General features: G+C 37.7%; 2 protein-coding genes and 1 long non-coding RNA gene across 4 annotated transcripts in view; 1 reads left to right on the top strand and 2 right to left on the bottom strand.

Annotated features, from left to right (window-relative positions):
- Positions 1 to 37,270: 37,270 nt before the first annotated feature.
- Positions 37,271 to 90,957, bottom strand: SI (sucrase-isomaltase). 2 transcript variants are annotated; one of them, XM_082767178.1, is made up of 48 exons: positions 90,888 to 90,957; positions 86,611 to 86,734; positions 85,776 to 85,852; positions 81,362 to 81,482; positions 81,166 to 81,275; positions 80,392 to 80,543; positions 77,410 to 77,581; positions 75,217 to 75,316; positions 74,279 to 74,391; positions 73,234 to 73,359; positions 72,203 to 72,334; positions 71,900 to 72,019; positions 70,304 to 70,417; positions 69,158 to 69,242; positions 67,650 to 67,767; positions 67,115 to 67,286; positions 66,281 to 66,397; positions 65,608 to 65,762; positions 65,035 to 65,119; positions 64,049 to 64,105; positions 63,282 to 63,406; positions 62,790 to 62,878; positions 60,497 to 60,546; positions 59,342 to 59,512; positions 58,241 to 58,390; positions 56,434 to 56,643; positions 55,393 to 55,547; positions 54,775 to 54,943; positions 53,850 to 53,946; positions 53,626 to 53,738; positions 53,406 to 53,531; positions 52,436 to 52,564; positions 52,214 to 52,321; positions 51,875 to 51,937; positions 51,498 to 51,632; positions 51,228 to 51,312; positions 50,092 to 50,230; positions 46,207 to 46,340; positions 45,713 to 45,747; positions 45,505 to 45,621; positions 43,955 to 44,103; positions 42,795 to 42,879; positions 42,635 to 42,691; positions 41,602 to 41,726; positions 41,212 to 41,300; positions 40,157 to 40,206; positions 39,282 to 39,452; positions 37,271 to 37,961 (listed from the first exon to the last, which is right to left on the bottom strand). In XM_082767178.1, exons 1-48 carry the CDS (start codon positions 90,894 to 90,896, stop codon positions 37,899 to 37,901), a joined length of 5,448 nt encoding a protein of 1,815 aa, XP_082623304.1. In that variant the 5' UTR covers positions 90,897 to 90,957; the 3' UTR covers positions 37,271 to 37,898. The 2 variants fall into 2 exon arrangements, with proteins under 2 accessions (XP_082623304.1, XP_082623305.1); XM_082767179.1 differs by lacking the exon at positions 90,888 to 90,957 and adding an exon at positions 88,577 to 88,664.
- On the top strand, positions 84,705 to 97,466 carry LOC309881548. The gene is made up of 3 exons (XR_014318150.1): positions 84,705 to 84,748; positions 93,393 to 93,520; positions 97,173 to 97,466. It is a non-coding gene; the product is annotated as an uncharacterized lncRNA (long non-coding RNA).
- Positions 97,467 to 141,663: 44,197 nt separating this feature from the next.
- The window catches only part of SLITRK3 (SLIT and NTRK like family member 3), a gene marked incomplete at its 5' end in the record, with an annotated part of 3,165 nt that continues 649 nt past the window's right edge, over positions 141,664 to 144,179 (bottom strand). Inside the window, one exon of the mRNA XM_082767561.1 lies at positions 141,664 to 144,179. This exon is cut by the window's right edge and continues 649 nt beyond it. Coding sequence (XP_082623687.1) covers positions 142,033 to 144,179 — 2,147 coding nt within the window. The 3' untranslated portion in view covers positions 141,664 to 142,032.

Below are 144,179 nucleotides of genomic sequence, written 5' to 3'. Positions count from 1 at the left end.
CAGTAATTTAATAGGGAGTTGCAGAATATAAACCAATGCAAGTGGAAGATGACTTTATTGAACCCATCTTCTGTGACTGAAGATTCTTTTAAGTATCCATTTTCATTGAAAACACTAAATATGTCTCCTTTCTGCTTTTATTATTGCACAGGGTGAACCTTGTTCAATGATCTTAGTGAAGCAAGTTAGTAGATTACATTTGTTTTAATATTAAGAGAGCAATTTCTCATCTTTGACCTGCTTCTGAAAATTTGCTGTTATGACTTGAGTAGAAAAGCATTTAATAATGTATGTGATTCCTGGTTTAAAACGTGTTTAAATAAACTATTCATATGGTGTTCCATAATGTTCCTAAAGATGCGTCTGCTCAGTTCTGATCTTGGTCGCATCCTCCATCCTCTTAAAAAAAGCAGCATACTTGTAGTGCTTGTAGAAGAATAACCTTTACAGGACTGAAACGGGAGTTACAGTGCCCTAACAGACCCCTCAGGACATTACAGCAGTGACCACCTGAGTACCTGAGTCTCATAAGCACCAAAGCCAACACCAGAAGGTAATGCTGACTTTAACCTGGTTTCTGAAGGCTTATTTGACTGTTCTCTCCAACTTTTTGTCATGATTTGTATATCTGTTAACTCCCTGCCCTTGGAATCTGTTTATTAGCCTATCAGTTCAGAAAAAGATAGCACTATTAGTCTTTTATAAAAATAACAATCCAGATAGAGGAATGAAAACCTTTTACATTCACCCTGTTTTGGTCATCATTTAATCTACATGGGAGATCATTCCCAGACAAATGCTTGTGAAGTGTATTTGTGTTACTTCAGCTGCTCATATAGCTCCTCATTTTACGATTCCCTTAACCACTCAGTTTGTAAAAAAAGAGTTATAGGAGAAAAGAAATAAGGAGTGAAATGTTTTCTATGGTCATATTATTTTTAGTTTGACACATATCCTAATCCATTTTGGATGTTTTTCATTAACTTCAGTAATAACTCAATTTTTTCTAGACCCAGCAGCCTTATAGGAGGATTTTTGGTGTTAATTCCCTCTGAAGTCAACTGAACTTGGCTAGGGAATTCTGAAGGTTATAAACCCAGTTCTAGTCTCCTGGAAATCTTTCCATTTTCATTGTTGTCACAAGACTTTTTTTTTTCCATTACCATTACATAACTTAAATTAAGAACATAGGTCTAGTCACAGTCATAATCAATTTTCTGATTATGTAGAGAAGGAAAAAATGCTGGAGCATTAACAATTTTTAAAAGTACATTTAAATCATTATTCATTTATAGGGTTGCATTAATTTCTGAATAATGCAGCGCTGCAGATGGATGATTCACAGCGATGTAAAGTCTTTTGTAGTCATTTAGAGCCTCATTATATGAATATATCACTCACTGTTTCCACCCACAGACACTTCTTGAAATGATGAGGCAAAATCATTATCATGCAGATGAAAGGGAGAGCCTAACAAAACAAATACAACAACAATTTTAATTAGGCTAATGTATTTAAATTCCCACAAGGTTATAAAAGTACTCTTCTAGCTATTCCTAACATAAGTGAATCAGGGCTCAATTCTTCCCAGTTAGAAAAAGGGAGAGCATCCAATTGCAGCACCCACCAGTGATCACAGCTCTCCCAAAACCAGGCCTGTGGTAGCAGCAGGAAAAATGGCATATCCAGGTTGTCTGAAGAATATGCTGATTTAGCAACACAAGTCTTATTTAGCCACAAAAATAGATTAAAATGCAAGAAGAAATGCAAAACAAAACAGTAAAGAGTAAGTACTGAGAGGCAGTTGCCTCTCAGTAAAGAAACCACAAAGGGATGGAGATTTGGCTCCCAGTGGCTGACTCTTGCCTTGCTTTTCTTTATTTCTGTTTGATTAGCAAAAAGATTGTTTCTGTTTACTTCCTCAAATAATGTTGCCTATGCATTGATTTCTTTATTCTTTGTTTTCTCCTTTGAAAATAGAATAATCTTTTTTTAGAGGTTGGAGTGTGTTATTAATGGAAGGATTTGCCTGTTGAGGGAGGCTAAAACGCTTCATGAACCAGAAGTGATGCATTTGGTTTCATGGACATCCCCAAGGATGAGATTAGAGAGATGAGCAGGTTGAGGTGAAGTACAACAACAGGCTTTGATGAAAAGAAGGAAAAAGAAACCTGGTGAATTTTATATGAATGTTTCATAGGTCTTTATGAGGTATTTTATGAGCCACTTTTAAAACTTTTATTTATTTTTGTGCAGTTACTAATTTTTCACATTTAAACTATAGAAAATAGGAATTTCTTTGCAAATACATTACAGCAGTTCATGTCTGAAAGAAATTTTATGTTTCAGGCAGATTTTGTTTGATTATATACATTTTCTGAAAGGGTGCATTATTTAATTCCTTTATTTTTAGTTTCCAATACACCATGTCTTCCTTTTACAAAGATACCTGATACATTAAACATCTTGATGTTCAGACTGCCATAATCTCTGCAGGTTGTGCTTGTTTTGTAGCTGCATCTAATCCTATATAACTCCTGTATCTAATGGTCTGCAAGACTTCATACCTGCTCCTCTTCTCCTGCACTTTCTCTCCAAACAACCAGGCAAACACAACTTTTTTTTTTTTTTTTTTTTTTTTTTTTTTTTTTTTTTCCCTGGATGGAGAACAGAAGTATGAACAGTGCTGGTGGTCAGAAGGTCAGAAGAGAGAAGGAGATGGGTGGTCCAGAGGTAGAACTCTGCTGCTGGCAATAAGGATAGGAAAGTGTTTGTTTTCTGAAGATACCCTAATAATCATGAGCACAAATGGTCCTGCCTGTAGCTCTTTGGTATGAACTGAGTCTCCTTCTGAAAATATGCATCTAGCAAAAGCTGCAGCTTCTGGCCAGAAAGGTGCTGTTAAAGGAAATGAGGTGTTCTCTCCATGTTCAAACCCATTTTCCATGTCAGGAATTGAGCTAGTAATTACATCCTCCTTGCACAGTCATGAAAGTCAATCAAGAAACCTTCCACATATGATTGCTGTTCAGAGAGAAGCTCTTAGGGGCCAGCTTTATTGATATAGCAACCTTTTTAAGATCTGGAAAGATCGAATCCACCATGTTACTATAAAATGTCCAAAAGCAAACAATGCAAGCTTACTGGAAATCACTATTTATACATCTATTCTGAATGTTATAGTACATATAGTACATATGAAGGCTTCAGATTATTTATTTATTTATTTTAAGTCTGTGTTGAAGATCGGTAATGCTGGGTAGAACCTCTTCTTCCTTCCCAGGTGTGACACTATGGAAACCATGCATGCCCCCTGCGGCATCCCACTGACACCATTGGCCTTGACACAGGGCTCCTGGTACAAGCAGCAGCAGCAGCCACGATCAGAATGGAGAGGACATTTGTAGCCCAAACCTTGCTGTAGCTGGCCCTGCAATCCCAAGGCAGTCAGGGATTTGCTTGATCAAGACTCCTCCTGCTCAGGAGAGTGTGCACCCTGGCCTCTTGCAGAACTCACTCTGAGCAGGTGGTTTTCTCATGTTTTAGCCCCAAATGGTCACTGGGCACTGCAAGTTTGGCATTCCACTTTGAGATCAGGAATAGGAAACACTTTGCAATTAAGTGTCCCCACCAGCTTTCTCCCTCCTAGTTGTCATCGTCTTTGAAACATTTTTTTTTTCTGAGTAATTTATGAGGTAGCAATACAGGGGTGGCATGGCTGATGAGTCTGTGTGTTGCTGGTACCAGTTATCTCATATTATTGAATCTGGCCAGTGTCGGTTACTGCATAAATGGGATTATTATTGCTCCTTCAATAAAGTGTGCACAAGTCAGAAGCAATACATGGAAATGTAAATGATGCAGAAGGCCACTAATAGCATAAAATTTTGCAGCTTAGTGCTTTGCTTGGAAACCACTGCAGTTTTGTTTTGTATGTATCCGAACACAGACAGCAGATCGGTCTCCCAAGGAAAGGCAGCTTATGGAGTAGTTACATTTCCAGCATGCAGCATTTGCGTAGGAATGATTGCTTCCTATGGGGCTTGATGTAGAAAGAGAGCAAGAGAAAGAGGAGCTACAATGGTAAAATACCATGATACCATGGTATTTTTACCATTTATTTTTAAACATTGCGTGGAGAACTTGTTATACCCATGTGTTGTGGTAATGATGGTATCACTGTGAGGCTCCTTTAAAGACAGCCCCAAATGTAACCACCTGCAAGAAATGTTTATTATTCATCTGATGCTTATTGAAAACTGATAATGGTTAGGGATGGATTAAGAAAAAAAAAAAAAAAGTTTATTTTCTAGTTCTTATGGAAATCCAAACTTGTTTGCACATCTTGGATGAACTACTCAGTAGAGAAGCCAAGAAGAGCTGACAACATTTTCACACCCAGGAGCCACTTTTCTCCAAGGCATATTAGAGGCACGTTAGCAAGTAAACACTGGGAAGCTTTAAAAATGCTGCTTTTTGCATGGAATTAAAATCATCAGACATGTTTCTGACAAGGTCTGTTAAGTACAGAGATGCCATCTGGGACTTGAGAAGCCCATAGTGGAGCTCACTGAAAGCTGAAGAAGGAAACTGAGACAGTCCCATTGTGGCGAGCAGCAGATGAGCACCCACTAGAGCAAGATGGAGCCGGTGCCCCAACACATCCTGGCTCTACATGGGGATGGACATGACCCTGAACTCTGGGCATTTTCATCCAAGTGTTACAGAGAAAACAAAACAAAACAAAACAAAACAAACAAACAAAAAACAAACAAACCAAAAAAAAAGATGCTTTCACTACTGGGCATACTTTTCATGACAGATTTAAAATCTCATAGCTTAGATAGGCTTGCTTAGCTTTTATTTGTAACTGTTCATACTTCTTTCCTAATTACTCCTTGCCCACTGGAGAACTCAGATGTATGTTTTACAAACCAAATGGGAAACAGCAGTCATGGCAGAGGGCAGCTGGAAGCCTCGCCGGATGATTTGATGATTCAGCACATTTGCTTCCATAATGGAGATCTGACAGGCAAATCGATTGATCACGTGCATTTCTTGAGATGTATAATCTGCTGACATGAATCGAATATTTCATGGCCCTGATACAGAAGCATATTTTCCCTCACTGAAGAGATTTTAAAGAGGAAGAGAATATTCTCATTAAAATTTTTGTCATGAGGACAGATTACTTTCTCTTTTTTCATTCTCTTTATAACCTATGTCAAAAAGAAGCAGTTTGGAATTTGATTGCATTATGTTTCCTGTAATTTACAATGTTTAGGCTGTAAGAATCTGACCTTTCCACTACTCTGTGATTTGACTGGCTGATTACTACTTCTTCAGGTTACCACCCATTTTTCCATGTTGCAAGGAGAGGTAATTAAGGAAGATTTACATGTCTGTGCATCATTTCTTTCAGTGGTGTAGGTCAGACATGTCCTTTTGTAGCACTGAAGTATTAATCACTTTGGGTGAACTTAAAAACTTAAAAAACATCCATTCCTTTCTTTTTCTTTTTCTTTTTCTTTTTCTTTTTCTTTTTCTTTTTCTTTTTCTTTTTCTTTTTCTTTTTCTTTTTCTTTTTCTTTTTCTTTTTCTTTTTCTTTTTCTTTTTCTTTTTCTTTTTCTTTTTCTTTTTTTTGGCATTTATTTTTCCTAGGTACTCTAAATGAGAATAAAATATGCAAGGCTACTCTCAGGCATGAAAATTAATGGTCAAGACAGAAACTCGCGGTAGTAGAGGCTTTGCGTGAAGCCTAGGCATTGGCTGCAATTTCAAAATAGTTGTTTTCAACAACTTAATGGCCTTTCTTCTCCAACAACAGCTTCCTTCTCTTTGCTGAATAACTCACAGAGAAATTTAATGCATTTTATAAACACCTTCCGACTGAGTTTTCAGTTTATTAAAGTTGATTTTCATGATTCTCTTTTGCGGGTGTTTATATAGCCATTGTACAAAGTACAAAGTATGTAGCCATTAACGAAGTATCTCCAGTGACATATTGTCCTAACCTCTGAATATTGCTAAGGTGAAATCCTCTCCCTGCCTGACATTTATATTAAACTATTTGCAGTATGTATTCCTGAATAAAAGTCCTGAATAAAATCAATTCAAGTATAGCTATATGGCATCTGCTTGGGAAACCACAATATCCTAATAAAAACATATAGAAATAAACAGAAAGGAGATTATAGATTACATACACCAGTATTTGAGCTTGCCAGGTTGTCAGATCTACGCGCTGTAAGTTAATGTAAAATATTACCAACATTGTGCGGACAGAATTTTTATTACCGTGGAGAAAAAATATTGTGAAGCTTAGTTCATCTTGCAGTGGTCTGGTATCTCCTCTCTTCAGTGCTTTTTGTTTGGCAGAGAAATACATGTTTTAAAGGAGTTCTCCTCTGTTTGTGAACAACCCGCTTTCCCAATTTCACTGGCCAAAGGTACCTTAATGACTTCTGTTTTTACTTACTGTTCTTGTTAACATTTTGGTACTAACACATCTGTATAAGAATAAAAGAAAAAATGCAGGCAGAATTGTGGCACTTCTGGCATCAGGAGGCAGAAAGTCTGGTTTACTGTCTGGTCCCATGGCTGGGTTATTCAGTCTTTCCTGGTTATTCAGTATGAAATTCTGACGTAGTAGACATTCAAATGTCTAAAGCCATTTCTGCAGGTGGCTTTTCAAGGTCTCACTTTGGATGACAATACCAGCAGAGTGCAAGAAAGCCAGAAGGGGCTGCATCCTGCAATGGCTCCTCTACCCTGGGAGCAGGGGGAGCAATCGATGTGGCTTAACTTGTACTCCATCCAGGTCCTCACCCTGCTGCATCAGTGAGGGTCACCAAAGAGGTGCCAAGCCCTGGGATCCATCCTGGGGTCAGCATATACTGGGATGTCCTGCCAGGCACCTCCTGCCCTGCTCCAATGGACACCACACATGCAGCCACCACTGCCACTTGCTGTGCTGCTGGTACTCACTGCTGTGCCTGAACTTTCAGTGGAAGTGGCTCATCTGTGCTTCAGCCCATATTAGCCTCCTATATCTTATGTCTTCTGCAAGGATCGCATCATGGAGCTATTTCTGCTTTCTTATTGCTGGTTTTAAGGACTATAGAGGTAGAGAGGTAAGCAAAACTTTTTTTGTAGGCTGACTTAATACTGTATAGCTCTGCCTGCAGCTTCTTGAAAACCACATTAATTAACGTGTAAAAAACATCTCTGTTGTTCTTGCTCCGTCTTTTCCTAGGGTTGTCCAAGGGCTTCCCTGCAGTGCTGTTTTCCAGGGCTTTGAGTGCAGGTGGACAGGCTGCTGCTGCGCTGTCACACCCAGCTGATGCATTGGTCTCCTGTGTATTGGTACCAGTGCTGGCACTGGCCGACCTTTGGTCAGGGATATTTCATTGGCTATAAAGCTTTGGGAAGACTACTTCTTCACATGCAGAAGGAAAATCTGCAGTCTTCCTTCTGTGGGATCCTGTGGGCTCATAAAGTCTGCTAATTCTGAGGCTGCGTTTCAGGGCGCCTCGGGAAGCTGCGGTTGTGATGTGACATTTCTTTTCCCTTGACAATCATTGTCACAAAAATAGCTGTGTGCTCTCTGCAGAGACTCTGGGGGTGCATTTTCTTGTGGCTGTCTGGTGACTTTATTGCAGACAAAAAGTTTAATGGAGCTCATGTTGGGCGCTCACTTGAACGGAAAAATTAATTGAATAATCTTTAAAGTTTATGGACCAAATTCCTAAGTGTGTCCATGTTCAGAGGGAATCTAAACAGAAGTAATTCATAACTCATGCTTTCTCCTAGTCCCCTGCATGAATACAAGATGTCAGCTTCAATTTTCGTATATATGTATGGGCTTGCCTTCACTACATAGAGCCGTATTTATAGTCACCCATTTTACCCTCTTATACTAAAAATCTGAACGTAACAGTGCTTGGATATAAGAGGAAGAAGCATGGTTGGTAAGGAATTTAATACAAGTGTTAAATATTTTGAATGTTTAAATTGGTGGTTTGTAATGTTTTACCTTAAATTCTGCTCTGCTCTGTGATATGCACTCCATGGCACTTTAACACCCGACATCCCCTGTGTTTTAAAGTTAGAGAAAAAGGTGAAGTATTGTAAGTTAGTCTTAAATCTCAAGGTTTCTAATTTCAACCACTCTATCTTCTGAATGTATTTCACCCTATAACTTCTCTTCAAAACTCAATGAGAAAGTTCTGAGATGGATAACAAGAATGATCAATCAGTTTTTTGGGTTGAGAAACAAAATAGTATTTGGGAAGTGAAATCACAGCTCATATTATCTAGCAGGTTAGAAAATATTCAACAAACTCAAGGAATTTTGTTATTGAAATGAAACTTTTCTGAGGGACCAGGTTCGATGGACACTTATGGTTATGAAAGTTTCATTCCTTTCTGCCCTAAAAGCATAGCATAAAAGTGAAAGAGAAGGACCTTTTGGATAAAGCATTCACTTTGGACGCTGGAGCTTTACATAGCTGCTCCTGCTATCCGTTACTTGGGACAAGTGTTTAGATACACCTGTGAATCCTGAGTGACCTCAGCCATCTTCTACCTGGTGTTGGTAAAAATCCTTAAATGCTTAGAAACCAGTATTTCCAACCAAGGTTTTGTTTGCCTAATACTTCCTTTTCTCTCAGATGCATTGATGAATCTTCTCTTCATATTGCCCCAGCCATTTGAAACAGTCTTCCTAGAAGACCTGTCTGCATCGCTATGTCATCTGAAAGTTGAAGAAAAAATTAGATGAGATATTTGAATTCTACTTTTGCTCAGGAAATTCCCAGAAAGACTGTCTGGTACAGGTTTGTCACCTGTACTTCTACTGAATCTTCCTGATAATTTGAGAAGCATCAAAAGAAATGACTTGCCATTTCCAAACAACCCTCTTGAGCATTTAATTCTTAAGCATCTAAAAAGACTTAGATTAAACTGGAGGGTGCAAATTCTCTGATAAACAGGGTGAAGCATGAAATCATACCTAGAAAAGGTGGAATGGCAAATGGAGTCTCAGGGAAGTCTGAAGCAGGAAAGTAGTTAAACTTTTTTGTAAGCTGAGGTACAATATGTACGGTTAAATTCTTGCCTTGGCATAGCAGTAGCTTTCTGAAAAGTAGGATAAGATTTAATGTTTTCATTTGTTTACTTACATGTTTAAAGCAATTTATTTTTAAAGTGGCTGTAGCACACATCTTTTCTCTGCTTGCTGATATAATTTTCTTAAATTGCTAGCTGTTTTTGGAAATCTTTGTCTTCACATTTTTCTTTAAAGTTTATATTTCAAGCCTGTGTAGAAAATTACCCATGAACGGAAGATATTTTCTCTGGTACTTGCAACTTTGCTGTGCCTCGACTCCTGCAAGCAACAGCAAGGACTTTTTCCCTTTTAAATGAATGAGAGAAGTCATCATAAAAGATTTATTTCTGCTGCCCCATTTTTCTTATTTATTCCTAACATTCTGCCCATTTGCCATGAGCTTCTTCACATTTCAGAAACAGCTAGTCTTCTGTGAGAACAAATTGTGCTATTTACTTCTGTCCTCAGAGGAAACTAATGGTGTAGTGGGTGAAATGTCCAGGACAATAAGGAGAACTGGTGCTGTGTATTCCCAGCTGAAGAAATACATCTTAAGTAAATTGCTCTCAGCTGAAATCAGGGGATGTCATGGAAGTAGGAACTGATTTGTATTCTGCTTTTTGTGTTTCTGAAGAATCAGAGCCTGTCCGTGGGGAGGAAAAGGAGGGCCTGGGCATCGCTATGCAAATCATTGGCTTTTTGTGGGGAGAAAAAATGCCAAATGGAAAACGGGTTTTTATTGTATTTTTCAAATGCAGTATTTACCCTTCATCTTTTAGAGGATTTATCTCTGTTTTGTACCAAGAGGGAAACAGCAAATTTAAAGGGGAAAAAAAAAAAAGTATATATATAGAGAGAGAGTTGTTTGAAATTGCAAGTATATCTGTGCTGTCAACAGCTTAGCTCCCTGGTTTGGTCCTGGTTTAAGCCTCAGTCCTCCACACTTATCTGTTAATATTAATGGGTTTGCTCAGTAGGGCTTGGCTTGTTTCAAAGTAAACCAAAACACTTTTTTTTTTTCCTTCTTTTTCTTTATTGACTGACTCTATGTAGTCCAAGCCTGTTCCAGGACTCCTTAATGACATGCCGTGCTGCTTGAGTCCTGCTCTGAGCTGTTCTGCTGGCCTGCAGTGCACTCCCCTCATTTCAGATGTATAGCAGACTGAAAGATCCACAGAACCCCTTTCTTAGAAACACAGGGGGGATACATTAGAAAATGTCTAGCCTAGAAATGGCCCAGGCTGGGGACTGTAAAAATGGAGGCTTCAGATGGCTTCAGAAGAGGCCACCTCCAAGCCACTCTGCCCACCACTGGTCACTGCAAACATACAGCTCCAAAAATGTGCTCTCCAGGAACCAGAATAAAGTGAGGCCAGAGATGGATCTGTGGAAATACCACTTCTGCCCCTTTTCAGGCCTGGTCTGATAAAGTCCTGCTGAAGTCAAAGGATAGCTCCTTTAAATGCTCTTTCAATCTCAAGTACACAGAGACGACACTGCTCCTTGGAGCCTTCTTGGTTCATTCTGCAACTTCAAAAAAGGTATTTTTAGATTTGAAGATAGAAACATAAAACAATAATTTCAAAGGTGCGTAGGTGCAGTGAGGCACTTCCTGCGATGTTTCAGTAGTGCTAAAAAGGCATTTTTAAAAATCTCATTAGGCACCTCTATGCCTTTGAAATTCAGGCTTTTAGTGTTGCTATGTGTATTTAACATGATTAGAAACGTCTCCCAAATGATCTTTTCCTACATTTACTTTGCACATTGCATAATTTCATTTGACGTTTTGTTGACAGTCACTGGTATATTCTTACGCTGAGTCTGGCAGCAGGTGAATCCTGATTAGAAATTTGCCATTTCCTTTGCAAATATGTACATCTGTATGCTAACATAATATGACTCTTAGATACATAAAGAGTCCAGTAATCAAGGAAACATTTTTCTGCATGATTATTAAAATATTTTATTTATTTATTTATTATTTTTTAGTTGTAGGAATAAGTTGTTGAGGGGCCGTGGCTGTAAAGGCACTTTGTTTGAACCATTTTGGTTTCTTTCCTTTTCCTTCAACTTCCTTTGCAAGATGAATAACTTGTGTGGGAAGAATAATACTGTACTTTCCACAGAGTAGATACCCCGTAAGCCTAATGTGGATTGCCAGGATTTGAGGACAGGCCAGGCAAAATTCATTTCCTAAATCCAAATAGACTTCTGGATGACTTATGGTATCAGTATGTATCTTTGAGAGAAGTTTAAAAGTTGAGGGGCCTGAGTTTTGCAGAAGAAAAGAAAACCCGAATCAACAGCTTTTCTGGGTAGGTATTGAAAAGGGAAAAAATTGTCAGAGTTCTGCACAAGAAGTGAGATTTACTGCCAGAGCAGAGGTCTCATTAAATGGGTGCTGTGCAGTATATGTTCTAGATCTGCATGACAAGCTTGCTGATAATTTGAGGACACATAGAAAATTCAGCAAGCAAATTCAAATATACTTTTGAAATGTCCATAATGGCATAAATATCAGGAATGATGCTATTCTTTTCCCTAAAAAATTTAAAAAGAAACGGATCCTGAAAAGCAGCAAAACCAGAGACTTTTAATTCAAGTTGTGAGCAGTGTAATTATTTCAGTTCTCACAACATTCAGGAGAGACAAATTGTGATAGTTACATACACACATGAACACACACGTTTGTACACACACATATATGATCTAACCTATTCAATTTTTTGGTGGCTTTATAATGAGTTTATCAGTATCACATGGCATAAAACACCAAAAACCTCCCCTGGTCCAGTATTGCTGGGGAGGCTGGTGGAACACCTCCTCTGGTGCAGCCCAGGTTCTCTCTCAGGTGCAGGCAGAGAAAAACCATTCCTATACCCATAGCTTTGGGGTCCTGACTTCACACACTCACCAAGTTTGCTCTAATTTTTACACTGTGTTGTTAAGGCACATGTTTTCCAGAAATGCCCTTTGATAGGTGCATTTCAGGTAGGTGCAGGGCTCTCTCACCTGCTAGCTGTTCTGCATGGGGAAGGACAGGTGTACCTGATCAGGCAAAGCAGTCAGCTCCATTACCTGGAGGTTGAAGAGCCCCAGTCACCTTTCCACGCTCAGACTTTGCTGTTCAGGAAGACAGCTGAGTCCAGTGTATTCTAGTCCTTGTAGGAGAACAACTGATACACTGCCCTGCTCTCCTGCAAAACTCATCTGCTGTGCTTAATGCTTTTTGGCCATCATCCTCCAACTCAAGTTTGTGCACTGAGCTCTGGCTCCCTGACTCACCAGCCAAAGGCTGGCACTGACATTGTCCCATCAGCCTGGCCAGTAGAAAGCAGCGCAGCCACTAGGTCTGCCTTGCTGTTCTTGCCTCAGATCAGTAAAAAGTAGCCATAAAGAAATGCAGATATTTAAACTAAAGGAAATAGCTGAAGGCAGTATTGAGATACTTCCAGTGAATCTCAGGGAAGCGTTGACTGATGCACTGCCTTGTTATAAATCACACCACAGAGCGAAGCACTGCAGTCTGTGGCATGCATCTGAGGGCTGGGAGAAGCAAAAGCCTGATGGTGATTCTCATTCAGAAAGGAACGATTCCTTTACATTAAATCAAAATAGAAAAGCATGAGTTGACTGGGAAATTGCATCTCAGCAGCAGATTTTAAACTCCCCACCTGCATTCGCCACCAGACTACCCTGTTACGAAAACGGGGCTGGTGAGGGCGGTACTGCAAAACTTTACTTCTGTGCCTGATGCCAAGTGCATCAGCAGCCCTTCTGGTCTGCAGAGGATTGATGAGGATTGGATACAACTGACATATTTTTCAGCCTCAGTCTCATATCTTCTGTTTTTTGGAGACAGATTTGGGAGGGCAGTGCTGGATTTCAATGAGCTCCAGCTCTGGCTGCCCCATCCACCCCAGTGCTGTAATGGGGCAGCAGGAGGCTGGCTGCTTTCTGGATTCTTTTACCCTCTTGGGCTCAAACACACAATTACGTGTCAGCAATCAGTTTTCTATTAGTGAAATAGTGTAAGAAGGAGAAGAGGAACACTTCATCGAGCTGTCAGTCCCGTACTTGGCACAGACAGTTTCATCTTTTGCTGAACCAGAAGCTGCTATTGCAACTTCTGGAATGAGAAAACAATTCCTATTTTTCACAGTTTTTTTTTTGTTTGGTTGGTTTTTTTTTTTCTGTTCAAATTATAAATTATTTGGAACAAAGACTGTCATTTTTTATGTGTTTGAACAGTTGCTCCTGTAATGGAGTCTTTGAACATTTAGGGGGGCTATTTAGAACATAAATCATAACTATGCATTAGGCAGAAGGAAAAAAAGGTTTTATTTCATTTTGCATATCCACAGATCTATAAAATTAAACAAATTGCTAAAGAAAACCAGCATAAGCCTTCTTTTGATATTACAGTGCAGTAAACATGCCATTTGTTACCCAGCGCTCTTCCTGTCCGCAGATGAGTCCCAGGGCAGTTAAGAAAAATGGTCTTTGTGAGACCCTCCGAGAAATATGTACCAGTGACTTGAGAAATTGAATCAGAATAATATCAGAATGCGAAGATTCTGCTATGGAAATCCAATTATGATCTGTTACAGGATTTATTGTGTTGCTTTGAGAAGCTAGTAGCACTATGGAAACAAGTCCTTCCCAGAGAGCTCTGTTGGCTTGTTTGCTGTCCTTAGTGTAAATACAATAGAGGACTTCAGTTTTTATTTGTTTGTTTGTTTTTTAATTATTTTTCCTCTACCATTGGGAAGCAGGAACTTTGTCCCTTGGCCTATGGGAAGTAGAGCTCATTACAAAAGATCACTTGGTTCTTAATCCAGCACAGTGAACACAAGAACATCCTTTGGGCGTGGTTTTGTTTTCAGACTTCTTTCAAAGAATGTGTATGCTAATGGGCTAACTTTTTGAGTTTTTTAAAGATGGTTTGGGATTATATCTGTTATTATGCAGAAATCATGAGAATGCATGCTAGATCTGTCTAACAAAATGTTTGCTATAATTTTGAAGCATGTAGCTTTTGAAGACCAAGGTTTTATCCAAGCAGCTTCTCTCTTGATGGCTAGCTAGAGTGTGGGCAAGGTGCCTTCTTCTTCCAGACCTTGCCCTGCTGTTTGTGAATTCTTCAAATTGCACACAATGAAATCATGACTGGGATGGAAGAAAAAAAAAAAAAAAAGTTGCTAGTAGTACCTTGTACATTCTTATAACACCATTTATGAAATCATCTTAATGGGGATGACTGATTGATTGAATGTTTTGATTCTGTTGAGTGAAAAAATAGATACTGAAATCTGGTATGTTCCCTGAGTGTTCTTAGGTTGTGTTTTTTTCCTTTTCTTTAAAAGAATGATAGAGTTTGTACACTCAAGGTGAATGTTTAGAAATGATGTGATGTAGAGTTTCTTTTGTGCTAACTAGGGGAAGCTGTTGTTTCTCCTGTTATCAAGCTGATGGCTTTGTGCGAGTCAAGCAGTAGATCCCTTTCTGACAAACAGGTAGGCTCATTCCTCAGCAAATATGTCAAAGAATCTTAAAAAGAGAATATACATGTGTATGTATATACACTCACACATATATATACATATATAAAGGAAAGGAGATTCCTTAAAAATAAAGAAAATTAAACTGTATACTTTGAGGAACAGGGAGTACTTTTTCAACATTTAAGTGTAAGTCCATACCCTCATATATGTGATACAAACTATCAGACTGAATTTTATTTATCAAATGATGGGATATAGTTTCTCATAGTGCCTTGTTACATTTGAACGGTGAAGTTATGAAGTAATAAGCACAACTACTGTTTGATTTAGCAGGTGAGCCAAAAACACCCCAGACAGCTAGTGGCTGGTTTTATGTTAATCTAAACTATTTTCATTAGCTTTTCTAGCAAAACAGAAATCTTAAAAAATGTCTTTATGTTTTACTCTTTAAAAAGAAGTACTTTGAAATGAAACAGTGAAAGTAAAAAATAGAAACCATTTTGCTTTGAAATGTTGAAACAAAATAAAACACTTTGATGTCTGATAAAACTTTTTTCCTTAGATGAGGCAATCTTGTGAATTAGTTATAAATAGTTCTGTTGACCTGAATCTGCATTTTTCAATAAATAGTTTCTTAGACCAACACTTGGTCTTTTGTTAGCCATGATTAAGAGTATTGTCCAGCACACGTGGAATGGCACTTAAGTTTAGAAGAGCACTCATATTATAGTTAAAGGATTAAATGGTTTAATATTTGTTGGTCTAAACATAGGTGAACCAGAATATCTTCACAGTGACTGTTACTGAAACAGTTTGCTACTTTTTCTTTCTTTTCACTTTACATTAGAAGTTAATCTGAATGTCCAAAAATATTCTGTATTTCTAGTATTGATGTGGAAATTAATTCCATTTTCCACTCACCTTCCACTTCCTAATTAATACAAACCTCTGGATTTCCAGTACAAACAACAACGAACTCATCTAGATGGTCTGTTTGGGCAATAACACAGAATTTATTGCTTTTCATGTTAAAAAGAAATTTATGCCAATATTGTTGTAAGCAAATTTCTACGTTGTTCTACAGAAGAAATAGCTACATTTAGTGTTCAGATATATATTGCAAACTATATTGACAGCTCCCCTGTAGTTTTTGAAAACCCTGTGCATATACATCTAATTAATGATATACATGCCAGGATGAAAGAGTCATTTGTATTTATGTATATGAAAGCAAATCTCTTTTTTGAAAGCAAGATACTCGTTTGCTTTCTATTTTTTGATTTATTTATATTCTGCTATTTTTAATACCTTTTTCTCTTGGTTTTATATAATGTATGCATTTGACAACATATTCTGGCTGAGACTAATTTAATGGGAAAGGCAGACATTTTTATTTTTAGATATTTGATCTAAGTAAATATTGAAAAATGTACAGTAAAGCAAAGTTTTCTATTACAGCATCTCATGCTATTTCACAAGATTTTTGTTTCCTTGCTTATTGTGAAGTCAATACACCTTGACATTTTGACAGCTTATTTTATTGTTGAGGGGGACACCAAATGACAAAAATGTACCATTAGATGTATCTTCTTCTCACTCCCTCTTAGCCTCACAAAGCATATTGTTAATCTGTCACTGATTGGATAAGAAAATTTTGATCTGTTGGATTTTTTTTCTATTTATGTAAAATGATTTTTAAAAATATTAATTAAAATAGCCAAAACTATATATGAAAACCTTGATTTGAACTGACAAAAGGCAAGGGATCTCAGGTAAAGCAGCTACAGATTTTTGCATTTTGTAGCACACCTGTTTCTGCAGCGAATTTGTATTTCTGGCTCCATAATACCTGTCCTAAATTGGATAAACATAAGGTAGAAAGAAAGTTTTGCACAAGTATAGCACAATTTTAGTTTTGTTGAAACCACATCTTGCAATAGTATTGCAGAGTTCTTTTTTTTTTTTTTTTCATTTTTTTGGAATTCAAAATACATTATACAAATAATGGAGTTGTTTAAAAATTTTCCTATTCACAACTTCTTAGTACTTTCAGACTCCTCAGCAAAACACATTTCACACTTACTGTGCATGTAGAAGAAGAGGGGCAGAAGGTCATTAATATCATGTATGATTTGCTTAGTGTGAAAAGTGTAATTCACTAGAAGTATAAGGATGGAATAAAATATTTTCTGCTTTATCCAATGACGGGCTTGGCTATTTTGGCACTTACAGCTACTGCCATTCCACTATCTTCTTCACAATTTGTGATAGAAAAAAAATATTTCAGTCCATATTGGGCAATGTCAATGTAAACAACAGTGTCACACATTCCAGTACAAAGGTAAAGGGAAGTAAGCAGAATACATGTAAATAGGAGCCCTTACCGCTATTCCCTTATCTTCTGATTTTTATTTTTGTTTTTTATATATGTTTGTTCAGACTGCTAAAGAAAATTCAGCATCTCATGTACAAGCTAGAGCCACTCCTTACCTGGTGCTGCAGAAGTGGTAGGATTGTCTCCAAGCAAAGGGGAGAAGACAAGACAGTGCCACAGGGAGCGAGGCTCCCTGCTAGCTGGGTGATTAGTTCCAGAGTCCCAAATTCTCATCACATACATGTAAGCACACATATTCGCAGTACCTTTTATTTGTACAGGTACTGGACACATGAATTAAATAATCTTTTCATACATATAAATGACCTGTCTAATCCAAGGATTCAGCATCTCAAACACTTACTGCTAAAACTGCTTTCACATTGTTTTAAATTCCTTGAGATACCCTTTTTTACCTAACAGCAAGAACGTGATAAAATGTTTATTATCAGATCTTATCCTTTTCCCTGAGAAACTCGAAGTATAATTACATTTCATAATTATCCGCTTTCGTCTCTAACAGCATTGTTCACCCTCTGGACCTGTTGTTCTGTTGCTATTCTATCTAGCACAGTGAAATTCTCTTCAGCTTACTTAAACAATATTAATCCCATCAAAAGTGACTCAGATAATGTCATAAGCTAAGACACAGCGTTCTCAAGATATCTTGCTTATGCTGTGGTATAATGTCCTCGCAGGTGTAATTAAATTATGTCAAGAGGATTGTCTTTCCATGACTAGAAGCATGGCAGTCAGGTATGAGATTGTTTAATTTAGCCTTGGCTGCCTGCTAAAATGAGCGCTCAGCCTCTCCTCACTGCTGTCTGCGATAGCGACCATTTCCCCTCCCTGTGCACCTTACCCTAGTCACACAGTCAGTTACTCTGATTCAAGGAGAGTTGCGTTTGTCTCTAATGGTCCAAAATTTACTGTTAATGAATGGGAGTAGTACCGTTAACTGCAGTGGGAGAGTATCACCCACTGGAACTGACACAGGGAGTAAAAGAGGCATAATTTGGTCATCTGTTAGTTTTACTAGTGTACTAAATAATACTGCAGTAACCCGTTATTTATATAGTACTGAGTGCATTAAATGCTAGATGTAGTACTTCATTATCTATTTAAGATGCAAAGCGAACTATTTTATTTGTTGTATTCTGTTCTTCAAACTTTAATTATTACTTCTGTAGTTGGCAAGAGATCTAAATGTGCTGCACCACATCTTTGTTAGCAATAATTCTTTATATTTTGTGGCCATCTACTTTTTTCGAACTGGTGGGGTTCTAGCAGCAGTAACCACACTAAAGATTCATGAATTTGAACTGAAATGTTATACAAAGAATGTCTTCATTTTAACACAGTATTTGCCTTTTTTTTATTATTTTTTATTTTATTTTATTTTATTTTTTTCTGGAGTCAGCTTTTGGGTAGAAGCATTTCAAAAAAGGACCTGCACATTTATGAGGAATTGGGTCTGTTTAAACTTCAGACACACTGCAAATGAAGAGTTACTTGTGATGATTGTATTTAGATGGGTTCAGTTAAAAAAGAAAAGAGCCCATGGAATCTAGGTGAGTTCTGGATCCTCAGAATTTGAGATGAACCTGGAGGCTGACTTCCTCCACATCCGTGCTGTCATCTTTGTAAATGAAATGAGTCTGTATCCCATATATTCGCCTTCTAGAAGTCAAACACGGTTTCTGTTATAAGAGCAAGTTTATGAATTTGCAGTGAAGGCAAACAAAAGTTCCTAATATTGGGTAGATTCTGTCCATCTCTTTTTTGAAACAGAAGTTTTATTCACCTAAAGTGTTCAAGATCTACATGAACTTATGTGGGCGGCATTTAAAAACAATGTACTAAAAACTGAAGTTAGCTTTCATTATTGTTAATTGCCTCCCACAGAAGTTCAAGTGGGTTTTGAATTGTGTGTGGAAGGTACAAGAATATCTGATGTGTTCTGGTATTTAAAAAAAAATGATTGACAAATTGCATTCGTATATCAAGAGCCCTAACATTTCTTCATCAATCATGTAGACTTTATTGTGCTTTTCAGAAATGGAACTTCATTTTTGACTCTGAGTGTAATCTTGCTTCATCATATAAGACAATTCATAATTCTTTCTTTTCAGAATAGTTTATTAAAATGTTGGAAAACAGTCAAACACTTAGCATGTTATGACTGTGAATAGGGAAAAACTATTAATATTTGATGATAATATTTCTGCAGTAGACCAAACAAAATTCTCTGCAAAGCGAAATAAAATGCATAATAGCTGAGCCTGCAAAGGAAATGCCCAGAACTCACTATGCAATTGTCTTATTTTTAACAATGTGGTAAATTGTGTGATTACCATAGCCTATAATGTACATAGGGAACTTTAGCGCCCCATATGTCATTTTTAGTTTTGAAATGTACAATCTTTAGGCAGAAATAAAAGATGGAAAATGTCCAGAGAAGGATTAGAAGGGCAAAGGGGTGGCTACTGGGCAGCTGTGGTGGAGGTGCCTTTGGTATCAGGAGCTGCCCAAAGTGGTCATGAAAAGCATTCAAACTTCCACACAGGAGCTCTTTTCTCCACAGGCATGGCCTTTTCCTTACAGCTTCTCATAGCTCCCATGGTAAAACCATCAAACCTACTCACTGCATTGGTGACCTACAGAGACTACTGGCATCAAAGGAATATGCCAGCTTTCCTATAACAAGGTGTATTTTATAGCATTTCTAACAGAGCTATAAGGTGGATTTTAACTTGAAACTTGGCACTAATGTTTCCACCAGTGCATTTTGTGTTCTTTTATTGTCTTCAACAGTGATAGGTTCATGTTGGATTTCTTTTTTTTTGTGATAGAAAGAAATGCAAGTGGGAAAAAATAAATAAATAAATAAATAAATAAATAAATAAATCAACACCAGATTCAGGTTCTTGCATGTAGAAGGCAATTTTTAAAAGCTCTCTCAATACAGACAGAATAGGTCTTTGTGTTAAGTTCAAGAAAAACAAGTAAAACAGTAAAAGGTCACTTACTTGTAAGACACAGTTGTACACATCTGCCTCATTTCTCATTTGTCAAGTGAGAAAAATGCAAAAAGAGCAAAACCACAACCAGATGCAGGCACCTCTGCCAGCACACCACTGCCCAGGGTCTGTTGCTGTTGGGGCTGGAGAGTGCCTTTACACCATGTGCTGCTCTTCTGCCATGTCAAGGGCTTTTCACGTGTGGTTCTTTTCCACTCCAAGTGATAAATATTCTGCCTTTCTCCAGGAGCAGTTGTTTTGTCAGCCAGCATAGGCTCGATTTGCCAAATGGGCTGAAGATGTCGTCACAGTAGCAAGTCAGGCAGGGAGCAGGAGCACAAAGGGTCCTCATGAAGCAGTCTGGTGACGTGTTTTCTCTGTATAAGCTCTGTAGCTTGGATAAAAAATCAAATTTACTTCTGAAGAAATTACTGTTTCTTCCTGGGTTTAGTTTCACTAGAAGGTCCCCTATTCTGTATTATTTAAGAACGTCTAGTCATTTAAAAATGTCTAGTCAAGGAAGACTGCCCTTAACTTCCAAACTATTTAACTTGACTAAAGGGCCTGGATCCAGTCACAAGGAAGTTTTCTGAGATCAGTAATGTCACATCAGTTTCATCAGCCCTGTTTGTGGTGGTACTTGCAGAAAGAAAAAGGAAAATTGCATCAAAAAATTGTTTGTTTGTTTGTTTTTCTGCATGTTCTTATTTAGAAGATGCGATCAGTGAAGTAAGAAATACAACAATAATAGATGAAACTTTTTAGCATTTAACATTGTTATTTACATCTACTGAGGTGTGCCTGTATTGTGGGGCAGCTGAGCAACCCTCCAAGCTGGTGAGCTTCTTCTCTACCAGGCCTCTGGCTGCAGCAGGGAGACAAAGTAGAAGCTAATAGTCACCATGTCAAAATCATCCAGCACTGTAAAGGGACAAATATGGAAAACAAACAAACAAACAAACAAAAACAGAAAACAAAAGCCAGACAACCAACCCCCCCTCCCCCCCTAAGAAAAAAAAAAATCACAGAAGTTTTTTAATCACCTCCACTCCTTTTCCTGTATTTGCCCCAAAGACCACTCTAGTAGTAAGGGTCTGAAAACTCAGTGGCTAATGGAATTAAATGTTAGGAGTGAATTTGATCTGATGCTGGAAGTCTTAATATCTGCTTATTGACTTCATTGGAAAGGGTCATAAAGTTGTTAGGCCATGCATGAGTTTAAATTCTCACATTTTTTGCTCTTTTCTGCACTTTAAAGGGGTTTTATTATATTCTTTCATTTTTTCCTATTTCTATCTCATAATAATACTTTATCCGTTTCACTAATAAGTTCTGGCATGTCACATTTATTACATTCTTTCCCATTTTATTTTTAAATTCCTTCATTTTATTTTTAAAAATGGGTGGAGTGGGAGGACTTTCAGAGCCAGTAGATGTTCTGACGATAAAACTGCTAACAATAAATGCATTTACAGAGGCTAGTAATGTTAAAAATGCAACGGTTGTAGTGTTTTGTGATAGGATTGCATCTAACTGTGTGTGTGTGTGATTTTGGAAAATCCAGAGAGGTGAGTGGGATTTATACAATCACTGAACCAGGCCCTGAACCAGATCGGTCCAGAGCAGATGCCTCTGCTATTTCAGTGAGGGAAACAGCTCCGTGCAACTTGGTTGCATCTAAAAAAGTTGACATCAAGTGCTGGATTTCTGGATATTTTTCTCCAAACCCACCTTTCGGAGATAGCTTCTGTGCTGAGCAATGCTATCCTGAACCCAGTCATCCAAGTGGCTGAGTGACGCCTTTGACATATTGTTCTCCAACTTCCCCACCTGAAGTTATTTCCAACCCTTGACTCTAATGTATGCAGCCCAGCTAAGCTGTTAAATAAGGAAGAAGCTGCAGAGCACTAAAAATATTTAAATTGCTGCCTTTTCAGATTCTCTCACTGCTGTCTAATGGGCCTTCAGAAGCACGTTCATTGTTTCCCTCAGCACATTGTGCTGCGAGGCCTTGCAGATAGATTTCTTCTGCTTCCCGAATCCATGTCTCTGCCCTGCCAGAGATCAAAATGAATGCTGATTTCAAACTAATAAACAGGCTGCATTTTCTGACAGACTATTCACTGGAGTAATATCGTAATGTATTTCTTTTGATGTGTTTGTTTCCCAAGTTGTCAATTAGCTGGAGAGAAAGTGCCACTCTCCCCACCATCTTTCTTTCTGTGACCAGATCCTTTTTGGTACATCATTTGTCAAAATGTCAGTGATGTAAGCTTGCTGGGGGTTTTTATGTGTTTGAAAATATTCTTAAAGGATGTTCTTTCACTATCTAGTGTACTTTTACACCAAATGCTTTTGAAGTAATGTTGTTAGGCTTTGGAAACTTCTGAAGCTGACAACAAAAAAGACTACATGGAAGTTGAAGTTCTATTGTTTCAACTGTAACGTTGCTTTTTTGCTATTGTTCAAATGTGTGACTTGAAATTAAAAAAAAAAAAAAAAAAAAAGTTTCTCGGTGTTCCTATTTTTCCGCAGTGCTACATGGTGTCATTTCCTTATGCTGGCAGTACCAGGGTAGTGCAGTGGGGTGAGGCACAGCCCTGCTGGTGCTTGTGGAAGTCTCCCCTTGGCTGACCCTCCTCGTCGTGAGTATTTTACCGTGTCTTTGCTCTTCTGGTAGCACAGCAATAAAAACTTTAATTGTACCTGAAAGTTAAACCAAGTAACCACTCGGTCATCTTGCAGTAAAAGTTCATTTTATTCCATGGGTCCTGTTAAAATTAAATATTTATAAGGTACCTATAAAGTAAATAAGAATAAAAGCAAGGTACTTGCAGTAAAGGGACTGAGGGACTAAAGTTTCTTAGCAGCGTTTTCTCACTGTGTACAGCCGTCCTCTCTGCTGTTTGACTGCAGTGTGTTTGAAAACTGCTGCAGATTTGCTACAGAACAACAATATCTTCCTTCATGGCAGATATCTAGCACTATCTCCTGTGAGCATCTAAGCATGAGGAGGATGTTCTCATACACATTTTGTGATAAGTGCATAGCTGCTACTTTTTATTATATGTGATAGTTAAACAATCTGAAGGATTTTTTCATATTCAAGAAGTCCAAAAGTTATTAAAAGAAAAACATAAAATATCAGGCTACGGGAACTGAAGTTTTTACTTTATCATTATTCTTGAAGATAGTTACAAAAATGTTAAGAATGTACTACTTTAAGCCTTGCATTAGTGAGGTACAGATTTATTAAAATTCTTGATGACTTAAAATTAACTCCCAAATACAAAGGAAGCACATGACATGTACCCATGCATCTACACAACTGAACAGATAGTTGGAAACTTATTTACGGGAATGCACAGTATATAGATAGAGGTTTTTTTTCCTAAGCATAAATATCCATAATAAATAAATAAATAAATAAATAATAGTTTAAATCTTTAAACAAGTTAACTTCTTACAGAGACACCGTAATACAAAAATAGTATTGTTTGTATCTTTACATTACAGTGGTATTTTAATTATATTCATTATATGTATCCAGAGAAAGAAAAATTGCATCTTTTTCCTAGTAACTAAATATTTCCCAGCTGACATAATCAATTTTTGCAGAATATGTAGATGAATGTCTCGGTGAGTAAATATTTTTCATCGTAGACACTTTTTATATAGGTATATGCTACACATGAATATGAAATCCACCTTTCTAGCAGTTGGAAATATTTCCTCTCTGGATTTTGCTTCTACATGACAAAAAAAGCAAAAACAAAAACAAAACCCAGAACATTATGATTCATTACCCAATATGTAACGGAACTTTCACACAATCTGTGTTGGAAATATATAGCCTCAAAGTTTGACATTTTCAATCTGTAGTCATTAAAAGAAAGGCTTATTTTTTTTGTTTGTTTGTTTGTTTTTCTTGCCTTTATTTAAGGAAAAATAATTTCCTTTTTGACCCATATATGCATGTGTATTCTCATAAATATGCTTTATGGTCTGCTGGAAAGTATTCACTATCCAACATCTATTAGTAATAAATGAAAAAAAATCTCCTAGGAATTATCTAGCAGTAGGTGGATAATTCCAGCTTTTGTTCTTCCCTTGCAAGGAAATATTGAATAGAAAGAAAGTATGAATTACCTCTCCAGGATGTAATGGAAGACTCAATAAGAAATGCATTAAAATGCATTACGAGAGGCAAAAAACCTGACCCAAAATTCTTCTCATAAGATATTAATGAATGGTTCTATTTTCTAGGTGCTGAGAGAGTATTTAAATAATCACTCTGGTCATGCATGTGGTGCTGCCAGCAAAAGCCTGCACTGGCTGATGGCAGGACTCATTTCTTGAAAGTTACAAAAGCATAAAATGTCTGAAGAAATATCAAAAACTTCAGCTTGTGGGAAGTCAGTCTGATGTGGTATAGGAGACATCCAGTGGGGGAAGCGCTGATCCGAGGGAACCATGTTTCAGTGTACAGGTGAGAAACAGCAAATACTGAGGAACTGTTGGAAGAGCTGCCTTCAAGAAAGGGCATGGGCATCTTCTGGTAGGATTTTTGGTGTAATTCTACCTGCCTTTTACAATATGAGAACCCCCAAACCCCCAAAATGCCGACAAAACAAAAATCTATTTGTATTGTCCATGCATGTAGCTGGCATTACATTAAACTCAGGGGATCAAAACTTGCTGAGGTCTATGGGATGATTCCTGGGGAGTGCTGCCAGCCTCCCCCCGCCATGCTGGCCAGGCTGGGACGGCAGCGAGGAGCAAAGATTTGTACCCCCATCAATCCAGGAGCACATGACACCAGGTACATAGCGTCAACATCACTGTGCACAGAGATAACGCTAAGAGATTTGTGTCTCCATGTGGGATGTATGTGTGCATGTATATATGAATCGTATTTTTAAATTATTTGCAAATTAGCTTTTTAATGAAATCATCAAATGAAAATAAAATGCACTGAGACTTAGATTGCCTCATTAGTTTGAACTACGCGAATGTTTGTTTTCTCCCACAGACAGGATATATGCTGCTATAAATTATTCTAATAAGTCCGATGTCTCTGTGCTATGGTTTATTTTTGAGGCAATCAGTTACTGCGGCCAGAGGACCCACACTGCAAGAAAGCCACCTGAATCTTTTACATCTTTGCTGGTTTGGCCACCTCCCAGGACAAAGAGCTATGTGTGGTGCTCTGTGGCTGGTACAAGTGATAGCAAAGGACAGTGCAGTGACATCGGCTCCCACAGGCACCAGAAATTCAGCTGAGAAGCAGTGCATGTCACAGGCACAGCCTCTCACCCTCCGCGCAACAGTTGGGCTCTCAGTATCTGCCCGCAGCCCTGCCAGGCTTCGGCAGCACAGGCTTGTGGTGTAAATGAAACCACATGGGATGCTGATCAGTGGGCAGGCCTGTTGTCTTCCTACATATCTGCATGGCTTGGAGGAAAAGCATCAAATAGGCCATTTTTCTTCTTAAAGAACAACAAAAGAAATCTTCTGCCTGTTATAAAGCAACATGCAGATACTCCCAGCCTTGTTCACCAAATAGCCTGTGATTTCTCTTAGAATGAGCCTGGCTAAATCAAGGTTCTAATAATATCTTCAGGTGTAAAAATCACTGGATCAGGCAAAATATTTTTACTATGGGTGTTTTTATAATTGTGAATTGTCTAATTGCAAATTGTCATTCTTTACACTCTCCTGAATTTTTTGGAGCCTTCAGTCACCATAAGTAGGTTTTTCTTAACTGAAGTGTCATCAAGCATTGCTGTACTTGAGCAATGTTAGTATACTTGACTCATACTTAGGGCACACTATGAAATACTGCCCTGATCACAAGGACCTGACGTGTTGACCCAGTGGAACATGGCACATCACCTAGGAGGCTCTTGAGTTCTTTGTGTAAAACACAACCAGAATAAGAATGCTCAAAAAAAAGTTTTTACCTAATTGTGCAGTTCCAGACTCTCCTAAGTCTCGCCTTACTCCTCACCAGTATTATTAACCACATATTAGTTTCAATAAGATCCTCCTTCATGTATGATCATCTTGATAATGTTCTTCAGTTTCAGAAATAATTTAATCTCAAATTATTTTATTAAAACCATTTGTTTGTGCTTTACTTTGAAGGTGCTGCCAGTCAGAATATGCTGAGATGAAAAAAGCCCACAGCAAGCTGAGCATCCTCAGGAACCCTCCTGGTGGAGGAACCAGCACAGCTTCCCTTGATGATAAGAAACCTCAGCCTAATGCCAGGTCTCTCACCATCATTTGTTAATGTTACTGTTTATTTGTGAATTTCCCAGTCAGTAGAGGGAAAATCAAATTAACCTGTGCTAAGTAGTCCTCAAAGCCACCCAGACTGTTGGGTTGCTCCAGTGACAAGACTTTTTCTCCATGTTCCAGTTCCAGTTTGGAAACTTCGAAGTGTCTGAGTGGTAATGCTGTATTAATGAAGAAATGTAGAGGGAATAAATCATCCTTGGAAATATTTCAGATGCGGATATATATATTCACATAAGTGGGGAAGAGGGAAGATATGTACAGAAAAAATGGTGGGATCTCTTGTTGTATTCAGTGTATTTTTTGAAATGAAATATGCAGCCATGTCTGTAATAAAGTCAGCGTCAAAATACACTGTGAACCAAGTCTCTATTCGATAGTTTTGGTTCACATCATTTCATCCTTCTATGTCTCTTGCCCTTATGTGCAACTCTGTTCTCTGATTTTTTGAGAGACCATTCTCACTGTGGAAAGATTCGTGAATAATTTTATAATTGTCTTTTTATTTATTTTTATGTGCATACTAGGTATGAAAATGGTCTTCACTTGGGAAATTATAGTGAATGAATTGGGGTTGGATTTGTGGTGTTAAAGGACATTTACAAAGAGGAAAAAACAAACAAACAAACAAACACTTTTAAGTGCACCAAATATGCAACTGCCATAATATTATAATAATTATAAATTGCTTAGATCTGCATAGTACTTAGTTTGAAACCTTGAGCAATAGGAGACTGATAACTAAACTATTTACTAGTCCATACATTATGAATATAGAAGTTCAAAGACAAGAGACATTTCTCTGTTCTGAACTCTTTTGGAGATATATTAATAAGATTTCATTACCTTTGTCTATCCTGAAGTAAGTAATCACTGAACACAAACACTTAGACCTGAGGTAGTTAGTAGTTTAAAATATTCCAAGTCATGAATTGCTGATGTCCAAAAAATACTTAGGACCATGCTGCAAGTTTATTTTAATTTTTGCTTTATGTTGGTATGTTATTTTTCTTGAATTATTTGTGTAACCACATGTTCTTTTGAGCAACCAGTTTAATACAAGGGAGGTTTTGATGATGTGCTGGCAAGTGTATATTCTGATATGGAATTAAATTTGTTAACAGAACGTCTCTATAAATTCTGGACAGGTAGTTTGGGATAGGTACCTACATCAGAAGTTGGGAGACTAAGTGACAAAATTAGTTGCATGTTTCCATGCTCCAGCTGCTCTATTTGAGCAATTTAAGAGCTATTTTTTCTGTACAGGCCCTTTCTGCAATAGCAGTCATCCCATCACTTGTCACTAGGAGAAGCACACTTCGATTTGTATATAAAGGCTGCTGAAACCCAGAACAACCTGGCTGTCACTTTTTTCCCTCTTGCATCACCAGAGATTGTTTGCATGATCAGAGGGAGGTGGAAAAGAAAGACATAAGCAGGTGTAATTTCAAAAAAAAAATGCCAATCAAAATATTCAATTTGTCATCATTTTCTTTTTAGTTCTTATTGCTGATTTAGTTATCTTGAGGTTCCTGAGTCAGCTAGGGGAGTAACCCAGGAGCACAGAAGGTAGTGGGATGCTTTGTCCCTCTGCTTCCAGTGGGAAGAGCAATCCCTCTCACACCTGCCCTGGTGTCCCATCCATGTGGAATGAATTTCTGAGTGGAGGATGGAGGTAAATCCGGGAAGAGACTCAGCCCTTTACAAGAAAGATGAGGCATAAGTGAAACCTTTACCCACACAGGATTCAGAAACTGGGCATGTGTGGAAGGAAAGGCCACATCTGCAGTCAGCACCTGGGCAGCCATGTAGCCAGCTGTTCTGCAGATGTGTCATATGATTATTTGCCACTGCATGTACAAGAATGCCCGTGAGCAAGCCCTAGTCTGCAGTATGGGACGAAGCTTGCCAATGCCAGTAGCTTGTGAGGAGCTCGTGCAGCTGCCTGCTGCTTCTTCTCTGACCTGGGGAGCAGCCCACAGGAGAGCTGGGTGGATGTGGCAGTGGCATCCCTCCTGCTCTGCATTCCCAGAGGGCAAAACAGGACCTTGCTGTGTTGATCACTTGTGTAGGAGCATATTTGTATTCTGAGAGAGGGGTCACTGCTCGGTGACATGAAAAAAATGCTTCTTTGTGAAAACTGCCAGGAAATCCAGTGCCTGGCAGTGCCAGTTGGACCTCTCATTTCATCAGTGGGGCCAAATGAAGTGAAGAATCTGGGCAAGCTGACTGCAGTCCATGGAGTATGCTGGCCAACAACGTCCATCACTGGCAAATAGACTTTTCATGTGTAATCTGGATATTGTTAGCCCTGAAGTGGTCAAGCAGCTGGACTTGGTATTTGTAGGTCTCTTCTAACTGCACTACTCCTAGTCTAGTCTAGACTCTTATCAACATAGAATAGAACATAGATTCGGGGCTTATATATATATATATATATATATATATATATATATATATATTTTTTTTTTTTTTTGTGATGCTGATTTTAATTTAAACTGTTATGAACATCCTATAATATATCCCAGATCTCTTTAGTGAATGAAAAACAAAGTGAATGAGACTATCCTTGTTGGGAAAAAAAAATGTAGAGAAAAAAATTATTTAACCTATGAAGAATTCTACATACATAAGGTGTAGTTATGCAAGAGTTACAGGGAAATGGGACAAGGATACAAGAGGGGGGTAGTTATCCCAGAGTTCGAAGGTACACAGCTAATCAAAGGTAAAATACTAAAAAGATATTATTGTATTCAAGCTGAAGATAAGACATATTAACCTAAACAGATGCTTAGTTTCAATTAAAGCTTTTGGAAAAAGCTTTTGTGCTGTGGCTAAGTTCTGAAAGTCAGGGAAACTTTTTATTGCTTGAAATGTTATATGGAAAGAGTGAGAGATTAGGCTATCACTGAAGGATGGGATATCTCAATTTTCATTTGAAAATGTTTCTAGTTATAAAAGGTAGAGGGCAGAACTGATTAGATCCATTTAAAATTGCAGTGTGTAGAGGTGGCATGAAAATATTTCGTTTTCTCAAGTTAGAGATGGAACAGGTAGAACCCTTAAAAGCATTTTTTCAAGACTGATAGCAGCATAGAGTGAACAGAAGGCAAAGGCTGGCAGTGAAAATGAGAAAAGGAGGAGTTGTGGAAGAGATTAGCTCAATTGTGAGAGGTATTTCATTAAAGGAATCAGATGAAAACTTGTAGAGGAAGCAAGAGCTGCCTGGTATGAAAAATAAAAAAACATGCCTCCTTAGCATCACTGCTTGCTTCAATAGAAAATGAATCAGGGAATACTGGATAACAACAAATTAATCTGAGAGTTCATATATGCAGTGTAGAAAATTCTATTTTCTTTTTATTCTTTATTTAATATGGGGATAATGCAGAATTTTTAAATGTCAGAAAAACCTGGGATTGACTTATGCCCTGCAGTTAGAAAGTGACTGCCTCTGGTTTAGCCTTTGGACTCCAGAGCTTCTTCCAAGCAGCGCTTGGGGTTGGCTGATGCATCTCAATGCGAGGCAACTGTGGCATTGGCATTTTCCTCTCTCCTCTGCAGAATTGGGCAGGGGAATGTAGGTGGGCATGAGGCAGGGGCCTGGGGTGGGGTGAGGCATGGGACTGCGAGGGACCATCAGGAATTGGAAAGAGTGGTCAGGAGAGAGAGAGGGATAAACCTGGTGGCACAGGAAGAGGAGAAAGGAAGCTCATCCATTGCAAAGGGTCTCCAGTTGAAGAGGGTGGCACAGCTGAAGCAGCAGAAATGGGCAGAGAAACGGTGCTCTAATGGAGCAAGCAGACAACACTGTCCCTAACACCCACTTCCGATGGTTTGCTTTCCATCTTTAAAATAATGGATCATCAGTGAAAACAGAGTAAATGTCTATCTCTGCAGCCCTCAGCTGAGGCTTGAAGGAGTTCAGAGTCCGGTGCCATCTGGAGCCATCAAGCAGAAACAGTCATAAGTCAAGAGGCAGAAAAGACTTGGGTGCAGCAAGTACACAACCCTCTCTATACCACAAAGACAAGACACAAGAAAAGGTAAAAAAATAATAATAAAATAAAATAAATAATAAATAAAATAAAATAAATAATAAATGAAATAAAATAAAATAAAATAAAATAAAATAAAATAAAATAAAATAAAATAATTGCAGATCAAAAGTTTCTGAATTCACTGCAAGTTCCTAGATAATCATTTTAATGAGGGTTACTATTTTTCCCTGAGGAGCTGCAAGCCCTGTTATGACATTATTAGCTAAGGAGATATTACATAGAGGTATTCATGCAGGAGGAAAACCTTTCCCTAGCTCTGTTAGCTTTACCCCATTTTAACGTCTGCGTCACTTCACGCTGTCCAAGTCCTTCCTTGGCATTGCTCATCCCCAGGAGATGGCACCGGGCACCAGCTGTGGAGGGAGTGGACTGCATTGATCCCAACATGATAAACTAAAGCATCATGATTAAACAAGACCAACTGTGTTTTCTAACAGCACAGCTCCTCCTGGAGCTGGTTTATCTGTCTGCCCTAATCCAAACATCCCGGAACAGAAGATACACGTTGGGATGTAGCAAAGGATTGTGTACATCAAACAGGAGGCAACACAGAGGAGAAAAGAGAGTTTGCAGCTGTTGTTTTACATGGACGTACTGAGTTGTACAGTCTTTTCAGAGGAGGCAGAAAGTGTCATTAAAAATAACCTTTATTAAATATATATCTGACTAACTATTGTTAAGAAATGCTATTTGTTTTTTCATGAATTTTAAAAATAACAACCAATATAATATAATATATTAATGAAAGCAATAATAAAATGAAGGAATGAAAATGGTTCCTGAAACCAACTCTCTCAAATTTCAATTTTCTGGCCTAATTTTGAACATTACAATGGTAAGTCACAATGTGTTACTCTCCATTATTCACAATATTCATTATCCATATTCACAAAATCCATATTCACAAAAATAACACAAGCTATTGAAGTTCTGTAATTTCTAGGTAGCGGCACTTCTGGACTCAGACCATAAGATTGTACTCCTCAGTCCTAGATTTTATCCAAATAACAGAATCAGATGAGTTGTTCTTTGTTTTGTTTTGTTTTGTTTTGTTTTGTTTTTGCTATTATTTGCTTGGCTGTTTCAAAGTGATTTGAAAAGTCTTCATGGCATCTTGTATACGAATCCACAAATATAGGAAAATGGAAGGATGTTGCATCATTTAGTTTAATTCTATCTCCCATGTCTGGCCCCAGCTGAGAATTTTCTGTGTTGTTCCAGCCCTACTCTTCCCAAAGCAGCCAAGAAAGCCACAGAGCTGGAAGATCTCACCTCCAGACTCTGCTCTCCTCAATCCCTACAGGTGCACAGTGAAGCCAATCAGGGCTGGAGGGATCTTCTGGATGATAAAGCCATGTCAGGATAATATCAGAGTTGGTTATCCCTAGTCCTGAGCCCATCAAGGCAATGACTGTGAATTGGTCATAGCAGGACAAAATCCTCAGGACTGCTACTGAGGTAGGAACTGAAAATCTCCAAGTTCAACACTGCATATACGCTATACTGCCTATACTCAAAAAAAAAAAAAAAAAAAAAAAAAGGAATATGTTAATATCAACTGCTTTAAGGCCTGACCCTGAATACAGGGTTTCTATCAGTGGGAGTAAATTGTGCACTGTATTAGCCTGAAAGGTCTCATGAGATTGTTAAAAGGGAACCACTGGTCAGAGAGCATTTCTAAATTGCTTATTACAGAATTATTATGTGCATAATGCCTCATCTGCACTAAAAATTCAACTAAAAAGACTCTGAATTTGAGAATAACCATATAATAAGTAAAATTTAAAAAATATTTTACACAAGAGAATATAAAATGTTAATAACTTAAATAACACATATAATGTATTTGTATAAGTGTATGCAAACTCACTAAAGACTTCTATATAGCATGCACCAACTGTAAATTTGAACACTTGATCTTTCTACATATGACACTCCGAAGTGTTATGTTCCATTGGATTAATTTTTAACATTTCAATTCCAATTCATTATTCTTCAAAAATTTGTAATAATTGGTATTGCAATATATGCATATTACTAATAGCAGTGAAAACACCATCAAACTTGTCTTAATCCTCAGAACACTACGAGATATTAGCATTTTCAGCAAAGTGAAAAATGTACAAACTTCAAATATTGTACCAAAATATCCTTAGATGAACAAACCCCCCAAATTCATCAACTGATAGTACAAAAAAAAAAAAAAAAAAAAAAAAAAAAAAAAAAAAAACACCTGCATTTGATGGGAGAAGCCTTAAAACATCCAAGCAAGCTCATTTTCTTACCACCTCATGATAAATAAAACATAAGGATGCGGAAAGCAAGAACTCCACCTCCCGTGCAGGAGACAGAGGTGAGCAACTCATGCTGGAGGAGTGAAGACATTTGAATAGTGAAACAGCGCTCACTTTTCAAAAACTGACCATGCTCCTGCTGTGTTGCCAGCTGCTACATCCAGACACCAAGGAAAAATCCAACTCACTGTGTGTGTGTGGCAGCTTCATTAGAACAAGCACAGCCAAGCGTGATGCTGTTTTGTCTTTTACATTAACAGAATAGTATTATCAGGAGCATCAGTCTCTTTAGCACTACAATATCTGCTGCTGTTCGGCAGAGATACTTCACCCCTGGACAGCCCATCCATTCACTTTCTGCACATTGTGGCCAAGAGAAGTCCTTTAAAGTAAGTGCAAAAAGTCAAAAATAAAAGCATCCTGACTACATTTAATCTGTGAGAGCCATAAATATTCATAAAACTATAACATAAAAATATTATAAAACCCACTACTTATGTAGCACATGCTATAGCTGAAATCTGTAGCTTCTGTCATCTTCCCAGACAGCAGTAACGTGAGGTGTGTTGCTACAGAAATTGACCCTGCAGCTTGGAGATTGATGTTTTGACCCAAAAGTATCCTGGAAAGACCAGTATTTTATTATTGTTTCCGTAGGTTTTGAGTCAGAATCTGTTTAAGGTAACTTACCCTCTGGTTATTGCTGGGCTGTCTTCTGAAAATGTCCTCCAGCTACTTGTCTGGCAAGGATGTAATTTACAGAGCTGTCATCCCAATAGTGCTCACTGCGTTTTGCTTTCTAGAAAGAAAGCTCCAAGCTATTTCCAGGCTTGCACTTCATGTGTTTTATTATTGAGGAATCCTTGGATTCTTCCACTTTCGAAGCATTAGAAAGGTAATTAGATCTGAGTACTACGCATTACTACAGCCATGTATCCATATTTAAAACACAGAGATAAGCTACTGACGTAAATTGCACAGAAGGGTGCACAGAGGTGTAGCATACTTGCTATTTTAGAAGTAGGAAGGAGAAAGAGTGAAATGAAAACCCATTTCTGCTGTTTCTCTGCTTTCTAAGACCACAAGCAGAGGTTTCTTAGTAGGGCACAAAGAGCCCAGAGGGAATCCCAACAGAGCCCCCACCTCGTCTTACACCCCAGCAGCAGTGCTTTACCCAGAAGATGTGCCTGCTCATGCAGGGCCAGGTCTTCTTTGCCCTGGGTGGTGGTTTGCAGGGAGGTGTCTGAGAGGGCATGGAGAAGGGCACCTCAGTGGCGGCTGGGAGTCAGTATAAAAGGTAATAATTTCTGTGGACCCAGAGCTACGATCTTTACCACAACTCACAGTTTAAATATATATATATGTGTGTGTGTGTGTGTGTGTTAAGCAAAAGCTTCCCCTAATGTAACAGGGAGTTTGTCATTGCACACTGGAGATACCAACAGATGTAATAAACAAATAAATAAATAATTAAATTAAATTAAATTAAAATAAATTAAAATAAATGTGGACAGGTGCACAACCCATATAATAAGTGCTCTGGGTGATCCTGCTCGGCAGGGAGTTGGATCTAGATGATCTTCAGAGGTCCCTTCCTACCTTGGCCATTCTGTGATTCTGTGGTAAAAAGTTCTTACTGGAGCCATGTAGCCATATTGCCCAGTAGCTTGCTTCTAGCCATGATCAGTACTGGTTTCAGACCAGGATGCATGTTGTGTGGAGTTTTCAATATTCTCTTAACTTCCAGCAGTCTTTTGGGTCTCTGATACTACTTCTCTCTTGGTAGTCAAAACTTAGTCTTCATATGCTATTCATAACATAACTCTGTTATTCTGATACTAGGAAATAGTTGAAATTTTTAATGCAGCAAACAAATACAGGACTTCTAGCAAGTACAGTTTTCTCTGGATTTATTTTCTAAGTATGCCCAGGATAACAGCCAAAAAAAGCTAAGAAAGGTTTTGAAGGAAGAACTTCATATCTTTCAGGGAAGATGCTGTGCCTTCAGTAAGAATTTTCTAGTGAAATTTGGTGCAATAGGCAGCAGCATTACCTCGAACCTCAGGGTGTTGCTATGGTATTCTGCAAGTAATACTTTTAAGTGCTAGAAAGTCAAACTACTTAGAGAATGAGTCAAAAATTGATCTGCTGGGAGAAGAGATAGGGGAAAATATTCTTTGTTAACTGCTTTAGGGACTATTAGTTGTGCATGAGCTTACCCAGTCCAGCACTACTTCACTATATAGTCTGACTACTTATTAATGCTAGCACTCTCAGTAGAAAAGATATATGACTCTTCTACTCAAGCAGAAACTGCTCCTGTTTATCAGCAACTGTTGCTCAAGGTTCATCTCTTGCAGATGAACTGTGGCAGAGAAGGGCTGCAGGTGGGGCCAGTACGTACAGGTTCTGAACCCCTGCTTCTGAGACAGGGAAAAAGATGCCTCAGCCACCTGCTAGGAGTGCTTTCACAGTCTTCTTTCATCAATTAATTTATAAAACTGATATTTATTTATTTATCTAATTAAAAACAAACAAAAAATAAGTGTAATGAAAACAAGGCAGACTTTTTTTTTCTTTTTTCTTTTTTTTTTTTTTCTTAAAGTGAAAACCAAGTACAAACAGTGTTAATTAGACAGGTTCAATGGGACAGTGTTGCCAAGTGGAACAATGAAGGAGGCAGTTCCTTCTGCAAATGGAGGTGGTGGGACTGCAACTGCTTTGTGAGCAGTTGCGTTATTGAACTCCTCACCAGAAGAAGCTCTATATTCTCAGTTAAAATGGAATAAAAAGGCAGGGTGGAGAAAGTTATAGAAAGAAAATGAATTTTGGAATATACACCCAGTTTATGGACCCTTAAGATGAAAATGTGTGGTAGACAGAAACCAACTGGGGAAAGAATTGTTTGTGCTTGCTCTTTTTCTACACCCTTGTGAGATTTTGTGATTTTTGTGTGTATAATGGATTTAGAGTTTATAAACACATGGTCTGGCCCCATGCAATCATTCCTGAGTTGAGGACAAGAAATGCTAGACTTCTCCTTACAAACTTAGAGCTGCACATGTAGCAGAAGGTTGCTTTTGCCCTCACCTGACTCTGAACCCACCCTGGTCACAGGTTGGACGTGTTCAAAAACCCAAAAAAAGGCATCATGTAACAGGAGCTTTGTAGCTTGAATAAACATACCTACACACATATATATATGCTAGTGAAAAGAAGATGTATTTTTATGATGGATTCAAAATTTGCTAGTAATTTTTGGATTATGCAGTAACTGAAAAGATGCAAAAAGGAAACAACTGTTGACACAGAGCAGAAAAACATCCTTTAATAAAAGAACAAATGCTCTTGTGTGGTTGAGAAACCATTTCCTCAATTTGGTTGAGGTGAGACCCTCACATAATCCTATCCTTAATACAAGTAGTGTGTTTTTGGTGTTCCCTTAATTCTGTTGAAGACTATCCCAGTACTCAACAAGGCTCATGGGCAGCAGTGGGACTTGGTGCAGCAGAAGCTGTTTCATAGCATGTATGCATCTGACCCAGGGAGAAGCATTGCACAAAGAGCTATTGTTGACCTCAGAAAAATGCCACCAAGTTCAGTGTACAGCTTTCTTGGTCTCCAGCTAAGAACAGTGATGCTTCACAAGTATTTCAGAAGTGAGTTGTCGACTGTGTTCTTCTCAGGTCCCTGTGCATGTACAAACTGCAAGAGAGAATGCTCATTGCCTCAGCCCTTGGGAAGAGACACAGTGGGGAGGACCTCACTGAGGCAGCCAACACCTGTTGGAAGCTGTGATTTCTAAGTCTGAATGAGTTCCTGATGAATTATTATCTTGGGGACTCAGTAAAAGCCTTTCCCCCGGCCAAAATAAAAGTAGTTCAGCTAACATGCTGTGCTCTGACAAGCCCTCACAAAGCCAAGAAAACCGAATGATGAATTTCCCCAAATAAACATGGTAATACCAAAAATGATGAAAATAAGTTCTTGGAAGCTTTTGTCTGTGCCTAGTATTTCCCACATCAGTTGGGTAGGCCCCAAGTGGTAGCACATAACCTGACAGGGGATGGGTTGAAGGCTTAGTAACCTGCACCTCCCCTTTCTGAAGCAATTTCCTTGTGTTTGCTTGTTTATGCAGTTGGTCATCACTAGCTCAAGATTGTACTTTGTTCCTTTGGACAAAAATATTCATCAAAATGGTAAATTCATTCTTAAATGATCTAAATAATCTATTCATCTGTTCTATTACCTGTTTCCCCTTCATTTCCAATTTCCTTACTTTACAGGCAAATTTCAGCAAATTCAGTCCTATTACTACACCAATCTTCCTATGAGATGTTAGCTACTTGGCTGTTCTACTACAAACCTTTAAAGCAGAGAAGCAGCCTTTAAATGATTTTTAAGCACAGTCAGTAGAGATGACTACTACTTCTGACAGCATTTTTTTCCCATCAAATTTAATTGTAAACATGCTTTACCAATCTGTTTAGTTTGTATGCTGCACTCTTGGGATACAGAAAGTCGTTAACATGATTGCTATTATAGTAAACATACGACAATTCCTTCAGTGAAATAAAAACTCAGAGACCAATATTTATTAGTTAACCTTGAAACTTCAAGTTTATTTTTTGCAACTTCAGCACTGGGGAACACAAATGTCTGGCTGAAGTCATACAAAATATTTTGCATGACTTCTGCAAATACCTTAATATTTTATAGATGAACAAGTGGAAACACTGTTTCATGCTAAAAGTATAATCTAAGAACATTAATTTATCTGCATTTAAATACTTCTCAATAATAGTGATTTACAATGGCAGAGTTAAAATTAAGATGACAGAAGTTAAATATGGGAAGAATTATGGCCCCAAATTCATGCAGGTAACACCAACTGCATCTTGGTTTGCAAAATTTACCAAACATGAAGTCAGCCAGAAATTCTGCTTAAAGAAAACAGAATTTTATATTCAGATTTCAGTTTTTAAATATGACACAAGTGCCATAGTATTTAAAACATAAGTTTTGCATTAGATGAAGAGCTTGTAGTTAGCCTTCAACAATACTAAACTATGTCTTTTTTATACACATGATACCTTGATATGAACTGAATGTAAGTTGTATGTTTTTACAGAATAAAGTATTTTTAGGTTACAAAGTAGCAGTATGAACATTTCAAGCCTGTTTTAAAACAAAGAAAAAAATCAGCAATATGGCCAATGTTATTTGGAAGGAATTTTAACTCCATTGCACTGTGTAGGTTTGGCCTAATTGAAGTTGAAGCTTTGTGATTCTCAGGACCTGTGGAAAAACAAAAATGGTAACTATACATTGAGGGTACAATTTTGTATTGTTTTGTTTTGTGTTGTTTGTTTGTTTGCTTTCTGATTTAACAGAGTGTAGTGGATTTTTTATATATATAAATAATAATTAAAAAATATTCTTTCTTTTGTGTTTGTATCACTGGTTAGTTTAGACAGCATAGGCTTTCTATTTCTGATCAAGAAGCTATCATCCCTTCATTCAGAAGAACTTTTAGTGCTGAGGAATATATACATAAATGGATATAAGTATATAAATAAAATGCAGCAAAACTTAGAACAAACTACAATTCAGCTGTGCATATCAATTTCTTTTTCTTCCACCCAAAATTAAAAATAATAATAATAAAAAAAAAAAAAAGAAACAGAATGAAATATGTCCATTGTGTTTTACGATCTTACTTTCTTCTTCTAATCTTCTTTTTAATTCATCTGTTTCGTTATATACAAAAGTTAAATACTTTTGGCTTTCCACTGAAAGACAGAAAGTACTGAGACTTAACTCAGTACTGAATTTCAAAGAAAGGGTGGTAAGATCCCAATAGCAAAATAAATTAGACAGTCTCCCTCTACCAGAAAACTGGCAAGACTGGGTGCCCCAGTAGTTCAGTTTGCATTTGAAAGATGCTCCATTGGAATGCTGTCCTGAGTGGTGATACAATTCTACACATTTGTCTCAGTTGGCTTTAGCAGTGCTTGACATATGTAATATGTCAAAAAATGCTCTGGACAGACATGAGCCATGCAGATGGAAAGCCTGGCACTCTGAAGTTGGTGAGAAGCTTAGCCGATAACTTCAGAGGTATGGAATTGGACTTGTACACATAATGGCCCTGTGCTGCCTTGCCTACAGCTCAAATCTGACTTGTCAGAAGAAGAAATGGCGTTAGAAAACAGACGTAGGAAATGAAAAAGTTGTCAGACAAAACCGACAACAATAGGGTCACGTAGAGACTACAGAAATATTTGCTGCTTTTCCTTCCTTCAAATCACAAGCTGTGAGTAAGCTATTAGGAAGAGTAGAAACCAGCACTAAACAAAACCCAACATTTCTTCACAGTCAGGAGCAGCGTGATTTCCTCTACAGTAATTTCTGTATTTAAAAGCTCTACCGCACCTCCTGCACAATATTTACTCTCTATTAAACAATACTTTCTAAAAGTGACTGTCAGTTAATGGTTATATGTCCTGCTGAACTATCCTCTAAATATGGTATTAGAGCTGAGAGCTGAATCCCCAAAAGGCTGAAGAAGACATATTCAGCTGTGAAGGTGGCATTATGCCAAAAACAGTGTCTCACCTGGGTGGTGCTGTTGTAGCTCAGCACATGAGTTGATGGAATTGTCCCGCCGTTCTGCAATACAGTCACCTGCCCAACAGTTGTGCTCAAGCCAAGCACTTTAATTTCAGTAAATATTAAGTTGTTTGGATCATTGTAACCATGATGCACAACTGTGATATCTAAAACATTCTGAAAGGAAAAAGAATGAAATAGGATGCAATCATTACATGGGTAAAAGTCTACTTGAGCCTTTCAATTGCTTTCTTCACTTCTCATGCATTTTAAAGAAAATATGTCTGTATATTTTTATTTATTTTCCAAATGCGAAGGCTTCAGTTTTCTTCACATTGTTAGTCTATCTAGATCCTGGAATCTGCTGTGTCTTTAATTGCTGCATGGACAGACCCTCCCTGCTATCACTGGGACAGCAGTTAGGCCTCATATCCCAGCTGCTGTGAGGCCTGATACAGGATTAAACCCAGTGCCCTGTGAGAAACCATCTCCAGTTACAGGATGTGCACCAACATCCATCCTGCAGCTTTCAGTCCGGGCCAACTCCTTAAAATGAATGTGCACCTCTGTGGAATACCCCCACTGAAATAAACTAGTTTACTCTGATGTATACCAGTACAAAGAATGCCAAACAAGTTTGTTCTTCTATTGTGCACACATATATGCTGCTGGGATCTCAAAGAAGTTTTTAAAGCAACATTTAGAGACCTACAACAGTCTTCACCCTACTGAATAACAATTACTCTGTCATCCAGAATCAGTCTGAAAGAGGAATATCTAAACTTTGGAAAGGGACAAACTAAAATACGAATAGTTAAAAATATGACGATGATCACCTCAAGTGATTATTCAGAAACTGAATGTTAGCTAGCATTACCTACCTGCTTAGCAGTAAATGATGTTAGCAGATATGCACCATCTTCATATGCATCTGTTAGAAAGAAAGGATACAATCAAATGTGTTTGCTATTTAGCTGTTCAGTTAAAATATTATAAAACATTCAATTGAAGAAGTGTTTATGTATGTGTGTATGTACACATGATTATCATATATGTTGGTGCTTCTTTGAAATCACTGTTGTATATTTTACCAATTTACCAGTTTACCATTGAAGGTACTGCCTTTCTGCTCTACAGCAAACTTACCTACACATCACTGTGTAACATAACAGTTTTCTGCATTATTTGTCATAATCTCAGGTAATGGCTTATTGTTATTACAAGGGTAATAGACTCTGCATAGGAAGGATAAACAGCATGCAAATATCTCGTCTGAATGCAATTTAGATTTACTAATGCTGAGGAAATTAGTGAAAGTTTCCCACATTTCCTATGGTTATGGCTCCCATAGGTTTGAGGACAAGTCTTTGTTATATTTGCTCCCTTAGGTCCAGGACACCCTTTCTTTGATACCAAAGATTAATTCTACAAATTGTAGCATTCTGTGGTCTCAATCAGTAGAAATCACTTTGTTAATCTGGAGCTTTAATTTTTGTCTCTGAGGGCATGCTCAGGTAAGGCCTCCAGAATTGGGCTTGCTTTGGCCAGCAGTCTGCCATATGCTCTAACACCCATTACTACACTGAGGACTTCTAAGGCAGAAGCAACCACAAAAGCCTTTTTTCCAAAGTGATGGCTAAGGGTTGCAATTTCTTATAGGTTCATGTTTCCACTTGGACAACAATGTTATTATTACAACTGCAGACAAAAAGTGGTTAGCTAGCTGCTGAGCATTATTTGCTGCTCATGGACTGCTGTAATTTGTTTCATCTCTTTCCAGTTCATTTCATTGGTTTTTGCTTCTCTGTTTTAATTTGGGCTTTGAATAGTTCCAAAGATGGAGGCTCCACAGCCTCCCTTGGCAGCCTGTTGCAGTGTTCTACCACCCTCACAGCTGGAAAGGTTTTTTAGGATGGCAAGAAAACATTATACATACCAATGCGAACACCATCATCCCAATAAAGCTGTCCTTCTGCCAACTGAGACTCATTCAAAGCAACAATAAGTCCCATTTGGTTTTTCCGGCTGTGAAAAACAGAATATGTTTTCCTTAATATCCTCAGCTAATTACATTTTGTCTCTCTCAAGTGTTAGAACTTGTTCTAGAAATACTGTCAGCCATTTGCCTGGTCTCTGATACTCACTTTCTTGACCCCAAAGTATTATATTCAAAGGAGACTGTTAAGAGGAAACTGAAGAAAAAAAGCATCCACAAATCTCAGGTGCTATTATAAATGTATTCTTTAAAGACTGGTAATAATATGATATTATTAATTAATATGATAATTACAACTAAATTTTAATATTCCAGTTATTCTTATTGTACCTGTAAAAAGTTGTATTAGCAGGTTGTTGCCACGCGAGGATGTAACCGCCTCGGATATGAAGATTGATATGGTCCAAAGGTGCCGATAGAGTTACTGATTTTCCCCTAACACCAATATTTTTATCCTATTTATGAAAAAAAAAAAAAAAAAAAAAAAATCTTCTGTTGAATCGATCTCCCTCTACAGTTGTTTTAGAAAGAAATAATAACTATTTATTTATTTATTTATTTATTTATTTATTTATTTATTTTGCTAGGCAGATTCCTTAGGAGTTTTTTCTTAAAATCCTGATGTTAACACAGGAGTAACTACATTATGCTCCACATTTCTCTCTCTACATAAGAGAAACCATAAAGCTATGTATCTAAAAAAGTGTTTATCAACCTCAGGGGAGAACAGCTGAATCAAAGTGACCATTCAGGTGAAATACAAACGCGTGGTTAATTAAGTGATTTTTAATGCTTACTCCTTCTTACTAGTTTTTTCTTACCTTCCATGAAAGGCTGGTGCAGCTAACCCTGTTTGTTTTTCTCCATTCCAGCATTCTTATGCTATATTTGGCTGAGATAGTGTTAATTTTCTTCATAGAAGCTTGCGTGGTGCTAAATGTCAAATTTATGATGGAAATTGTGTTGAAAACACACTGGTGTTTTAGTGGTTGCTGAGCAGTGCTTATACAGAGTCACAGACTTTTCTGCTTCTCATGCTGCCCTGCCAGTTTGTAGGCTGTGGAGGGGACACAGCCAAGACAGCTGACACAGAATGACCAAAGGGATATTCCATAGCCATGCTTTGCAATAAAAGGTGGGGGGAAAGAAGGAGACAGGAGTACATAGTTCAAGTATTTATTAAAATAAAAGGAACTAAGGATTTCTATAAGAAATCAGCCAAGAAGATGTAGTTGTTATAACGCCAAGAAATGATAATAAACATAAGTTTGTAAAAAGGAGATAGTGGTTTCACACCTCAGCACACCCTGCCACTATCTGAACATCATTATAAGGAATACGTACAATTTTGAAAATAACTTACTGTGTAGTAATCATACCAGATGGCATCAGGTATGTAAGCATCCACTGTTACAGCATTCTGGAATTAAAGATACGTATTTTAGGGAAGTTAAAGCAAACAGGGAATTTTTAGCTAAAGTAACATTAATACTTTCATATAACTTCAGTGCTTAAGCACATACCGGTTGCATTACAGGGCTGATGAGCAGTGCAGGTCCCCAAAGGAATTGTTCATATATATCCCATGTTGCTCTGTCTGTCACAAACCTGCAAGTTAACAGAATTTTGATTAAACATTGAATGCTGAACTTTTCCAAAATGTTCTTTTAAGAAGTTTCCATCGGTAATTCAACCTACTGTTCCTAGTATCTGCTATTTCCTCATCTGTATTTACTCTAGTATTAACAATAACTGAGACAGGTAACTAAAATGTATCTTTTATTTATCTGTTTCCTTTTAAATAGATCAATTATTGTTTGCCAAGAATGCATAAAGATCCTAATGTGAAAATCATTGCAGAAATGCAGGCTATTATTTAGTTTTCTTTTTTTGCCATTCTTTGGCAAATTGAGTTTCGGGATATTTAGATCACAAAACTCAAAAGATCAGTTTTGCTTTGGAGATATCAGCAATACTAAGATTAGGTAGTGGTCAGACTGTGAATCACTTTCTAATTTGTGTCACTTTTTTTCTTGGGCAAGTGGTTTGAAAGAAATCAAGACAATACATGTGAACAGCTCTATGATTTTTAGCCAAGACAAGTGTACATATACTAGAGCACATCTTATAATAAAAGGATAAAAATAAACTTTGTCCTTCCAGGGACAAAGAAGGCTTTGTACAACTAATAACTTATCTTTTATTATTATTATTATTATTTATTTTTTATCAATTCTATCAGTCTGGCCAGTAATAAACAAACAAATTAATAAATAAAAGATGATTTTCCCTGCAAAATTATGTCATGACTTGTGGCAGAATTATATCCCTCTTCTTTGCTTAAAGTTTTTGCAACATCTGCTTTTTAATTCTACATATGTCTAGCTTCCAATGGAACATCATTGTTGATTATCCCTAAAGAGGCTACAGGTGAGCTTTAAAATGTAAACATTAACTCTAGCTAAGCAAATTTTCAGTTTTGTATAGCATAAAACAGAGAACTGTTGTTCTCTGTGAAAGTAAAACTTGATATTGAAAGCTCATATTCTCAATGTCATGCTTTTTTTTTTTTTTTTTTTTTCAAAAAATTGCTCTAAATAATCAAAAACATCATTAGGAGGATCCTAACTCCAGAATTCTTAGATGAAATTCTTGACAAGGAGAGCAAAGAAGTCACACTTACTCATGGAGTACAGGACGGATCACAGTACTGCCATGGGCATGGGCGTCATACATTAATGTATAAAAATAGGGTAACAGAGTGTATCTTATATTCAGCACCTTCCTGGAAATGGCCTCAAATGTTGTATTCCAGGAAACAGGATCTTGCCTCTAGAAGAGAAGAGACAGTTGCTATTCAAACTGGCTTACTGTGTTTAGAACAGCTATGGAGAAAAGTAATGCTGATGTTTACAAGAGAGTTCACATTTAGCATCTCTTTCATTTTATGTTTTTCTCATGACTTCATAAAATCTAACAGTAGCAGTGGTAGTAGTAGTAATTACCAAATATGCATCAAAATCTGCCTGGCAAGACAGACCTGTGAAAGTTTCAGTAGGCCCTTGCAAATTCCTCTGCCTCCAAACTAGAGCACCTCCATTTATTTATACTTCAGTTAAGGCGTAAGTGATGGTAAAAACAGTAGGTATGGCTGTCAGCCCTAAGAGGGGAACTAGAAAGAAGGAAGATGAGAAAAACCTGCGGAGAATACTGTAAAACATACTTCTTGCAAGTTGTCCTGAAGGTGTTACGCATCCTGGAGTACATAATTTATTATCCCTCTCTTCTGCAGGGCAGCACTCAGGACTTGGAAAAAGAGACCAAAGCACTAATGACTGATGTCAGGGAGCACTTCCAATCTTTACTAAATGTATTGAACAATGCCTTGGCAAATTGGTTAAGACTGCAAGCAACATGATAACCCTGCATCTGCATTTTTAAAGGCTTTCAAAGTCCTATCGAAAGGTGTGCCGTGGCAAGATAAGCGCATAGTTTTTAAAAAGGAGACTCGGATTCATTAGACATGTGCCACACAAATAGCACTACTCGGCTAGACTTGAAGCTCTAATTGGAATCTACGTGCTGTTTCAATTTTTATTTTTCCACTTATCTAGTTTTACAGCTTTCTACAATATAGTCCTTGGCCAGCACAGGCCTACATTTAAGCAATTATTTTCCTTTATTCCTAAAGGAAATACAATATCTGATGGTGGCAAATGTGTAAAGTACATACATTCCTGACTCTTATTCCAGAGTCATGTTACACTGTTCCATTTTCTCATTTCTTGTAATAATTATGGACAACTATGGCTTCAATCTCCAATGTCAGTTTTGCTCCTTTAACAGCATTTGCCATAAAAGCACTGTACTTTATTGTAGTGACTTTAAATCAAAACGGCCTACAGGGAAAAATAGGTAGGAGTTGGATTCAGTCAAATTCAGTCAAACATATTATATGCTTCCTTCAAGTGGTCTAAATCCCAGAGCAGCCCCTTTTCAGGCATAATACCTCCCATGCAAGGAGGTAGGATTACAACAGAGCTAGCATACAAAGACTTTTTTTTTTTTTTTTTTTTTTTTTTGATGAAGAGTGAAACATGTTCTTATCATGCCCATTTTGCTTGGAATGTACTTCTTTTTGACACTATCTGGCTTGTGTGATGCCCCAGCTGTTCTCTACATGTGCATTGCAAAGGTCTATACAGTAACAACCACTAAAAATCTAAAACTCACTCTTGTTCCTTTCTCGTTGTGATTCCTTGAATATGGGTAAAATGCACCCAGCTGCATCCAGCGAAGACACAACTCATACTGTGAGTCATTAAAGAAGCCACAGATATCAGCTCCTGTCTGAAAGTTGACAAACAATCCAGTTGGAATATTATAAATTCTTGTACAGTGTCAAGATAATTAATTAAAATATAATAACTGATTAGCTTACATAAGATATTCCAAAGAGACTGAACTCCATCATACCTGAAAGGAGAAATAATTCATTGTTACCAGCTGTTTTTCTTCCCCCTTTCATATGCTAATGGTTGTGCTAGATAACATATATTATATGCTGAATGAGAAAAAAAAAAAAAAAAGTTTCACAACTTCTCTAATTTCTCATGTTTTCCTTCTACAGAAAGAAGAAAGAGTTGGGAGATGATTTGTCAGAAACAAAGATATGTTGCACAGCAGCACCAGCAGATGATGAGAACTGATGTGACAGAACACAAGGTGGGAAGGTGGCCGGTCCCAGGAGAACAAAGGAGCTCCCAACAACCAAGGAAGTAAAGAAGAAGTCACAAAGGAATTGACCATGGATTCTGGTTGTTGAACAAAGAGTGTATTCCTGTTAAAACCAATAAATTCTAAATGCAGGTAAGTCAAGGAAAAGGAATTACTGCACAGAATATACTGATTAGAGACCTTCTTTCTTCTACATACCAATAATCGATTTAGCCAGCTGATCCCAATCTGCCTTGTTATCGCCCAGCCAATGTCCAGCCCATTTTCCACTGCTGGGATATGTTGAGCGGGTGATGACGATCCCACGCTCCTTTGTGGCATTCTGCACAGCGCTGACATTGAAAACAGATGAAGAAATAAATTACATGAGAACTTATTGCATAAGATCGTCTTTGAAAATAAATATAGCATCTTATACTTTCCTAACAAAGGGCAGAATTTTTGTTGTACAGATTGTTATGGATCCATACAGTCCAAATGTACTTTTGATGCTAGTGCACAGTGATTTGCACAGAAGCAGAAAGTCAAAATTAAGTGTCAGCAAACCTGTGAAAACAAGGAGGTGCTAAAATGCGGACTTCCAGTTGAGGGAAATTACTCTGTGGGAAAACACGAATATAGTCCAACTTGCACATTTTATAGGGCTAAGCAATGTGGTATATCATTCCTTTATTGTAGAAAACTTGCAGAACCAGCTGAAAATAATCTGAAGAAAACTAAAACCAAGAAGATAAAAAGGGGTCTAGAATACTAGATCTGTCAACATAACTCCAGTTGCCAGAAAGATACCTGAGCAAAAAGCAAGACATGGACCCGTGATCACATCAGAAACACCAACACGGTAAGAAATTGACGTGAAGTGACCAACAGTAGAAGCCAGAGACTGCTTCTGGCAGGATGGTGTAGATCAGCCATGTGGAGGGAGAAACCAAATGTACCCTTCAAGATTCCCAGCTCATGGCCTTGCTGTGCATCACCAGCACCTAAAGCCTTTGGGGTCAGGAGTTAAAGGGAAACAGCAAGCACCAGTTTAGGACTGTCATGGGCTATTCAGGGGCTCTGTCACAGAACCCAGATGGCTTCATTCATTGCTGCTGGAAGGGGAGACAGTGGCTTGCTGGACAGGAGCTCCTAAGGCCACCAAGCTGTGACTCTAAAAGAGCAGGATGGAAAAATAATTCACCAGCTAGGTCCATTCTGCAAATAAGATAAAGAAAAATGATTCATTTTCTTAAATAAAGCCTTGGCAATTGCCACAAAATACCTCCAAAGGTAACCAAACAGGCTTTATGACAAAAAGTTGTGGAGCTGAGAGGAATTCGTGCTTCCTAATTGTCCCGCAGAGGACACTCATACCTTGCCACTGCTGGACTATGCTGTGTGCCTAGTGTGGATGCATAACTGCCTTGGTTTCTTCGAAGAATCCCTTTGCAGGCATGCACTCATACTGTGAATCATTACAGCAGAAAACTGAACTACAATACTAGTTAGAAAGCTGCACTGATTGAATTGCACTGCTCTCCAATGCTAACTCCACAATAATTGCCTAAACAGCTGCTTCAATAAGGCACTATTTATTTATTTTTTGACAGGATTTGCAGCTTTAGTGATGCTATAATTACAACAAAAATACACAAGTCACTTAAATTACCATAGTAATTAAACTAGACTAATGTGCTGTAATTATTTCTTCCAAGACAAACAGTAAGTTTTCTACTACCTTTTCTTTCTTTGTAATGTATTACCAAACATTTTCAGCCTCTGCTTCGTTTACCCTCCTTCAACAGTCTTTGGAAGGTCCTGCTAAAATTTGAAATCCAAAGAAGGTGTACGTTGCCCACAGAACTGCCCAGGGCCTGAGTGTTTTCCTGACCTGGGGTGCCAGCTCTCTGCTTCAGGACTGAGCCAAAGCCGGATTCTTGAAAAGCAATTCCTCGTGTCACCAAGCCCTCTAAACCTTTACCTCAAAATGGTTCCTAGATTCACTCTTAAAGGTTCTGGCTATCGCATCTGTGCAAAAGCCTTGTTACAAAAGAATAGCCTTGAGCCAATACAAAGAAGGTTCCTCTTTCTAATTCATACAGAACAGAAATTGTATCAAATTGGGAAAAAAAATATTGCTGCTTACTTTTCCATTACACTGGCTTTTTTTTTTTTTTTTTTTTCATATTGTAACTTTTGCATGCAAACAATCTTCTTGTTTGGATGGTTTAGTCTTAGAATAAGTTATTGCTACACATCTTCTGTATCACAATGACTCCTTTAGTAAGGAGTATTAGAGAGAGATCTAATTAGAGAGATCTCTTAGTTGTCACCTCTCTCTCTTATTTATTTTTTTTTTAAACAACAGTTTTCTGTTTGTTTCAACTGTGAGAATATCTGTATAGGCTGTGTAATTTATCGTACTCATTTCTGTTACAGTACCTCTCAACAGAGAAGAAAATATTTCACTCCATTTCAGTTCACACCTGATGTGCAGGAATGACAGCAATATTGCTCCCAGTGTTAAATTATTGCCTATTTACAATATCCAAATGGCATGTGATTTGGCTGACAGCAGAGGTATCAGTTTCCTTCCTGTCCTGCCAGCAGGCTCATGTGTTACTCGACCGACAGCACTGCCATGCATGCTTCTGGCAGTAGCATCCACCCAGTCAAAAAATCAAGTAGCCTTGGTATTTTCTTGTCTAATGGCAACATCAAAGTTACCAAGGACTTTAAGATTATTAAGACCTATAACCAAACGCTGTGCCTTGCTTACTCATTGAATTGGAAATGAAACAGCACAAATATACTATCATTAGATCAGACATTATCTAAAGTCAGCTGGGATCCTATTCATTAAGGAACAGGTAATGACATCTGCCTTGGAACTGAACAAATAAATTCCTAAAAGGAAAGCTTTATGAACAGAATGTGTGTTTTAAATGTCACTGTTTTCTCTTTTCACCCATACTCAAGTATTTTTGAATACCCAAGATTACAGAGCCCTTCTGAAATTAATGTTCTTAAAAAAATATATTCATTTTCCCTCACTACATGTATGAGGCTAAAATGGTATCAATGCTAGAAATAAAAGAGGCTATCCTAGCACTAGCTAGAAACAAAAAGTGTTTTATATTTTAATTGCAGTAATTAGGTGAGACTGTCATTGAGTAATTACTGTTAACAACAGCTGATCCAAATGTTCAGACCTGTTCTCTGTTCTGCCTTGTAACAGAATAGCAGAGCTATGCCTTTTGATTGACTGCTCCCATTTACAATGCTGAGCATCGCCCCAGGATGGCCTTGCAGGCTGACTGTTAACAGAAACCTCTGCTGAAAAGTCAACGTGTTATGTGTGAACACACTGGGACAGGGCAACGATTGGTGGCAAGTTATTACATCCCAATTAAACTGTATGAGAAATAGCACCGTGACCAACTTATTTCATAATACAGGTCAGTAGTTGGGCTTGCACAATGTAAAATGTGTATGGATGAAACCCTTAGAACTGCTATACAAAGACTTGCTCCACAGCTAGGTGAAGAGTAGCTTTCTTTAATATCAGACTTGGGTAAACTGCCGTTAAAAGGTACCTTGAAAATTGCATCTGCTCAGGGTCAGTGAAATAAAGGCTTTGCCCGTCCTGAGACAGTGAGTGATGCAGCTGCTGGTGTAGACATGCTTGAGCTAGTTCTTTTCTGCTTGGCTCCAACAGCAGAATGCCTTTATTGCACTGCAACAGTGGAAGCACAGCTTCAGCTCAGACCTGCACACACCCACCGTGCCTTCTCCTGCACGTCTTTGCTCAGGTTCCTATCACCTTGCTTGTACCACAGGTGAGATCACAGCGTGAGCTGAGCAGGAACGTGACTAAAATACTGCCAGCTGCAAAACCCAGAGCATTGGTGAACACCAATGAACACTGAACACCAAACTCCACTTTGAACAGAATGGCAGAATCAACACTACTGGATAAAAAGGAAGACTTTGCAGCCATCTTAAAGGGACTCAGGCAGGTTTGTGCCAATAGTTATGGATACCAGCTGTTCTTGGCAACACATTTTGGAGATAGCAAGAAACTATGCAAATCTCACTTACTCGAGGGTAGGTTTTGTTTGTGACCATCCGTAAAGACTGTGGACATCATAGTGTCTAACTGGGGTACCATCCGGAAGACGCTGCTCACCTTCCATGCACGGAGTTTTGACAATTAAACCTTCTGACCGGTATCCCAAATCTAGTGATAAGGGAAGAAGAAAGACATTTTATTTTCTTTTTAATGAGAAATATTCTATAACAAATATTGTTAATTTTTGTTAATTTTCATGATTTCTTTTGTGTTCACTCTCTTTTGGGCATCTATACTGTCATGTGTGACTTCTTATGAAAGAACATTTCCATCTTTATCAAATGGGATAGCTCCAATAGTCCTGTTCAGGCATCCGGGTTTCTAAGTGTTTTGATAGCTCTGTTATAGATGCTCTTTCTGGAGCAGCTCAAAGAATAAACTGGATATAACCTAATTCAGCAGATATTGCAAATCTTTGTAAACCCTGGCCTATCATCTATATAAACATAAATTGGGTTGGGTAGTGAATGTGCTGGTTAAGGCCTATGCCTGAATATTAACTTCCTGATGATTCTGAGAACCTATTTATATCTGAAGACCACAGTAAGCAACAGTAAGCAACTCTAATAGCAGAATAGCAGAGCAATGAATGATGAATGTTAATATTTACTGAGTTGTACTGCCTTATACCAGCACTTAAGTAAAGCCAAGTTAAGAATGTCAATTATTTTTATGTATAGATAAATGCTAGTCAAGTGTTTCAGGTATTTTACTGTATAGAAAAATGCTAATGAGAGGAGAGACAGGAATAGTTTTTGAATTTTCAGTTAATCACGTTATTCATCAGAGAGAACTGCAGAAGAGAGACTACATTCTCTACCGTGTCTAAAACAAAGCACCTACATATAAAATAGGGATCAAAATCTATATGTAGTCACATAACTATGAATAACTTTAGTTTTTAGAAGTGCCATTACTGCTCATTCTAAAAAATATATTATTTGTGTGCTTATATTCTTGGAAAAGAAGGGACACTTTCAGTTAGGAGTTTAGTTGTGGTTTAATATACCTAAATATAGGAATTCATGCCACGTGTACCAATATGTAAGAAATTTCATAGTAGTGAGAATGTCCTAACACCATTTTATGGACTAATCAGACTTACGAGGAATGTATGGTGGGTAATTAAGGAGGTCATCTCTACAGCCATCAAGGGCGCCATTATAAAAAGTTGCCGGTTCATTCATGTCCTAAAAATATAGAGCAAAACCTGATTGTATTTTCTTCAATCATACAAGATACACTAAATTCTAAATTACAAACAAGCTGTATTGTAGATGCCCTTGAGAACCCTTGCAGCTGCAGTCTCAGTCTGCAGCACCACACATGCTTGACACACATTCACACCAAAAATCAGACACATTTCTACACTTACAATCCACAGGCCATCAAACTTAACACTTAGTGAGTTGTTACGGGGATTGTCGTAGAACTCCATGATTTCTCTCTTCCACCACTCCACTGTGGAATTGCGTAAGAAGTCTGGGAAAGCTGCATGTGCTCCATAGAGCTGTAAAAATAGGAAAATAGAAAAGATAGAGCACTGGAAGCATCCCATTGATAAAATGCTGGAATTTTCTAAAACAAAAAATAATTACTTGTTTTCTGATTTTACTTTGTTAGGAAGGCTGGCCGTTTTCTGCATCTTATTTCTGACATGAGATTTTATCAACTAGTTTGCTGCTATTTTTCTTAAATAATGTGCTTCTCCCTCTATATTTGAGACAATAGCCAAACTGTACCAATATTTACCCGTATTTGAGTTTGCTCAGGAAGTGACTCATTGACTGTAACATTGGGAAGAAATGGCCAGACCTATAGGACAAAGAACATTTTGAAATAATTAAACCACGCTGAATATAACTGAGCACCAGCAACAGAAAGATATAACAATTCTTACCTGCTACTACAAATGACAGCATAAACTCAAGACAATTCAGTTTCCAGTATTTATTCAATGTATCATTTACATTCAGGCATGAACATAATGTTAGCAGACTGTGCCTATGAATAGCACTGAAGTCTAAGCTGACATGATGCTCACTTGGATATGGCATACCTCTACGGTCATACATTTTCTAGGAATAGTACCTTGGAATATATAATGTCACTGGTATTCGGCCACTTGATGAAGACATCGTCTTCTACACCTCTCGAGAACGTAAGATAATCAGTTTCATTTCCAGAGATAGTTGGATCCTAAAATGAAATGTAACAAACTTTTGCTTTATGCTGAAAAAATAAGTTTAGAAATGCTGTTATATATATTCTTAATTCTGCAATGACGAATTTAAAAAAGTATGCCAAACTGACCAGGATAATGATGAATCTCATTCCTTCTGCTTTTATTTTGTTAATTAGAGCTGGTAATCCCTGAAAGCGTGCACCAAGAGTGAAATCCAGTTGCCGTTCCATATGGTCAATATCTACATATTGGACATCCTGCAATTCACAAAAGCAATGAAGAAAAAAACCATTTTCTTTTTATTTCCTTTTTTTTTTTTTTTTTTTTTTTTTTCCCTCAAATACATATTTATAGAACATCTGCTAAGTAACAATCAATTTAAACTATTGCAACAAAGTAATGCCAGACACAGGTACAGACTGGGAGACAAGTGGCTAGAGAGCAGCTCAGCAGAAAGGGATCTGGGGGTTCTGGTTGACAGCAGGCTTCCTAGAGAGGTGTTTGATATCCCAGGGTTGTCAGTGCTCAAGAGGCAATTGGGCATTGGCCTCATTAATATGTTTTAACTTTTGTTGAACTCTGAAGTGTTCAAGCAATTGGACTAGATGATCTTTGAAAGTCACTTCCAACTGAACTATTCTATTCTATAACTTTGTTTGACCTATGTGTTTTTGCTCCTTTCACAAAAACAGACTGTGCCAAAACACAGCTGACCCGACATAGAGCAATATCCAATTGAAATGATGCTGCATTATTTCTTTCCTCCTTGCTTTTCCTGTTTATCACTGCTCCTTCATAGTCAGCATGGTGAGAGACATCTGAGTGCTTCTTTATTATGAATGATTAAAAGATAATATAAAGCAGCCTAAAAAACACATTTAACATGACCATTTAACAAAACCACATTTAACATTCTACATTTAGCATGCAGAGATATTCAGCTATGGCATAAAATAGAGTTTGCTCCTCTCTACCACAGTAGTGGGGTGGTTTTTTTTGTTTGTTTGTTTTGTTTTGTGTGTGTTTAAAGGATCTTAACTGATACTCTGAAGCCAGAAATTCAGACATGAACTCAAATGTTAAGTACTACCAGCGTACATAGGGAATGTTAGCTGCCTTCATTTCCTCCACCAGCTGGGAAATTTCACTGTCGTTCCTGTATCCATAGCGGCACAACTGGAATCCCAAGGACCAGTAGGGTGGCATCACTGGTCGTCCAATCAGCTAGAAATAAGAAAGAGTATTTGTGGTGAATAGGTGAAAACCAACCAACCAGTCCACCAAAAAGTGCTAGTTTGTAATAGGGTAAGAATCCTACTGCAGTGTACTCTTGAACAACAAGTTCTGGTGTTGGGCCCAAAACCATGTAAAAGTCAAGAATTCCTCCAATGGTGCGGTATGTCAGGGCAGGGGTTGGCTGGAATGTCACATCTAGAAATGGGGAAAGTGAAATGAGAAAAGGATGCCTGGATTAGCAGCTATTGCAAACCACTGAACATAAAAATAAAACACATCGAGAAAATAAAATGAAGATTTTCTTACCCATTGCATTGCTGTTAAGCAAGAGAACTCCATGGGCATTGCCGTCTTCTTCAAGAGCCATGTAAAATGGATGATAACCATAGGAATTCAACTTATACTGCAAACAAAATAAAATAATTTCTAAAGTGGAAGCATCATAAGCAATGACCCGTTTACATCTATTTAAAAAGTAAAAGATGAGACACACAACTTCCAAATCTATAACAAAAAGCTTCAGAAGTATACACTTATAACCTACACACCTACAAAACACACCTACAGAAAATCAATTTCAGTTTGACAACTGGAGTCTGTCTTGTTCAGAGTGACCAAGCATGAAGGAAAGCAAAGGTACTATTGCCTTTAAAACTCACTAATAAGAAAGAGCTTTCCCAGGACAAAATTTTATCTTTTTTTCCAGCAGTAGCAGACATCTGTCTATATGATCAGGAGATTATGTTATTTTTCAATATATTTCAATATATTGAAATCTGAACCAGAAGTTATAGGTGTAATAAACTGCCACTATTTCACTGGTCATTCCCTGAAAATTGCCAACATTGTGTTATCTTGTAGGAAATAGCACTCATATATGCACCGACATAAGATTTCTGATTTACCCCTCTAAGCACTAATTGAACCCCAAAACTTCCTCATACATTTCCATCTTTTAGAATAATTTTTTAGGAAGCATAATAAAGGAGCACTGGGCTGTGACTTCTAAGCCATATTCATCTGACTTAGAGCCTGAGCTCCACACATTTGGTTTTGCTGGTCACAAAGCAAAAATAGGCTTAGAGAAGACCATTGCCATTGAAACACTGTCCAAATTATAAGTCTCAATAAATACATTCATAGCAAATAAGTGTGTCCAGTACCAGCAGACATTCACTGGACTTTAAAGTACTGTTGAACATTTCTGCACATTAGGTTCATTTCTACTTACAGTAGGAGCCTGGTCCCTTGTGAACATTCCCCAGGTGTGCCAGCTCATGTTGCGTCGAAACATGGTGTGCTCGGTTTCTCCAAATCCATATATATATTGGGATGCCAAGCGGGTAGAAATCTGAATGAACATGTCACTGAATGTGAAGGTAGGCAGCTGTGAATCCCAGCTAAAGTAGAAAGAAAATAAAAATATTTAAAAATATATAAATATAAAGAAATATAAATTTAAAGAATATAGCAGTCTTTAGTGACATGTTTCACTGGAAGACACTTCTTTTAGGCTGAAAAATAATTTCTTATGTTCTGCACTTCCTCATGTGACATAGGACTGAGCAAATGTCAGACTACAGTGACAGGGGGAAAAACTGTAAAGGTGAGAAAATAGATATTGCTCACGGTACCTTCTCCATCCTTTCCCTGGTGAGTGTTCTCATACAATGCAATGGTGAAGCCATCTCTGATAGAGCTTCACGTGGTATTTAGCAGACAGTGCCATTTTGTGGGAAGGATAAAAAAAAAAACTCGTCTTGAGGTATTTAAAAATATGAAGAAAATGGTTTGGGATGAAAAAAGCTAGCAAAAATAAATGAAATAAAATAGATTGAATATGGCTTACATGACTGTCCCTGTGCTTTTGCGCCGAACCTGTATACCAAATGGTTTTCTCTGAACTGATACTTCATAGAGTAGGTTCTCGTTTGTATTCACTGGGGAGCTTGGGAGATTTAATGGTACAGGAACCTCATATCGTGCATTCTGATAATCATAAATCTAGAAAGAAAAAAATGAAAATTAATTCATTTCAATGAGTTGTTTGAAATCTTACCTATAGTATAGGAATTGAGAATTAGTTAAAATTAAAACAGTAAATTATTGAATACTTTTGCCAAGCTGAGTATTTTCTTTCAACATATATTTTTGCTCCAATTCTTTCACAGTATTTGTGAAAAAACAAACAAACAAACAAACAAACAAAAAAACACGCTTAAGGATTGAAATGCAGATCATTAATGTCTGGTTAATTATTTAAATCTGTTAATTCAAAGTATATATCTATATTTGAAATTTTATTGATATTTTACATGTTTTAAATATTTTAAATATAGACATGTATGTGTGTGGTAAATACCTTTCTGATTAATCTTTTAGTAATTTTTTAGACAACTCAGAAAAAGAGATTCCTTTTTAAGTTTTCTTTATTCTGTAAGCTCACACAGCTTACTTCTTGATGCACATTTTGTGCATCACATCATCACGTTTGTTTCAGTCTTATTAAATGCAAAGTAGCAAATGATAGTCTAAAGAGTAGGGCATTAAAAAAATTAGAACACAGGTGGAAGAATTAATGCAAAAGTAAATATTAAAATCACAATTATGCTTACAGCATAATTTACCTGTATACTAAAATAATGTCTTTAGTTCCAGAGTTTCTGTCTGACATTAGAGATATACATTGACATTATAACTTTGATTCATATAACTTCATTGTAAATTCTAGCACAGACTTATAGGACAAAAACAAACAAACAAGCAAACAAGCAAACAAAAAAACAGCATGGCCTGGTCTACAAAACCTTAACATTTATGTAATTTATGTAAACAGAACTATTTTGAACAATGGGACATTACAAACTACAAAACTCTTGCCTGAAATTACCTTAAATTGCAGCATGTGGTTGCTATGATATTTAACCTCCAAGCGCAGTGTACCAATTGGTTCGGTGTACTTCTCATTAGCTCTGGCATTGGTGCTGTTTAAGGTCAGGTTAGCTACCAAACCTGATGAGGAGTATTCTACTCCATCAACAGAGTAAGCGTTGTCAGAGTTGTAATAGCAGGATGGACTATCTGGGTTTGATGGTGATTGCTGCAAATGACAATAGGTTGCAGGTTAGTGAGTGATGCTGGCCTATTGTATTTCATACTATCAGCATGAGATCCAAAGCTACTATTTTTATCAGGTAGCTGTCAAATGTAGAAATTTAGGGAAAAATTAATACAACTACTAAACAATAAAGCCTGTACAAATAATTCAATCAGAAAATTGAGCCCATGCACAATGAAGATGGATTTAAATTCCCTGTATCTGTGATCTTCTGCTGAATCCTGAAACATGGCTGAGTCTTGGCCTACTGAAATTCTCAGAAATTCCTCCCTCCTAATCCCGTTGTCCTCTAGTCTCCATCAGCCTTCAAGAGGATGTGCCAAAGCCACATTAGATATTCAGGTAACAGCAGACCAGGCCTTTCCATTGGATTGCATATATCTTTAGTTGTTTAAATTATCCCTAAAATATCCGCTGAGAATTACATCCTACGTGTCAAAGATCTCCTGATAGTAAGGTCAAAATTACTTTCAGTTTCCTGCTATAATTCAACAGAAACACTCAGAGTAGGTATTCTGAGATTAGATAAACTGACGTAGGTTAATGCATTAGACTTCCACCTCTGCATACTTGTCATTAATCTTGTCTAGTTGTTCTAATGAAGCTATGCCTGCTCCTCACATCTGAGCTGCTAATGAATATTTATTCATCTGTCATTATCAAAATGAAAGCACCTTTCAACTCGAGCAAGTGTTTAAAACATACAGAGTCCATTACACAACCAGAGTTTGATTTCACATGAAAAGACATTTCCAAATATCCAAAATTGCAAAAAGAATCTTCTTAAGAATGCTACAGATTCAGGGAACTTCACCTAATTTAGCTGTTGCTGTTTCAGGAACAGCTAACAGATAATTTTGTCTTCATATTTAGTAGATATGTCCAGGCTATAGAATTTAGATTTATAGGAGCAAGGAGTAATTCTGCTGGAGATACTCTTTAAAGATCAACCCCACCAAGGCAGAGAGCTCCTGCATGTTTGTAGTCGTAAGATATCTATCAATGAAACTGTGTAATAAATAATTGTATGTCAGTCATTATTGATACATAAGTATCAACAGAGATATGAACAATTTAGTTTGCATATGAGTTATAATATCCAGGGGATTCAGGGGTTTTGTCTCAAACAATCTAAAGGATTTTTTATTATTATTATTTTATTTATTTATTTATTTATTGCTTAAAATGTGCTTCAGTGACTCTGAAGGTGAGACAAAAGGGGTGAGTCTTGCAGGTGCCAGTGAAGCAAAAGAGGCAGTAGTTAGAGATGCTCTATTCTGTTCTGTTTTGCTCTTCTTTTTTTCCAACTGTTATTATTTCTTACTGTCTTGAAAAGAATACCACGTTTTACCTGAACTACTGATACACTTAGAAAGAACTTACATTGTTGCTAACTACCTTAGTTTCATTGAAGTAAATAAAATTCCTAGTACAGGTCAGTTGATGGCAGTGCCCCCATACTAATTATGTCTGACAAATCTGCCTGACTACTTTTTCCACTGTAACCACAATGGAGAGAAAGGTGTGATTCTGGAAATGTTTCTGTCATGACCATTTAAGAGAAATCATTTTTGCTTACCTCCCAGACACAGCCAAGTTGTTCACATTTTTCTTTTGTTGAATTCTGATTGGGATAACAATCAAACCTTTCATTGATACTTGCTTGTTGAGTCCATTGCAGTGTGTAGGATTTTCCCAGTTCAAGCTGAAGTCCTGTTATATGAACAACCTACAAATATTACAGAATAAATACTTATTAAAGCTTACATCAGATCAATCTTTCCTTCAGTTAGTAGAGAAACCATTCCTCAGAAACAATGCATTTTGCACATGGCATCTCACAAAAAACTGTCCCATGACATTTGATATAATCTTACTTTTATAAATGTACACAGCTGAAATTCTTACAAATGACATCTGAAAATAAGAAGATAAACCTAAAAATAAATAAATAAATAAATTGAAAATGGATCCAATCTCATGGTTTCTCTGGAAGCACACAGGAATAAAGACAAGGGCACAGCTCCCTCACCTTTTGAAATATGATTGCAAGAGGTCAGAAAAGGTTAAAATATTTTGATTTTGAGTCAGTTACTTAGATAACAGGTAACACAAGTGCATGTAATAATTAAAGAGTGTATGCAATGCATGTTCAAAGCAGATTCAAATCAATGTCAGTGCAATCCTTAGTGCGCAAAAGCACTTCTATGAAAGCTCCCCACTACCAGCAGCATATTCACTTACTACATAAATGCACTGTGTTGCTGACTATCACTACTCATGCTGTGAAAAATGCTGTACAAATAGATACAGGAGGTTCAAAAAGGGCATTTTATTTTGTTCAAAGATAAATACATAAAAATCAATAAACTAATGCTCAATGGCAAGAAGGTAAGAATTTTCACCCTCCTTCAACGTCAAACCAAATCACAAAGGTATTCCTCTGACACATGAAATGTTGTTGTGGGAATAAGTGCACAACTAAACATCGTGTCATTTTGAGGGTCTGAGAGCATAACTTAGATGCTCTTCCTATACAGCTTAGTTTAATGTAATTGCACATGCATTCAGGCATACAATGAATTCTGGTGAAACAGTATTAGTACAGAGGACTATCCTTTACAATGTATAAAATCCAATTGATGCACTTCCACTATAACATTTAACTGTTATAATTTACCTTATCTGAAGGATAGTAGGTGATATTATGTAAAGAAGGTTGCAGAACATTGTTCTGAGTGACATTAAGTTCTGTTATTTCCTGGAGCACTCCCAGAATTTTGATTTCTTCAAACTTCAGGTTGTTTGGATCAACATAACCATTGTTTATGACATTCATTTGTAGAATATTCTGAAAAATAAGGTAGTCATCAGCCTATTATAAAAAAATAAAATAAAAATGGTCCAAGGTTCTCCTGACCTACCAATTCATTTTTCTCATTAGCTCTTCATAGCATGGTATAAAGAAAGCCAATACTGTTTTCTTAACATATTAACTATTATCCTGCTTGTTGTTATCATCATACTTCTTTCTTCTTTGTTACAGGAAGAAACTAATGCTTTTGGCTACAAGACTTTCAAACTCCTAGAGTAACAAAAGTTTCTTACCTACAACTGATTCTATGATTCTATACGATTAAATATAATAGATATATAGGCATATATAAAGACATGGTTCTCACTTCTGTTCCTGTGCTTCTACCCTATGCATTGTGCCTATGCATCTTCTCTCACTTGTTACCTTGTTGTTTCACCATGGTAAGGGAAAGAATACATTTCAGAGATATTATTATCATTATACAAAAGAATACTTTAGCATATTACTTGACATCCTGATCATATGATATCTCTGGACTAAATGGAATAGAAAATTAATCATGAAGCAGATGGTGTAGGTTCAAACAGGATATAGGTCTTCTCCCTCTTTTAGAGACATTCAGCTACACTTTTTCAGTATCCCAGATTTATTTTTTTTTCCATTTCACAATTTTTCAGAATCACAAACATATCCACCTCCTTCCTGGCACTGTTTTAACTGCCTCCTATGTTTTATAGTTCTCTCACTCAATAAACATTAGTGTGGAGTTTATGAAGTGAAGGGAATTAAGAGTTCTTTAGACACTGAAGTTAATTAGGGGAGGAAAAGACAAGTAAAAGACTTTCATCCCATTTAAATTACATTATTTTTGAAATGACTCCTCTGTGACTTTGTCAAACACTTTACTTCTCAGTAAATATTACAGGAGAATAAGGAGGGAGAAAAGAATGCCCTTTGACAATACTTTCTGATAATAACAACAGATGAAAATATAATCATTTAAAAGAGAATACTTACATCAGAAACGTTAAACTCATAGTAAATGTAGTTTTTATTGTCAAGTGTGCCTGTTAGGAAAGGAAATAAGTTACACTTGCAGTGCAGAAAAGAATGCATACGAACCAAGACTGTGTCACCAATCAATTACTAATTATCATAAAGCCATTCAGAAGATGCTCTGAACAAATCGTGTACAAATTACTGTTGGTTTCACCTTGTTTTGAAGACCTTACACTTATTTTGTATTCTTTAAAAACCTGCATATAGCTCAGAATTGAAGATTCATGATCTTAACCATTGCTGTAGAGGATTCCCGTTTCTAACAGGAAACAATAGAAACATTCACTATTTCTGTTTATTGTCCAAGTGGGAGTTTTTTTGCCCTTGAAAAAGTGTTTATCATCTTCAAAATCTCTATAGTATTTAGTACTTCCTCTCATCTTTCTATTTAGATCACATAACTTTTTCCATGAGACCTATTTTCTAGACTTGTAATTTTTCTTGCTGCTGTCTTATGGTATCCTATTTTTCTACATTTGCGCAGAAGAGTGAAATTTGTAGGCAGATTGTAGGCCACCAAAGCTACAAAGTGCATGATTACTCACTGCAGATCTGCTATAACACCAGGAAATCATACACTGGCCAACAACTCTCTCTCCATAGGAATGAAGGAATGTAAACTATATATACATTAATATGACTATAGGATAAGTGTATGCCAAAGTAACATGACTTGCTATGCTTTCTCTGCACATTCTCATTTTGCAGGTAAAAACAAGTTAGCCAAGTGAAATGTTCACTACAAGTTCCATCCAACAGATTTCCATTTTGACCTTACTATCATCTCTTTGATGATGAGACAGTTCTCCTAAACTTCTTTGGATTAGGCCAGGAGATCTAATTTACAAAATTTTCCAAAAACTTTTAATTAAATGTCTCTAAAATGTACGGATAATTTTTTTTTTTTTTTTTTTTTTATTCGTATGTATCTTCTTAAATGTAGATTTATGGTTCGAAGTGAATCCATCAAAATATACAAAGTAAGTATTTTGTGCAGAAAATGACTGTAATGTTAATAATGTATGCCATGGAAACATAAAAGAGGAAACACCACACCACCAGGAAAAAATAAATAAATACAAAAATTGACCACAACAATCTGTTACATTTTTCCATATGAGAAAACGTAACTGTGAGCAAATTGTAAACTGTTTCTCTGCAACCTGAAAGTTTGGGCCAGGAAATAGAATCACAAGATGTTTTATTGTTTTGTTTCTCAACAGAAGAGAGTACAATAACAGCTTTGTTATTTTAGATCTTGACAAAGCAGTACATACGGCTGTCATATCAGCAGCCACCCAAGGCCTTCAATATTTACTGCTGCAATAATCAGCCAAATCAAAGCTCTATTTCTTAAAAGCATCCCAAACTTTCACAAAAATCTAAAGAAAACTAGATGCTTCGAAGTTTTTTTTCTGAGATACAATTGGCACAGTTAAAATAATAGAAGGGAGTCCTACAAGTCCAATACATGAAGTTTTTCTCATTCCAACAGATTTTCTAGGATTGCCATCACATTTACCTGTGGAGCACAAATAGATTACTTTCTGGCATTTTCTGTAGGTAAGATTTATCAATGCCAGTTCACCACAAGAGATGAAGTTGACAGGCTTTGGCATAATTATAGTGACTGTCCCAGGGGAAACAACTTCCCTGATTGCTTTTGCAAAGGCGAGGTTGGCAACATGACAAATATAGCCTGTACATGCTTACTTGTGTGCTCGTGCACCGGTGTGCTGTGGGAACCAGATGGCATGAAATATTTTGGCTTCAGTACTGTATCTTTGAGTTGACAGAATCTTGACTGTTTTCACAAGTAATTTAAATAACTCCAGAGAGTTAAAAAAATTGCTACTTTTTCATTTTCTACCTGTTTGTAGTGTCCAACACTAATTATGTGCATTCTTGCACCCATTGAAACTAATTTGGATCTATACCAGAATATATATCAATCTTGACACTGCAGTTTAACAGTCAGCGTGCTAATGTACCAAACCTTAACATATTTGTGGCCACAGTGAAAACATGGGGTGAAAATAATAGAAAAAATAAAAAAGGAAGACTAACTAAATAACATTTTTTTTCACTTAAAAATGATCAAAAAGTCATGATATATGAGTAACTATTAATAGGTTGTAACAATGTCCACAATAGCTTATTCTTGCTCCATAAAATGAGCTGGAGGATTGAAGTCTGTAAGTGTATTTAAGTTTGGTTTATCGTACTTATTTCAGTATTGATAGCTGCTCACCTGTAGATTCTCCATCATCCCAGAACAAGTCCCCGTAAGCTTTATTGTCATCATCCAGGGCAATTATAAGTCCCATTGGATTCTTGCGACTATCAAAAGAAAGGCATTCTGTCTTACATGTATCTAGACAGCTACCGAGACAGTCTTAACAAATCCTTCCTGTTCATGCTAAGAATGCAGTAATTGGAAGAGTTACAATGTTTGGGGAGTTGTCTTAGATTAGTCCTTGGTCATCTTTATTTTCAGGGAAATGGATTAAAATACATGACAAGTTGACAAAATATTATGCAAATAAACCATTAATAAATCATTCCCTATATATGTAAACAGTAGCAGAAGTGAGTTGTTGTTCACTGTTGTTTCTAAGTCTCAAAGTAAGAGTGCTAAATTGGATGGGCTGCTACTGATTTGTAACTTGACAGTCCTGATCCCATTCTTGAAATTATACTTCAAATTAATCTAACGGTGAAAGCATTTGGTTTGGAAACATACCTCTCAGATGTCGTGGGAGCTGGTTGTTGTGTAGGGTAAATGTAGCCTCCTCTCAAATGGAGCCCCAGTTTGTCTGCTGGCAGGTACAAATCAGTCCACTGTTTTCTGATTGGTATTTTTGCCCCCTTATTGACAGGGATGTAAAAGAACGGGCATTACTCACTGCTATCAAACTCATGATTTAAGACAGCATTCATTTTAACTTTTCCTTTCAGAGGAGGTTGAATTTAGGTAAATATCTATGTGACACTGGGCCCAAGAAATAAAATAACCATATATCAATATGTTATATAAATCAACACCTCACAGTGCTGAGTTTTGGGTCAGTCAACACAGACAGCAGCTCCTGTTGGGCTGTTGGGACATCAGATGTGAGCAAAGCCTTTTTTTTTTTTTTTTTTTTTTTTACACCCGCCAAAAGGATCAAAGGATCATTACAGTAGTGGGAAACTTATTTGCAGAAATGAGATTAATAAAGAAAAATCACAAATGCTCATGCATCATAATGTTTTACTTTACTTCAAGCATGTCTTTGCTGAAGTTTCTATTCAATCTGCCTTCTCATCCCCTGCACTATATTCCATGCCTCCATGTCCTTTCTTTGAGGTTTTGACTCATGCGTTTACCCCCTCCATACTTCATCCTTTGTCTCACCATTTCCTCCCTGCAGGCTTTCTTGTCTCTGTCACTGAAGCAGGCCTGACAAACTTATTCTACCTCATAGACCTTTAAACAATCACCCCCTAGTATCCTGGGCATTTACTCACCGTTTCATACTCATACCACACTGCATCAGGAATATATGCTTGAATTACATCCACACCCTGAAACATGAATAAAGAAACATCTTTCATATTTGAAATTAATTAATTAATAGACTAAACTTTCTTGTGTGGTGTAAGACAATATAAAGTGACATGAGAAAAGCTCTGATTTTGAGTGAAATTCTGAGATGATGCAAAGATGAGTTGAATCAGTGTATCAGACCAGATGACTGGTTCTCCAGATGATTGGTTCCCCAGGAAAACGAGAGATGGAAAATGTAATAGGTTATATGGGATTTAATACATAAAGTGTAAGATTTTCCATTTTAATGGTGACAAAAATATGTTGTGTGCTCTCTCACTGGAAGTGATAAGTGAAGGGGAGGAGGGGGAGGGAAAGAAGACTAACAAATTTACAATTGCAAGGAGTCCAAAGACAGTCAGTAATGTGGTGTACCAATGAATAATATGTACAATCATCTAGCAAAAAACATACTTCCCCTAGAGAACAAACTGTGTTACAGCTAATAGACAAGTCCCTCTGCATTTTTCTTGTGAAATGACTTCACTTAAGGTCTGCTCAAGCCAGAAGAGTTCAGACCAGAATAGGACTAGAGGGCATTTCCTGAGCTCCTCTGGGAAATAGGAAGAGCCCATTTTTGTGGTTCACCTTGTTCAGCAAAAAATGGGAATGCGAATGTGATTTCAGGAGGAAATACACATACACAGCACAGGAGCTATAATCTTCAAGCTGACTAACAAAGATGTCAGACAAACAAACTACAAAAGCTCAAAAAAAAAAAAAAAAAAAAAAAAAAAAAAAAAAGGAAAGTGTTTTCTAACCAGAAGAATAAAGGAACAGCAATAACATAACTTCGGCATTTTATGCTGTAGTCTCCCACCGGAGAAAGGAGTTGTAACTTGTGACTTCAGGAGTCCCCCTTCCCAATGAGGTGGTTATGAGACACACACCAAACAGCCAAACCTACCGGGTCAAGGACAGCAGAAATAAGTAGACCAGGACCCCACAGGAACTGCCTATCAACTTCCCACGTCACTTCATCCGAGTAGAACCTGGGAGTTGGGAAAGACAGAGCACTAACTGGTTTTGAAAAACTAGACCATCATCAGTAATCCTAGTATTTCAAAGTACTGTTTGCCTAGAATCATGACTGAAAAGTGTCAGGTGAAAATTCCTTTTTCTTGACATATTCTTGACCTAGTTATGTTCAAGAGTTTTCCAGGTAAGGAAATGTACATTCTAATATACAGATCATGGCCCAGAGTGATTTGATTAGCTGGCAATAACATTTCATAACACCTCTTAAGAGTGACTGACAATAATATATGCATATATACAGAAATTACAGATGGTTTCTGATTACTCTTCTGATTACTCCAAAATGGTATTTCATGAATTCAGAAGTTGTCTCTCTATATATATATTCCAACATGCATTTTCACAAATTATATACTTATTTGGATAGTTCCTATCAACATTCAAGCTGTCTGAATCCTTTCTTCCTAATAAAAACATCACAAAGGCTGTTTGGTACACTTACTCGTGCAAAACTGGACGTACAACCGTGTCCCCTTGAGTATGAGCTTTGTAAAAGAGGGTGTAGAGGTAGGGCAGCAAAGTGTAGCGAATGTTCAAGTAATGTTTGGAGGTTTTCACCAAAACTGAATCAGCTCCAAACACAGCTGGATCCTGAGGCTGAAAATAAATATTACATTATTTGCATTGTGCAGGAAATACCCTGAAATTCAGGAGCTGAAATTCAGTGGTGTGCATCTTTACAGTATCTGCCTTTCAGATGGTGGGATTTGAGGTCTTGCTCCAGTCTCCCTTAACACTGTCGGTCCCTCCTTGTCCATCTGTGAGGAGAGCACATCAGGGTCAGCCCAGGTTTCATTGGGCACGCACACCAGTGCACACTAAAGGGTGCTCCCAAGAATCAGGGTGATGGTGAGTGCTTGCCCTCACTGGAAGATGTTGATGGTGCTGAAACTGCTGCCAAATCTGTGAAGCCTCAAGGACATAAAACTAACCCTTCTGAAGCAGAACCTCTTAATCTTTTGAAGGCAAGATTTTATAAAGGGAGCTCAGGGTTCTGCCAGTTTCAGACTGCTCTGCTATCTAATTGCCAGTGATGGTAATGATCGTTAGGGATACTATCAAAGGAAGTGTGGCAGTGGAATCCAAATCAGTTTGTAAGAGGAGGTACAACTTACTATGTATCCTTCAGCATTGTGATTCCGGGAAAATGGGTAAAAGGCTCCTACTTGCATCCACCGCCTGCAAAGTTCTTCAGTCGTGTCATCAAAGAAACCACAAATATCTGCTCCAATCTTTAAATAAAAGCAGAATTTTTTGCATAGAGAGTACACCACACCTCTAATCTCTACACAAGACATAACATTTAAGGGACGTATCAATTCATCCTTTTTTTTTTTTTTTTTTTTGCTAGGGTGACTAATGCATTGAAAACATTTGTACCTTTCTTCCTTTAACTACGCTTTGTACAAAATCAATCAATAAATCAATCAATCGGTCAACTGATTGGCTCCTAGCACAGTCCATCATTCTTTTTTTCTTTCTAACCCTTACCTTCCTGTTTGGTACTCATAGGCATATAATAGGAAAACAATGCCAAATCATACAAATTTAAACCTTGAAGAGCAATTTGGTCGTTTCACTTATAAATGGATGCTTCCATTTCATTCAAAAATGGAAAGGAAAACACCAAAGTATTTCACATGAATCACTAATGGATATAATAATACTAGAGGTAACAAGTAGCTTGGCATATATGTTTGTTACCTGCACGTCTCACCATACACATATAGTCACAGAAACCAAAATACATGGCCTAAACCAAAAATCAGTCATTGGAAAAAAAAAATAAAAATGTTAAAAAAAAAGATCCCTAAAGAGGATTAAGGCATGGCTGAAGAGTTAAGATGGTTATATAAATAGCCTTTCATTAGGCAATCCATTGTCACAGAGGTAAGAGGTAATGTTTTTCCATTGGTTTTGAAAGGAGGTCACAAACTAGAATTTCATACATAAGGAATTCCAAAGAGGTTAAATTCCAGCATTCCAGGTATCGCCCATTTTATGTGTTCCCATGTTGCTGCATTATCTCCCAGCCAGTGTCCTGTGTGCTTTCCAGATCCCACAAAAGTAGACCTCGAAATCAGGAAGCTTCGTTTTCCAGGAAACACTGTCTTGATGGCCCTGAAAAAGAAACAAGACTGGAACTATACAACAGAATAAAGATAACAGAAGTTTCAGTAGTTTTATATAAAGAAGATTTATACTGACTAATTTACTATAATTGGTCATCCCAGAGACCTGGACTCCTTTACCGTTAAACAGGCATCCTTTAGCAAAGTTCAAGATGTTAAATTTGAACAACCCTTCTGTAAGTCTTTGACTACCAATGCCTGACCCAGAACTTTAGTTAGTAGATTTTGCTTTTGTTGCAGTGGCTTAAATACAGTCTAATTTTGTCCAGAAATCAGGTTCATTTAGAAGTTGCTGTTTTGGAAGATGAGAGCCTGAAACCTTTTTGTAAAGATATTAGGATGCATTCCTTACTCATTTGTTGATATGGCCATTGAATATCCATAAAGACTGTGGACATCATAGTGTTTGCCCCACTTCTGTACTGCATCCATACAAAGTGTCTTGGAAAACATGAGTTTATCAAGAATACCTTCAATAAAGAAACATAGATTTTAGTTTTAAAGCATGTTTTGGTTCTGAATATTCCAACCTTTTATTTAGTGCACATTCATGACACTAAAGCCTTTCTTTCTTTCTTTAATGTTTCCATTAAACAAATTCACTGTTTGCATTAAACAAATATCACTACTACAAGAATACAATTATTTTGTTGGCTGCTGGTTTTATTCAACTTTGCTCTAACTGTGCTGTTTTCTGCTCTTGAGCTTTGTGTACCACATTACAATCAACAAACAAATAGGAAAAAAAAATAATGCATTACTGCAAACAGCTCCTGAAATGCAGCTTTGCTGAGGGAGTGAAATTTAGTAGACTTATGGAAAATGTGTATCAATTTGTTCAGTACATAAAATAGTTAACTCAAACAATTTATCTTTGCATAGGTGTGATTAAATGGTAGCCACAGCTAATCCCTTCCATGCCAGTGCTTTCTGCTGGCACCTCTCTTAATTAACCTATGCCCAAGTGGACTCACCGTCAGCTTTATTGTGAGCCCAAGCATATGTCTGAGAGCAACAAGATGGCGTAAGCAGACTCTGCATTCTCTGTATTGAATAGTCGCTTTACTGTAAGGTAGCGGACTATGCCTGTAAGGTCACACGTGACCCATATTTGCTCTGTGAGTTACCTGGGGCCTGTGAATGCTGAAGGGACTCCCAAAAGCTAATTAATTATTTAAAGTTTTAACTTTCAATCAACTAACAGGTAATCATTGCCTATTCTCCATCTTAAATTAGAACTGGGGATACTAAATAGTTGCAATATAGAACAGATGGAAACACTTTTTGTTTAATTTGAATCATTCATCTGTATTTGAGGTCAGAGAAAGTAATATTTTTACTTCCAAATTTGACAGTAAAATGACACACTAAGCACTGGCTCAAACTGACTGAAATTCAACCTTGGTCCATCTGCATTTGTCCTGCAACTGACTGTTTACCCATGCAAAGAAGAACTGTACAGCTGCACCCTAAATTTCTGAATCACTATTGGACAATATGATGGCAATGGTTTCTTGAAGTTAGTACTTAATAGCAAATATGAATTCCATGTAAGTGTTGTGTATAAATGTAAAACTATTGAGTGAAAGAACATCAATATATTTTCAGGAATAATTAAGGCAGCAAAAAATATTCAGTAATAATTTGAAAAGTGGTAAAAACACATTATTTTCTCCTGATTCATATAAACTGCGCTTTTGAATCAAGCCAAGACATATGTATGTTTTCTCTCATTTGGAATGTTCATACACCATCCATAAGAACTAGAGTAAATTCACTTTGCTTCCTTGTTGGCAATTGCACAGTAATTTGTAATTCATTCTTTTAAATATTTTTCTCTATGATTAAAGATAGACTTACTGGGAGTAAATGGAGGATAGTTTAAGTCATTCTGTGCACAACCATTATTTGAGCCTTGAACAAAGTTGGATATTTCATTCATGTCCTGAAAAGGTAAGATGCAGACAGTAAGACGCAGATTCAGATTGTAATAAAGTTTCCTCAACCATGTATTCCTAACAGAAAATTTCATGTTCTATTCTGTTATCCTTTAAGGAATACTTAGTACTAGTACCATACATTTAGGTAATAATGATAGCACTTGGATAGCACTTGGATATTGAACCGATCTGTTCCTGTATTATACAGGTCTCACTGTTGGGTGGAATTCTGTGTTCTGTTGAACATCATTTTGTGAGAGCTATACCTTATCCCTCCAGAAAAAGCTCCATGAAACTCCAAGAAGCTCCATATACATGAGGTGCTCATGTATACATTGTTCCTGTGACCGACTCATTGGTCAAGTTAATGTCCTAAGTAGGGAGTGTGTGAAGAGAAATGCAGAACCAGCAAATGTGTGCTGTGATTTCTGTCAAAATACACAAGTTGACTAGATGTTCTTAAACATCTCCTTTATAAGATTTTCCAAACCATTATGCTTTCCAACTTAGCTCTCTTTCTTCCACGCATATTTCACCCTGCAGCACTGTAACTGAAGGAGAACCATAAATGGAAGAAGAGAGCAAAGTCAGGATGGAAAGCACTGTAGTCTAGTGACCAGTTTCCTTCACTCAAATTGTCTGCTTTCTGTGAGACAGCTGTGCAGTCTACACTTGAAAGCTTGACCTGGTGTAACCACAGCAAAACAAGTGAGAGCTACACATTCAATCATGTAGCAGCTAAAGGACTATAACTTTGCCACAGAGGGTAATTTAAAATTGTTATAGCTTGCTATATGTCCAAATATTCAGTAGATTCTTGCTTTCTTTCAAAAACATTCTTTATTTTTATGTAAAAGGAAGTCAGAAAAGCAGAAAAAGACTATAGGGAAGAAAGTTTGAATATCAAGTTTGAATTTATATCAAATTTGAATCGCAAATCCAACAACAAAAGGTGTGAACATCCTGCAATGATTTCAGGTTACTAACAGTAAACTTTCCTTTCAAATTCAATGCAAACTGAATTTGATAAACATTTATCTTAAAATGAAAGTTCTGAATTACTTACAATCCAGATCCCATCATATGGCACTGTTCTATAAAATAAACTACATTCTTCCACCCACCAGCTGGTACAGTCTGGGTTGGTGTAGTCTGGAAACACAGTGGTCCCTGGCCACACCTATAACATTAAAAAGGAAATAATTGATTACACTGTTGATTGCATTAGAAGAAGATGAAAATTTATAATATAGTAAACTTCCTTTTTTTTTTTTTATTTTGTTTTATTTTCCAAATAATAATTTGAACCAGGTCTAGGCCAAACATTGAAAAAATGTGAACAAAACCAAAATTCTTTAATTCTTTTATTTAGATTTTCTCTGCCTTTTTTCCACTTTTAAGCCTTTTCTTCAATGCCTTTTACAGTACATGGCAGAATATGAGGATATGTATCAAAGTAGTCTAGAGTAGTCTAGAGTAGAGTAGTCCAGAGTAATCTAGAGTAGTCTAGAGTAGAGTAGAGTAGAGTAGAGTAGTTGCAGTTGGAAGGGACCTACAAAGATCATCAAGCCCAACTGTCAGACTACTTTGGGTCTGACCCAAAGTGCATCCAAGTGACTCTGAAACACGGACAGGCACTGCATATCAACCACCTCCATAGGAAGCCTGTTCCAGAGTAACACAACCCTCTTGGTATTTTATTAGGAAATTGGAGATTTTCCTAATATCTAGTATGAACCTCCCCCCATTCAGCTTTTACTCATTCCCATGTGTCTTGTCAATAGACACCACGGAGACAAGAAGTACACCTACCTCTCCACTTCCATCACTCGAGCTGTAAAGAGCAGTGAGGTCACACTTCAACCTCCTCTTATCCAAGCTTAACAAACCCAATGTCCTCAACCCCTTCTCAGAGGACATGCTTTTCATTTTCTTTCATCTTTTAAACATAGTTCTTGTTCTTCTCTGGATGCATTCGAATACCTTAACATCCTTGCAAAACTGTAGAGCCCAGAACTGTACACTGTATTTCGGATGATGCTAAATACGGTGGGATAATCATCTCTTTTGACAGGCTGTCTATAACATGTTTAATGCACCCCAGAATACAGTTTGCCCTCTTCACTACCAAGTTGCACTGTTGGCTCATGGTGAGCCTACTGTCAGCTAGAGCCCACAGATCCCAGATTTACATTAACTGAAGTCCATAATTATATATATATATACACATACATACATACAGATAGATAGATAGATAGATAGATATAAATAATCTGTTTTGTTCTTCTCATTGTGATATGCCTGATAAAATCAAATGAAGCAGTGGCATATTACAATATCATTTTTCTTGCATAAATTTTCAGTGGGTTGGCAGGGCTAAGTGCTTTTTTTCCCCTACTATAAAGGGTATGTACTTTTATTTTTCCTTAAAAGCTGTATAATATAAAACAGGATTGTACCAAAATTAGACACACATAATGTAAAAAAAAAATGTATAAAAATTAATCAAGAAGGGTTGAAATGTACCATATTCTAAGTAGGATCTTATAAACTTGGTTCTCACTGGCTGGTAATTTCACTGGAAGAAGAGAGTTTAAAATGAACCCTCTGACCAAATTAAGCCAAACTGACCATGTTTAAAAATTTATAAAAATATGTTTACCTCTCCAATTAATGGTGTTATTCCATCTGATTGATTAACCCAGACTTGTTTAGACTGTCCCCTGGTGTAGGTTTTATATTCAATATTGCCAGATAGATTTGCTGTGCTAATAGCAGGATCCTAAAACAGTTAAAAAAATAAAATAAAATACAATACAATAATAAGAAAACAAGATACACTCCATGACTTATAGTGGAATGTTAAGCAGGAATTGTAATAATTGCATAAAAACATGCAAAATATGATGATATATAGTTATAATGATAGTATTTACAAGGCAAAAAGAAATACTTAAATTCTTACCAATATGATAATATATTTTTTTCCAAAGCCATGCAGATAAGATGCAAAATGAGGGAGATCTTTAAACAGCACTTTGTCATATGTAAAATCTTTCTTGTTCTCCATGTAGTCAATATCAGTGATCTGAGCATCCTGAAAGATAAGAAATTTCAGTTTAAATATGTGAAGTAACATGTAAAGACTTTTTTTATATATATATATATATATATATATATATATATATATATATATATACATATATACATATTTACAATTTAATTTCTTATGACAATTCCTGTTCATCCTGAAGTGAATTTACTTTTGGGACTTTACTGAAGCCTGTCAGAAAATATGCAGTCAGGACCATCTGCAATATGTGCATCTCATCTCACACTTATACTCCAAATGTATTGTACTGACACATCTTTTGTGCCTTAAAGAAACTGTATTTCACATTATCAGAATTCAAATGAATGTGTAATGGCATCCTTTCTACTATCCCCTGGATGGGTGAATATTTCTTTGCAATTGCCTGACTTCTAGACCTATCCTTTAAATCCAAACATTTCTTCCTCAACTCCTAGCTTAAAAATAAGGTGTATTCATCTTTTGTACACCATCAGGCTACTATAATCTGGAATCTCATTAAAATTTATTTGTTACTTACATTTACTTATCAACTAAAAATAATCTCTGGTTCCATAGCTGTCCACAGTACATTGAAAAAATATTTCAGTGCTCTAGCTAACACTAAAAAGTAAGTAGGGGTAGTTTGAAAATATAACTGAAAAGATATTACAATAAAGCGGACAGATAAAACTTATTGTAATTAAGCCTCCCCTGGTGTCCCATTATGATAATGACTCTGCCATTAAAAAACATAAAAACTTTTGACACCAGAAGTCTATGTTTGGTATTTTATTAGAAATTTACCAATCTGAATTTATGTGAAATGAACTCGCAGTAGAACACCACAGTCATAATCTCTGGGTAATTTCTCCCACAGGACTCTGCCTTGATAGGTTGTTGCCTTCCTCAAACCCTGAACTTACATAAGGGAGGTCAATCAGACGGTTCCTCTCCACAACTTTCTTCACTTCATCCAAGGACCCGTAATTCCAGCGGCTGAGCTGGAAGCCCAGGCTCCAGTAGGAGGGCAACAATGGCAGTCCCACAAGCTGCAAGTTGAGAGTAAAATGATTAGTGGCCCCATTCGCAGACACTGTGTGTGTCACCTCAGTGCCCCAAACCATTTGAATAATATACACTAAGCTTGAGTGTGAAGATAAGCAGTGCACTCCGAAATAGATATGTATTTATCTGCCTTCAACCATTTTTGTGTGCATACATACATATATATATATATATACATATATGTTTTCTTTTAAGAAAGGCAAATATATTGTGACAATAAAGTTGGGTTCATTGTCACTTGTCTGTTCTTTAAGGTGTCACTGAAACCTGATCAGATCACAATAAATTATGTCTGTGATATCTAATGACCAGAAGGTCATGACGTATCAGCAAGCATAATATCAACCCTATAATGCTGCCATATGAGCAAGAATTTGTCCTTATAGCAAGGGTAAGCCTCAGCACAGAAGCATAAATTGTTCTGTGTAGACCACCTCTATCTCACTGTGGAGATCAGTCAGGGTGTACAGACTAATCAATCTAGCAGCTACAGACTTCTTGTGCCTCAGATACATCCTCTCTGCAACAGTATCTCCAGCAAAAGTAGTGCTCTGGTTTAAGCTGGCTGTAACAGGCCAGCTAAGAACATCTACAACCCAGTTTAACACCAGCTGGCTATTACTAAGGGCAGCAGTCACATTAGCAACATAATAACAGTTATTCTTAGATAAATACATAGTGAATCATATTTTCATAATCTGTTCATAATAAACATAGTGAATCATATTTTTATAATAGATAACATAGCAAAGACATAAAGAAGGGAATAAAATAAAATAAAATAAAATAAAATAAAATAAAATAAAATAAAATAAAATAAAATAAAATATAAAATAAAATAATACAACACAACAAAAACTTTTAAGGATCTGTTCGCTGTGTAGTCTCTCTATATAAAGGTACCTGCAGGTACTCCTGGACTACTTGCTCTGGAGTGTTCCCCAAGAGGATATAGAAATCAAGGATGCCACCAATGGTTCTATAGGTCACTGCTGGTGCAGGCTGCACTGCAAATTCTGCCAGAGAAGAACGTACAAACCCAATTCTGAATTCCAGCTAAATATAAATAAGTTTGTCATACTAATATTGAAGACAAGAAAATTTACTTTAAGGACAAATAAAATTATTATTATTATTACTATTACTATTATTATTATTATTATTATTATTATTATTATTTAATTGATTATTTAATAATGATAGTAATAAAAACACAAAACAACAATAAGAACAACAGAAACACAGAACAGAAATACCTAAGGAACTCAAAACCATTACATGAACTGGTAGTGAAAGGGAAATGTATTTAGAAGACTCTTTTAGATGCTCATGTTTGCATTTCTTTATATCCCACAAAGAGAAAATAATCAGAAAAAAATCCAATGGCATGACCTTTTCTCTTTAACTTCTCAGTACAACTGTCCAGACTCAAGAGAAATGAATAGTTTTCTTAAAGTATGCATGCATGCATGTTTATTTCAAATACAAAAGGGTGTTGTTTACTTTCAAGTCATGCTCACTCCAAGTTTATGCTCTGATTCTGCTGTCCTGCACATCTGCTCAGAGCTGTGCAAGGTTTCAGAGAGGTTTCTGACACTCGGGTGTCCAACAGAGCCTGCATGTAACTTTGAGCCACTCACTGCTAACACTGCATATTTGCTAAACTACTAAATGCTTACAATGACTATCATCAGATAATTGGAGACAACACTCATTAGGATTTTATGCAATAGGATTTTAAAAGGGATATTTACATTAACGCAGTTTTGATCTCAATCCTGCATATCACTTAAAGAGATACTTGGTTGCGATACTTAGAGTTACAGAGAAAGTTTTCTTACCCATGGCATTGCTGTTCATCAGGAAAACACCAAAAGAGGCTCCAGAGCTGTCTTCCAAACACAGGAAGAAAGTTTGAACTCCATACAAGTTATGCATTGACTTCAAGGAGAAAATAAATAAATAAATAAATAATAATAAAAGAGGAGTTAAAATCTAATAACACTGTAACACTGTTTTGGACATATTTCAAAATATTACATGTAGAACTTGAAACTGTTTAAAGTATAGCAAACAACAGAAAGAAAAATCACAACACTTTTCCTGAAGTTTTATTTTCTATTGCCTGGCATTTTTCTCCTTTATGAGAATGTTTTCAATTACAACTAAGCTTTCCTGAAATACAGAGGTAACATAAACAAGCAGATATGATAGAACTTTGGGCAAGTCTGTATACATTGCAGTACTATTTCTGTGTAGCATATGTGCACATTGAGTAACAATATAACTTGACAGGTGGTACAAGATTTTACCTCTCATGTATGATACTATGAATCCTTCAAGACAACCATTTTTTACATTTAATGTATGTAAATATAAGAGAGCACCTTATTTCCATTCTGTTGTTTTTTCCATTATTACTAGCAACAACAACAAAAAAAAAATAAAATAAAAAAGATCACAGCTGTTGTCATAGCTGTGTTTCACCCCTGCAGCTGAAAACTCAGAACACATGATGAAAGAGGAACAGAACCTGAGCAATGTGAAATTACCCTAACTTGATTTTGCTCACTGTTAAGTTTAACTTAATCAGCGTACACTCAATAGAGCCATTTGGATAAGAACTATCTTCAAACTTTCAAGTACTAATCATTAACAACAGGCAGTTTATAAGCTGAATGTGTAGTAGTGATAGGAAATACATGGGAAGATTTCTACAGTAGAGCTTTTTTATCGTGAGACAAATCTGACCTAATTTAGATTTTGGTCCTGAACCCTGAGTTCCTAATTCCAAATTATTAACTAATTACAAATAGTGGTCTCTCCCTCTAGCTTCTGTTAGTATAGCTTAAGTTTCAGCAAAACACTGAAGTGCTCTCTGAAAACAAATCATATGGATTGTTGCTTTCTTATACTGAGGTAACACTGACGAACAGTGTCTGTCGTAGGCTCACAGGTGAGTTATAAATTACTTGAGGAACATCAATAAAAAACACACAAAAATATTCACATTAACAAAAATTCCTTCACTCATGCTCTGTATTGATTTCTATCTGCACAATGTCCATGTGTTGATTCCATAGGGCTTTGAATGTTTTGTTTTTTCATAGTATTAGCTAAACTGACTGCTTACAAGCTTTAGCAAATATTTCCCTAGTCAAAGCAAAATATATTAATGAGTATAGCAATAAGATTTGATTGTTTACCACAAGCAGAAAATGACTACTGTTGTTTGAATCAACATCTCACCTGAGTTTAACCCACACAAAATCATTATAACTCTGTGAACAAATCACTGCAGGGAGGAACTGACAGACCAACACCATGTGCCTGTGCACACCAGTGTTAAGAAGAACTTGGATCAAAGCCTAGAGAAGTCTCAGTGCAGATGTAAGATTCTTCTGTAATTATCAAAAATATGGGTGCCCTGGAAATCATTTTGGAAAAAAACTACAGACACAAGTAACTGCTGACAGACTTATTTTATCTCATAAGGAGACAGCCGTTAAAGAGAACTTTGCCATCATTTGCCAAACTACAATGTTGTTAACTGAAACAGCATGTGTCATATACACCAAACTCTGCACAAAGCAAGGCATTAAGACATATTGTTATTTATTTTGTTATAATTATTGTTGTTTATTTTGCTTATCAGTAGAAACTGAAGACTCATATCTATATAATATTATAAATATTTTATATATTATAAATATGTATTATATATATTTATAAATATATTATAAATATATATATTATTTATAATATATAAATTTATATATAAATGTATATTTATATAAAAATATACTTATATATAAAATAAAATAATATATAATGTAAAATATATATAATATGAAATATATTTTTATATAAATATGAATATATGTGTATATATATTTATATAATATATAATATAAATATATAGATATTATATATGTAATAAAATATGCACATATATATATAATGTCTACTGCATAACAGTTTTGGATTCCAGAATTTATTTGCAAAGAATAGAGAAAAATGAAATAAGTCCTTACTCCAGAGGGGCCAATATCCCTGCTGAACATGGGCCAGGTTTTCCAGTTGACATCATGTCGGTACTGTTTATGTACATGCTCTCCCACCCCATAAATGTTGCTGCTAGGTAGCTTGATTGATAGCTGCAAAAACTGGTCAGCATACTGCAGTGGTCCTATGCTAGTATTAAACCTGGTGAAACAATTAACACAAAAAAAAAAAAAAAAAAAAAAAAAGAGAGAGATTTCACCAAGAATTGATAGAATAATTGTTTCTACTCCTTTTAGCTAGAGATGGATAGGCATCCAGAGGCCCGAAGGGGACACACATGGAGGGGGACAATGTGCAGCTGCAGCAGACAGAGATGTCCTTGCACACAGGATGAGAAGAGCAGTACCAACTGATCTATAGAAACTTCTCATACAAGTGTCCCATCTGTTTTTGGACATACATTCACCATCACGTCTTCCACCAAAGCTTTCCACCCTGCATCTTTTGCACTGAATTGTGAATCTGCTCAGTAAAAGTCAATTTCATTAATAAAGTTTCTTCTGTTAATTTAATTTTGTATCTTTCACCAATACCTTTCATTAGAAACAATTCTTATCCCAAATGAAGATTAGGAGAGCTTTAAAGTCTTAAGCTAAATTTATTCCTTTTTTCTACAGAGGGGCTCAGGAAACTGAGGAAATCTGTTGAATCAGAAAGGAATAAAATGCAAGGCATTTTACTACAGTAAAAAGCAATTCCTACTGTCAGACAATAGTCCTTTAATCAATTGAAAGATTGAATTTCATTAATATTGATCTTAAACTTAGTCATTTTCTTCTTTTATTGTTCTAAGACTCTGAATATTTACACCTGGCAAATGGATGGAAATTGACCCCTACCCAGAAGTAGCTTTACCTTTTCATCATTTTTTTTAATTGTAACAATGACGAGTTAACCTAGATTTAAATCACAAAGCAATTGGAAAGAAGCTGATCCTGAGATCTGAAGGTTATCTTCAGCTTCATTAAAACATGAGTTTACAGGGATATGCAGAAATACAGATTTTCACCAAAAGCAGAGAAAATTACTTACTTTGAGGAAGCAAAGTATATCAATACGTTTTAACATCATACACAGTTTCAAAGTAATATGCTTTTACCTACACACTCTAGTTTTAATTACAAATTTTTAAAAGTTATATTTTCATGTGATATCTGTGCCATTTAACAATCATGATATTCATATGAAGAAGGAGTCAAAGGACAACTTTTTCTCAGCTTTATGCAAACACAACTGCATTGATTTTCAGGGACTTTATCACTTCAGATGTATTCATACACTGTATTTATCAGCATGAATAAGTATATTACTATCATTAAAATCTATTAAAATATTTTAATTTAAAAATATTAAATTACCATTAAAACCTATAAAGTAAATATACAGCCTACTATCAGTTACAAACATTGCACAAACAAATGACAGAAAAGGGGGAATTCAGGCTTGCTATAATTTTAATTTCCCATGTTACCATTTCTCTTTTACAAAGTTAAAAATATTTATGTTTGACAGAGCCTTGATAGGTCAAGACTTCATGTGATATATTTCTGTCCATTTTTAATGACTATAAGCACCATTTTGCCCAACTGCTTGCTTTCTACTGAACCTAATACTCTGGGGAGAGAAAGTCTGTCTGTATTTCCAGTGAAGCTATAGCAGTCATTCACATTGTCTTGCAAATAATGATTGTAATTGGTTCATTTGAGCTCTAAATCTTTGCGGGGGGGCGGGGGGGAGGGGGGGGGAGGGTGCTCTAATGTAACAAATGATAATGCAGGCTAGTAGGCTTTATAATTATTTGGATGACCAGGATTTTTGTAGTGATTTCCAATGACAATGATCCTCACTCTTTCCTTTCCAAAAAATCTTTCTCTTTTGGTTGCTTGTTTAAGTGTTAGGGAAAAGCACTCACCTTATCAAGGATTTACATCTGAGGGACTGCTCTTAGCTCATACTAACACTGGCTTACTTTGAGATACTCATCAACTTGGACTCAAGCATCATTATAATTTATTAAATTTCATAAAAGTGGTTGAATTGTCTATCTTTAAAGAAAAAAAAAGGGGGGGGGAGAGAAAGGGGGGGGGAGGGGGGAGGAAGGAGAGGGGAGGATATAGAAAAATGTCCATATTTCAACATGGTTCTTTTGAACCAGAATGCTTATTTCCCTTCATATACCTGCTTAATCAGTCACGGACTAGTGAATACCATGTCCGTCTTTTGTGCTCCATAGAATTGCAAATTAATCATTATAGAGGATTCTATATAAGAAAGCAATACTGATAATAGCATAAAACTAATTGCTAATTAATTAAACTTGAAGCACTGATAATTTAACTATCTTAGAACTCTGACAGGTAATCATTCTTTGAGCCATGCGGTTAGTTCAGAGCTAAGTTTGTTTATTCTTAGGAAACAAATGGAATGAAAACTTTCAATATATAAATACATCAAATATTTTACAGAATTACATGACCAACTTATCACCGTCTTGCAACAGCTACTCTTGTGCCATAGGTCTAAAGAGCAACCTGGTTTTGGTGATTCAAAGATTCAGCACGATTGCAACAACTAAGATAAAAGATGCAATGAAGAGTATTCACATGTCATTTGAAGAACTGAGAAGGTCTTGTCTTCAGATAGTAGTGATTCCCTGTGTTGATGGAACAAAATAGCTGTAAAGATTTCCCTAGTACTGGTGGAAAGAGAACAGGTAGCCAAACCTAAAACCTTTATGACAGATCTCTCCATATTACAGTATTTATTTCAAAAATCCTCACAAGAGCCCTTGCACAACATCCATTCGTCAAAAGAACAGAAGTAGACTACATCTCCAAGAGGGCACTTTACACACGACATCTGGGGAATACCTTACTTATATGGCAACATGAACTTTCAGAGAAAACCAGTGACATCGGTGTTACCCAGAAAAAAATACCAGTGTTACTTACAGAACCTTTCCATTGCTCGCTCTGGTCACCACAATACCAAACGGATTATTCTTCACTTCCACTTTGTAGTTTAAATTGGAGGCGGCAGATCCACTGAAAGGTCTCACATGCTCATGGGGGATTTCAAATCTTTTTGTATTAGGATCAGTAATCTGCACATATTTAAATAATAATAGTGTAAGGCCTTTAAAAACTAATGTCTAATTTAAACACTTTCCAGCATTAACACATGGCTCTGATTTAGCATATTCCCACCCCTGTCCCAGTCTCCTCCATCCTCTTTCATTATTCTCTTCCCCCTTTCATTATACATTTTCAACTGTTTCCCTACTATACTTGACCCTGTTTTTCCCTGGTTTCCAGGGAAACCCACCACAAGAGAAAGGTCTCCCACAGGAGCCCTGCTTGACCCCAGATCCCATCAATACCCCACATTCACTACACAAACTGATGAATTTTCCATGAAGAACAGAAAGCTTTGGAAGACCTAAAGATGTCTGACAAAGATATTGAGAGATATGGCCAGGCCGTATATAAAAAGGAAATAAATACATCTGGCCCCAAAATCTTTGTCCTCTCTGCTTTTACAATGCTAACCCTATGCATTGTAACAGCAGAGAGGACAAAGAAAGGCAAAGCTGAGCTCTTCTCAGTAAGTCATGAGGGTACATCAGAGGGATTAAATCAGCCTTCCTAAACTTACTGCACAATAACAGCCAGCCTAAAATCTTGCACAAAACATAAACCTTAAAACAGCATATGAAAAAGATTAACCTTGAACCGGAAGCGATTTGATGTCTGATACTCTCCTGTGAGGAGGACAGTGTTGATATCATTTCCAAAGAGGGAAGGTGATGGCAGCCTTGTTAATGTGGCCTCAAATCCTTGAGAAAAAACATGTTGCAACATTATTGTGTGAAATCAGATATCCACAAGTGCATAAAAACAGGGAACTCTGATCACAGTTTACCTGTCTTAGTTGATCTTACAGACCCATCCACTTTGTACCCATGATTACTAGGGAAAAAACACCAGGGCACACTGGTATAATTCTGGGGATTCCAGCAGCAGCCACGCAAGGTGCAGATGCTCTGATTCAAGGACACAAAGGGCACAAATTAATTGATTTTACACAAATAAATCTTTCTATACTAAAACAGTTAAAACGCACATGAAGCATATTTGGCCCCAAACACCAGAAACCTTAGTAACATGTGCAATCAGACCAACTGAAAATCTATTATTTTCTCTGAAAATCTATTGTCAATTTGAATGGAACAGAACAAACATTTTTTCTTCTGTATTCAGAGTAGAAACAGGCTTATTAGACATTATTTTTTCTTAAAACCAGAATAACCACAGACAAAAGAACCTGTAAAAAACTACTGAAAGCTTTGAGCTGTGACAGATGTGGTATAGACAAACCAACAGACACTGGAAACTCAATAAAATTTATGGTCTAGTAAACATCTGGTTGGAAAAAAAAAATGCACCACGTATGCACCATTGATAATCAGGTACAGAATAAATATTTTAACATAATTCTCCAATTATAGAAATGTAAAGATTGCTTCTGCGGAACGTTATATTGAGATAAATCAACTTAAAAATAAAAATAAAAATAAAAATAAAAATAAAAATAAAAATAAAAATAAAAATAAAAATAAAAATAAAAATAAAAATAAAAATAAAAATAAAAATAAAAATAAAATGACTGAGCAATTAAACCTATTGTTCAAAGCATGTATTTCAGTGTAGTGGCATCAACCTTTACACTATCTCTCAGCATTCCAATAAACTAGAATACCTTTGCTTTGCTGTTATAAATTAACTTATTCACAGATTGCCTGCATGAGTTTTATGTTTGAAGATAACATCTGAGTAATAGATTACTATAAGTATTCACACATTTTCTCATGTTAGAACAACAACAAATTACTTGGGGCGAAGTGCAGCAGTGATAAAAGAAGCTCCACTGAGGGCAAAGGGCCATGTCCATGAGTGATCTCAGGCACCCAAATCCAACATGTAGGTCTTCAAGACCTCTGTCTCCACTTGTGTGCTAGCAGAAGCTGTTTGTGCTCAAATATTTTTTTTATATTTTTTATGCCATATTTACTTAAAATATTCTGCAGCATGATATAGGTGGAGATGTGTGAAAATCACTATTGCTGCTGGTGCATGTGCCACTCTTTTTTGGGTTATAGAGCCCAATTTAGTCAGCACAGGTCAAATACAGTCTCTGAATAGAGAAAAATAAGCCAGGTTCAGTGCAGAAATAATACAAGTGTTAAAGAAATCACAGCTCACAGATTCACTGGCCTGAGACATTGTTATGCATTTATTCCGTAGTGATTGCACTGAGCACAGTAATCTCCACAAAACCACTCAAGGTAAACCTAGATACACCACAGAGATAAATGTCTGTCTCTCTGTCATGGACTTTTGACATTAGAAAACATGCATGCTGTCATTTTCATTAGTTTTTAAACAAAAGCATGGTTGGAAGAGAGATACAGTGACTCGATTTCTTCCCCATGATCCACAAATCAATGCACTTTCTAAATCTGTGTAAAACACCATGCTCATTTTCCACCTTCTCAACTCCCACCATGAGAGTTCCCTACTTCCCAGGTTATGAAATATTTCAAAGTAAATGAGAAGAAGCACCCATCCCTTCCACAACTGCAGAGATTGCAGCTTTGTTCTTCAAAGAAAAGAAGCTTTATTTACCTAATTTCCGTTGTAGTTAGGGGAAATATCCTAAACACACAGCAACAGAGTTACTACCTGAATTTTCTTATCCCTTTCTAGACCTGTGGGTACCCCCTGCAACACAGAATAGCTTGAACAACAGATTAACCTGAAGCCTGGTAGTTCAAGCATCTCCTTCTCCAACTTCATAAATACACTTTTCTTTTTCCCAGCTACTTCTCATGAACACCCATTTGAAAATCTTCTGCAGTTATTTTACAGTGCAGTGATGGCCTTCTAGCTAGATCTTATTCTAACAGATGTGTAAACTACATTTCTGTATTTTGTGGCACGCCAAACTTGCTGCATAAGGAAGCAAATTCAGAAGTAATAGATTGGTTACACCTGGCACAGGGGAAGGAACAGAGTTCAAACAAAGATACTGTTGAGGCTGTTATAAAAGTTATCATTAATATAAATAAAGATCACAGCCTTTGAGCTATAAACAGCATAATAGAAACCAATGCAATAAAATCAGAAAGAAAGTCAAAGCTTTCTTCAAATCCTGGATACAGGGAGATGTTTTATGGTGGAGTACTCAATGAGATGGTTTCTGATCTCAGCACCAAGGACTAAAAGAATATTTAAGCTATGTGCTGAACTAAAACATTTCTTTTCTGAGCATCAAAACAAACCTGTGCAAACAAGGTACAACAAGCAGTACAGTCTCCCTTCAAGCTTTCAGAGGGATCAATCTAAGACTGAACAATACTAGCTCTGCTTAAAGTTTTGTTGTTTTTTTTTTTTTTCCTTGTCTAATAAAACTTTGCAACAATTTTCCACAGCAGTACATAGTTAATAAATGTCTCCTTTCTTTCAGCATTTATATCTTCAGCAATCCTGTGGCTGGTTAATCAATATCTACTAGCTTTCTATACTCCTGTCTTTCTATTCTGCAATCCTAGCTTCATCTAGGACACCGTCAGTGAATAAAGAAATCAAGACAGACACTAACCTGCTACATGAGCTTAGGGAAAGCCTAATGTTCCCAGATGCTTGTTATTCTGAAAACCACTAATGGAAACCACTACAGAAGGGTTCTATCCTAAGCAGATACCTGTAGATTTAAAGCTCTGCTGGTTACAGTATTAGGATAAGTCTAAAGCAGGACAATTCTTGCAGGAGAAAATTTATAAAGGAATGAAGAGACACCGGGGTGGGACTTTGGGTTCTGTCAGGCTTTCTTCAGGGTTGCTCAGGGCACAGATTAAAGGTGATCCTTAACTCTAATCCTCTGAAATCTGCTGCCTAGTATTCTCCAAGGAAAGTGCAGATTTAGGAATCATTTATTTTACCTCTAATTCCAGAGCAAGTGCCCCTGTGTTCTAATCTGCACCTGGCCTTCCATTTTTTTTCTGGTAACTGTATTTTGATTATTTTTAATTATTCCTAATCACCGAGGGCAAAAGACAAGGTCAGATTTACAAAAAGGCTTGCAGTTACAACCAGAGGAAAACTATTTTCCTCTGTTGTGATAAGTGCAGCACTTAATGTGGGGTGACTGGTTCAAAGGTTGTAATTAAAGATTAAAGTGATCTGCATGACATCTATCATGGCGTGCTTGTTCCTGGGGCATGGAACCAAAAGAGAAGAGGAACGTGCTGTGAGTTGAGCCTTTACTAATCTGTTAACCTGCAGACTTTATTGAACTGTATATCATAATACAAACCATGGCATGACGGTAGCATTAACAACTGTCTTTTCTGGAATTGGATTGGGAATTCACTGAGAGACTGAGACAGTTGATTAATCATTTTTTATACTGCTGTGAATGATGTAAGTATCACATATCATAATATACTCTCTGTCTTTTCTTATAAACTGCACCCCACAAAGAAAAGAAAGATGGCAGGCACCCATCAGATTCCATCAGAAATTAAGAACATCCATCATAAACTGAATAATAATAATGATTATAAAAATAACAATAATAGCCTCAGTAATAGCCTTCCTATAACAGCCACCATCAAAATGTTCTGAATGCGAGAGGACTAAAAAATTAAGATGCTATTTTTCACTGGAAAACTAAACTCATGGATTCTTAAGCAAGAAGGTCATTTCTAAACTCTGTGTTTGCTCAGATGACAGATAACAACCAAGAAAGAGAGAAAGTGAGATTCAAATCAGTTCTGAAAGGAAATTGGAAGTGTTCATTGCATTATAAAAATCATGTTCATCTGTGTAAAGTGCATCTTGACCTATTTCTAAAATATGCTTTATTGTAAATGCTGGTTGACTACCAGACAAATAAATTGCTTAGGCAATATTGTTGAAAACAATTTTTCTAACCATATCTTGTTTGCCTAATTTTGTTCCTGCTTATCACAAAGCCAAACTGCCAGCAGTTTGGCTTTGTGATAAACTGAAGACCACTATTGGCAGTGGTCTTCAACCCCTCACAGTATACTGCCACAGCGGCTAGAAAAAATAGACCTTCTGACGAAGAGCTATAATTGGTTATACAGGAGTTAAGCTTCCCCACAAAGCATTTAGATGTTCAGAGACAAAAACAGCAACAAAAAAGTTATAAAACTGCCAATATAGTAGAGACAAAGTAAATTTTCATAATTAAACATGAATCTTTTTGTGAGAAATTCTATTTTGTAATTTTTTCTATAATGTTTTCAGACCTTTGTAGCTAGTTGATCTGGGATGCAGTCAATTCTCTCTTCTATTGGTATGTTCAGACATACTGGTGTAAATTCCGCTACCAAAATAAAATAAGGGGTTATTAACAGGATTTCCAAAAATCAGGAATATCTGTATTACCTCTTAAATCATTAAGTGTTTCTGCTAAATATTTCACACTATCTGGAAACTCTAGCCATTAAAATAGACTCAGATGAATTTAATATATTGCTACTGTGATTTACCTTATATTTGAAACATTGCACATTCCAGATAAAGATAGGAAAGCTTCACTTTCAATTTCTGCACATATGGGCAACACTGATAAATTTATTTCTTAAGATATTGAATAATGCTATTTTTGGTAAGTCATATAACTCAATATGCATCGCTTCTTGTAAAAAATTTACACCAAATTAAAATCAGAAGGATTTTTTTTTTTTTATATATGGTGGTGTGTAACTGCTTTTATGTATGCTCCTTCGCATGAAATACTGCTCATCGAGGCAGCTTGAATTAGAGCATCAGACAAAAGCACCTTAAGCCTCCATTAAGAATATAACTGTAACACTGAAAGCCACAGGAAATATGTTGGTTTTAAAAAGAAGAGCAAAGCAATGTTTCCGGTTTTTTGTTTTGTTTGTTTGCTTGTTTTTTGTTGTTTTGTTTTGTTTTTCATTTGAACGTCAATGTTTTTTGAAAAGTCTGACTCAATGTAAATGATGCCAATAGGCAGCTCCTGGAGCTGCATGGGATTCATGATCACCTCAGCAAGCAGAGCTGAGCAGCCCCCTGATGAAGAGTTTCCATCTGGTAACACAAATGGCAAGTACTTACTTATTACTTTGACTCCAGGTTGTCCTGATGCTAACAGTGCAATGAGGACAATGGCCACCACAGTCACCAGACAGAACAGGGCAATCAGGGTGGTTTCCAGACCACTGAAATTCCTCTTGCCCATCTAGGCTCAGAGTAACACCATTGACATAAGTAAAACAAAAGTAATAGCTTTGAAAACTCTACAAATTACGTTATTGATTTTAATTAATATATGTTTACACATTCTTTAGGTTTTAAAACCCTAATATTGGGGTTAAAAATAAATCTCCTATTTAGGATGATTCACACAGCAGAGAGTACCACATTATTACACTCATGGGAAATCACTGAGAAATGTGTTTTATTCAACTGTATACCACTTTTAAATACCCACAAATAAGAGTTTTCACTTGAGAGTAACTACGAAGTTTCTTACATTTTACTGAAACTCCAGAAACTAAAAACAAATCTGTGTGCATTTTTTTTGTTTGTTTGTCTGTCTGATTCTGCAAGGCTTGTTTCCTTCTTTAGAATAAACACATACTACCTCCTCTTTTATAAAGGAAGATGTTAGCTTGTGAAAAAAAGGTAGTTAACAAAAAACACTAATGAGCTCTAATAACATATCACACTTGTGACGCTTGGCAAAGACTAGCCATAGGAGCCAGGGTAAGTTACTTATTTGTCAAGTGGAAGAAAATTGCATGCTTATAAAGCCATGGGATTTCACAGACATTGCAGGGTAGTCAAGGCAGAAGAAACTACCACAGGAGGTACTCTGGCAGCTGCTGAAATCACAACTGAAATGAAGGAGAGTATGTAGGTGGAGTCAGTGCCTTAAACTGCTGTTTAAAAACTGTGTTGTACCCAGTATCGCTTCTCTGCAAGGCACAGTGGAGCACAGCGTGCTGTGCCAAGGCGGGTGTGCTGTCTGCAGAGCCAGCTGCTCAGCCCCACGCACAGAACAACACGGTACTATTAATGTTGAACTGCACACCAACAATAAAACTAATGAAAACTAGTCTCCAGAATCCAGATCAATATACATTGGCAGCAGCAACTGACTTTTACCTTTGGTTATGAACTTTTAGCCTTATAAAACAGCCTTAAATACAGAGAAATACCTTATTTTTAGCTCAAGTAAGAAAGTGAAGGAACATGTGTGCATTGCACTAGCATATGAAAACACTGTCAAGGGTTTTAGTGATAACTCAAAAGAAAAATACTTTAGTAAAAGTTGTGTGGTGCGTGTGTGTGTGTGAAGTAACACTAAATCTGTTGCAGTTCATCACCTCTCATTTCCTACAAATATATACTATCACCCCACCAGCATCCCTATTCCTGGAAATCCCACAGCCACAGGAATGAATGGAGAGGAAAAGCAATACTGAAACACCAACAATCCCCACAATAGTGAAGGCAATACTTAGATACAAGTGCTTTTCCTTAATTACAAATAATTATATTAAAATGATTTAAATTACTTAAAAAGCTTTTCTAAATAGCATAGTGCTGTTCATATTTTCTCTAGTGATATCTAAATTGGTAGCCATTTTTATGATTATTGTTACTTTGTCAGGGAATACCATATTTAAAGTCTGAAACTACACTGTATATTGGGAAGTGTATATTTAAGGCCTCTTCTTTATAATAAAGAAACAATACTCCAACAGTTCCTCTCCTGAGTTTCCTTTAACATTGTCAGAATACAGGTCCACTAGGAGCCCTAACAAGTGACAGTTATTTTTCTGAAAACTAGAATATTATTAAAGTCCTTGTCATCAAACTCTTCCCACCACCCACAAACATAGCATTCTATTTCAGCTTTTTCATTTTCATGGTCTCCTGCAAGATCTGAGACTTAAAAAACATGGATTTATAATTTATAACAGTTCTAATTTATAAAAGTTCTACTGCATGACTTGTACTCAGCAGTGAAGTAAAGGTCTCCAGTAACTTGGATGCAATAAATGGGATGACATACCTTAAAGCCCCTCTGCTTCCTTCATCTGCTGCTCCTAGCTGTAAAGCTCAAACTCAAAATCAATGCTTTATTCTCTGTTCTTATCAGCTCATTGCGTTGTTTGCTAACCAATCTACCAATAGCAGGTCCATACATAATTACAGGCAGATTGTAGAAACTCTTTGGGCTAAAAATAGTTACTATGGTTATTGTAGCCAAGGAATGGCTAGTTAATTAATAATATTTTGGTTCAGTTTTACTCAGCATGTTCTCCAAATAAGACAAAAACAGCAATAAAATGACAATATGTTTGTCTGTGTTGCATGACTTAGTGGTTTTATTCTGTTCTTTTTCCATATCATTATTTCTAGAACCTTCATGCAACCTTCTCATTGTCTATCATTTCTCCTTTAATCACCCCATGAAGTCATTAAATGTTCCCAAATGAGGAAAAGACTTATTAAAATAATTGTAAGAAAGAATCAGATTCATGATCACTGAAACTTTTTCAGGAATGAACCATGAATTATTAATTCTAATATTAATATAAACAGATTTCATGGGATTCTAACAAGAAATGTCAAAATCATAAGAGAACAATGAAAGATTAGCATGAAAAAGAGCTTACATGGAAGAGTCTTCAATCATAATCTTAATATGAAATCTTAACGTGGGATTAGGTTTTGCCTTCTCCTTACAACAGATCTAATCATAACCTTAAATCTCTATTTTCCAAAGGAAAACTTTTAGTTCATATTGTTACAGTACTTATAACCTATTTTTCAGTAATAAGGAGATGGCTGAGAAGTGTCACTTGTAGTTTGAATTTTTCACAAATTTATTCAATTTCCTGAATATTTCCCCTCCCACTGGCGACCCCTCTAAGCACCAAGTGAATGGTTCCTTTCTCCTTAGTCAGTACTTAAAAAGACACAAAATCAATCATACACAGGGCTCTCCTGGAACCATTCATCTTTGAATGCCACCACTCTCACTGACCATTTCTGACACACCCTGGTATTTAGCTATCTCATCCTCTCCATTTCACTGTAACAACATCATGCATGTCTGCATGTGTGCAAACAAGCTCTTGAAATCTAATTCTAACATCCCTCTTAACATTGCTAAGTATGCTGCTTTATGAGCGCATATTGAGACATATCAAATTCACGTGAATTATGAAGATACCAGTGGTTCTGGAGGTCTGGGGGGGGAGGGGCTTTTTGTGCATGTCTGTTTTCTAAGTTTTATATCTTCATTTAGCTGTTCCAAGAAAGTACTCAGTTTGGCAAAGCATATGGCCATGAGTTTCGTTTACGCATGTCTGCAATCACATTGCCATCAATATAACCATTTGCTTAAGTGCTTTCCTGAATTCACAATGCTGCAATCTCATATTATCAATCACCTAGCACATACTTTCTATGCAACTTGAGAGCATGAAAGCACTGAACAAAAAGGTCTCACAAGAGGGTTAACCAGCAGGTTTCCCAGCTGAGTATATTTTAATTTACCTACAAAGGATGTCAACAATGGGGCTTTGAGGTCAAGATGTGATATTGAACTCTAAGAAGCAGGAACGGAGAAGGCTCTTCAGTCGGGGACACCAAGGGACCATAAAGAAAACCAAGAATTCTATTAAATCAAGAGCTGGAACAGCATGGTCTCTGCTGTGTCCTACTTTTGTTTCCAGGAATTAAGAGCCGATTCATTTCTGACAGCCAGTAAGAAGAATTACTAGAAGTTCAGGAGTATAGGTTAGACTAGAGTCTAGGAAAAAAACTAGGAAATTAGGTACTGTTCAAAATGTAGTCATTTAGAAAGAAACATTCATTTATCAGCTTTTAACAGGACCATTTTTAATTAAATCACATATAACTTGAAAAAAACTTGTTAGGCAGTCATAGGTGGCTCCCTGAGAGTAGTGCTAATGAGCAAGTTCTTTTCTACACCTTCACAAGATTTTTATTTTTCCCCCCCAGTGCTCCATTATCAAACATTTACTTTAAGTTACAGTTTGGAGCCCTTAATTCCTACAAGAAGCTGCTTGTAGATCACCAGTTGAGGCAAGAACATAATGATTAACTGCCATGGAAGAACATCTACCAAAGATCCAATGGGAACATGCTGGCCCTCCTGTATTCCCCACATGCTGCATTTGCATGGCTGAAAGCACTCTGCAATCTCAGTTCAGCAAGAAGGGAGCTCTTCAGTGCAGCCATGGTCATACAGAAAGAAGGAGGAAGTCTGAGCACTTTTTAGAGGCAGTTGTGGGGAATCCTGTGCTCAAAGACATCCCTCAAGACTGGGAAAAGAAACTAGCTTGATTTACCTTCTGCATGTGATAAGGCAGATGCCTCCCTTCTCTGAAAGGAGATCTGAAAGATGCAGCCCTTGTTCCTTCAGAACGAGATATGTGTCCTTATCACCATTCTGTGTACTGAAGCACACATGCCTGTTCAGAGCAAAGACCCATATGCCTGTGCCCCACTCCCAGCTCAGTTACTCATTAGCTGAGTGTCAGGTGGTGATTTTCCTACACTCATCTGCATGCTTCATGATTTTTTCCATCTGGATAAGGAAGATGATGATAGTTCTTCAAATGCTTCAAACGGTTTGATTACAATGTATACAGCGTTTTACCTAGAGAACAGAATAGTGTCCAGCCTTTCCAAGAAGTCGCTGAATTGCTATCTCAGGAAACCATACACACCCTGAAAATTCTGGCTGCAGTACCCCATTGAACAAAGGTCTTATGGACTGTTCCCTGAGGTGCTGGTCCCCAAGCACCTACTCTGGTAGGAGTGTCCCATTGGCATTGCTCTTTGGGCTTCTCTCCTAGGCACAGGGACAAGAGGGCTATGTGCAGGTCCCATCATGACAGTAAAGGTACAGTTGTACTATGGTTTGTATCTAAATATGTCTACATACTATCTGACCATTACAGACTCTGCTTACTTTGAGTAACTGCTTGCTTTTCTTTAGACAAAACAGATATCCTAGTTGAGCAAAAGACAAAAATTGAGCAAAATAATTTGGTAAAATCAACATTTTGGTGACAGTTTGGTGACAGAACAGGTTATTGGCAGGAGACCTGATCTCTTCCTGTTGTAACTCTGCTGCCGTAAATTGGTTTATACCGTTGATTTCACATAAACGATGAAGAAAATATGTGGTGCTAAAGCAGAGGCTGGAGACTAGGACTCCTTATTTAGAAAACAGTATCTCAGTATTTTAGCCTTTGAGCTCAAATCATTTAGTGTTCTCTCTAGCTTGATTGGCATGGAAATATTAAATGACTACGGCAGTGTTTAAACAAAAGCAAAGGAATATTTAGGTTTATACCTTCCTTTTATTTTTATAGATTGTACCTTATTGTCTTTATCAGATGTGTAAATAGAAACTCAGACTTTTGCAGAAAACTACCAAAAAAAAGTGTTACGAGTTTGGTGGAATTCAACCTCAAAAAGGTTCACTGCACCTCTTAATCTTCAGCACTTTGCTAAGACCTCAGCAAACACATGGAACAAGTGATGTGGTTCACAGAATAGCTTTGCCTACTGCATCACCAGCCTCCAGGGTTCTACCAGCACCCATGAGCTCTGTGTGGAGGACTGCAAAGAAAACATTTTCAGAAAGTTCATTAATGCCTATAACAAAGTAAATGCATGCCATGCCATAGACATCTTTTTGATCTTTTAAGCTTCAATAAGCTCAGTGATGAGCATAGACTGTTGAAAACCTGTGTTAGGCAGCTCTTCAGTGGAAATTTCTAGGCAGAAGCCTTACCGGAGCAGGGAAGATTTTACTGGACCTCTGGACCTGAGAATGAAGGCATACTGTTATTCAGCTTTCCAATTTGTTATAGGTTTCTCTAAAGGACATAGAAAATTCCTACAGATTAGGACAAATATATATGTATATATAAAACAATTTTAAAGAGAAACTGAGCAAGAAAACTTCTAATGGAGAAAAATAAATAAATAAATAAAAATGTATACTTGCCCAGGAGTCTCATTCATACACTGAACAATTAATGAAAATTCAACCAAGCAAGTAAAAGAACTGGGAAAGCCTCACAAAATGTATCACAAACATTTATTTCCCCAGTGGGACTTTGGAGACAATGGATTTGAATTCATTCAAAGCAATCTCATTTGCACAAAGTGCCTCACAGTTCAAGACCAGATCACGTGAGCTTAGTCTCAAACAGAAGTAGTTTTCATTTCATAGTAAATGACAGCCAAAAGATTTTGATTATTTTTTTATTTTTTTTTTTTTTATTAACCAGATACAGAAATAAGTTCAACTGAATAATTTAATTTTCATGGAAAACCAGAATATGTTTGAAGTTCATTTTCAAAGTATGTGTAGTTTTTCTAAGAGAAATGCAATTAGACATTGTATAAACTCTATCTTCTCATAGCTAAATTACTTTCTGTGTACCTAAACCATGGGCCCTTATCCTGGTTCAAATAACACTTCTGAGCCAAGAAAGTATGGCAAAGATAATGAACATGGTATAAAACTGAATCCAAATGTTATTTATAAGTTATTATTTCAAGTTACAGCCCAGTAAAAGCCATGATGATGACTGCAATAATAACATTTCCAACTGAACATATACTGTAGAAAGAGGAAGAAATTCCACAGCTCTTAGGACAATTGAGGAAAATACTTGTGGATCTGTAAAATACACCAATATAACAATCACCACTGAAAGTTTTACTGTAGACAGGGCAGTACATGTTTCTTAGATGGTTGAGACGATCTGATAGCTGTTAAGAACTGAAATCAGAGAAAAAATATTTTAACATTTCCTTTTTTTCTTTTATAGTTAATGAACACAGAAAGCAGAAACTGAGAAGGTGTCCAAAGAAGAAGCATCATGAGAGCTTGAATCATAATCATGAATGTAAATTACCTGATCATATCTGTAACTGCTGTTCTTCAAGCTAGCAAATGGTAGGTGCTAGTAGAGCCAAATCTTATATATTGCAAATATTTATTATCTGTCCTTTCAGCTGAGAAAGGAAATACAAGCTTGCTTGGAAAAAATAAAAATTAAAATTAAAAATTAAAAAATATGGCTATTCATGATTCAAGACATGGAAATATCAAAATGTGTTTTACAGAGTTATTTGATCAAAATCTATTGTCTTTTTTTTTGTTTTTTTTTTTGTTTTGTTTTTTGTTTTTTTTTTCTTCAAACTGTAATGAGATTGTATTAGGGATATTTGGAATTGTAAAAGGTTCTACAAGCAAATGATTCAGACCTCTTATTTGTAGCTGACAATGTTAACTTTAGGATATACTTTGCTGCCTATAAACGAGGGTGAAAAACGATAAGTATTTTTTTCCAGCTAATTGCTAGCTCCTGATAGTACATAATACTCAAAAGTACGCCACCAGTAATTCTCAGATACGCATTCTCACATCTCTGCTCTGTCATCCAAAGGGAATACTGATGGTATTCACAGGCATGTAAGGCCAACCCTGTGCCATCCTCTCCAACTTCTTTGGGTCCCCCACCTCTCCTCAAATATCTGAATCTGCAGTTTGAGTCACAGAGCAGAACCAACCTAACCCAGCTTAGATGCTTTTTTCAAGAAATGCTGACTTTGGAAAAAGAAGGCATTATTGAAAGTGGAAACTTGGCAGCATGTTAGATCAGATTTATTCATGAGACATGTCACAAGCTGACAGACTGAGCCCATTGTAGTTGCTTGTTCTGGAGTCATTACTGGGAAGGGCTGTTAGTTTTACTCTCTGGTCTTCGTTTTCTCAAGTTCTTCAGCCTTGTGTAATTTTATTTATTTATTTATTTATTTATTTTTGTATTCCTTCCTATCTCAAATGTACCTGCAGAAAGAAAGCTTCACTTCTGTTAACAGATCTGGAGACACTGGAAACACTTTCTGAATGAGGACATGTCAAGGTTAACATTCAAAGTACAGCTTATTACTTTGAATAAAAAATATATGGCTTCATATGAAATCTATTGGTGAGAAAATCATGGACTAGTTTCACAAAAATAAAAATGCATGTATCATGTATTAAATCTCTTCAAAAAGATAGGCCTTCTCCCTCTTCTGAATCTCTACAAAAGAGGTGAAACTGCCTCTTAAACCTCCTGATGTTTTTGATGTCATGATGTCATGATGTTTTTCTCTCTAGAATACGGCAAATACACATATGTGCTTAAATAAAGTATGTATAGCCTAGCAAGTAAAACAAAGGCAAAAATTAGTCTGGATTTAAGAACTCTGATCAACCCATTCTGCATTTTGGCAATCAAAATGCACATTAATGTAAAATAAATACTTATATGACTACCTATTTGTGGCACTTTGAAGATGCATATGCACAAACCACTAGGAAGCCCAAGAGTCTACAAACTCTTAAAATTTTTCAGTCATTTGTTAGGCAGATGCAAAATAGCAATTTTTATAGTTTTCTAATGCAATCTGAAAACAAACAGCAAAAACAAAGGCAAAAAGATGGGGACTTTTTCTGACCTTCTTAGATTATGAATTTGCACATGAAAAGTTTTTCTGCAAGTATGAAGGCCAGAAACTTTGGTTATTCTCTTTAAATGGATGTTGGTACTTTAACTTAATTTAAAGTAAGTAAATAAATAAATAAAACCATACACAATAATGATTAAATAAAGAAGATGCAATACTGACAATAACCTAACAGCAAAAATCAGTTAGTAAATAACACTCCAAACACACTTTAATAAGTTCTAACTTAATTATTTGTAATTCCTAACCTATTATATTTTTTCAGGTCATTATCAAATAAAAGCTGAAATGACAGATTGTCTCCCTGCTTTCAGAGTTTGGAAAAAATAATTCTGAAAACAACTGCTTAATGAAATCACTGTTCTGACCCTTTGCATTTTTTTTTTTTTTTTTTTTTTTCGTTAAAGCTTGTCTGCTGACTTTCCTTGCCCTTGCTGCAGATGGTCCTCCAGCCAGTGCCTGTGCTTCTTGCTGCTACTGAGCAGGAAACAAAGCAAACCCACCATTATTATATACTGATTCCTAGCCAACTTTTTTACTTATTTAGACATTTTATTAGTTTATTATTCAGCTTTGGGTTTTTTGTTTTCTTTTTTTTTTTTTAAATAAAAATAATAGAAGTTCATAATAATAATAAAAAATGATTAAATGCTTAGGAGCTTTATTTAAAAAGGTGAAAAGTTAATATTCCGCATATTTATAAAAATAACTTCAAAATGTGCATTACATCAGCGCCAAGAATCTCATTGCCTTCAGCCTCTGTTTCTATATGGCATTTAGTAAGCACTCAGTGGTCAGGCCGGTCTGCAGAAGTGACACGAGGGCTCATGCAGAGAGGATGGATCAGCTCATACTCACATCGTTCAGGATACAGGAAACTTCAAAGTTCAAAGTGCTTATGATCTCTATTAGCATAGTTCCATTTGTGTCTTTTAACCTGCGCAATAACCTCTAAGCTGCAGCCTTGCACCTAGTGGTAATTTTTTTGTCTCTGTGATGAAGGATTAAAATCCTGAAATGAATAATCCATCAGATGCTTTTGCTTTATGCATGAATCTTTACAAACCTTTAAAGATTCTGTTTAAACCAGTTCCAAGGTGATCTCTCTGATCACAACAGCTGAAAGTTTCCCACTCCTCCCCTCCCCCCCCCCCCCCCTTTTTTTTTTAAAAGCCTAACACCTGATATTTTACAGTTGCTTGTAATCTCATGTGGGAGTCTGAATGAAAATATCAAATAGTGCAAGATTTTAAGCAAAGGTCTGGAGTCTGGAAACAGCACAGCAAAAATGATGGGATTGAGTATTTTCCTTGGTTTTCCTGGTTCCCTTGCTCCTGCCTTTCCATTCTCTCTCCATGTCTTACCTGCAGTTTTCTCTTTCAAGAGGCACTCTGTGCTACTGGTCATGTGGGACACAGAAGTGCACAGTTCTCCCCACATCACAACTCTGTTCAGGCCCTCATGTGCAGCAAAGGGTCACTTAAGTGCCAAGATTGTTTAGCTGGAGGCTGGACCAAAGGCTTCGTTCCCCAGCAGCCTTCAAAGAGGAGAGTATTGGCTGTTGTAGTTTTTGCTGGCCCAGATGGACTCACCAAGATATTTTCCTCCCAGATTGATTACATTAATGGCAAGAGCTTGAGTCAAGGAATTCAATGTTAAAATGATTTGCTACACCAGTAACATAGTTTGGGCTCAGGATTCTGCGAAGTTGTTTCAAGGAGAGTAGATTGTAAGAGAGCACAGCACGTCTTAGAATGGAAATAAAGTGGCCACGAGATCATATGCTTGTGCTGGGAGATTTGTCATGTGGAGAGCGTAAACAGATCTTAAGAACGAGGTGAAAAACAACTTATATTAATGGGACAGATCAATGCAAAACATTATGGCATTGAGCCTTGCAGTGACAATGATATTAAAGAACCTTAGATGAGCTCCAAGATACATGAGTCTCCTGGTTAATGAATGATGGTGTTAATACCTCAAGGTGTAGAGGGCATGGGTGTATGCGTTTTTCCTGAATGTGTAAAAAAAACTGTACCAGCTGATTTTGGAGCCACTTCTAATAATGTCCGCTTCTTGTACCATGACAGGCTTTTTGTTTTGTTTGCTGTACCCAGGATGTCACCAGAGTGATGAGAAATAAGCATTACCAAGAGGGAACAGCAGCCCAGGAAATGCTTTGCACCATCCACCTTTTTGCTATTTCTGCCTTTGGATTGTTTTAGTGCTCCAGGAAGGATAAATGCACTTATGGAGTTTAGAGGGGAAGATCCAACACTTTCAAGTGAATGGACAGAGAGAAGGAAAGAAGTTGTTACTCTTACAGTAAATTATTTGATGTTTTCTTCATTTCTTATGACTTTTGAAGTAACACTTGGTATAGAAGCTATAGCCACTCTTTCTGCGTGTACATGTTAGTATATGACAAAATAAAACATATCAACTATTTAATGTCTTCACTTATTAACACTGGCTCAGGAAGATAAATACTCAGTTTTTTTTTGTTGTTGTTGTTTGTTTGTTTTATTCATTGATGCTCTTGAAACAATTCCTTTGTGATAAAAAGAATTCAATTTGAAAGTATTTTATTGAAGTGTAAAGTCAAAGGCCTTCAATGATTCCTGTCCTTCTCAGCTGCAGACATCTTGAGGAAAACATAATGAGTGATTATTATTGATCAAACAAACGTTACAATCTATAAGTTCCTGTACAATGAACTTAAAGTCTCTGGACCCAAATGGTCACAATCAAGTTTGTATATGTGGTAGGCAAAACTTCACAGGCTCATAGGCACACACCAGACCTCTCTCCCTCCCCCTCCTCAACAGGATAAGGAGAAAATAAGAAAAAAAAAAAGAAAAGCTCATAGGGTGAGCCAAAGACAGGCAGATCACCTGTGCCACTCCTTCCTCCTCACATGGTTCTATTCCAGCGTGGAGTCCCTCCCATGGGATGTGGTCTTTCACGAACTGCTTCAGCATGGATCATTTCCATGGGCTGCAGACCATGGGCATATTCTCCTGCTCCTGCATGGAGTCCTCCATGGGCTACAGTGTGGATATCTGCTCCAAGGGCTGCAGAGGGTGAGCCTACTCTGCCATGGTCCCCTCCATGGACTACAGGGGAACCTCTCCTTCAGCACCTGGAGCACCTCCTGCCCCTCTTTCTTAGTGTTGGCAGGGCTGGTTCCCTCACATTCTTTCCTCACTCCTCTCTCTCAGAGCTGCACCACCATGTTTTTGTTGTTATTGTTTTTACCCTTTCCTAGATACGTTACTACAGAGGCACCACCCAGGTTTCTGATGGGCTCAGCCATGTGCTGTGGTAGTTCGGCTGGAAGCGGCTGTCTCTGGCAGTGGCAGCCCCTGATCTCTCCTCACGGAAAACAATCCTGATGCCCCCAGTACAAAAACCTGGCCACAATCCTCATTTCCTCAGCCCTTGGGAAAGGACACAGTGGGGAAGACCTCACTGAGGCAGTCAACACCTGTTGGAAGCTGTGATTTCTAAGTCTGAATGAGTTCCTGATGAATTATTATCTTGGGGATTCAGTAAAAGCCTTTCCCCCTGGCCAAAATGCAAGTAGTTCAGCTAACATGCTGTGCTCTGACAAGCCCTCACAAAGCCAAGAAAACCGAATGATGAATTTCCTCAAATAAACATGGTAATACCAAAAATGATGAAAATAAGTTCTTGGAAGCTTTTGTCTGTGCCTAATGTTTCCCACATCAGTTGGGTAGGCCCCAAGTGGCAGCACATAACCTGACAGGGGATGGGTTGAAGGCTTAGTAACCTGCACCTCCCCTTTCTGAAGCAATTTTCTTATATTTGCTTGCTTACGCAGCTTGTCATCACTAGTTCAAGATTGTACTTTGTTCCTTTGGACAAAAATATTCATCAAAACAGTGAATTCATACTTAAATGATCTATTTTTTTCCTTGCATTTCCAATTTCCTTACTTTACAGGCAAATTTCAGCAAATTCAGTCCTATTAGAACACTGATCTTCCTATGAGATGTTAGCTACTTGGCTGTTCTACTACAAAATTTTAAAGCAGAGAAACAGCCTTTAAATGATTTTTAAGCACAGTCAGTAGAGATTACTACAACTTCTAACAGCAGTTTATTCCCATCAAATTTAATTGTAAACACACTTTACTAATCCTTTTAGTTTGTATGCTGCACTCTTGGGATACAGAAAGCCGTTAACATGAATCACTATTATAGTAAATATATGACATTTCTTTTAGTGAAATAAAAACTCAGAGACCAATATTTATTAGTTAACCTTGAAACTTCCAGTTTAATTTTGTGCCTTCAGCATTGGGGAACACAAAGTTCTGGCTGACATTTTGCAAGTACCATAGTATTTTATGGATAACAACTGGAAGTATTGTTTCAAGCTAAAATAATTATCTGAAAGCATTTACTTTGCATACTTTGCATATAGTTAAACACTTTTAATCAGTAGTGACTGCAATTGGCAGAGTTAAAATTAAGAAGGTAGAACTTATTATGGGTAATATTATGACTCAAAGTCCGTGCAGGTAACGTATTCTTTATGTTGCAATAAGCAATATCTTTATGTTATATATATTTATGTTGCATATTATTAAAAAAAAAAAAAAAACAAAAAAAAAAAAAAACACGAGCAAACAGGAAGCCAGACAGAGATTCTACTTCATTTGGTGGACCTTATAGCATTTAGTTTTTATATATACATACATATAAGGCAACAAAACTTGGAACACACTACAGTTCAGCTGTGCATATCCATTTCTTTTTCTTTCATCCAAAATAAAAACAAGAACGAAATACATCCATTCTGTTTCACAATCTTATTTCATCTGTTTTGTTATGTACAACAGTTACATAATTGTGTCTTTCCACTGAAAGGCAGAAAGTGCTGAGACTTAACTCAATACTGAATTTCAAAGAAAGGGTGGTAAGATCCCAATAGCAGGACAGATTAGACCCTCTACCAGAAAAGTGGTGAGACTGAGTGCCCCAGCAGTTCTGTTTGCATTTGAAAGATGCTCCATTGAAGTGCTGTCCTGAGTGGTGATACAATTCTACACATTTGTCTCAGTTGGCTTTAGCAGTGCTTGACTTTATTGTCTGGGAAAAAATGTCCTGGACAGACGTGACCCGTGCAGATGGAAAGCCTGGCTCTCTGAAGTTGGTGAGAAGCTTAGCCGATAACTTCAGAGGTATGGAATTGGACTTGTACACATAATGGCCCTGTGCTGCCTTGCCTACAGCTCAAATCTGACTTGTCAGAAGAAGAAATGGCGTTAGAAAACAGACGTAGGAAATGAAAAAGTTGTCAGACAAAACCGACAACAATAGGGTCACATAGAGACTACAGAAACATTTGTTGCTTTTCCTTCCTTCAAATTGCAGGCTGTGAGTAAGCTATTAGGAAGAGTAGAAACCAGCACAAAACAAAACCCAACATTTCTTCACAGTCAGGAGCAGCGTGATTTCCTCTACAGTAATTTCTGTGCTTAAAAGCTCTACCGCACCTCCTGCACAATATTTACTCTCTATTAAACAGTACTTTCTAAAAGTGACTGTCAGTTAATGGTTATATGTCCTGCTGAACTATCCTCTAAATATGGTATTAGAGCTGAATCCCCAAAGGCTTAAGAGCATATTGCTAACATAAGTTGTGAAGTTCTGAATATTTTCCATTATGCCAAAAACAGCATCCTATCTGGGTGGTGCTGTTGTAGCTCAGCACATGAGCTGATGGAATTGTTCCAACTGGTGAACATTGGTGGCCAGCCCAGGACTTTAATTTCAGTAAAAATGCCATGGTTTAACCTGGCCGGCAGCTAAACACCACTCAGCCGTTCGCTCACCCTCCCCCCTCCCTCTCTGGGACGGGGGAGAGAAATGGAAAGTGAAGCCCGTGAGTTGAGATAAAGACAGTTTAATAAGACAGGAAAATTATTATTATTATTAATAATAATAATAATCATAATAATAATAGTGTGTACAAACAAGTGATGCACAATGCAATTGCTCACCACCCGCTGACCGATGCCCAGCCTAACCCTGAGCAGTCCGGCCCCCCTCCTCCTGCTAGCCACCCCTATATATTGTTTAGCATGACGTCAGATGGTATGGAATACCCCTTTGGCTAGTTTGGGTCACCTGTCTTGGGTCTGTCCCCTCCCAGCTCTTGCTGCACCCCCAGCCTGCCCGTTGGCAGGACAGGGCAAGAAGCTGAGACATCCTTGGCTTAGTATAAGCACTGCTCTGCAGCAATTAAAACATCGGGATGTTATCAGCACTCTTATCCTAAGCCAAAACATAGCATTCTACCAGCTACTAGGAAGAAAATTAACTCTGTTCTAACTGAACCCAGGACATCTATGATCAGTGTAAACATGATGCACAACGTGATCTCTAAAAAATTCTGAAAGAAAATGTAAATGGGATGTTGGCATTAGACTGGTTCAAGTCCACTTGAGCCTTTCAATTGCCTTCCTTCCTTTCAGGTGTTTTAAAGAAAATATATCTGTATATTCTCATTTATTTTCCAAATGTTGAATGCTTCAGTTTTCTTCACATTGTTAATCTATCTAGATCCTGGAATCTGCTATGTCTTTAATTGCTGCTTGTCTGCAAAGTGTGGGGAGCAAAGCAGCCACGTGCTTGTCACAGGAAGATACTGCTGCTTAGACAAACCTGTCCTCTGCTGTCACCAGGACAGCAGTTATGCCTCATTTCCCAGTTTCTATGAGTCCTGAACCAGGATTTAAAAAAAAAATAAAAATAGATTTTCACCTGCAGGGCTTCAGTTCAGTTTTGAATTGACTCTGGTTCTGAGTAGGGTCCAGATCTATTAGATCCATCAGAAAGATTTCTCTGCTTCTAACTGTGCTCTGACTAAATGTGCTATGATATAATTCTGCATATTTAATGCAGTAGTCATGGGTCTGTTTATTTTAGTGTGAGCATTTCTAACTTTTGGTTGATTCATGACCCCTTTAATTAGGCTTTTCTTTACCAGCTTTCTGTAAGAGCAGGAAAAGTTGTGTTTATTTCATAATCTCCTTTCAGCTGCAAATAGAGTATATTAGCAAAACACAATTCTCTTCCTTACCAATTAACATCTTCCAGGATTCCAACCAGTCTACTCCTATGCTGCAAACCCAGTTCCCTGTGAGAAACCATCTCCAGTTACAGGATGTGCACCAACATCCATCCTGCAGCTTTCAGTCCGGACCAACTCCTTAAAATGAAAGTGCACCTCTGTGGAATAACCCCACTGAAATAAACTAGGTTACTCTGATGTATACCAGTACAAAGAATGACAAACAATTTTGTTCTTCTAGTGTGCACTAATATATGCTGCTGGAATGCCAAAGAATTTTTTTAAGCAACATGTATAGACCCACAGTAGTCTTCACCCTACTGAATAACAACTAGTCTGTCATCTAGAATTAACGTGAGAAGGGGGAATACCTAAACTTTGGAAAGGGCCAAATTAAAATAGTAGTAGTTAAGAATGAGACAATGATCACCTCAAGTGATTATTCAGAAACTGTTAGCTAGCATTACATACCTGCTTAGCAGCAAATGATGTTAACAAATATGAACCATTTTCATATGCATCTGCTGGAAAGAAAGAATACAATCAAGTGTCCACTGTTTAGTTGTTCAGTTAGCATACTATAAAACTTTCGATTGAAGAAGAGTGCCCGTATGCTCTACTCAAACATACAAGTTTTATATCTCTCACTGTATATGGAGTATAACTGCATTTGTGCAAGAAATGCTTTTAGACATAACATTTTTGTTGGACTATGTGCTATTTAAATGAGAACAAATTTTAGAGGTAAAAAATACAAGAAGGCAAACAAACTGCTTCAGGAAGATCAAGGAAGCTAAGACCAGCAAGAGAAAACTGTTTCTTGCTGAAGGAAGCACAGGAGTCATTTCCCATCTCCATACCTATTCACTGTCCAATTATGCATGATAATGATAGATGTTGATGCTTCTTTGAAATCACTGTTGTATATTTTACCAGTCCTCTTATTCAACACTAAATGAACTCGAATGAACTAATGAAAGCAATGCTGATGATAATGGGTATTGCAGGTTCTGCTTTTGTGCTCTACAGCAAGAAGATCACTAAGATCTTGGTTAAGGAGTAAGTGACAGTAAAAACAGTAGGTATGACTGTCATCCCTAAGAGGGGAACTAGAAAGAAGGAAGATGAGAAAAACCTGCGGAGAATACTGTAAAACATACTTCTTGCAAGTTGTCCTGAAGGTGTTACGCATCCTGGAGTACATAATTTATTATCCCTCTCTTCTGCAGGGCAGCACTCAGGACTTGGAAAAAGAGACCAAAGCACTAATGACTGATGTCAGGGAGCACTTCCAATCTTTACTAAATGTATTGAACAATACCTTGGCAAATTGGCTAAGACTGCAAGCAACATGATAACCCTGCATCTGCATTTTTAAAGGCTTTCAAAGTCCTATCGAAAGGTGTGCCGTGGCAAGATAAGCGCATAGTTTTTGAAAAGGAGACTCGGATTCATTAGACATGTGCCACACAAATAGCACTACTCGGCTAGACTTGAAGCTCTAATTGGAATCTACGTGCTGTTTCAATTTTTATTTTTCCACTTATCTAGTTTTACAGCTTTCTACAATATAGTCCTTGGCCAGCACAGGCCTACATTTAAGCAATTATTTTCCTTTATTCCTAAAGGAAATACAATATCTGATGGTGGCAAATGTGTAAAGTACATACATTCCTGACTCTTATTCCAGAGTCATGTTACACTGTTCCATTTCCTCATTTCTTGTAACAATTATGGACAAATATGGCTTCAAATTCCAAGGTCAGTTTTGCTCCTTTTAGAGCATTTAGGAAATGTAGAACATGTTTCCTTCAAGTGATCCAAATCCCAGAGCAGCCCCTTTTCAGGCATAAAAGCTCCCATGCAAGGGGGGAGGATTACAACAGAGCTAGCATACAAACAAAGACTATTATTTGTTTGATGAAGAGCAAAAGGTATTCTTTTCATGTCCATTTTGCTTGGAAGGTACTTTTTTTCATACTGGCTGGCTTGTGTGATGCCCCAGCTGTTCTCTACATGTGCATCGCAAAGGTCTATCCATTAACAACCACTAAAAATCTGCAACTCAACCTTGTTCCTTTCTCATCCTGATTCCTTGAATATGGGTAAAAGGCACCCAGCTGCATCCAACAAAGACACAGCTTGTACTTTGACTCATTAAAGAAGCCACAGATATCAGTTCCTGTCTGAAAATTGACAAATAATCTAGTTGGAATACTATAAATTCTTGTACAGTGTCAAGATAATTGAGTATAAGTTAATAACTCATTAACTTACATAAGATAATGTAGAGACTGAAGTCCATCATACCTGAAGGAAAAAATAAATCAATGTTACCAGCTGTTTTTCTTCCCACTTTGGTATGTCAATTGTTGAAAAGATAATGCAGAACAAGAAGGAGAAGAAAAAAAAAAAAAACAGTGTTTCACAATTTCTCTAATTTCTCATATTTTGTGGTATGTAAACAACTGAGAGCTGGATGTCAGATGCACAGAAAGATGTTCAGCAGGAAACAAAAGCTCACCTGAAAAAAAAAAAAAAAACATGGAGCTATAATCATGTCAGAAACACAAAGAAAAGAGTTCAAGAAGTGTTTGGACAATGGTCTCAAACGTGGTTTGATTTTCAATTTTTTCTGTGTGGAGACAAGTGTTGGATTCGACGATCCATGTGGATACATTCAAACACAGAATATTCTATAATTTTATGATTCTGTGATTTGATGAGAAGTGACTAAAGTGACCGACATGGGCTTGTCTAGAAGAACACATATTAAAGCAGTTGTTTTCATCTCACACCAGGTAATGGGCCACACAGCTCAAGGAAGACCAGTTTGGATGACTGCCTTGGCGTTAGGTGACATCTCTCTGCAAATAAGCTGGAAGGAAAAACAATTCACCAGCTAGGTCCATTCCACAAATAATGTGTTATTTGATTCATATGTTATATGATTCATTTTTTTAAATAAAGCCTTGGCAATTGCCACAAGATACCCCAAAGTTAACCAAACAGGCTTTACGACAAAAAGTTGTGGAGCTGAGAGGAATTTGTGCTTCCTAATTGTCCCGCAGAGGACACTCATACCTTGCCACTGCTGGACTATGCTGTGTGCCTAGTGTGGATGCATAACTGCTTTGGCTTCTTCGAAGAATCCCTTTGCAGGCATGCACTCATACTGTGAATCATTACAGCAGAAAACTGAACTACAATACTAGTTAGAAAGCTGCACTGATTGAATTGCACTGCTCTCCAATGCTAACTCCACAATAATTGCCTAAACAGCTGCTTCAATAAGGCACTATTTATTTATTTTTTGACAGGATTTGCAGCTTTAGTGATGCTATAATTACAACAAAAATACACAAGTCACTTAAATTACCATAGTAATTAAACTAGACTAATGTGCTGTAATTATTTCTTCCAAGACAAACAGTAAGTTTTCTACTACCTTTTCTTTCTTTGTAATGTATTACCAAACATTTTCAGCCTCTGCTTCGTTTACCCTCCTTCAACAGTCTTTGGAAGGTCCTGCTAAAATTTGAAATCCAAAGAAGGTGTACGTTGCCCACAGAACTGCCCAGGGCCTGAGTGTTTTCCTGACCTGGGGTGCCAGCTCTCTGCTTCAGGACTGAGCCAAAGCCGGATTCTTGAAAAGCAATTCCTCGTGTCACCAAGCCCTCTAAACCTTTACCTCAAAATGGTTCCTAGATTCACTCTTAAAGGTTCTGGCTATCGCATCTGTGCAAAAGCCTTGTTACAAAAGAATAGCCTTGAGCCAATACAAAGAAGGTTCCTCTTTCTAATTCATTGTACATGAAATGTACACACAGAAATTGTATCAAATTGGGAAAAAAAATATTGCTGCTTACTTTTCCATTACACTGGCTTTTTTTTTTTTTTTTTTTTTCATATTGTAACTTTTGCATGCAAACAATCTTCTTGTTTGGATGGTTTAGTCTTAGAATAAGTTATTGCTACACATCTTCTGTATCACAATGACTCCTTTAGTAAGGAGTATTAGAGAGAGATCTAATTAGAGAGATCTCTTAGTTGTCACCTCTCTCTCTTATTTATTTTTTTTTTAAACAACAGTTTTCTGTTTGTTTCAACTGTGAGAATATCTGTATAGGCTGTGTAATTTATCGTACTCATTTCTGTTACAGTACCTCTCAACAGAGAAGAAAATATTTCACTCCATTTCAGTTCACACCTGATGTGCAGGAATGACAGCAATATTGCTCCCAGTGTTAAATTATTGCCTATTTACAATATCCAAATGGCATGTGATTTGGCTGACAGCAGAGGTATCAGTTTCCTTCCTGTCCTGCCAGCAGGCTCATGTGTTACTTGACCGACAGCACTGCCATGCATGCTTCTGGCAGTAGCATCCACCCAGTCAAAAAATCAAGTAGCCTTGGTATTTTCTTGTCTAATGGCAACATCAAAGTTACCAAGGACTTTAAGATTATTAAGACCTATAACCAAACGCTGTGCCTTGCTTACTCATTGAATTGGAAATGAAACAGCACAAATATACTATCATTAAATCAGACGTTATCTAAAGTCAGCTGGGATCCTATTCATTAAGGAACAGGTAATGACATCTGCCTTGGAACTGAAAAAATAAATTCCTAAAAGGAAAGCTTTATGAACAGAATATATGTTTTAAATGTCACTGTTTTCTCTTTTCACCCATACTCAAGTATTTTTGAATACCCAAGATTACAGAGCCCTTCTGAAATTAATGTTCTTAAAAAAAATATATTCGTTTTCTCTCACTACATGTGTAAGGCTAAAATGGTATCAATGCTAGAAATAAAAGAGGCTATCCTAGCACTAGCTAGAAACAAAAAGTGTTTTATATTTTAATTGCAGTAATTAGGTGAGACTGTCATTGAGTAATTACTGTTAACAACAGCTGATCCAAATGTTCAGACCTGTTCTCTGTTCTGCCTTGTAACAGAATAGCAGAGCTATGCTTTTTGATTGACTGCTCCCATTTACAATGCTGAGCATCGCCCCAGGATGGCCTTGCATGCTGACTCTTAATAGAAACCTCTGCTGAAAAGTCAACGTGTTATGTGTGAACACACTGGGACAGGGCAACGATTGGTGGCAAGTTATTACATCCCAATTAAACTGTATGAGAAATAGCACCGTGACCAACTTATTTCATAATACAGGTCAGTAGTTGGGCTTGCACAATGTAAAATGTGTATGGATGAAACCCTTAGAACTGCTATACAAAGACTTGCTCTGCAGCTAGGTGAAGAGTAGCTTTCTTTAATATCAGACTTGGGTAAACTGCTGTTAAAAGGTACCTTGAAAACTGCATCTGCTCAGGGTCAGTGAAATGAAGGCTTTGCCTGTCCTGAGACAGTGAGTGATGCAGCTGCTGGTGTAGACATGCTTGAGCTAGTTCTTTTCTGCTTGGCTCCAACAGCAGAATGCCTTTATTGCACTGCAACAGTGGAAGCACAGCTTCAGCTCAGACCTGCACACACCCACCGTGCCTTCTCCTGCACGTCCTTGCTCAGGTTCCTACCACCTTGCTTGTACCACAGGTGAGATCACAGCGAGAGCTGAGCAGGAACGTGGCTAAAATACTGCCAGCTGCAAAACCCGGAGCATTGGTGAACACCAATGAACACTCTGAACACCAAACTCCACTTTGAACAGAATGGCAGAATCAACACTACTGGATGAAAAGGAAGACTTTGCAGCCATCTTAAAGAGACTCAGGCAGGTTTGCGCCATAAGAATATGGACAAGAGCTGTTCTTGGCAACACATCTTGGAGATAGCAAGAAACTATGCAAATCTCACTTACTCGAGGGTAGGTTTGTTTGTGACCACCTGTAAAGACTGTGGACATCATAGCTTCTAACCAGGGTACCATCTGGAAGATAATGCTGACCGTGGAGTTTTGACAATTAAACCATATGACCGATATCCCAAATCTAGTGATAAGGGAAGAAGACTTTTTTTTTTTTTTTTTTAAATGAGAAATATTCTATAACAAATATTGTTAATTTTTGTTAATTTTCATGATTTCTTTTGTGATCACTCTCTATTGGGCATGTATACTATCATCTATGATTTCTTATAAAAGAGCGTTTCCATCTTTATCAATAGTCCTGTGCAGGCATCTTTCAGTTTCCTGCTATAATTCAACAGAAACACTCAGAGTAGGTATTCTGAGATTAGATGAGCTGATGTAGGTAAATGCATTAGCCTTCCACCTCTGCATACTTGTCATTAATCTTGCCTAGTTGTTCTAATGAAGCTATGCCTGCTCCTCACATCTAAGCAGCTAATGAATATTTATTCACCTGTCATTATCAAACTCAAAGCACCTTTCAACTTGAGCAAGTGTTTAAAACATACACAGTCCATAACACAACTAGAGTTTGATTTCACATGAAAAGATATTTCCAAATATTAAAAATTGCAAAAATCTTCCTAAGAATGCAACATATTCAGGGAACTTCATGCACCAATACATCTATTGCTGTTTCAGGAACAGCTAACAGACAATTTTAGTCTTCATACCATCAATATATTATCAAAAAAAAAAAAAAAATCAGCTAAAAGTTCTCCTGACTTAATATATATATTTTATTAGTTCTCCACAGGGCAGTATAAAGTAAACATATACTGTTTTCTTAACGTGGTAAATATTGCCCTTTTCCTAAATTCCCCCCACTTCCTCCCCCCCCCAAAAAAATAATAATAATAATAAAAAAAAAATCATTCAACATGTCTAAAATGTAGGGATTTTTTTTACTCATATCTTCTTAAATGTAGATTTATGGTTCAGTTAATCATTCAAAATATTTAAAGTAAGTGTTTCATGCAGAAAATGACTGTAATGTTAATAATGTATGCCATGGAACCATAACAGAGAAAATAACATACCACCAGGAAAAAGAAATACAAAAATTGATTACAACAATGTTTTTTGTTTTTCTTTTTTTCTTTTCTCCATATGAGAAAACGTAAATGTGAGCAAAGTTTAAACGGTTTCTCTGAAAAAAACTGCAACCTCTCAGTTTTGGCCAGGAAATAGAATCACAAGATGTTTTATTGTTTTGTTTCTCAACAGAAGAGAGTACAATAACAGCTTTGTTATTTTAGATCTTGACAAAGCAGTACATACGGCTGTCATATCAGCAGCCACCCAAGGCCTTCAATATTTACTGCTGCAATAATCAGCCAAATCAAAGCTCTATTTCTTAAAAGCATCCCAAACTTTCACAAAAATCTAAAGAAAACTAGATGCTTCGAAGGTTTTTTTTTTTTTTTTTTTTTTTTTTTTTCCGAGATACAATTAGCACAGTTAAAATAATAGAAGGGAGTCCTACAAGTCCAATGCATGAAGTTTTTCTCATTCCAACAGATTTTCTAGGATTGCCATCACATTACCTGTGGAGCACAAATAGGTTACTTTCTGGCATTTTCTGTAGCTTTCTTCCTAACAGACTGCAGAAAATGCGCCACCAGCATCTTCTTTTGCAGCATTAGGGTGCAGAAACCCTTCAAACTAGAGATTTCTGAGCTAAGATTTCTGATGAATGTGTCCCAGTAGGAAATACCTGACCGAGGTTTGCTACTTCAAGGAGATACACGAGTGAATATGAAGGCTCTGACAGAGGTGCTCTGGTCAATAGAGCCAAGCTGTTCCCTAGCCTTGCTCCCTCCAGCTGTCTGTCCTGACCTTCTCCCAGGGTGGAACCTCACAGTGTCAGCTGAGGCAGGGGAAACAAAGCATAATCACATCTTCTCTCCTGCTGCTTTTGTTACAGTGACCGCCAGCACAGCACAAAGCATTTATGAATTTAGGAAAAGTGCATGCAGTTCTGAACCCCAACAGATGCTTGCTTTCATGCAAGTGGACTCAGAGCCTTGGGATTCAGACGAGTGGAAAAACAGATTATTGTACCAAGGATAAAGGTAGCATTTAGTAACTGGAGGATAAACCAGAAAAAAAAATAATAATAAAAAATCTATCAGAAAACAGAGGCAAGACGGACTGGACCAATGCACGTACCACCTACAGATGGACAGTAGTCAGGTTAATTCACATGGGAAAATATCAAACTGCCTCTGTGAGCAACCGTGTGCAGAACCAGGGCCTAATCTTTGGGAATACGAATTGAACATGACCAAAATATATATTTTAACCTCAATGGTAGTATTACTCTGACTTCATTTTTAGCTGTGCTGTATTTCTTGTAGTTATTGCTGTAGTTCTTGCTATGTTCACACCTACATGTTATTCCAGTACAGCTACAGAAAGCTCATGTACTTTTCTCTTGGACAGCTGTCTATGGATGCAATAGGACATGAAAGAGGGAAGATTGGGTCTGCCTGAACTGCAGCAGTATCAACTGGCATCCATCATAAACCATAATCCGTTGCACTGAATGATATGGTTTCTTGCAAAGAAAACAATAAAATCCATCAAATAACACTCCTTAAAATGTTAACACCATATACAGTGTTCTATAAATGTTCTTCAAAACAAATGTTTCAGAATTAACGTTCAAAGTGCTTGCTGACTTCTCTCAAAATATACATAATAAAGGACAAAGGCTGCAAAAGCAGCCTTAAGGACTGAAGTACCCCAAATCCTTTTATTTTAATGGAAACCTAATGCCTACCTAAATCCTCAGAAATACCATAGAAAATCCCATGGTTCAAGGTATTCCATTTTTCAAAACTTACTTCCCTTCAAGATAAAAATGAAAAAAACTTTCTACTTTTTCCAAGGTTCTTCCACTGCTCTACAACTAACACTGATTTCCTTAGACATGCATGTATTCCAAATGCATTAATTTTCATGAAAACAGAAATTAATCTGACCGTAAACTAGAGGAACTAGAGGTTTGTATTTTTATTTTATTTTTGACAGAATAAAACTGTTGAGGTAAGATTTATCAATGCCAGTTCACCACAAGAGATGAAGTTGACAGGCTTTGGCATAATTATAGTGACTGTCCCAGGGGAAACAACTTCCCTGATTGCTTTTGCAAAGGCGGGGTTGGCAACATGACAAATATAGCCTGTACATGCTTACTTGTGTGCTCATGCACCGGTGCGCTGTGGGAACCAGATGGCATGAAATATTTTGGCTTCAGTACTGTATCTTTGAGTTGACAGAATCTTGACTGTTTTCACAAGTAATTTAAATAACTCCAGAGAGTTAAAAAAATTGCTACTTTTTCATTTTCTACCTGTTTGTAGTGTCCAACACTAATTATGTGCATTCTTGCACCCATTGAAACTAATTTGGATCTATACCAGAATATATATCAATCTTGACACCGCAGTTTAACAGTCAGCGTGCTAATGTACCAAACCTTAACATATTTGTGGCTACAGCGAAAACACAGGTGAAAAAAAATAAATAAAAAAGAAGACTAAATAACAGATTTATTTTTTTTTTTTCACTTTTAAGTGATGAAAAAGTAATGACTTATGAGCAACTTATTGGAATATGACAATCTTCATTTAACGTCTGCTCAAGACAGAAGAATTCAGACCAGAATAGGACCAGAGGACATTTCCTGAGCTCCTCTGGGAAATAGAAAAAGTCCATTTTTGTGGTTCACCTTATTCAGCATAAAATGGGAGAGGAAGTGTGATTTCATGAGGAAGTACATACACGATAGAGGAATGATTATCTTCAAGCTGAACAATAAATTGTCACACAAACAGCCAAATCTACAGGGTCAAGGACAGCAGAAATAAGTAGACCAGGACCCCACAGGAACTGCCTATCAACTTCCAACGTCACTTCATCCGAGTAGAACCTGGGAGTTGGGAAAGACAGAGCACTAACTGGTTTTGAAGAACTAGACCATCATCAGTAATCCTAGTATTTCAAAGTACTGTTTGCCTAGAATCATGACTGAAAAGTGTCAGGTGAAAATTCCTTCTTTTTCTTGACATATTCTTGACCTAGTTATGTTCAAGAGTTTTCCAGGTAAGGAAATGTACATTCTAATATACAGATCATGGCCCAGAGTGATTTGATTAGCTGGCAATAACATTTCATAGCACCTCTTAAGAGTGACTGACAATAATATATGCATATATACAGAAATTACAGATGGTTTCTGATTACTCTTCTGATTACTCCAAAACGGTATTTCATGAATTCAGAAGTTGTCTCTCTCTATATATATTCCAACATGCATTTTCACAAATTATATACTTATTTGGATAGTTCCTATCAACATTCAAGCTGTCTGAATCCTTTCTTCCTAATAAAAATATCAAAAAGGCTGTTTGGTACACTTACTCATGCAAAACTGGACGTACAACCGTGTCCCCTTGAGTATGAGCTTTGTAAAAGAGGGTGTAGAAGTAGGGCAGCAAAGCATAGCAAAGTAATGTTTGGAGGTTTTCACCAAAACTGAATCAGCTCCAAACACAGCCGGATCCTGAGGCTGGAAATAAATATTAGATAATATGCATTGTGTGGGAAATACCCTGTCAATCATGGAAAGTAGCTGCTGTTTGTGAGGAGATGAAATTCAGTGGTGTGCATCTGCACCATATCTGCCTTTTGGGTGGTGGGACTTGAGGTCTCCCTTAGCACAGTCTCCCTTAACACTGCCAGTCCCTCGTTGTCCATCTGTGAGGAGGGCACATCAGGGTCAGCCCAGGTTTCATTGGGCACACGTGCCAGTGCACACTAAAGGGTGCTCCCGAGAATCAGGCTGATGGGTCGCAGAGCAGCAAGTGCTTGCCCTCACTGAATGGGGCAAGTAAAGATGATGAAACTGCTGCCAAAACAGTGAAGCCTCAAGTACATAAAACTAATGTTCTGAAGCAGAACCTCTTGAAGGCAAGATTTCATAAAGAGAGCTCAAGGTTCTGCCAGTTTCAAAATGCCACTTCAAATTTACAAATACAAATTTAAATCTTGAAGAATGATCTGGCCATTTCATTTATAAATGGATGTTTCTATTTCATTAGAAAATAAAAAGGAAAACACCAAAGTTTGGATCAGAAAATCTGCTCTTTTTCTTGGGCCCAATGGATCTTCCCCTCTAAACTCCATAGGTGCATTTATCTTTCCTGGAGCACTAAAACAATCCAAAGGCAGAAACAGCAAAAAATACTAAGGTGAATGGTGTGAAGAGGGCTGCTGTTCCCTCTTGGTAATGCTTATTTCTCATCACTCTGGTGACATCCTGGGTACAGCAAACAAAACAAAAAGCCTGTCATGGTACAAGAAGTGGACATTATTAGAAGTGGCTCCAAAATCAGCTGGTACAGTTTTTTTTACACATTCAGGAAAAACGCATATACCCATGCCCTCTACACCTTGAGGTATTAACACCATCATTCATTAACCAGGAGACTCATGTATCTTGGAGCTCATCTAAGGTTCTTTAATATCATTGTCACTGCAAGGCTCGATGCCATAATGTTTTGCATTGATCTGTCCCATTAATATAAGTTGTTTTTCACCTCGTTCTTAAGATCTGTTTACGCTCTCCACATGACAAATCTCCCAGCACAAGCATATGATCTCGTGGCCACTTTATTTCCATTCTAAGACGTGCTGTGCTCTCTTACAATCTACTCTCCTTGAAACAACTTCGCAGAATCCTGAGCCCAAACTATGTTACTGGTGTAGCAAATCATTTTAACATTGAATTCCTTGACTCAAGCTCTTGCCATTAATGTAATCAATCTGGGAGGAAAATATCTTGGTGAGTCCATCTGGGCCAGCAAAAACTACAACAACCAATACTCTCCTCTTTGAAGGCTGCTGGGGAACGAAGCCTTCGGTCCAGCCTCCAGCTAAACAATCTTGGCACTTAAGAGACCCCTTGCCGCATATGAGGGCCTGAACAGAGTTGTGATGTGGGGAGAACTGTGCGCTTCTGTGTCCCACATGACCAGTAGTACACAGTGCCTCTTGAAAGAGAAAACTGCAGGTAAGACATGGAGAGAGAATGGAAAGGCAGGAGCAAGGGAACCAGGAAAACCAAGCCAAGGTAAAAACTTGATCCCCATCAAGAAAAATACCTAAATACCTTAGAGATCATAATATAGGTTAAGTGAAAAAGATTCCGAAAATGAACATGATGAAAATCGAAATAAAATGGTTATAACAACACCTTTTATAATGATGAAATCTACTGCTCTAAGTCTGCCTTTTTGTATATAAAAAGTAAACCTCAGGTGAAAAGTGTTAGTTCAATTTTCCTTTTTTCAATATTATCTGTGTTACTTGGATAATTTTCTTCCTCCAGTTTGAAAAGCCTTACATAACAGTAAGTAGTAAGGAAAAGCTTTGAATCATTTTGTTTTGCTTCCCTAATGGAAAAATAACCAACCAAGCAGCCAAAGTGTTTCTGTTTAAAACAACATAAAGAAAAGGTAATTTCTGTTTCTGTAATATATTCCCTTCAAAGTCTAAGCTTAAAACATTTTATGTTCTCAGACAAAACTGTAAATCTAGAAAACACTGTCTGAGCATCCAACTTGAACATCCAACTACTCATACTTTCTCGCTAGAAAGCCAAGAGGAAAGCAAAGGCTCCCTGGAAGAATGATGCTGTGGGCGTGTAAAGAACAGGGACTCTGCTCAGTCCAGTCATAGTTTGTAGGATTGCCGCCCTGGGTCAATGTTTATCCTGACTTGCCCTTTTGGCAGCAGTGCTTGCAGTGATAACCTGCTAGCTGAAACCCTGTCTGCCCCACGTGGCACCCAGCGTGCTGCTACATGTTCTGGGCTGATAGAGAAGGCATCTGCTTCATGTGGAGCCCTGCCTCCACATGAAGCACGTACTTGTGCTGGCACTTCTTCACACTGCTCTCTGTTAACAGTCTGAGGGTGAGAGTTAGATGATCTTTAAGGTCCCTTCCAACCCAAGCCATTCTATGATTCCATGAACAGCTCTGTACTTCAGACCATTTATACAAAATTGATGCTTTTTAAGGAGAAATGAATCAAAACAGCATCGATGTATGTAATTAAGCTTCGCTAAGGTTGCCCATGGGTACCAGCACACTGCCTTTTCTAAATGATACTTCTGTGCTGGCACAAAAGGACACAAAAAAAAAAAAATATATATATATATATATATATATATATATATATATATATATATATATATATATATATACACAAAGATAAACTCACTAATACCACTTACATGAAAGAGAGGACACAACAGAATGTCAACCAGTATACTTATGTGTAGTATTACCATAAATTATGGTCTTCATGGTTAAAGACACCTAAAAAAATTATGTAAGGTACTTTGCTACACGTGGAGTTTGTAACCACACCTCATCTTTTCATAATTCAAGATCAGTGTCTCTACAGAATGCAAAACTAGCCATGAAACACATTAACAACTGGGTTTCATTTATTTTTTTATTATCATTATTATTATTTATTTTAATTACTCTCTAATCTCTTGGAGCTAGATAACTTTTATGATGTGCACTTACGTGACTCATATAATAAGGAGCCAAGGTTGCTACTCTGCCTGCAGAAGAAAGGAGTGCCTGCAACATCCTTGGATGAAGAGGAAAGCTATGGGTGATTCTTGAGCCAATACGGTTTGACAATTTTTTTTAGTGACCAACAAGCAAAAAGTACCCTAAGCAAGCCACCTTAAATTACCAAACTGTTGGTAACAGCTCTGTGAGAACTAGGTAAATTGTTATCTTTACAGTTAATATTGCTTCTTTATCAATACTGACTTAATAATGATGTTCACTCCTATTAATTTTACAGATTTAGCAATACATTGAGCACATTTTCAGTAGCTTTGCTCCGAGGAAGGAATAGATTGACTACTGCTATAACCTTGTTGTGGAGACACTTGCTGCCATCAGATAAGTTACTCCTGAACATTTGAACCAAGATCGATTTAGAAAGTATAATACATTACAGCATCCTTTGTTTGAGCTGTAGTATTACTCAAAAAACTTGTTTTTATGCTACATACCACAACACTCCAAATGAAATATTGCCATAATATCTGAAGAGACATAATTCTGTAAAATGGTCCTAGAATATTGCCTAAATTCCTTCAGGGTTATATTTCAGGAAACATGACAATATATTAATTTATTTCCTTTGAAGTGCTACCGGTTTTAAGCAGACCTACCAAAATAGTAGCCCTTAAGTTATAAAGATTCAAGAAGAAAAACAAAAAACAAAACAAAACAAAAAAACAACATTATAATTAAACAGGATTAAAACACCATGTAAATTACCCTATTTATAACTTTCTCAAAACCAAACACTGCTTATTCATATACATTTCATCCATTCAATGTATATTGAAACTGATTTTAAGCCAATGGGAACTAATCCTTGAAACAAGCCTCAAATGTTAATCCTCAGGTATCCCTTCTCTTCTTATAGTATGCATTTATAGGAATGAAAACTTTCAAATTGCATCAGCGCAGCACTTCCTCTGAAAGGATGGTAGCTAAGAAAAGAGAACTCTCCTATATTATTTGAACCTTTGATTGAGCAGCAGGTTTTGCACAAGAGGTGAAAAATCAACTGAGTTTTGAAAGAAAAATTATCAGTATATACGCACAATGACATTGGCTATTTCAAATATGCTTCACTGTACATTTTCTGTATTTGTCTGCTAGTTCTGTGCTGTCAGTTCTACTACTTTTGCTTTCATGGATAGAATCCACACCATCACACCCTTTGCCACTTGATTTCATTGAAAGGAAGATGAAAGGCATGCCAACACTTTCAGATAAATGGTGTTGACTGTGAGGGCTATATCCTGCTTTGGGCCTCAGTGGGATAGTCATCCAAAACAGAGATCCTGTCATTTCTCAGTTCAAATATGGTCCAGTCCTTACTTGGACAAATATTCTTTCCTTTGTTGGTATGGGTTAGTCAGAATAAAATAGCAGTTGCACTCATTTTGCACAAGAAAGTAGAAACAAACACACAAAAAACACCCTCCACATCCTCCACTCCAAGTCACACTTTCAAGTGACTCAACAGAGAAGAAAAAAAGTTTTTATTTCTGTTATAGCAAATCATATTATGTTTTCTTCTGTTCTTGTGATTTATTTTTAAGATTTTATTTGGTACAGAAAGTACAGTCACCAGTGCTTCTTGTACCTGCTATTAACACAAAAATATACATCAGCTTTTAATGTTTTCACCCCAGGAAGCTAAACACTTGACCATTATTTTATTATTATTTTTTTTAACTTGTTATCTCTCTTGAAACAATCCTCTTGCAACAACAATAACTACAACAACAAAATCAATTTGAAAGTATTTTATTGAAGTATAGCAGCAAAAGCCTTCAATGTTTCCTATCCGTCTTGACTAAAGTGAGCTTCCTGAGGAAAACATAATGGATGATTAGTATGGGTCAAACAAACATCATGATTTGTAAGTTACTATGCTCTAAACTTAAAATCTCCAGATTCAAACTGTCAGATTCAGGTGTGTGTGAAAGGCAGGTTGCATGAAGAAAATCTAAGGAGAGATGTTATAGTGAAACAAGTAAAATTCAAGGATAATCCTAATTACATAGGAGACAACAGAGGAACAGGTATACCATCATAGTAAATATAGGCTTGCTATATATGGTAGAGTTTTGGCTCTACAACTGCAAATACATGAGAGCTTCAAAGGAGAAAAATCTATTGCATAGTCCAACAGAAACAAATAATTGCACAACCTTCCCATTCACTAGGCAGAACTTGAATTCTGATTTGGATTACAAATATGAAAAAATATTAAAGTAAGCTGAATCTCCATTAGCCTTTCAAACCAGTTCAAACACTGGGTTGAGGGAATGTTTCCACTGATGGCAAAGATAGTGAGGGATTTACCCAACCTGATATGATTGTGATCAGATGTGCAGCATGCATTGCAGAGGTTTAAACACATCCATGTTTTGCTATCAGTCTCAATGGAGAGGAAGAGTTGGACATTCTTTCCAGCCCTTTAGGAAGAGAGGTGGCCAGCTATGAAAAAAAAAGATGAATAGGATAAGGAATAAAAACAGACTAATGTTACACAGATTATGAAAGACCTTTAAAAAAGAGGAAATATATATTGTGTGTATCCTCACCTCTAAATCTTGTTTAAACAAAAAAAAAAAAAAAAAAAGAGAAAGGACAGAGTAGTACTTACATTAAAAATTTATCTGACATAGTCAATTGCTTGGATGACATTTGAAAAAAATAAAATAAAAAGGGGGGGGGAGGAAATTGGAATTTAAATTGGAAATCTAATATATTAAAGTTTCTTAGAAACAAGTTAAAAATTATACCTGACAGGTTTGTCAGAAATAGAAAGTCACATAAGTGCACGTTGCCAGTTCATTCTGAAAATGTTGTCTCTTTAAATGGGAGAATATTTTGTTTTCTTTTAATCATGATTATCTAACAAACTGAGGAACTGAAAGAGATAAAGCTATTTAATTTTCCAAAAAAAATCAAAATAATAATCAGTGCCATGGAAGCCAAATAATAAAAATCCTGAAAGCATAAAAACTATTATTTTTGATGTGCAGATGAAATGGAGCAGAAGACCTAGCACAGGACACAGAAACCTGAGGTGCTCACTGCCTTCTCTGCCTGCTGGCACATCCTCCCATCTCACATATCCCTGAAGAAAGCTCTGCTTTCAGAGAGACTTGTACTTTCAAAGTTCCCACCCAACCTAAATTTCTGCGTAATTCTCATTACTTCACAGTAATTAATAATTGGTCAGATCATTTTGATAATATATGTACAACGTCAACAAATTTTTCTCTGAGTTTCAAAAGTATGCTTAGTGCCTGTATGTCATAAAAGAAAGAGATAAGAGGGTATCATAAAAAAATTATGCTGGCAATAGCAAGACAAAGCCATTTGTACCTAATCTCTCAGTGATCACACTGTGATCATGCAATACCTTTCAAATGACTATGCCTTTGTCTTGAATGAAAAATTTCCATCAGGAGATACTCCCAAATATTTTCTCAATTTACAGGCTGGGACTTGCCAGCCACTGGAGGCTGTGGCTTCCATAAAAATCACAAGTACAATTCTCCCTAATGCATTTTGGTGACTTGTGCTTATATATCCACTCTTTCTGGGAAGGTGAGGAGGTAAGTGGTGCCCATCACCTGTGCTGCCACCAGCCCGCAGTGCCATTTCTCATGGATGGTGCTGCATGGAGCTTCTTGATCTTCAGAGCTGCTGTCACTTCTTTCTGTGACCAGGGTCTTACTGCTGCAGCTTAGTCTTTACAGAAACAACCTGGTGTCAGATACATGTATGTCCTCGTGCAATGCTAGACTGAAAGAGATATGTCACTAACCTCTCCTCTGTCACCATCCTCTTGCACTAAGAGATAGTATCCTCCTTGTCTTCAGATTTGCTACTTGTTCCAGGTAAGGATTCAGACATTTCTCCTACCTTCAGCTCCTGCTGTTCATATCAGAGCTTTCAGGCGTCAGACGGCTTTCAGGAAGCTGCTTTTCCCCACCTGGGGAGCAGCCACACTCAGCGGTATCACACCTGCTGGCACTGCTTCTGCTCTGCGGGTGAGTGACCTGCCCCTGAACTTGCAGCATTGATGGAGCTTTTCCTTAGCTGCTGCTTTCCAGTCCCTTTCTTCCTCTTACAGTAAAATGGGAGGAAGACCAATTGGCTTCCTAAGGGTGAGGCAAAATCAGCACATCAAATTTATAGGCACCTCGTGCAGCTGAACTGCTCCATGTGCAGTCAGAGACTACCCCACAGGACCCCTCCCCAACAGGCTGTACCTGCTGCGGGGAAACTGCGCAAGCATATTGATTCAAAGCAAATAGAATTAAAAAAAAAAAAAAAAAAAAAGGAAAAAAAGAAAAAGTGTTTGTCTTGAAACTACTTGAACAAAACAGATTTTTTCAAAGAAAAACCATTTCTGCTGTTTTGCAGTAGCCCTTCAGGCAGAGATTTGGCATTTGCACATTGAAGACCCACAGTACTGGGAGATTTCTGAATCCTGCCTTGGGAAAGCTGGTTTTGAAAAGGCAGGGACAGTTCTTTCCCTGTGCTGCTCTGACCTTTACCCTGCATAATTGCTACCAAAAGGCATCAGTTAGCACCAAATAATGATGAGAATGTAAGCACTTAATGTAAACACACTCTGTTGACTAAGGTTTGCGAGTCATTTCCATTAATTTAACAAGATGCTGCTTGGTCAGCTAGTGCTTCAAGTGATGAGCTGGTTCCATCCTGCAGGATACTTTTACCGTTCAGAAAAGAATATGCAGTGTAGTTAACAACCTTGCTGGAGATCTATTATGTTAATTACCATAATCTTCAATACTTATTATAGATGTTTGTCCCTGCCAGAATGAATAAAGTAATTGATACAAAATGCATAGAGTTGGATCTAGTATATGTAAGAAAAAAGTTATTACAAAAAGGATTAGACTTTTCAAGTAAATATATATGACATCATCTGATTGAAAAGAAAAAGGGTGAAAACATATTGAATTTTTGGCAACACGTGTCTTAGAAGAATCACGCAGCAATTGTCCTAAATCAGAAAGACCACTACCATGTTTCTTTCCTACACAGCAGGACTGTTTTCAACAAAAGCTATATAAAGTCAGGAAGCCTTTCAGACAACAGCCCTCTCTGAGACAGCGGAGATTCAATTTTTGAAGGATTTCACTGTCTGCTTTTACTATTGCCTCTGCAGATTCAGATCTTCAGTCTGAAATTGTGGCCTGGAAACTAAAAATATCTCCGGCTTAGTGCTTTCTTGTGCCTAGTTGGGGTAGCCAAGAAGTTATTCCTGCAACTGAAAAAGTTCCAGATGGACCCCAATGTCAACCCATTTGTACTTGCTCAAATTCTCCATTAACGGACTGTTTAAGTGAAATATTAGCATTCATGCTTTAGGACCTCACAGCTATTGAGTTTTGTTCTTGCGTCCTACTTAAAATTGAGAGATTTTTTAAGAAAATTATTATTTGTACTTAAATACAGATTTATTTATTTCTATATCAAGACATTTCCTATAAATGCATTGAAATCCATGTGACTGGATCTCTGTCAGATCTCAGTTTTGTATTAAAACCACTTTTTAAGAACTGCTATCACATTCTATGCATTCTTTTCTTACATAAGCACTGGAGCTTTTGGGGTATCATTTGCTTAAGACAGGAAAGGAGAAAAAATCCTTTCCGCATAACACTCAATTTCAATATGAAGATTGAAAAAAAAAAAAAAAAGAGCCTCTGGTATTATTATAACTGTGTAGAGCTGTGCTCTTTTGATTCACTCGCTACAGTGTTGAATTCATACATTTTCATTGGGGAAAAATGTAGTTGGAAATTTTCACGTTTTTGACCTTCAGTTCATAATAAAGTAAGCCTTTACATCATATATTCTGGAAAATATATGAAGTCCCCAGAAAAAAAAATAAAAACAGTAATAAAAAAAAAAGAATGATCAGGAACTATGGAGAGGTGACCTCCACTGAAAACCTGAGATCTGCAATTAGTTCCACCAGTGATAAAATTTGTAAAACACAAAGTTGAGAAAGGGTTCATGTTTTTCTGTACACAAATACTATCTCAAAAGAAAGAGCATAGAGAGAAGGTTAAGTATACAGTTTCCTCAGAATAATTACCAAGTGGGGGAGTAGGTTTCCTTCCAACTCATACATATTTCTTGTTAAACACAGTTGAATATATTTTGATTTCCAAGGAAAAATGTTAAACAGGAATACAAGGATATAAATGTAGTGAGCTTTCATGTAACAAATGTTTGTTTATAAACCAAGACTGTACACTTGTTTCTCCTGACAGCTCAATACCATCAGACATATCTTCTGAAAATTAACACCAAAATATTTCAGCTTGTTATGGTGGTGTTTTGGGGAAGTGACTCTGCTACATCACTGCAAAAAAAAAAAAAAAAAAAAAACAAACCACAAAACAAACTGATATTGATGTTATATTGATTATATTAAAATTACATTGTAAAATGTGTGATCCAGTGTAGAGAAGTGTGTAAGGAGATGCAGTATGCCTGTCTTAAAAGAAATTAGATTCACTTTCCTGTTAGGATATTTAGCAAATAATGAAACTCCTGTAAGTACATCTCTCCAATAAAAGTAGAGTTCCTACAGTCTGGTCCTAGAGAACAACAGCACAAAATTTCATCAGTACTCTGCAGTATTTTTCATTGGACGACATAGCCAGTAAGGGACTTCATGAAACAGTGACAACCTTAGAAGGGGAAAATGAACAGAATTTGGTTCTGAGGTCACTATGAGCCAAATTAGATTTTTAACCAAGTTTGATTGTTCTGGAAAATATTTGTAAGTCCAACTTTAGAGTTCCTGAGGACATCTACAAAATTATGGTTTTATATATACACACACGTGTCAACTACACACACACACACATATATATATACACATACGAGTGAATTTTAAGAAGTAAATAACTTTTTAAATGATTGAAAACTGCTTCAATGTTGCCAAAAATGATCTGCTTTTGTGTGGCTTCTTTTTGTGAAATATCAGGCGATCTTCATGTATTCAGTTTATTTTTAAGAGTCTATCAATTAACAAGAGTTATCTATTGATAGTAGTGGAAACTTGTGTAGCAAGATACTACTGACTCATAATCTTGACCCCATGGTAACTACCATGATTTAGCCATTTTCTAATCTTGTGCTCATTTTATGATTTGAAAATCAATAATAAAACTGTAAATATAAGCATGACTCATTTTATAGACATATTCTCCAAAAGATGCTTACACGGTGTTTTTAAATGCTTGCTATTTTATACTTCTATTTCCTGGAGATATTTAGAGAAATAATTAAAACTGGAAGATGCAAAGCTGCTACTTTTATTAATAATGCAAGAAATTGTGACATCCAACAATTTATACAGTTATTTAAAGCATCCAAATGCTCCCAAAATACTCTAAGGTTAATCTGAATATTATTTTCTTAAAAGCTTTAATATTTTTGATATTTCAGTTAATCAAGTTCTCTCAATTATTATAAACTCTTATAAAAACTAACAAAAGCATAAACTTTCTATTAACTCCTATTTTGTAAACTTCTATGCACTTCTCTTTGCTTTGCATGTAGTCACTGTAATACAAGAGTCATGAGCAAGAGAGCATCAGTCTTTTAGTTATTTGACTGTGTAGCTCCCCTCATTGGATATACAGATCACATACAAATCGACATCTACTGAGGTTTTCTAACCTTGCAGATGGGAAATTCTATTGAATAAAACTAGATATTACAAAAGGCAAAAACCAATAGAACCCTGACATTTAGGATTGCAAGCTTTTAAAACACAGCCAGCAACTTTGAGCATTCTCTGCCTACATAACTTTCATAAATATTTACTTTTTCATCAGTAACATGCAAGATCTGGCACAATATGGTAAAATGGTAGGTGACTCCAGCAGAAAATCATTTCAGTTCATTTCTGAATGTAACAAACTCTTTTACTGGCTGTAAAGAAATGTATTTCATCGAAAGGATCCTTCTTGTATCTTGTTGAATTGCTCTGCAGTAGGCAGACCCTGCTGTGCCGGGGCTCTGTGTGTCCACAGGGATGTGCCCACACAAAATCATGCAAGAAACATCGCCCTAGAAAAGCAATAATCTGAAGAATGTCTTTCTGCTTGTAACCCTACTGTTAAGTGGTTATTGCATCTGAAATAAACACAAAACCAGGCAACACATCACATCTTTTTTTCCCTTTTGAAGAACTATTCTGCAATCCTCAGCTCAAATTTACTTGTACAAAATATTAAAAACAGAACAGGATTAACCACAATACCTTCTAGCCTAATTAAATTCAGTGTGTACTAACACTGCTGCCTACGTCCATGTTAACTGACGATTAAGTTTGGCCTCTAGACATGCATGTTGCATGCAGTTTTGTCCATATTCCCTGCCTATATGCATTTGCCTTAGCTTAGAGGGCTATAATCTACTCAGTCTGGCTAATGCAGATGTACAGTAGTCTCTATGATACTGCCAAAAAGATAATCCATAGCAGTCCCACCAGGCTGCCCTACAGATCTGTATGTGCACTGCTGCTGCTGCCTGCCATGCTCCTCATCCCTTTGCACTGCAGGAGCCCATGCTAGCTCCTCTCTTGGGCACCTCAAGAACATTGCTTCACTGATACATCCCATAGGATGGCTCATAGGTGGCAAAGCTAATGCTGAAGCTTTAGCCCAAATATGATTTTCACCCAAGGTGGAAAGGAATCAGTTCCTTGCTAATTTAATATTAGGCTGAGGAACAGGAGTTTTTCATCTCTGACTATTGCACTTGAACACACAGACATTATTTTAAACCACTAAAGACAGGCTGAGTGTTTCCAAAAAATATCTTCCCTTTTTAAATTTCTGCTCACTGTGGCCTGCAGCACACTTTTGAATAGAAACCTCCATCTTCTTCCTTGCTGTCTTTACTGGTGGACTGCTATCTTATTGTTTTACTTCTTCCAAAATAATCTTTATTCCTATGTGCAGGCTAAAGTGATGAACTATTGCCTACAAGAAAGCCAGTTGCTGGGATAGTAAATAAATCTCCTGTGACATACTGCTGCCTCTCAAATGAGAAACTAAAGACGACACATCTCTCATTACTTTGTGTTGTTTCTTCTATAATTTATGAATCTACATTGCATGTATTTTGAGCTGTAAATGTGATCTGCATCCGTATTTGATATAAGGCATGCAAAGGACAGTTCCCAATAATGCTGTCGGTCGTTTACGAACAGAGTTACAGTAAATAACATTTAATGTGAAATATGTAGTGTCTCAAGAGACACGACATTGAGCTAAAATTACTCATACAGAGGTTGCTGAGACTACCAGCAGTGAGGCACACCAATAAGTCTCTGTATCAGGGACTGGGGACTAACGCTCTCAGGTTCTTTGCACACACCCAACTTCTTGCTACTGCTACAAAGACAAACTTGAGGTAAAACACTATAATAAATTTGTTTTGATACTTCCATTAGAATAAATTATAAGAGCTCAGTCTATATAAAATCATTTACTGTCTTCACTCCATTAAAGCTATTCAGAAGAAGCATCAGGTCATCCGAGTTGATTAATCCAATGAAAACAGGGACATTGGTGAATATGAACAAGATGTCTCCATCCATGGCAGTTATTAACCAGATTCAGAGGCTGGAATTATGAAAAAGGGTGAGTATGATGGCAGCCTCAACATTCTCTTTAACTTCCTTGTCAAACCCAAGCTGGAGCAAGAGCCTGATCTTTTCTTTTTGGGTGCCCTCTTGTACTAAGGTACATGGGATACAAACCACTGCAGAATGAAATATCCTCTCTCCATAATGTGTCTGACATAGCAAGGAGCCTCACAGTGTTTCTGAACTGTAGAAACCACAGGAATCAATTTCCACTCTTAAACCAAAACTAAAAACCTTCTTTTTAACTTTTGAAAAACACTATTTAAAATCTGCTTTAAATTCATTCACATGAATCTATAGAAACTCAAGGGCTGATCCTGCAGTTTGAGATTTTCTGAAGTCCATTGGGAACCTCCTCTTTATATATAGAGTTGTGCCAGTGCCCAACATCGGCATTATTTATTTCCTATGCCACACAAAAGGTCAGCAGAAAGTGAAAATACCTGTGTGTGACTTCTCCATGGCTGCTTACAGTGTTTATCAGTACTCGATAAAAATATTGCCCACATATCCCAGTGCTAACCTTTCAGCAAGTGCACAATGAGTCTAAGGTTTGTGTATTTGGGGATTTCATTGCAAACATTTAGCTAAGTCTATAGTGTATTATAAATAGTTCACAACACAGACAGCAGCATTGTATATTTCCCCTATGCCTTCATGGTACAGAGATAAGAGTTCTACAGGGAGGTAAACTACAAAGAAAATATTAAAAGATTTATCTAAATCCATACAAGAAATCAGTATCAAGGGCTGGGAAGAAGGCAGGAGGACCCAGTTACCATCTCCTCACTTACATGACTAACTCAATAAAAAGCACTCATCTATTTTTATTTTTATTTACATGTGATTTTTTTAAAAAAAAACAAACAATTTCAGTGAGTTTTGATGTTTTCAACACTTGCTGTTGCAGTTACTGTATCCACTGGGAAAGTAATATCTTCTACAAGCAAGATCTCTCCTTAATTCAACCCAACCCACCCTCATAATCTATATTTCAGCTGTGACACTTGACCAAGTGTCACACCAACTGTCACAAGCTTAGATATGACTTCTGATCTTAGTTTTCGAAACTGACTTTAATGACTTGTGATGATAGGTCACACTTCACAAGATCTTTAGAAGATAGATAATCAGAAAAGTCTACCAAGTTGTCCATTAGAAGTCCTAGTCACCCTGCAAAATTTAAAATTTTAACATTTTTGAAATTAAATATTTAAACATCTTGGCTTCTGATCTTATTTTTTGTATTGTCAGCCTGTTACCTTTGTCTTTGCAATGCATACAAGAATCATCTAGAGGTATCAAATCCCATCTATACACATTACTTTGAAAATATTTTTTATATTCTCTGCCATCCTCCAAAATAAGGCCACCAGCCAAGTTTGTTACTGAAGATATAATACATCTTTGCTGAGTTTATAAAAACCACAGAATTAATAGAAACAGAACAGTGTATTTTTTTCAGAACTCTTCTGTCTAGTAGCAGTTTCCCTTTCCTGACCTTCTTGAGCCTGTATTTAATCCACTTTGGCACTTTTCTCAAATTAAACTTTCTCAAAAAAAAAACTTGTTATTGATACAGTCTCAGAAAAGTAATTTACAGCCTCCTCTGAAAAGCTTGCTTGAGGATTTTGGACATACCAGCTCTCCCAAACACAATGAACTGCAATCTTTCTGCTCTGTTATATGCATGTCCAGGCTACAGGAAACATTCTGGGGCAGACAGCAAATGGTACTATTTTTTTTTTTAATTACATGTCTTTACATTACATGTACAATAGTTTTTAAGAGCCTGCATTGAGCTCCCACTTTCTTACTCAAAGAATATTGTAGAAGTACTTCAATGACACCAGCCATCAACATCACACAGGCCACCAATTGGATTTCAGCTCTCAGTTATTCACCAGTCACTTCAACAGAAGAGAAGCTAAGAGGCTTAAAATATTACTGGCTTTTCTTTGAAGAAGCTAGATGCCCTCTCCTGTCAAATATACACTACTTACTTAGTTACCTTTAAATTCTGAATTACAGCATTCTAATTTTTTGCAATCAACTTACTGTGCTCATTTAGTTGGCCCTGAGTGACTCAGGGAGCACTTCTATTCTTTGGACCTGCTCCAGCTACTGTCTGCAGTAACTCTGTATTTTGCCAATAACTCCCCCTTCTAGAATTCGAGAAATCATCTCAGTCAAACTGGGCTGCATCTTCACCACTTACCTTGTACCTGTCCCTTCAGTCTCTGCTGTATGCTGCATACTGCTTAACCACCATCCTGTGTCCAACTTTTTTCCAATGTTTTTTTTCTCTTGATTCATGCTTCTGGCACTTTCATTCACTAGATATAAGAATTTCTTTGTGATGTTTACATTGACAAAAACTATGGCTATAAAGATTTAAATTTCTAAATTATTGTTATGGCTTGTTTAGTGGGGGCCTGGTCATCTGAAGTCAATAAGATTGTGGGAATATTTCCAGTAACTCCTTAACATGTCAGATCAGGTCTGCAAGTATTTATTTTTCCTATCTGATGGGAATTTCACCTTCCAAATTCAGATTGCATCTTAAACTCAGCAGGTTCACTTCAAAATAACCAGGGAATTTACACCTTTACCACGTGCATTCTGTGTGCCACTGTGAGCACCTAGAATCATAAAATATCCCAAGTTGGAAAGGACCCACAAGGGTCATTGAGTCCAACTCCTACACCTGAATGCTGCTCTACTGGAGTGAACAGTGGCTGACTGCAGAAGGTTTGGGATATTGCTGAAAAGAACAAGGTCAAGATATTCAGAGAAGACTAAACAATATGAACTATACTCCATCAGAAGCAAAAATGCAACTTTTCACCTGAAGGCTTTTAGGTTCACAGCTCCCTCTTTGGGCTCTCTCTACCCAGCCTACCACAGCACTAGGAAATTTGGAAAACACTTTGCAGAGGATCGTCATTTCAAGTTTTTCTTTTTCCCTGATTTAGCTGTGAAAAGAAACAGGCAAATGTAAAGTCCACCCACTCCAAGCATGTTAATTATAGGTGCTAAAAATCAGCTTAGCAATATTATTTTTTATCATTTAGGCTCACATGCAAATGCCCACAGTATGTTCTTTGTTTTCACAGGGGCTAACTTGAGCAGGCTAAGACCAGGACTGTGCTAGCAAGTGTTCATTTGTATATGTATGTTATACTGCCATGCCTGTCCTATGCACATATAGGTTTTAAGCCTGTAACAGATTTTATGTGTGTTGCAGGCACATAAGCAATTGAAAATCTGTTCAAGGTTTATTACTCAGGATTGTAGATGCTGAACAAAACATTTAAGAAAAATTCTTATTTCTGGTGTTAGCTGGTCTGAGCAGTAAAGGGGCTGCCCATACACAGATGAATGTTAGCAAGCCAACTAAAGCAACATTAGAATGTTTTTTCCCTGTGCGATTTGGTCACTTGATTTTATCATTACTACATTAACATGGCTAAAGATGGCATAACCTTTAGTCTAAGAGTTGTATATCACTTGAAAAAATGAAGTAACTGCAATTTTCCTGAGATTCTACTACTCCTACTCTTTAATCTTCCCAGAACTACTACTTTTTGTAATGACAAGACTGACAAAAACAGATTATGAACTCAGTTGTAGTTTACATTGGTAATAATGTGAGAAGTCAGTAAATTGCCTGATATTCATTCAAAAGGATTATGGATTCACAAGCCCCTGTTGATTACACCCACATTTCTTGGCAATGGAAACTCAGTTTCATGACTCTAAGCCATAATACAGTACTAAGCCACAAGATACGCTTTCCTTCAATACTTGATTCCCTTATTTCTTTTATTTCTTCCTTAAAGGAATAAGTAACTAAAGGTAGAATGCATGATACCTTTTATTAGAAAGAAATCAAAGATAGACAAAGTTTTTGAGCACAAAAAAAAAAACATTCATGTGCCTGAGAATGATTTTTCCTCCATAATACCAGCTGGATACTTTTTCTTCCCTACAAAAAAATTTTACATGAATCAAAGTACATAGAAGTTGGTGCTGTTAGTACTAATAAAGGAAAAAATGCTCTTAAGTTTAACTCTACTTCTATTTTTTTTCTATTCTAGTGTTTTCTTCTAAATTGGTATTATTTTCAGATAGCTTCTCAATGCTTCAAAAAGGGGTTTTCCTAAGCTAAAATAAAAATAAAAATTGTTTTAAGATGAAAACAATGCTTAAAAGATTTTGGTTGGTATCAATATTCAAGTAAATGCTTTTATTTTTTTTTTCACATATCGAATAATCATTAGAAAAATTACTTTGAAGATTTTCCTTCCACTTAAAACCAGATACTTTTCAGTGGAAAAAGAATGGAGTTCCTCATGGCTCAGGAGAGACATTGTGAAGAATAAGCAGCACATCCTTGTCTAAACATCGGCAATAGTCATAATGAGAGTATCTCTGAGCTCTGTCCTGGCCATAAAACTACTGTAGTTTCCTTGACAGCTGCTGTCTGTGCTCATTGCCTACCTTTATAACCATCACAACTGTAGCTTCACCAGATCAGCTGCTGCATCCAAAGAGCCACATCTAACATTATATTGTCCATTTCCCCCCCACCGCAGTTCTTTTTTGTTAACATTGGTACTCAACACCAGAGCTGCTCAGCCATTAAGTGTTTTACAACAGGTAGTTATCCTTTGGTACGTGCCTTTGAGACATCTTGAGACACAAATTGCAGGAGCCTAATCCCCCCCATCATGTATTCTAGTAGAGTGCCACTGCCCTTGTTACCTAATTACTTCAAGGAATGGTTTAAACAAGATTTGGTAAAGGAAAATCACAAGGAATTTGTGTTTCTCTGATCTTTTTTTCTTTTTCTTTCAAGACAGAAGGGCAGGAGCAGGTTTCAGGGGGCACGGAAGCTTGTGCAGGAGTTGGAGGCCAGCCCGGGGAGCACTGCCCACACAGGGGCTGGCCCATGCAGCACAGCCACAGATCAGCATGCAGCAATTCCCACAGGCAGAAACCTCCACAGGGGGAAAAGGGGGAAGGTTGCCACAGGCAGGGGCAAACTCCCCACCAAGCAGCCCGAGGAGCTGGGTTTATTTTCCTTCATTTTTAAACTTTAACAAAACACTAATGGCTGCATGGGAAGCCCTCCAGAGCAACTGCTATGAGCACATAGCAAACATCCCTGAATCACCTCCCAGCTCAGGGGTACAAGCAATGATGTCTGAAAGCAATGGAGCTGCAATGATTTACATCACCTACATGCTTTGGTCATGTAATTTATTTGGATGTTCACCTATAACAATAACATTATTTTGCATGCCCAGTCTTCAGACTACACAGTTCCTTTCCTACATATAAATGGTATTGTATAATTCAACCACAAAGAAGGTGGGGTTTGTTGTTTCTTCACAGCAATATAGCAAGTAGCCAAGGTTCATTATATGCTAAATTTAACCTGTAAAGAGGAGATTACCACTAAGAATGAAGAGATTTACACACTTTATCATTCCTTTGCTTCAGATTCTGGGCTTTTTGTGTCAACTGGTGCTTTCCTGATGATTTCCTGAGGATCTAGGCACCTTCTTTAAGAAGTGGCACCAGAAAAAAAAAAAAAAAAATCCCAAAGTCTCCCAAGTCTCCAGATGCTCAGCAAAGCAGCAGCTCTCTGAACTCTAATACACCCAACTCAAATTCTGATGCTTCTTGCTTAAAAAAGAAAGAAAAAAAAAAAAGCCATTTGAAGATGATGTGCCTGTGGGTGTCCAAGAGACACCGTATTCAAATGGTTAGCCTGCCATAAGGCCTGCATGAGTTAATTAAGATGTGATCAATTTTTCTGCTCCCCTTCTAGTTTTCTTCATTCAGGAAAACATGCTGAAATCACAAAAACAGCAAAAGGATTGCTTTAACCAGATGATAGTATATGGATTCAGCATATTTTCTGCATTAAAAAAATAACATTTATATGGAAATTACTTTTTTTTTTTTGAAGAGGCAGCTATATATTACATAAAGTTCCACTACAGCATTTATGCAAAAGAGATTGGGAAGCACTTTCCTGTAAGGTGCTTATTTCCTCTAGTGTAAATAAGAAGGCACAGTATAATCAAGAAGCTTAAAAGAAACATTTCATTCCATATCATATATTTTAAACCACCAGGTATTTGTTTTCAGTTCTGTGATTATTTCTTGTTTGTTTGCCTTCTGCCTTAGAGGAAGCGAATGATTTAAGAAATAATTCATTCTCCCCTTTCTTTTTTCTAATCACATTACAGTCTGCAGACGATGGCAGATTGGCAGCACGACAGACCTATGCCACTCTCAGAACCATGAGAGCATTTGGTGCACGAGGCAGAAAGCTTCTGCCCTGCCATGGCCCCAGCCCTGTGCACAGTCCCAGCGGGACACGAATAGGCTGTGTTGTGCTAGAGCCCCCACCGTGAGGACAGCACCGCGTCCCCATGACCTACATTCACACCAGCACAAGGCACGTGGCAGTTCTGTGACTAGCCACCGTTTGGGCTGAGGGGATGCTGGGGGAGGGCAATACGTGCAACTCAAATCAGGGAGCAGCAGTCAGCTGCACAGAACCAAAACCCCTGCAACTGCCTAAAGGTCTCTTTGATGGAAAGATGCTATAATCATAGAATACATAACTAGCAAATCATTTTTAGGCTCACTTTTATTACAAAATTACACTTTTGGTTAATAGTTGCACAACTACAAGACTGTTTTAATGTCAGTGCTGTGCTTAATGAAACACTCTGAGCTGATTCAACCCCACTGAAGCCAAGTGCAAAATTCACCCTGATATAAATGGCTTTCCAGTTGAGAAATTCTTTGAGCTTTTAATGAATTAAGGTATAGCTTACTCTGATGATGAAGTGAAATTATTTAAAATCAATTATAACATAAAAGAGATATCCTGAACTAGAAGCTCACTGAGCTAAGATTCTTGATTTACCGCCTAACATCCTAACCCTAAATGGAAATCCATACATCATCTAGTCAAAGTAATCAGACTCCAGATCACTTACTTTAGAGCAGGAAATTCATCTTTTTCCCTCTGTTCAGAAGCCGTTACCATTAGCTGGGACATTAACAGCAACCAAAGTAATCACTACTGAGGGTATTTCACCATCAAAACTCTACAAAGCATGACAGGGATTTCCAAAGCATAAACAGTCAAACACCCCATCTTCCTTCACTTTTAAAAGCAGCCCCTGAGTCTCTTTGGCCGCTGCTTTATTTCACATATGAAGAACAGCTGTGGAATAGCTAATGACTTGCTTGGAGTCCTCTGGAGCAGTAAAAACCTTCCAGGCTGGTGCTCAGCCATAGAGCAACGCTCCTATCTATGTGTAAATGATAATAAGAACTTTGTGCAATATGATGTTAATGGGACAAGCTTCTTGTTGGGTTTTAAAGAAAAGGACACACCGGTGAAATGTTATTTTCCATAGTTGCATGACTATTTATATAGAGAAATATAAATTTATATAAATGTATACATATATATAGATACACATATTATACATTATGGGCATATACATACATACATATATACACACAGTGTTATCTACACATACACAGATTTGTATATACATATATATAAATATATATATACACACAAATACACAGACAGCTTTCTTCTTTTTAGCTAGCTATAGTTATAAATTCTCCCTCCCCCACAGAGCCGAGATGATCTGAGTTGCCTCCGCTGAACTCCCCACGGTTGCCTTTCCATCACAAATTAAATATAATACTCATTATCCTGCAATTCTGGTTCCTGAGAAACTTGGCAATATTTCTGAATGACTTCAGATGCAGCAATTTCTCCTGCATTGCCTCTGCTAACCTATTCCAGAAGATGCAATATGCTGCTAAGATTAAGTGTCCAAAACACTAATATGTCTGAGAAGTGCCTCCACTGACCTACATTAAGAATGTAGGTCCTAATGTATACATTTTTAGCTTTATCACCAGAATGTTCATTTTTTTATAACAGTCCAAAACAAGCCATATGCCTGAATTTCCCAGAACTTTTCAAAAAATGACTTCTACATGCTAGCATATACACATATACATACATATATATGGTATATATGTATATAATGTACATACTCAGTATCATTATTTCCCTTACATACATTAGCCACTCTGTTCCAGCAGAGGTAACATAGGAGGCAGTTACTACTGCTTTGAGTCAACAGCAGCTAATTTTAGGTTGTTGTACATGGAACACCTTTGCATTATCCCTGATGCATACCTGTTAGTGATCCATCTTATCAGTGTTTTGTGCTCTGAAGGCTTTAACAGACTTTGGCTGGCTTGTAGGGGCTGGCAAAGCACAAGGCATGTAATACCACCGTGGCTAACCTCAGGAGGCTGCTTACAAAGCTGAGTTACAGGTAGGCAATCCGGTCGATACATCTTACAGAATGAAGTCTTGAGGTGCAAAACATCACTCTACAGAAAAACCCAACAAAGATAACCATATTTTCAACTGGACTCCATTTTGTGCACATGTTCAATGTGCAAAGTGAGGCGTTAAAACTTATCATCAGCCAAATGATTATCTGTGCATGCAGATAGGTAAAAGCAATGTTGAGAATGCCAACAAATCTGGATGCTGCTCGAGAACTTGGGCCAAATGTGGGGAAAAAAAAAAAAAATAATAATTCTATGGGATATTTGTTTACCTGTTCTAACAGAGACGTTTCAACAGGAATTGTATGTTGTTATTGACTGTTTCTAACACAGCAAGATGCTTGACTTTGCAGTGCCATTTGCATCATTAGCCTTGGCACAGGTCCCACTTGTCACAGCTTAACCCAGCCATAGTTAATAATGCCATTCCTTCCATCGGCATTGCTGGCTCTAGCACTGTGCCCCCTCATTGCTCACAGGAGGAATACGTACATACATAAATTAGGTACATCCACCTTTCTTGCTTTGTTGGCTTAAAACTGAAGGGGATAATTAAACACATTGAATAATGACTGACTCTTTGCCTTAATCAATGAAGGCTGCAGAACAAGGACCCAGTAGCTACGACTTGCCCTTTCTTTGAAGAAAATACTGATATAAACTGGATCTGAAAAATATCTTTACTTGCCATATTTCTTTGATTGCCAATACTATCCAGTTTCCAAAGCAGCCAGGTTTTTGGGTCACTGCAAGAAAACATAACAGAAGTGATGCCACAAGAAATGATGTTTGCTAATGAAGAAGAATGCATTAGTTATAGATATTTTTTCAGCAGTGCTGTTACAAAAAGTGATCAGCTGTGCTCTTGTATGGCATTTTAACTGCACCAGAGAAATCCTGGATGAATCTTCTGAAGAACACAGAGACAAACTTTTAAACGGCCAATGTCCATTACCAACGCCCAGTTTTTTAACGTTCATTTTTCACAGAAACACTACACCATGATTTTTCTAAGTGCTCATCACTGCCCTGCTCTCTGTGCAACACAGGAGCGGTGCATGCAGTTGTGAGAGACCTCCAGGTACCTGATTGTGCAGGGTGAAAGTTAATGGTGGAGAAGATTAGATGGCCACATCTGACCCTGTAATCTTACTAATGGGAGTTTCTTACACCTTCCTTTGAGCCTGTTCATTCTGGGCATTCTCAGGAATGAGAGGACACAGCAGCATGAGCACATTTCAACTCTCAGCCTAAGTGGCAACTCCTGCGCTCTTTGGAGCACAGCTCCTTCATTCTCCAAAGAAAAGGAGATGAAAAGAAAGAATTAGACTTGAAAGTCCTATTAAGAAGTGTTCTGTGGTGACAACTTTCCCACTGCAATATTTTCCGCTCTTTAGTGATACTCTGAATAAAACCAAAACAAACAATCATGAAACAACAGCAACAAAACTGTAATTAACCTTGATTTCCAAAGCCAAAGCCTCCGTAGTTCAATGACAGACTTCAGTTCAAGGATTATTCAGATAAAGATCATTATATATAAAATATAAAATATATAAATATTTATGCATATAGTAACTAAGAGAGCAAGAACAAAACCAAAGTTTTACATAGCTTTCTAGAAAACTCATCTCGGTTTAGGACAGTTACAACCATGAGAGACTGATTTCATTTTAAAGAAGTATGTTCTGAAAAAAATAGCAACAAATGCCTTCCTAAATTCCTCAACATACAAAACAACTCTTGTCTCAAGAAAAGCATAGTCAAACGGACAAAGCAAGAAAAAAACATTTTCCCATAATCACTGTACTGATATCACTTTAATACTTGGGGCAAAGTCATTAGCATTAGATAAGATGATCACTGTGGGACAAAGACTACAACCCTTTTTTTGCGGGCAATTGCTCTTACAGGAGTCCCCACTGGCAATGGTGCCACCATCAGCAGAAGGATTATCCATGCCACCACAACCAGCAGCATTTTCCAGGTCTATGCCAGTTCAATAGTGACTCATCACAACTCAACACCCCCTGGATGAATACTTATTCAAGTCCTACTGCATAATCTGCATCGCTGCAGAGAGCTGCCCTTCCTGGCACAGTGCTGCAACAACATCCCCAGCTTCCATGCCACTTGTCATGGACAGGAATTTTCCTCCACTGCTGGTGGCATCTGTTTGAATTTCCAGCTTCTGAGAGATTTTACCCTTAGCTAACCTAAAACATTTCTTCAGAATTCATAGAATATATAGGATATTCTTGAGAAATTTAGAAAATTCTAGTACAAAAAATAAAGATGTTAGAAAAAGTAAATGGGCATTCAGTCCATGACTTGTTCAGTACATGGCATATGACTGAGCTATTCATATTTTACATTGTGCTATACTTTCTATTATTATATATTCTTTTTAAGGCACCAAACATCTTCGTATTGCATATGCATCCATCTTCCCAATACCACACTTACAATTAACATCCTTAAAATTCAAAATATAAAGACTGATGCAGCATCCACTCTACAGAGACTACCCAGTACGACTGTCAGACAGGGAATTTCTATAGCAATGCAAGTGGCTTGGTTCCTTTGAGTCTTCTCCCATCATTTTTCCACAAAAATGAACAACCTGACAGTGTTCTGAAAACCACCACAATATTGAAAGTTTTAAAAGAGTCCCACCATAGGGGACTGTTTTCAAATACTTTCACAGTGATCAAAGATAACCTACAATGTTTCACCCCAGCACCTCTCTGGTGAGCATCATGTATCACCAGATACACCCAAAGCTAATGGGTTTGTCAGTAAACCCCAACCTCCTCCAAAAATCCTAAATGAAAATAGAAGTATGGAATTTTAAAAGAAGTGGGAAGCTACAAGGATCAAACAAAAGACGTTTAAAAAAACAATAAGAAACACAATTGTTGGTGTCTGTAAATATTCTTGCTTTTAAAGAAAGTAATACTGATGAGGTATTTCCAAATAATTTGCAACTGTTATATAAATAATCGTGGTGTATGTAGCTATAATACATAGCTACCTATGATATTAGATCTAAACTCTACCAATTTCCACATTTCTTGAATCTACTGAGACACACTGATATTTGTGTGCAAGCAAATCCTCTTATTTTAGAATAAAAAAGTGCTAAGGATTGGTTAATTTGTGAATGAGGTCAATCAAGAAATTTACTAGAATGGTAACAAATTCTTTTTCTAGTAACATGGAGAGCTTGTCTTGATATACTTGAATCCACATAATATAGGTTGCAATTTTCTGAGATGCAACTTTGCTCTTCATTCGAGTCTGTTGACTAAAACTGAGCAGTAATGTGATATTTCATAACTGGCTTCAACAAGAGCAGGATTTGGCCTTTAGTCTGTGCTCACACAAGAGTTTGTTCCAAGCACATTCCACTTCTTCCACTAAGAGGAACAGGCTTTGAATTGGGATTTAGCTGTGTTTGCCAGATTAAAACAGAATCTTTTTTCAAGAGGTGGGAAAAAAAAATGTATTCCCACTCACATCAGCTTTACAAAGTATTAAAAATAGCATATTTTGTACAAAGAGACATTGTTAGTATGAAGAAATTATGAAACTACATATTGGGTAAATTTATTCCCCATTTCTCCCATGGAAACAATTGTTTTGTATTGTATAATCCATACATAAATTCATTGTGAAACTCAGATATGAGGAAGTCAGATTTAGAACCAAGTCTAGGAAAACTCATAAAATAGGAATATGCAATGTGCAGCAGTCTGATTTCTGAATGTATGTAAATCCATGTTGTAAAAGGAAATGCCTTTGGAAGAAGTGCAGTTCTGGAACAAGTTCGTATCTAAGTGGCTGAACCATTGCCAGAAGTCATATTCTAGGGCTGAGTAATATAGATAACCAGTGAACTTCCAAACTTAGGGCCAGATTCTGCACACCTTATTCACGTGAACATATCTGTAATACATAAAGCCAGTTCATCACACATCGTTCATGTGAACAGTTCAACTTCATTTGAAATATGACTAAAGTAGAAGTAGCATAGCACTCATGAGCTGCTGCTTGCATACTTGTGTTTCAGAAATGTAGAACATTGCATACTGATATTTTGTAGAGACCTGTCTGTCGTGTTGCTCTAAACGTTTATAACAGAAAAACCAAGTTGGCCATAAGTGCACATTTCTTGCTTAAAACCAAATCAGCATGATGATATGCACAAAAGTGCTATTTTTTGTTGTTTTGTTTTGTTTTTCTGGAAAGGTCTCTGACAACATCTTGAGTTACCACAGCTTAACTCACATCCACTGAATCTAACAATAAACAACCTCTCTGTAGTATTCACCCAACTAGAGCAGTCCAGTTCCTGGTGTGCTGTGAGACTTTCAGAGATGGCAAGTGCTCTGGAAGTCAGATTATTATTTATACCATAAAAATTAACATCACTATTGATGCAACCCAGAGATCCATAAAGCATTGTCCAAGCCTCAAGCAAATCATTTAACCCAGGTAAAATATTATTTTTGCATCTATGACAATATCAGGGAAGTACAAAAGAGCACCAAGCACCATCACTATCTATTCTCATGTATGCAGTCATTGTCAGCTAGGACTGGGACTTACCTGGACTTGTTTCTTTTCCACCTGTAGGAAGAATTTCAGTATAAACAATGAATGGATAAACCAAGCTCATAGTGAAAGATTTACACAAAGGTTCTGAGCACTGCCTCATGCTGAACTGCTGAAGCTAATACCAGCTATTTATACAATAATGAAATAAGCTAAAAAAATGTATTTATTTATTTGAAATATTATCCCATCAAACAGCTCCAATGTGAATGTGGATCATTGACTTTATTTGGTTCCTTCCCAATATTATTAATGCTATCAAGAATACTGCTGATTAAGAGAATAATCCCTATTAATTAGGAGCAACCCAGGTCACAGCATGTAAATAGTCACCCGTCGCAGATCAGAGATGATGGATCCACTTTTGTTTCCTGTAGTGGAAAGTAATGCTACCACCCACTCAGCCTCATCTCAACACAATGAAATAGCAAAATAGAAGTCATCATAATATACATTAACTATCACAGTTAAGTATTGTCAATATTTCCAGAGGCAACTATCCCCAAATGATTCCAGTGAATTCCCAGTACACAAGGAAAAGGAAGTTTCCTACACAAGGAAAGAAAAATAACTCAGTGTAAGCCAAAAATTATCTCTTTTAATACAAAATTCCATTCTCATAGAACAAATTTATTTCCACTGAATAAATAGATTTCTCACCATTCACAGGTGAGATTGCTACCTATAGTTATGTTGTAATTCTCTTGCCTTTCTGCAGTTTAATTAAAATATAAACATTATTTTCAACTGGCTTTACTATATTTGGATACAAGTATGAACACTTAGGGTTTGATGACATTGCCAAATGTACACAGCACCACTCTCACTAGGGGTTGTACTTTAACCTGGTTTGTATAGCTCCACGTGTTACTTGCATGTACGCTTATCAATGCAATTCTGATTATCATATTATAATGATTATCATAAGAAAGATCTGGCCTTTGCACTTTGATGTTTATTTTTAATAGGACCATGCTCTTCCACTCTCCCTTAAAAAAAAAATCAAAAAGAAAAAAAAAATAAAAAACAACTACATACACACAAAACCAAAACAATGGTAACAACAACAACAACAAAGAAATAAAAATAAATAAAAATAAATAAAAATAAATTAAAAAAAAAAAAAAGAAAGAAAGAAAGAAAAGAGAACCCCATGCCCAACAGACTAGAGCTGAATTGCAGCAATAATAAAACAATATCAGCTCAGTAGAGGAATCTAAGAACTTCAAATGTATAACATTTCTTTAGCAAAGCCATGGAGCCAATGATAGATTTACAGACATTTGGAGCTGCCTCTCCAAAGCACATACAGCTACTCCCAGGGCTTGGGACACTACTGTCACACCCAGCTGCCTCTCCAAGACAGATAGACCAAAAAGCCTGCAATAAGCATACTTGATGAAGCTATAAAGGGGACAATTGGGGTGAAAACAAGCATTCATGGTTTTATCTCCAGTAAATGCGTTGTGCTGGGTGGGACAAAGCTGTTCCCACCAGGCCAGAGGGACGGCTGGGTGTGATGTGACACTACTCACTTCTGCCCCGCACCAAGCAGGTGGCAGAACCTAGTCCCCTCAACAGCAACCAGAAAAAATGCCCTAAGGGGGAAAGCTTTTTAACGCAGATGGGGGGTGAAAAAAATTACAAATATAAATTATTTATTATTATGGATAAATTATCATTCCTGCTGCTCCATTAAGACAAACGATACCTATAGATATATATTCGATATTTCGCTATAAAACTCTATATCTGAAGACCTTCAGGACAGTTCTCAGAGACAGAGGATGCCGGCAGTGGGCTGTCCCCCCCCCCCCCCCGCAGTCCCCCCGGTCCCGGTGTAAGGCCCCCGGGGGCTCCGGTTTAGGGCCCCGGGGGCTGCGCTCGGCAGAGCCGGGGCCGGGCGGGCAGCGCTGGGGCTGCGGCGCCACCTGGCGGAGGATGAGGAGCGGAGCCGCCGCTGCCGCCCGGCCGGCCCCGGGGACCGAGGCCAAGATACCACCGGGACCTTCCCTCCCTTTCTTTTGGTCACATTCCGGTTCCAGCGCGGAGCAAACAAACGGCTGCGCCGGGGCAGACAGACCCCCGGCCGCGGGGAGGTGGATGGAGCTTTAGGCATCGTTTCCCAGAGACCTTCACCTATTTTTTTCCAAAATTAAAAAGCGCTTTAATGCCCGCTCCCATCCCCCTTTGACTGCTCGCTTCACATTTAGAAGGAGCCCCAGCAGTGCCCCTGCGAGAGGGCACTATTTTGAGATGCAAGGGAACTGCCGAAAATACAGTGCGGCGTGGGAATACGGATTGCAAATCAGATTTGTAAAAGTCTCAGGTGGTATCTTGGCAAGAGAAGCTGTACAGGTTGTTTGTTTTTTTTTTTTTTCTGTTAACATCACAGTGCATCGAACTGTTATTAATAAAATAGCTTTCAAGGTTAAGGTGGGAGAAGGAAATCTCAGTAGGGGGAAGCTGACGTTTAAGGTTCAAGCTTTGTATTCCTATATATATATATATGTGGATATATATATATATATATGCATGTTTTTTCAAAACTTTTTATTAGGAAAGCTATACCAGACGCATCACTGTACAATGATTAAACATTACCTTTACAATTTATATTCACTTGAAATTACAGAATAAATATATGCACATTGTTGTACCTCTCGTGTGTGTGCGTGTGTGTGTGCATGTATGTGTGTATGCGAGAAAACATTAAAAGTGCTTCCTACAAAGCTGTTAGTGACAGGTGCCCAGTAGCTTTTTTTTTTATCATTTTTTTTTCCTGTATATTTGCATGTTGCTTTTATTTAGGAAAGTGCGGATGTCCTCCAAAAAACCATGGCGTCATGATGAAGTGTCACTGAGCATCCCCTAGGTGTGTGCGCCACGTGGTTACATCCTTTGGGCTGCTCGGCTCCGGGTGGCTTCCCCCGGCGCCTGGGATTCCCTGCGCAGCAGCGGGCACTGCGCGGAGAGGCCGGGCTGCCGCGGGGTGGCGGGGGTGCGGGTGGGTGCGTGTGCGTGCGAGGGAGGGAGAGAGACAAGAGTGAGACATTCGAGCAAGACCCTCCCCTCCCTTCCCTCTTGCAGTTTCCAGGCATGCAGCAAACCTCTCTCGTTTGCTTCTTTGCATTTTTTTTTTTAAATAAATGTACAGAATCTGTGCCATGATGGGCAAGAAGAAAGCAAGCCACAAAATGCCATCTTCCCTCCCCTCCCCTCCAAGGGAAAATATAAAGGAAGTTTACTGCAACGGAAAAAAATAAAAAAGAAAAATAAAAAAGAAAATAAAAAAAAAAAGAAAGAAAGACACACATGGAATTTACTTAATCAGGATCAATACAAAGATCCCCGATAATAATAATAATAATAATAATAATATACCTTAGACATGGCACAGTCAAAGTCTCAGTTTCAGTATAAAAAATAATGATTGATTAACATCTGCTGGCAAAAGTCTGCGAAGGCACTTCGTCGATTACTGCTCTGAGGCCGGCCCTGCCCGCAGCGCGCACAGCTGGCGGGCAGAGCGCACAGCTGGAGCCTCTCCTCGCATGCGGCGGTGCCGGGCGGGCGGCGGGGCGGCGGTCAGAACCGGTACGTGGTCTTCTCCAGGACTTCGAGGTAATCCGGCTTGGTTTGGAGTTTGGCCCTTAACTCGAGGTATTCGCTTGTGGGGGTTTGGTGCTCTGAGAAGCCCTTGCCGGCCGCGAAGAGAAGGGTTTCTTTGAGCCTGGCGTCCTGCTGGAGGTCCGGGTATTGCATGCCAGGGGGGTGCACGTGCAGTTCCTTCAGCTTGGGCACGGTGCCGTACAGGCAGTCCACGAAGCCCACGGCGCAGGGGGGCGGGCGGTCGCGGTCCCGGGGGGCTCCTCCCGCCGCCGCCGCCGCCCCCGGCCCCCCGGCGCCCGCCGCCAGCCCTCCGCCCGCGGGATGCTGCGGGTGGGCGGCCACGATGGTGTTCAGCTGCGAGCTGGACACGGCCAGGCTCCACTCCTGCTCCTTCTCCAGCAAGGTGCGGTAGTTGGTGCTCGGCTCCGGGCCGGGGGGCGCGGCGGTGAAGCGCTCTCCGGCGCCCCGCAGCAGCTCGGCCGCTTCCCCCCCGCCGCCCCCCGCCGCCGCCTCGTCCTCCTCGTCCTCCTCCCGCGGCTTGTAGATGGGGTTGTTGCACATCTGGGTCACCGGGTGCGGGATGTAGTCGTACACGTGGCCCGCCGGGGGCGCCTTCTCCGGGGAGCGCTCCCCGCCGCCGCCCTCCTGGAAGCCCCCCGGGCCGCCCAGCTCCGCCGCCTCCGCCCGGGGCCCGCGGAACGGCCGCTTCCTCCGGCGCCGCCTCAGCACGAAGGCGAAGAGCCCGGCGGCCAGCAGCACGGCCGAGAAGAAGAGGACCAGCAGGCTGAGGATGAGCACGGAGAGCGGCACGGCGGCGGCGGGCGGCGGCAGCTCATAGGCAGCCGCGCCGGTGGCGGAGGGCGGCGGGGGGGCGGCGGCGGCCGGGGGCGAGGCAGCGGCAGCAGCGGCAGCGGCGGGGGGGCGCAGAGCGGCGGGGCAGAGCGCCCCCAGCTCCAAGGAGCGCAGGTCGCGGCGAGCCAAGCGCTCGGGGCTGGCGCACAGCACGTCGCCCACCACGCTGACCGAGCTGAGCGCCTCCAGCCACTGCTTGAGGGGCACCAGGTCGCAGGTGCAGTCCCAGGGGTTGAGCTTCAGGTCGATCTGCACGATGGCGTGCAGGTGCTCCAGCACCCCGGCCACCGGCAGCGCCAAGAAGTGGTTGTTGCGCAGGTTGAGGCGGGCCAGCGAAGTGCCAGCGAAGGCGTCGGTGGGCAAGGTGCGGAGCAGGTTGTCATTGAGGAAGAGCAGCTTCAGGTTGGGCATGAGGCTGAAGGCCGCCGGCTGGATTTCCCTGATCAGGTTGTACTCGAAGTACAGGTAATGCAAACTCTGCAGGCCCCGGAACATGCCCGGGGTGAGCCGCTCGATGTCATTGCCGTTCAGGTAGAGGCTCTTGAGATTGGGCAGGTTGATAAAGGCCCCATCCTGCACGTAGGAGATGCGGTTGTTCCCCAAGTGCAAGAGATCCAAAGAGGAAAAATTCCAGAAATCGGAGCGGTAGATTTTCTGGATCAAATTCCCGCTCAGGTACAGCTTCTTGGCATTCAGGGGCCTGGGCAGGAGCTCAGAGATGTTGTGAAACCCTCGCTCCTTGCAGTTGACCGTCAGGCCCAGGTCATTGATGTGCAAACTGCAGGAGCAGCCGGTGGGGCAAATGATAGGGATCGGGGGCCTGGTCTGGTAGGCAGCCACGGGTGGCTGGTTAGGCCCGGGGTACAGGCCGCGGGGGGTTGGGGGAGGCCGGGGTGCCCTGGGCTGCTTGGTGGGCTTGGGCTGTTTGTTGGATGTTTTGTACTCAACTGAGGAAGCAGTGAAATGGAAGGAGGACAGCATGGAGGACGGCTTCGTAGGCCACGCATTCTCCTTGCTGGACGACAGCTGAGGGATGCCCAGGCTGGCTTCCACCTCGGAGTCGGACAGCATGGGGCAGAGCTTACTTCTTTTGATTTCCCGCAGGTCCTTCCCATGGAAGTGGAAGGGGGTCTCGCAGGTGATGTCCCCCACCAGGGCAGTGTAGGGAATGCGCTCCAGCCAGCTCTTCAGCTGCACGATCTCACACGTACAGTTCCACGGGTTCTCCTCCAGCTGAATCTCCATCAGGCTCCTGCCAATATGGTCCAACA

This window comes from Aythya marila (genome assembly GCF_965140915.1).
Source record: "Aythya marila genome assembly, chromosome: 9".
Lineage (NCBI taxonomy): Eukaryota > Metazoa > Chordata > Aves > Anseriformes > Anatidae > Aythya > Aythya marila.
The sequence above is the reverse complement of the archived record's forward strand: the minus strand, read 5'-3'. Positions and strand labels throughout refer to the sequence as shown.

Coding starts and splice junctions, on each gene's coding strand:
- SI (XM_082767178.1), bottom strand. Junction 85,853..86,610: donor ACCTGGAGTCAAAGTAATAA/GTAAGTACTTGC, acceptor TTATTTTGGTAG/CGGAATTTACACCAGTATGT. Junction 51,633..51,874: donor CTGAGCAAACTCAAATACGG/GTAAATATTGGT, acceptor CTATTTTTACAG/CTCTATGGAGCACATGCAGC.